This window comes from Cuculus canorus, chromosome 2, assembly GCF_017976375.1.
Source record: "Cuculus canorus isolate bCucCan1 chromosome 2, bCucCan1.pri, whole genome shotgun sequence".
NCBI classification, from domain to species: domain Eukaryota; kingdom Metazoa; phylum Chordata; class Aves; order Cuculiformes; family Cuculidae; genus Cuculus; species Cuculus canorus.
Genome location: NC_071402.1, coordinates 41,204,771 through 41,339,953, shown reverse-complemented (window position 1 = coordinate 41,339,953; position 135,183 = coordinate 41,204,771). Strand labels below are relative to the sequence as shown.

At 41.1% G+C, this 135,183-nt stretch overlaps 4 protein-coding genes across 11 annotated transcripts; 1 reads left to right on the top strand and 3 right to left on the bottom strand.

The window, feature by feature from the left end:
- Positions 1–4,861: 4,861 nt before the first annotated feature.
- MOS (MOS proto-oncogene, serine/threonine kinase) lies at positions 4,862–6,527 on the bottom strand. Its single transcript, XM_009570452.2, has one exon. It carries the CDS (start codon positions 5,925–5,927, stop codon positions 4,881–4,883), a length of 1,047 nt encoding a protein of 348 aa, XP_009568747.2. The 5' UTR covers positions 5,928–6,527; the 3' UTR covers positions 4,862–4,880.
- A 7,954-nt stretch (positions 6,528–14,481) lies between these two features.
- PLAG1 (PLAG1 zinc finger) lies at positions 14,482–66,348 on the bottom strand. 7 transcript variants are annotated; one of them, XM_054058802.1, is made up of 5 exons: positions 66,126–66,348; positions 36,796–39,718; positions 25,276–25,375; positions 21,206–21,564; positions 14,482–20,634 (listed from the first exon to the last, which is right to left on the bottom strand). In XM_054058802.1, the coding sequence occupies exons 4-5, from the start codon at positions 21,445–21,447 to the stop codon at positions 19,371–19,373; spliced, it is 1,506 nt and encodes a 501-aa protein (XP_053914777.1). In that variant the 5' UTR covers positions 21,448–21,564; positions 25,276–25,375; positions 36,796–39,718; positions 66,126–66,348; the 3' UTR covers positions 14,482–19,370. The 7 variants fall into 7 exon arrangements, with proteins under 7 accessions (XP_053914777.1, XP_053914780.1, XP_053914778.1 ...); XM_054058805.1 differs by having other exon boundaries at positions 36,796–37,023; XM_054058803.1 differs by lacking the exon at positions 66,126–66,348 and having other exon boundaries at positions 36,796–37,023; positions 37,572–43,765.
- A 253-nt stretch (positions 66,349–66,601) lies between these two features.
- CHCHD7 (coiled-coil-helix-coiled-coil-helix domain containing 7) lies at positions 66,602–72,271 on the top strand. The gene is made up of 4 exons (XM_054057141.1): positions 66,602–66,765; positions 69,609–69,686; positions 70,230–70,328; positions 71,130–72,271. Exons 2-4 carry the CDS (start codon positions 69,633–69,635, stop codon positions 71,229–71,231), a joined length of 255 nt encoding a protein of 84 aa, XP_053913116.1. The 5' UTR covers positions 66,602–66,765; positions 69,609–69,632; the 3' UTR covers positions 71,232–72,271.
- A 23,603-nt stretch (positions 72,272–95,874) lies between these two features.
- LOC104067677 (epidermal retinol dehydrogenase 2) lies at positions 95,875–114,509 on the bottom strand. 2 transcript variants are annotated; one of them, XM_054057138.1, is made up of 7 exons: positions 114,169–114,509; positions 110,327–110,670; positions 106,003–106,134; positions 104,937–105,036; positions 103,672–103,816; positions 102,767–102,892; positions 95,875–102,238 (listed from the first exon to the last, which is right to left on the bottom strand). In XM_054057138.1, exons 2-7 carry the CDS (start codon positions 110,645–110,647, stop codon positions 102,145–102,147), a joined length of 918 nt encoding a protein of 305 aa, XP_053913113.1. In that variant the 5' UTR covers positions 110,648–110,670; positions 114,169–114,509; the 3' UTR covers positions 95,875–102,144. The 2 variants fall into 2 exon arrangements, with proteins under 2 accessions (XP_053913113.1, XP_053913114.1); XM_054057139.1 differs by lacking the exon at positions 114,169–114,509 and adding an exon at positions 110,841–111,163.
- Positions 114,510–135,183: the final 20,674 nt, after the last annotated feature.

Sequence of the window (135,183 nt, the reverse complement as noted above, 5' to 3'; positions counted from 1 at the left end):
ACGGAAAGGATAAAACTCTGGTGGATTAAATATAAAAACAGATGGAAAGAAAAGTAAGGAACTAACATAAAATCCACAATTTATAATTTTCAGAATATCAAGAACAAGAAATCAGTCAAATCTCTCTGACAGATCTACTGATGTCAGATTTTAAAAAGAAAAATCAAATCAAAACAAAAAAAACACGTTGAAATCTGACTCCCCCCACAAGACAACAAAGCCATTGCAAAAAATCAGTGTGTTCTTTGCATGTGTGTTGTTCCTGGAGGAAACACAGAATAGGCTCATACTAGAAACATTTTTGTAGGAGAACTCAAGAGCTGCCTGAAATTCAAGCATCTATAAATGTTTTTATAATTGCAGAACTTTTGTGGTTGGAAGGAACCTCTGGAGAATGTCTAGTCTGACCACCTGCTCAGAGCAGGGTTGACTAGAGCAGCTTGCTCCGTACTGTGTCCAGCTGGGCTCTGAATATCTCCAAAGATGAAGACTCCCCAGCCTCTCTGAGCAACCTATTCCAGTGTTTGGTCATCCTCACAGTAAAAATGTTTTCTCTTGCATTTAAATTGAGTTTCCTGTCCTTCAGTTTGTGTCCATTGCATCTTTTCCTCTCACTGGCCACCACTGAGAAGAGACTAGCTCCATCTTTACTGCCTCCCATCAGTATTTATAAAAACTGATAGCATCCCCCTGAGGCCTCTCTTTCCAGGCTGAACAGCCTTGACTCTCAAGAGTCTCCTCACGCAGAGGTTCCAATCCTCTAATCAGCAAAATGGCCCTTGGCTGCACTGTTGGTCCAGGACACCCATTCCTGTTTTGTTCTGGCAGAGTTCTAGGCTGGCCACAGCGCTCCAGATGTGTCTCACCAGCGCTGAGAGAACAGAGAGGAATAATGTCTTCTAGCAATAATTTGGAAGAGCACCCTCTGATGCTTTTGGCTGCCTTGGAGGCAAAGGTGCCATTACTAGCTCATGCTCAGCTTGGTGTCTGCTGGTCAGCCCCCAGCCTGTACTGGTGCATGCAGTTTTCCTCCACCAGATGCTGGACTTTATTATCTAGTTCCCAGCATTAATTCACATCAGCAGATTTCTCCATCTTGGTAAGGTCTTTGAAAACGAGCACAATCATCTGAGGTAGTGACCACTCCATCCAGGTCTGTATCATCTGCAAACATACTGAAGATCCACCTTGTCCCATCATACAGGCCATTAATGGAGAGGTTAGTCTGTACTGGGCCCACTATTGATCTCTGGGCTGTACCAGTAGTGACTAATCTCCTGCTCAACTGCATGCTACTGATCACAATACTTTCACACTTTCAGCCCAGCACCTTAGCTAGTTTTAAGTTTTCACGATCGAGCCTGTACTTCAACAGCGTCTCTATAAGGATGTAATGGGAAACAGTGCCAAAAACCTCACTAAGGTCAAGATAAGCAATGGCCACTGCCCTCCCCGCATCCAGTAGCCAGTAATCTCATTGCAGAAGGCTGCCAGGTTGGTTAGGCATGATCTCCTCTTCATAAATCCATGATGACTACTCCTGATCACCTTTTTGTCCTTTGTATGTTTGGCAATGGTTTCCAGAATTATTTGTTCCACCACTTTCCCAGGGATTTAGTTGAAGTTGTCTGGCTTGTAGTTTTCCAGATCCTCCCTTTTGGCCATCCTGCAGGTAGGAGTTAGGTTTGCTTTCTTCCCATCCTCAGGAATCTCTCCTGACCACCATGACCTTCTAAAGGTAATTGAGTGGCTGCACAATGACATCAGCAAGCTTCATCAGCATTTGCGAGTGCATCCCAGCAGTTCACATGAACTCATCTACACCTTGTTTACTTGAATGTTCCCTAACCTGATCCTTTCTCTACCAACAGTAAGTCTTCCTTGCTCTAGACATCCTATTGGTGTCTCAACTCTTCATTGTTTATTTTTTATGTTTAAGTTTAATCAGAATCAGCTTGGAGGCCTTTGCTTGATTTCCTGCTCATTAGGTTGGACCAATCTTGAGCAATACTCAAAAATCAACCAGTGCCTCTGATGTCATGGGCCCCTCTTCTCTCCAAGACTTCCCATGGTAGTCTTTAAGAAATAACTTTCCTAATTACCTGACCGACATCTGTTCAAGATGCATTAGCAGATGCCATATTAAAGGAATTAACAGACAGATATGATTTGTTTAGGAGGAGTCAATATTGTTTTGGTTGAACAGAGCTGTGCTTCACAATTGCGTAGAATTGTATTGGAATTCTTTAGGAGCACCAATAGCATGCAGATAAGGAATGTTTCCTTTGGGTTTCTGAAAGTATTAAAAAAAAAATCCTTCACTGCAGACTTTTTGAAGGCACTAAGTAGCCATGTTTAGGAGAGAAAATCCTGGTCTTGATAAGCCAAAAGATAGAAGCAGAGGGTAAAAGTGTATGTTATCTCAACTAAACAAAGTGCCTATTGGTATTTCACAGGGTTCTGTGCTGCTCAGCACATTCATAAATGATGTGCAAGAGGAGCTGTAAGATAAATTTGTTGATGATGGAGTTATTTAGGACATGGAGTGCAAAGGCCAACTACCCTTTAAGGAAATTCAGAGTAGATTGATGTGAAGTGAGGCAAACAGGCAAAATAATCCCCATCACATGGAACCATGGATTCTGAGCTACCAGGTCTGAGATGTTTCTTGATTAGTATTAACTCAAAGCTCATTAGCAATCAAAAAGAAGCAAATCAAATCTTGGATATTTGATCAAATCTCAAAACTAGAGATCATTATGACAGCAGATTATGTAGAGCCTACATATTGAGTGCTCCGCAGAGTTCTCACTCCCTCTGCAAAGGGTATCCAGTAAAATTGACAGACATCTGCAGAGCTGATTACGCTTCAAGAGTAGCTCTTCGCCATCCAGTATTCTTCTGTTAAGTATAACAGAGAGTTTGAGGGGTGCTTGATTTTTCATAGACTCAAGTAGCCCTTATTGACACTAAAGTATCATTAAGCACAAAGTATCAAGTTTCTGGCAATTTAAGAAACAAGCTACCTAGATTGGCAAAATAAATACAACACGTAAGTACCAAGAACAACTGAAAAACTTTAATTCCATTTTTTATTATATTCTTTTCAGGACTAGAGAAAGATTTCTAATGTAAGGCTTAATATTAAGGTGAGGCATGCCAATGGCTTTATCCAACATTTTATCTTACATGCCCTCAGCTAACCATTTTAAAAGCTAACTGGTTTATTATGATAACTTTTATAGGATATTTGTTTATTAAAAGAAGTTATACAACATGAAAAAAACCCTGAGTTACAGCTCTATAGCATAATTATTTTGACAGAGAAAACACAGAAAATCTATTCCAGAATTTACCTTAACTCTTTTGATTTCAGCTGGCATTTTACAGTTCCACTTAAAGGGGACAGAAGAGCAAGAAATAGTTAAGCTTAGATCTGCTTTATAAACCATTGATTTCAATGACCAACCCAAATACCAAAGACCTACATAATCACCTCAAATTCACATAGTTGCTCATTTCCAGGATTTCACAGGGCTAAGAACAGATGCGTGTCAGAAATCAAGAAACTGGCTAAATTCCCTTGGGATTTTTTTCCAGAATGGAAAGGGGAAAGAAGGGGAAATAAGAGTAACAATTTCACAGAAACATCACTCTCTTTCTCGTCTTAAAAAGAAGCCGAGTCTTTGAGCAGAATGGCAGTATCAGCTACAGCAGTTGGATGTTGGATCTTTGTAGTTCCAGATAAGGGTTGAGATCGACAGATCTGTAATTACCTGTTCTTATAATAAGGGATCAGAAATCTGTCTTCAGCATTGCCTACAGCACTTCCTCTCCCAGACACGATATAACCAGACCAAGAAAGACCGTGGATAAGACAACCAGCGCAGAGGGCAATTCAGTAGTGTGCGCTTTGAGCACTGTCAGAGTATCATTATTACTACTTTAAGCTATTTTCCTTTTCAGTACTTACAGCATCTTGTCTAATACTGACTCATGCATTACAAAGAGTGAGTAACCCCACCTTACCCTGATTTAGGAGGGTTTTGTATCTATACAGCTGCGTTCATCATGTTTTCCCTTTTTTTTTTTTAAAGGCCTCCTGTACCTCCAAAATCAGAGCGCGCTCTATTCCACATGAGATGCTTTCATAATACTTCAAATACTAAAGTTTACAATATACCAGCTAGCAAGTTACAGCTAACACACCTGGTAGCATGGAGGTCTTATAAAAGCACAGGTTGTTAATGTATTTTCTTACTCTTAGACTGACAAAAAGGTTCCTTATTTCAATGGGGAGATCAGGTAGTTCACGCTTTCCATTTCATAAACAGTATTCTTCCTAAAATTATGACCATCTAAGAATAAGAAGAAACTCCTGACACTATTTTTTTAGCGATGCACACTCATTCCTTACTAAATGAAGAGGAAAAGCTCAAATACATAAACCTAGCTAGTGTAAACACCTACTCATATCTGACATTTTGGAAATACCAAAAGGTATTATGTACTAAGAACCTTTCAAAAGCAGCCCTTTTTAGTACTTCACTTATTTGAAAACAACTGTTTTCCTGCACATCACATTCTCCATTTTTTCCCCAAGCACAGCAGCACATAACAGGTTGACCAGAAAAAGTCGTATTTGCCAACGTCTTAATCCTTGCCTCCATCCCCTCCCACGGTAAAAACCAAAACCCCACTTTTGTTAAATCTCTATTTACAGTCTTCTAATAACAAAGCAGTTTCTTTTTTTTTTTTTAAATATAAAAACCAGCAACAAAGCCTTTAGAACACACAGGGGCTAAATTCATTATGTTCAGAGAAAGGCAAAGGGAAAGAGAAGTCAGTAATAAAAGAAACAGTAAGAATTCCGAGTTTTCCTAGAGGCTCTCCCTGAGGGCCCTGAGGCTGGGAAGCAGCTGGGCTGCACTCGGGCGCTCCTCTACGTTGGCCTTCCAACAGCAGCTAATAATGCTCTGGAGTCTCTGGCCCACCGGTGACTCGTGGAAAACGGCAGCAGCCAGCGAAGGGCGTAAATTATAGGCTACCACAGCGTAGAGCACGTGCTGCCGCTCACCCTGGTAGGGCTGCTCTCGCATGATGATTTGCCAGAGGGTGATAGCAAATGAGTAGATGTCCGCTTTGGCAGTGACCCTCTCTCCCTTGAGGAGCTCAGGGGCACGGTGTGTGTAAGTGCCCCCTTGCTGGCAAACATGAAGACTCTGGGACAAGCCCTCCTCCAGTTTCTGGGAGCACCCGAAGTCTCCAATCTTGCATGCTCCCTGCTCAGTAATAAAGACATTTGCAGGCTTCAGGTCCAAGTGCACAATGCCCTGTGAGTGAAGAAAGTCTAAGCCAGTCATAATGTCACAAGAGTAGCACACAGTCTCTTCCATGCTCAAGGTCTTTCTTCCACATCCTCCATCATCCTCACCCTGTCTCCAGGCGTTGCTAGTACCATAAATTACATGGTGCAGGGTGATGTTGCCCACGTACTCCATAATGATGGTGCCCAGGCTGTTCTGGCTGGCTGGGGCACACGTGCTGGCAGCCACCACACGTACCACGTTATCATGCTGTAACCAGGCGACGTTCAGCTCAGCCCAGAAACTCTGTCGTGATGCCAGTCGGTTTTTGCTGCTGTTCTTCACCTGCTTCACAGCCACAGTTGCACCATGGTAAGTAGCTTTGTAGACAGAACCAAAGCCACCAGAGCCGAGGGGCTGCAGGAGACAGAGCTGATCCCAGTCAATGGAGCACCAGGCCAGGCGTGGAGGCAAACGGCGAGTCCTGACTGAAGCAGTTTCACCCAGAAAGTTTTTGCTGTCTTTACCAGGGATAACTAAGGGGCTGCTGCAGGGTCGCAAATCCACAGATGAGGAAAACTCCAAAGGAAGAAAACAATTAAGAGGAATGGGTGAGGGCATAATAAGATAGGAAAAACAACAGGCAGTCACTAAGACAGAAGACTGGAAAGTTTCCCTAACAGAAAGGACTCTACAGTGGCTTCCAAAGCCTTTTATCCTCTCTTCACCATTCACCTTCCCACCCCCAAATGAACTGCATCTGTCACTACTAGCTGAATCCAATCAGGCTCACCTGCAAACACTCTTCTCCAACTCTGAAGTAAATCTCTAGAAAGTTAAGGCAAATGGATTTAAAAAGATATTAACTCGCATGTATTTAACATAATTTCTAATATCAAGAGAAAAAAAAGATGCTCTGCCTACTGAATGCCTCTGGCAAAATGCTTTGGGAGTAAATAAAACAGTGATTGGTGAATACATTTCACTGTGGCTGCAGGCAGGAATGATCAGCGTCAGATGCATTAAACAGCTCATAGTCATTGCTAGACGAAGCAGCTGAAATGGTGTCAGCTTTTGATGAGGATATGGCAGGCATAACTAAATGTAAAAGTGCATTTGTAGAAACCTGCCACTTAAACATGACTGAGACATGACTGAGACTGGGATGGGTTTGGCTGCTCAACTCTGCCCATACAGGACAGAAACCTGAACAGCATAAAGACAAATGATTGTTCTCTATCATCCATTGGACGTAGTAGAGAGAATTACACATAAATGTTTTGTCATCTTCCCATGCAGTTCCCACCCCATGCAGTTACTACAGGTGTGTGTTTTATTTCTGGATCCTCCTTAGCAAACTTTGCTAAATTTACAGAGATGTTCTGGCAGAAGTCAAACAAATATAATTTTGCCTTGCTGGTCTCAGTGTTTTTTCAGAGGGGCTTTTGCTCTTTTGACCGTGCTTGTACATATTCAGAGTGCTCATGCTAACTGCCTTGGTGTTTGGTACCTGCTGTACTGCCTATGCATCAGAACACCTTTTTGGGACCTAAACATCTAAGTGCTTTTGAATATTCCAGTATCTTTCTGTATATGTTGATAAATATCTTGGAAAGCTTAGTCCCCATTTCCCACCTTCTTGCCCTTCATAACCTTGCTCTGGATATCAGTTTTGCCAATACAGATCCAGCCATGGGACTTCAAAGACTGGCAGTGCTTGTTTCTTCAGAGCTTCCCTCTAGGCAACACGGGCTCTGCAGGCAGTTCCTGCAGAGTTTTCACGGTGTTTTGCTTCTCTGTATGAGTAAGACGCAGCATAGATGCTCTGAGGGAGGTTTCGGGGGGCTCAGAACACGTACAAGCAGAACTGGAGTGTTGTCCCCCTTGAGAAGGATTCATTTATTCACCTCAACAGACAAACCTAATGTCCCAAAGACGTCTTTGATCCTACTTGAACTCTAGATCAGCTCAGCCAGTGGGTTTCAAAGGCATCACTCGGAAGTGAATCAGCAACAGAGTTCCTCCCCAGTACTGAGACTTAAGACTATAAGGAGAAATTTGCCATCACAATTCACAGGGAGGCAAGCTTGGACCAGAGATGAATGAGAATGGGGAATTTGGGTTGTCAACTGCCAGCATGAAACAGGTCAGGGAAGAACTAGGTAAATAGGTGATAATAAGCATTATAGGAGTTGTTAACAAGTGAGAATGCAGTTAGGGACGGCAGAGGGCCTCTCAGTGGCTCTGGGTGGGACAGTCCCTAGGGGCTGACAACACAAGGCTCCTCCTTCCTTGCCCCTCGAAGAAGGGACTCCAATGGTACAAAAGGCCCCTGGACTGGTGCTGTCTGGTGCTATCACACTCCGCAAGCTTTGTGTTGTGAAGCACAAGGCAGTCAGGCAATCCCCTGCTGCTTCCACCTTCTCCTAGGGGCAGCTCTCTGGCTTGATGTGCTGCTTTGACATCAGTTACACAGGGATGTTTTGGGGGTTGGGGAAAGACCAAAGGAGCTTTAGTGTAGTTTTAAATAGTCAATGAAGTAAGATGTGGAGATAACGGGTGTTTTACACTCCTTTTCTGAGCAGCACTATGCTTTTATGCTTGTATGCACAAGTCTTCAATCTTTGTAGAGAATATTTTCTAGGCAGGTGAGTTGTGATGGAAATGAAAAGTTGCAGCCAGCAGATACTATGCTGGAGAGAATAAGGATGTTTTATGCCAATTTTCTGAGTGCTGTTAAGGTCTCTAAATTCTTGCATGGGCTTCTGTGCCCTATAGTATATAAAAGCAGCAGAGAAGCAATCTCCGCTATGAATTCTCCAGGAAGAAGTGCACTTATTACAACCTGTTTTCACCAGGTTAAGGTGGCAGAAAAGGTTCAAAAAGAAAGATGGTTGACAGAGAGGAACACGTATAAAGATGTGTGGTCTGAGAGAAGACCTGCTAAGCTGACAATTATGGGAGAATATCTGGAGATCTTGAATGCCGCAGAACACAGCACTAAAATCAAGTTCACAAAACAGGATTAGGACTGTTTTCAAATGTCTTTGTTTGAACTACCACCTGCAATGATATTCCAGTTCTTCCATACTATGTTTTTCAAACTCCATGCCACCCTCCACCCCCTGCCCCTGCCCAATCCCTCTTCCAGTTGCCCCTGTTTAGGTAACTTTCTTATTACCCTTTTCTGCTAAAAACCTTTGTTTCACCTCTATAATGACACGCATGTTGTATTATTCTTGAGGAATACAGTGAACTTTCGAAGAGGAAGAGGGGCATATTCTGGGATCTAGACAGACTGATATAACTTACTGTCCTGACTCAAGCGGACTGCTGAGGATTGGAGCAAGGGGGACATCCAGTGTCTTTCAACATGAACACGATTAAAGCAGATTTAAAAGCAAGCAGGCTTTTATTCTTAATGTCATTTCCCTGTAATTCATTGATGACTCGTCCCAGTGACACAACTGCTGTAGGATGTCTCTGCCACACGTCACAGCCCCCTTTAGCTCCAGCATTGCCTGAGGAGGGAGCCACGGCATGGCCTGGGTACCCGGTTTTGGAGGGCAGCTGAGTTGCTGGCTATAAGATGCCCCATCGCTCCCGGCCAGCCTTCCCCAGTCACCCACAGCATGGCACTGAGCACCCACAGCAGCCTCCGACCGCACCGTTCCCGTCTCACCGCTATTTTCTCAAGCAAGACAGGAGCTGTATGAACCAGAAGTCATCAGCAGAAAATGCAACAGGAAAAAGCGACAAGGAAACAGAGTCTGCACCCCAAGGGGTGCTAGCATCACAGCTACCATGACTTGTAGCAGCAACGGTTTTGTTCCAAGCTTGTGTGTTGTATTTCTACAAGCAAAACTTGCCTCCGCATCCAATGCTGCTACAACTGCCCAACTTCACCTGTTCTTCCAGCTGAGAAAGAATACAGAATCAGTCTCGCTCACTTCACCCGTTTATTTTTCACTTGTATATCAGGAATATTGAAACTCTTTGTTTGCCATTACTGATAGTTATTACCGCTGTTTGTTGAGTTGCTGGACAGAAGTCAGCCCTAATACAAAGTGCCTTAAAGGACTGATATGGATGTAACCTGGCGCAATAGAAAGTACATTCAAAACACAGTTTGGCTGGTAAGAATCACACCAGCGAGGCACCTTGATCAAAATCAAAGTTTTGTCTAAGACAGGAAAAAGACAGAACTGGGGATTGGAACTTATTTGAGGGAGTTTAAGAGTGTGTACTTATGCTTATTGTCAGTGATTTATCCCTTTGTGCATTTGGTTGATGTACCATGTAACAAACCCTTAAAGGCCTGGCTGTCCAGTGGCTTCTAAGAATTGCTTTACTGTATAGGGGTTGCATTGTCTTTCTACTAAATTACTTTATCATCTTGCTAAAGGAGTCAAATTTATCTCTTAAGTACTTAAATTACAGTCTTACTTTCAAAGAAGATGATTCTTTTGTCTGCGCTTTAGTGATTTCTGAGATGTTTTCTTCCCAGCTTCAAATCAAAGTTTTCTTTTTTGCCCATTTACTGTCAATCCCTGTGTTCTCAGTTGAGGACTTGGTGATGAACATATAGTCTTCTTTACACATAGTATTTCAGTTTCACACCTTACAGACCTCAGATGATTCTCAGAGTTGACTGAGAGCAGTTGTGATATGATGAATTGCACAGGTGTAAGCAATATTATTTGAAGCCATTCCATAGCCAGGCTTGCTCAGAAAACAGGTCACTGATGAACAATTTTAACTACAAGCACAAGCCAAAAATGAATCCAGTTCATGTTGTAGAGTTTGGTTGTTTTGGTGAGACAACTCACAACTTGGAAGAGCAAATATTAGCAAGTTTTCATTAAAGCAGGCAGAGGTAAACCCAAATGCAAAGAACAAGGACATCTGCAAGAACTGTGATGCTATTTTACAGCTGACCTCTGGAACAGAGATGTAGTAATAATAAACATTTTAAAAGGTTAAACCCTAGTTTATAAATAAGACCAAATTTCAAACACACTTTGCCAAACAGCTGCTTGATGCTCTTTTCCTTCCCAGTAAGGCTACTCGATGTGTTCAAGTGCAGGAAGCAAAGGCTCGCCTTACCTGAAAGCACTGAGGTTTTAACTAAAGGCACTAGCACGCCAGGTGAGGTTTCACAACTAATTTACTGAGGCCTTGGTGACCACCAGTGAATCAAGGACAACAGCCTGGGACCTGCTGGACCTATAGATTAACATCACAATATTAAAAGAGCACCTTGAGACATGCCAAGACTAATCTAAATTTAGGGATAAAGATAATAAAATGTGAAATACAGGCTCCAACCTATAGCAATACTTTCTGGCTGTGCCAAGACGGGTACCTATGCTGCCAGTTTTACTGCTGCCATATGCCTCCACGCTGTATACTCATGTATATATACGGCGCCTTCATGCCATATATTCAGCCAAATTGTCCAAAACTGGTTTTGCAGTCTTGCCCCTGGAGCAAAGCTACCTTTGCTGGGCCACGGGTAGATGACAAAAAGTAATGGTGGAATTTGAGATTTGTTGCTTGAGGACTTAGAAGCCAGCCCCAATGCTTTAAGGAGAAAAAAGAATTGCCTACAGCAAAGGGCCCAGGGGATAACATTAGTGCTGTTCCACTGCTTGGTCACAGTGTCTTTCCGGGTACGGTAGGTTTAATGCCGATGCCTAGGACTGAAGTATAACAGGGTCAGAATCTCCCCGCAGTTCGCACAATCCCATTAACGCAGATAATGCTCAGCCCCATGGCTCTGTAACACAACACGGGGGCTCCCTCTAAGCACCACATCCTCACAGATGTGAGGGAAGAGGGAAGAGGATCGGCCAAATTCAGTGGCTCTGAAATGAACACCTGGGAGCTCTGGTGGACCACTGCAAATGATCAGAGCTTGCCCTAAATTATAGGGTATGACACCTGCCTGATCAAAATGGGTCACGCAGCTCCAGTACGTTGCTACACCATTTGGATCAGCGAATAAGATGCTTGTAAAAATACTGCAGAAATAAAATATGCCTAAGCTGAACAGAGCACATAAACTATGGGGCAGTCTTGTGCTTTACTGGTATAAGGAGCCAGGCACTGACAAAGAGGAAACCATGTTTAGGTGAGGACAGACTTCAGTGAGTTTGGAGGTTTAGGCTATGTTTATTTGTCATTAGTGTTTTATATTTGATATTCCTATGTTAGAGCTGAGATGTTGCTCATTCATGGCATGTCCCCTTAACCATATAGTCTGTATATTATTAGTCTGTATATTATTAGTCTGTATATTATTTTCTTCTTCAATGTAAGCATTTGGGAAGGAACGTAAAGATCTGCCCATGACCATGTGCATAACAATTTAAGACAAAGGCAATAAGCCAGAGTCGAACTTCATTTCAGAGGCACAGCCTACACAATTCTTCTGCTCTATCTAACACTACACAAGGAGAGCTGACAAACACCTTCCCCTCAGGAGGCTGTGCGCCCCACAGATAAATTGCTGTCTCTCATAGATTAATCAAGTATTTAGAAGAAACTCTTCCAACTTGCCTGGGAAACCACACGCTGTGTTAACTAGGCGATACTTTTACAAACTGCATAATTCATTTTGGACTTGTAAAGCACAAATACTTTAGACTTAAATTTCCTGAAGTAAACAAAACCAAAATAAAGCTAATTTCTTGACTTTTCCAGGTTTGATTGCTATCCGCCCATACACACATATGTGTACACATACATATATACACGCACACACACACAAACACACAGAAAAGCTTAAGCAATGTACTGATTTTCATAAACTGACTATTCAGGTTCTCAACATTATTTTACACACAGCAAGCAGAGATCTAAATGATTTATAAGAAAATGACACTAAACCATTCTTCTTCTTCTTTATACATTGTAGTTCAGTGCAACGGGGAAAATCAGTGCCACGGGCAAACTATCAAGGATCAATGTAAATCATTTCCACCCCAGCTACAGTGTGCATTACTATAATCCTGTTTTCAGAGTGCTCAGCTGATAGCTGATGTCGCTCCAGTCCCCGCTGAGGCAAACTAACTTTGTAGCTGGTGATTTTATGACACAAATGTCCCCAAAGGAGACAAGGTTGTGGGATTATGATGACAATGAAGAACACAACTGCTAATTGTGTTTTTTTAAATACGTATTTCTCTGAAAATGTTCAGTTCTTAAGGACACACAGACCATTACAACAAATAAATATAGTTATATAAAAATAAAAATACTGGGCAAGATGTTAGATCTTTATTAAGAGTTGAGAAAGTGTATACTGAATTACCTGGGATATATCAAGCAAGCAGGAACTTCAAACTTCATGTACTGCTGGGGTCTGTCATTTTCAACACCACCATCTCCACTGTGGCTCAAAACACAGAAATAACAGCATTGCTGTTTATTTGCCAAGGGCCCGAGCTCATCCTGATAAGCAGCAGTTAATCCTCCAATACACTTCTCAAACATTTAAGCACAGACTACATTTTGTAATAGAGCTTATCTTGCGCTACTTGCTGCCTCTTTGTGATTGCCAACCCTTGCTGTGCCAACTACAGTAACTGCCACTTTGGAAAACTTAATTTCTATCAGATTTAATACAATGTTTTGATTTGCAAAGCAGGGAAGCCGCTCGGAGTTCCTCGGTTCTTGCTAGTCCAGCAGCAGCTCTGCATCAGTTTTGGGTTTCTCTGTCAAAAAAACGAATCTTTGTGCTAGCGCATGCTTATATGTGCGAAGGAAAAGGAGGAGAGTGACAGGGGAAAACAGAATTGTCTTTCTCTTCCACTCCTGGAGGACAGCAAGATCAGGTATAGGGGATACTGCAGGACCATTTTCCTGTACTTTCTTCTGCAAGTTTTGGAAAGGGGTGGTTAGAGGAAAGAGGGAGAAGGGAAAGTCTGTGGCTCTGAATTTAACAAGGAAAGCTCTGGAGGGACTGCACCAAGAGATCCCTGGATGTAATGTAGACATCCTTGCAATCACATCACAGTTATTACAGAGGCTGAGAGTTTCTAGACTTTGTCCGTTTAGAAGGAGGACATGTTAAATCCATAATGGTGGGTGAGACCAGCTGTGATAGCGACGCATTGGGGTGGTTTTCTCTTGGGGGTGCGAATAAATGGCTTTGCAGAGTATTTCGTACCGTAGAGTATCTGTAGAGCTTTTGGCTCTCAATATAGCAAGGCCAACTCTCTCAAGCAAGTTAGAAACTTGTGACACAGAAGTGGTAAGCCAGCTCAGAGGAGAGGGGTAGGAATCACAAGAAAGGAAAAACGTCTGCGTACAGAGAAAGCGAAAGCCAACAACTCTCTGTAACAATCATTTCTTTTGGATTGTGTTACAGCAAGAAATCTAAAAAGTCAAGACTTGGAAAAGAGAGGAACCCAAAAGCAGGAAAACACAGACAATGCTGCGGATGTTAACAAAATATGTTCCAAAAAGCAATGAAACGTGAAATGCTAGTCTTTTTACTTTCCTGGCAACCGGTCTATACTAGGGAACAACTGTGTGGAATGAGCAGAGAGGCAACTTTTCGCAGTTGTGAGCAGGCTGCTTGTCTGGCTGCATAGCACCTCTTCCCTCCATGCACTACAGTCAGACTTCTCCGGCAGTGTCACAGGCAGATGGGAGACCTATGGGATCAATGCAACGGAGTTTCTCCTGGAAATATTTGAGAGAGATAACCCACATACTATGCCCAGCACATGCCACACCCTTACGGTTTATCCTACAAACTGTAACAATTGATGTAAATTAATTGCATTCATCTGAAAGTCATGGAGAACCATTCACCTACATCTCCTGAAGGAGTGATCCCACTACAGAAACCCCAAACTTACCTTCCAGTGTCTCACAGCTTTTCAAAGTGCAATTTGATAGCAAACTCAATTGCTTCCTCAGTTCAGATCTGTCTTTTCACAGACACTGTAGCATCATCCATTTTTTTTCCTTGGTGAAATAATGAAACGCAGACATTTATGCTTTAAGATTTTCTGAAAAACTGACATTTTACGAGTCATAAACTAGAAAGACAGTTATACCTTTTCAAACTCAGAATAACTACACGCAGCAAAACTGGTTGTAATTACTTACTGTAATCCCAAACATGCAGATCAAGATTTTCTATTGAAATGCCAGGCATAAGTTATTCATTAACTAAAACCATTCTGTAATTTTATTGATATATTTTGTGGAGTTCACATATTTTTGTACAGCAAACATAACACTGTAGGCCACAAGAAGCTGCAGCACTATTGTTTAATAGCAGCAAGGTATATTTTATAATCAGGGTATGTGGACAATAAATAGTCTGTTTCTTTGGATGTGAATGTTTAAAATGAAGTTCTGCTGCAGCTTCATAATGTGATTGCTATTTTACAGAGCTTATACACAAAAATATATATGCAATCTTTTTGTCTATATTTTATACAAATACAACAGTAGTTTGTGAATACATTTTAAAGTACATATACATGATAAGCAACTCAATTTCCCATATCACAGGATAGCGAATTTTAAATGCAAAAAACATATACAAATTCAGTCTGGAATGCAGGGGTTTCTGTGTTCTTTTTTTTTTTTTCTCTATTTTTGACTCAAAACTTTTCTCATTAAAACATTTTAGCATACAAGACCAAACATTTTTTCCACTAGCTAAAAATATAATTTCAGCAATCCAAGTCAGGTTTGGATGTGTCACCATTCCTCAATATACCAGGTTTTGTCAAAATTCAAAGGCTTTTAGTAATACATAGCATGTTCTTCACTCCACACCATATAAAAAGCCCACATTTAACTAGCAGTCACCTATTTTTGTGAACAAGAGCTGGGCTTGTCAGCGTTTAAATTTGCATGTCCAAAATTTAACTTTTGCAAGTGCATATGAATACATTGTGGTGTTGCACAAAGTTCATTAATGACAAATTAAGTCACAGTATAAAAATATATCATACAACTATAGGTCTAGTATAGTCCTTTTTTTCTATGGGTAAAAATACATCTGAATGAGACAGGGAGGTTTGTAGCACCATGAAAGGAGTTGTATCCCAAGTTACATTAGCAGCATGATCCAATATAACAATATTGCAGGAGTGTTTCTGAGGAGATAAACATTCACTCTGGTTCAACTGTACCACTGAAGCTTATACTGAAAAGTGTTTACATATGATTAGCAATAGTTCTGTGTCACTTCCAGGGCTAGATAACTGTTATCAAAAGACACTGCCTTCCAACAAAAGTAAGACACCCTTATTGCATGAAAGCTTTGGGACTATCCAAACACATTTTGAACTACTGTGGCATTTTTTGTAGGTTGAGCGCGATGCTAAGTAGACTGTGGTTTTAACTGTACACTGGGAGGATGCAGGATGGGAAGCTAAGCCTATATGGTTCACTACATACCAGATAAGTACATTTACTTCAGAGGCTTATGTATGGACTGAGAAGAATACAGGATGAGCTGCTAAACCAGTGTATGAGACAGACATAATGAAGGATGCAATCCCGCTCCCTTTGACCTTTATGGATGCAGGATCAGGCCCTAAGTTAACTTCAGACAGCAGCATAGCGATGGTAGGATATGTCAAAAAGTATCTGTATCAAATACTGCATGTTAAACATTTTTTTTGCCATAGTTTACCATCCAGAACTCCAGAGGACACAGTTTTCAATTGATGAGGACAAACTCCTAGTTTTTTTTGACTGGTATTCAAATGGCAGTAGAAGACAGTGTAGTTTGAAACATGTAAACCTAGTAAAAACCATTGTAAAACCCTTAAGAAAGACACACTGGTTCTGTGCAATATAGCAAATTGATAAGAAAACACTGTAAAAATGTACCTGTTTAAAATTACAATGTCTACCATTTTGTACACAAAGCATTATACCAAAGGCCTACATATATGTAATCTAATGGCACTTGAAACAAATTATAATAAAAGGTTTTATAATAAAAAGCATAACCTGTAAGAATTTTTCTTAAAAGGTTTAGGTTTTCTTTTTGAAAGTGCTATATCTTGTAATATGTGTAACATAGAGGTTGACCAAGCTTTATTTTAAAAAATATTGGCCTATAATACATGTTTAGCTCACTAGGCAAATGATCCTGAAAATATGTACTCTTAACATTCATTATTAGCTTAATAAAGCAATCAGCTCTGGCTCATGTTTCAGTCAGTATATGGTTTTTAAAAACCGCTACTGCCAAATTAACAATAAATCACTCTATTCCACAATTTACTACTAAATAAAGCACAAGCAACAAGTACACAAAAATATATATATATTTTTAAAAAACAAACGTTACTAGAAGATTAGAAGTTGCACAAAGAGTGGTGCATGATCAGCCAGCCCTCCCCCCTCCCACCGAGAATCCATCTGAAATTGAGAAAATGGGGTTTAAAAACTCACGGTTTAGTAGTGGCCAATATTGACTCTGCCTAAGTGACATTCAAAAGCACTAGGGTGGTGGTTGTATTGCTTACAGTGTCAGTCCGCTTCCATGTTATCCTACATCCTAGTTCAGTGGCAAACACACTCCGTGCAGCCACCCACTGAAACCCTGACTGAATGAGGTTCAATATCTTGTCTGAGGTCTCAATTTCTCAAGTGAAATGTACACCTAACTCCAAAGTGAAATGTCAATCCCTTTTCAGGGAGCTAAGGCACGAACGTTAGTAGTAAGGATTCTGGCTATGCACTAAGAAACAGCTGTTGGCAAAGTGTCTGTTGGATTTTTTTAATCAAGTCTAATTGGCAACTGAGACTGCTAAACAGTTGCTACAGATTGGAAATCTGTGTGCTAGAGGTTGCCCAGCCACGCTGCCGACCTGGCTACAGGATGCTGAACGCTAACAACTTTCCTCTGCCGACGAGGAAGTTGCAGATGCTCAGCTCAGTGTGGGACATGGCCCACTGCAGGCATGATCTTCATCTCAGATTTAAAAGACTGAGAGTAAACATGAGTTCTTCCTAGATGTGTTATGGTTGCTGATTTAAACTAGACTTACATTCGGTTGCATTCACCTTGTGCTTTGTTCATCTATGTTCTTCCTTCCTTTAGAAAGGTGATGAGGAAAAAAAGCAATATTGAACAAATCATTCAACTAAAGATGTAAGTAAGCAAGCAATCTGTTTCACAGAAACCAGAGGAAGCAGTCATGAAGCAGAGCTAAAAGCTCACTTTGAAATAACGTGCTCCTAAACCCAAAACATAGGAGTAGTTTGCAGAATTTCAAAAGGTATTTTCCTTATTAATACATCCTTATTTTAATGCCTTTGGAACACAAACACATTTATAAAAATGTTATCTTTCAGTAATAAAATTTAAATACACATATGTATAAAATAGTAGAACTACACCTGCATATTGCTCCTAGAATAAAAAAAAAAGTAGGAGCTACTGATAAAACATCTGGAGCATCAGCTCCTTAAATGGGAGCAACTTTTGTTTCCGTGAAGTATATTTAGTTTAACCACTTTAAAACCTTGTATGAATCACCATTATTAAGAGATACTAATGTACGTGAATTCTATTTTTTAATTCCTTGTACAAAAATGACAAGGAAAAGAATGTTATTGTTGAATTAAAGCAAATCTAGTTTGCCTTCATGCATCACAGGGCTGGGTTTTTTTTTTTCCTCTTTTGGTTATAAGGGGCTGGGGAATAGAATATATTGCATTAGGTAAAAGTGGTGTAAGCAATATGCTTTTACTTCACTCCTAAGAGTCCTGTCTTTAAATCTTGGCAACGGGCAAAAAGACCCTAACCAAGTACCCAGGTGTAGAAAGTGTGATTAACATCTAACTTGTTGCTTAGGAGGACATAACACACCATGTAACACAACTGAAAAGATCATTCCAATAAAAATAAACACAACAAACTGGTATCTGCAAATTTACATTCACTCTCTGACTGCACACTATTTTGAACTGAAAATAGATACACACTTTCTGGCTGGACTTGATCCACCCTTTGTTGGTGGCTGTTGGGAGAAGGCTGATGCCTACAAATGTGAATACACTACTGGGAGATTCCTATGCAGTACTCTTTCTATGCTACTAAAGAGAAAAAAACAGCAAGTTAAGAATTAAAACAAAAACTGCGACAAAATATTCTGCATTACTAAATTACAACACTTTTATATTTCAAGATCAGCCATTAATTTTGCCTGTTTCCCTCTACCAGAGTCATGAAAGCACAACATCACAGTTCCAAATTCAACTTGAAACATTTGTCATATAGGCAAGCAGAGATTCTCTGTCGAAATTCTGTTCAGCCATGATTTTAAAGAATTAAACTACTTTTTTTTCTTCCATTATCTGTAACAGGCCACAAAAAATTAAGCCAGAAAATGGCAAAATTCTTAACACCTTTTATAATGACTTCAATACAAGTCAAAATGCTATATATATGTACATGTGTATATATGGACTTCTATATATACACACAGAAGTTTTCAGAAAAATCTGAACTCTATATTTTAAAAATTTAGATTTGTCACTATAGAACAGATCAGATGTGTCCCCATTTGAGAAAAGGATTTGTTTGGAAAGGGACTGGAGATTTTTTTTTTCCCAAATTTTCAGGAACCTTTGTGATACATATTTTAACTGAATTCTTTGTAAATACTAAAATATATTAAAAGGTAAAAAAGTGGTGTCCTACCACTGACATGAATAAAACAGAATAGCTGGTATGGTTGAAAGAGTTTTTAAAAAGGGATGAATGTTGAGAGTTTGCTTGGGATGACTTTCTACTGAACATTTTAAATGTGTCGATTGGCAGTAAAAATGCGAACAATACAATGAGACTGTTTCTTTAAAAAAAAAAACCAACCTGACAAAGTAAACACAGCTGAGAATAAACACTTTCAAAACATTTTTAAAAAGTTAATTTAAATTTCTTACTGGCTTCATGAGATTGGTATTGTACAAAAGCAGAGAATTTATAATGTCTTATAGTAGGCACTAAGTTAAAAATGGTCACCTAAGGCATTTCTACAAATAGACAGTAACAAGCCAGCTTTGTACATCCTATTGGAAAGCTTGATGAAATCGTGGTAGGGTGGTGGTTGTGCTTAGACTGCTTGTGAAAGCTGCTGACAACGAGTGCAGAGACCCAAGACCTATACTATTGCTAGGATCTTGTGGATCCTGGCTTTGTGGTGGAAGTTGAGTCATAGAAGAATGTGCCTCCTCTTGTGTATAACTCATTCCGAGATTTCCCACTGAAACAGAAGGATTATAGGGAGGGCCATTTACAGGTATGAAGTTGAACAGCTGAGAAAAGTCCAATGATGGGGTGTTTAGAGGTTCGCTAATAGGAACGGAGCCCTTGGAAAGGGAAACCTCCCCAGACCCATCATCTAGTGGCCCAACTTGTGGATCCAGCCCTAGCTTTGATGAAGACGCTTGAGAATCCTGGGATGAAGAAGGCATACCACTTTGCAACTCCATTAAGTAACTTTCGATTTCCCCTTTCAATGGCTGTTCTTTTTCAGGCATAGAAATTGCATATGAGGTAGTACCGAGTGGATATTTCAACGATAGCTGGTGAGAAGGATGGACAGACTCCATATCTATTGGACAAGGCATTCCCAATGGTAACGATGTGGCAACCATTTGGTGTGCAGATGCAGAACTCTGCATGGACTGAATCTGAGTGTTGTAGAGATTTAATTGCAAAGTGTTTGTAAATGGCTTTGATGTCAGTTCACTGGAAGGTAATGACATCACTGGAAGCAGCTCATCCTTAATAGGCACAGAAACATTGCAGGTAAAGGGATCTAGAAGGTCCATTGGCTCTGTTTTGACCTTCAAAAGTTCTTGGTTGTGACTTTTCTTCATGTGGCGCGTGAGGTGATCCTTCCGCCCAAATCTCTGTGCACAGTACTGACAGAGGAAGTCCTTTCTTCCAGTGTGCACTACCATGTGTCTACGGACATCCTTTCGGGTGTAGAACCGACGATCACAGTGTTCACACTGGTGTTTTTTCTCCTTCACTCCACCCGATGACTTGCCTGCGTGAGTTTTTAGGTGCTCCAGCAGCACTCCTGTGCTTTCAAAAGTCTGCAAACATACCTTACAGGTGAGGTCACCGCTTGTTGCAGCATGCAAAGCCAGGTGACGTTTGAACCCAAGCTTGGTATTGTAGTTCTTTCCACATTCTTCACACTTAAAGGCCTCTTTGTTGGGATTGTGTGTATGTAGGTGATTCTTTAGGTGATCTTTTCGGTGAAACATTTTCTCACAATAATTACACTTGTGGGTTTTCTCAGGAGAATGAGTAGCCATATGCCTTTAAACACAGATATATTCTGTAAGTAATTATTTTGATCAAAAAACACACGTGCTCATTTTTTAATGGCAGCTAAATACTACACTAAGGGCTGCTTTGCAACAGAACCTTTTAACTGAAAGCATGACACTACAGAGATAGTTCGACAAATTTAAATATAGCAAAACGCGAGCCATTTCTCTTAAATTGACACTTTAGTTTGGGTGGGTCTTAGCTACTGTAACAGGGTATATGGGCAAGTATGAAAGTATTTGTGTAAAAGTCCATAGCCAAAAAATTTCAGTCCATACTCTTTTTTTTCTCTCATGACAACCTTATACAAATGAAAATTCTACGCTCATTAAAAAAAACAACAAACAAACAGAAAACAAAAGCAGAAAACAAATTAAGAAACAAAATCAAAGACATTAGCTTGCAAAGTTAAGTAATTTAGTATTCTAGAAACAATCCAATCACTACTTTAATTAACACATCCTCTCTGCAATCAGCTGAAGGCGTACACAAATATATACTTTTACACGGCCAACATAAAATAGATAATATAATCTGAAAGATAAATAGAGTTTAATACCTTAGTAATTTGTACTTAGAAACAAAGGCCTTGGTGCAGTCTTGTTGTGTGCACTTGTAGGGCCTCTCTCCTGTGTGAGAGTATGAGTGAACCTTTAATTTCTCAACACTGTTAAAGGCCTTGTCACACAGTTGGCAAGGAAAGTTTTTTCTTGGTTTGGTTTCACCACGCTTACGTTTCCCTGAAGGGACTTTCTGGGTATCTCTTACTTCTGACAAATCACCAGGAATGACAGTGGCCATCGCAGCCTAAACCAGGCCTTCTTGTTGGACACTTGGGAATTGCCCAACTCCACTAAATGATTTAGCTTTAGATGGCTTCTCAAGTTTCATGTGGTCGTAAAAGAAAGCAAAAGGGGACTGGAAAAAAAAAATAAGAAACAACTAGTTTGTAACTAAACTTAGATTTTGAAGTTTACTTGCTATGTGATGCTTCTGAATAAAACTTAAAAATAAAATTAGGTTCAGCTGGTCTAATGTAATACCTGCAGGTTTCTTTACACTATTTGCTGCAACTCTTAAAATGCATTGCTCAGGATGAACAGATCCACATATGCCCTGAAAACACACCTTGCAACCTTCCCCTTAATCACTAATGGAGAACAGCAAAGGTTCTATCAGATTACGGGAGGCATCAGGCAAACAGCCTACCCTGCCTATCCAGACAGCTTTTGGATTTCAAAGGAATTAAAGCCCTGCCTGTGGTGTTTGCACAGACACATGCACACACACATGCACACACAGTTATCAAAGTGAGAACCTGTAAGCCTTGAAGTGTTGAAAACCTGCATGAAAAGTAGCAGTACCTGAGGGGCAAAGTTCATGTTCTTGGGTGTATTTCCTCGTGATTACTGCACATCTATGCATTTACTCTAGTAAAATGTATGCATTGCCAATGATTGCTAATGGCAGGTGAAATTATTCTGTAAACTTACCCTCTGCTAACAGAGACTTAACATATTAAGAACAGAAATCTCACAGATTATGGATAGATTCGATAGATTAGAGTTTTATCAGCCCAGCACTGGAGACCCCAACCCTCCTCGCACTACCCTGCAAGACGTAGGGACTATGAGCGTTGAGATTTAGGCTAGCTTAGGATGGAGGCTCTTTAGTTCTTCCCCTGGGGCATCGCAAACCATGAATTAAAACAGAGACTTTCACCTAAAGGAGGTGCATGGCCCTCTTGTCTGTCTTGTGGGTGAACAGCTTTAAATTCATCATCTAGTAATGTATAGTGGCATCTGGGTGCCTGCCATTACAGGGCACTCAACAGCCTTCTTTGTCAGAAGTAGCTTTGTCAGAGGTAGCTTTTTTCATCATTGGAGCACAACTGATACTTCAGATACCAAAAGCCAGTGCTACCCAGTGTAGGGAAGGGTCGTGTGCAGCTCTGCAGCAGCAGGGGCAAGGAGGAGGATGGTGGGAGGATGACACTTAAAGAAAGCATTAGGCAGGGCCAGAAAGCCCCAAATGTGGCTCTTCGCTCTCAGAAGCAACAACCTCCCCCTCAGCCCCGGTTCCGTGGCTCGCAGCTGCTGTTCGCTCCAGCTCTGCTGGGGCAGCTGTGTGAGAGGTGGCTGGGGCTCGGCAGCCGGCCACCCCCCAGCCCCTGGCAGCAGGGCAGGGAAGCCAGCAGCTGCTGGGACAGGTGGAGCTGGGTGGCTGGGAGCTGGGCAGGGAGCACGAGGGCACAGCTGCTCCATCCTGACACCACCTCTCCGAAAAACAAAATGGACTCTTCCCCACTGGCAGCGAGGGAAGGCTGGAAAGCTCAGAGGCTGCCTGGTCCTGGTTTCAGCTGTCCTCTCTCCCCTGCTGAGGCTCAGCAGAAACCACTGGAGCCTACTGCTCCAGAGGGGAAGTGGAGAGCAGTACCTAGGTGTGATGGGGGCAAAACTGGACAGTTCTTGAAAAAGCTTCACAGTGGCCCCAGAAGAAGGCAGGGAGAAAGAACAGCCTGTGTTTCCCTCAAGGCACGGCAGGACAGGACGGCTGTGGGGCGGGGACGGGGGAGAAGTGTATGTGCCTCTTCAATGTCTGCATTTTATGAAAGCTTCAGAACAAGACTTCCATTTGAAATGCGTACACGGAGTATGTCTTGGTCTATACCTTGTCCTTCCTCCTCCCCACAACTTATCCCTTGTCTTTATGAGAGAAGACAAACACCAAGATGGAAATCTGCTCCCTTTCAACCCTATAGTCCTTCAACAGAGGTTAAACTACGCTACCTTCTTAACCAAGAAGTTTCGTGAGACCACCTTTACTCCCCCAAACTTTATACGGAAGCACTAATCTCTTTAAAGATCTCACCCAGTGACAGGAAAAGTGTTTCTTAAAGGACTGTTATCGTTTCAGATTTGTCTCCAACTCATTCCCACTCATGGAACGAAGCCTGGAGACATCAATTCCATGAATGGGAACACACACAGATCTTCAAAGTATCAGCCTAATTTTATTTTCTGTCTCATAAGTAGCTTTCTAGCTCTTAAGTGAAAAAGTGAAACAGTTGTTTGGAGACTTGAGACCACAGTGTTTCTGCAATAAAAGTAAATGAAGACCAGTTCCAAAGACTTCAATAGAGCTGCCAATGTAATCAAAAGAAGGGTCTGATTCACATCAAAGTTGTTACAAATTTGTGCACTGAGAGATTTTTCAATATACGCTCTAATTAGAATCTGGTAATAAAATTAATTGTGCTTTCCAGTAAATGAACACACTGGTCTTCTATACGTATTGGCCTGAATATGGAATGAAATCTTGGTTTAGCCTACTCTCTCCTCACAAATGAAGTTCTGGGGGAGAAAAAATAATCCAACCCGCTCCATGCTTACCTAGCGAGGATCTATACCACACAGGCATCTACACGAGACCCACCGCATACAGCCCGCAGTGGCCCACACTGCGTGGTTATGGCCCCTTTTTGCCTCCTTGCCAAATCCACTGAGAGAGGCAGGCAGCATTAGCAGCAGAGGAGAAGGGAACTGCCCCCCAGTCTGCTGCACGGGTGTGTGGTTAAGTTGATCATGCTGGGTCAGAGCTCAGCAGCAAGTGGCTTCCATGCCCAGCTGGTAGCAAGGAAAGCAGGGATGGCTGACAGGATGCAGGGAGGGAGAGTGAATTGAGGAGGGACAATGAACAAAACTAGGATGGAGCTGTGGGGAACACTGCATGGGGTTTGGCAATATCTTTGGAGAGGGGTGAGTTGGTGTTGCTGGGGTTAGGTGGGGAGGAACTGAATGTGCACCAGGTTGGGGAGATGCAGGATATTAGGCCATGCAGAAGGGTGATATGCAGGGTTTGATGCGAGGCCAAAAGCAGTGTTTGTTGTGGAACAGCATATGAGGCTTAACTGTTAAATTAACAACTCTCACTTAACTTCTTCATTTAACTTCTCCCTTTCTCAATGCAAAGATCACACCTCAGGCTGGAGGCCATCCTATATTCAGGCCAATATAACATTACTGTTATTTCTACAAAACTTCAGGTAATCTAGTTGCTGTACCAAATGTAACTCAGAACATTCACACAGATGAAAATTTCAGGTTTTGTCCCTCTGTGATCAAAACTAATTAAGCTGAATTTGAACTGTGTTTAAAAATGTCCTTAAAAATGCATCATCAGAACAAATATAGTGTGGATCCAATCTTTTACAATGACAGTGTTTTATTAAATAACCACGTATGCACTATTATCTCAGTACCATTTCTCAACAGATGAGGCAATTAAGAACTTCAGTATTGACCTCTGAATAGCAAACAACCACTTTCTTTTTTTTCTTGTGGATATATAGACTGAGCAATGGAGATAAAACTCAAAAATACACTGATCCTCAAATATTACACTTTCCAAAGACCAGCTGAAAGAATTTTATGAGTATTACTGCCTGTTTGTGTCTCAACACATTATCACTTAAAATCCTCATTCTATTGGTGCTTTCACAACTGCAGGATGAATGATTATATGCAGTATCAAATATAACAAACACATTACACAAAAGCTCATATAATACTATTTTTAAAGAAACATATACTTAAAGCAGGATTAAAGCAGCCTCTGTTCAATGCACACCTGATGTTTGCCCACTAAAGTCCTCAGATTTTGGTCTTAACCAGTTCCGCTGACTCTTCTTGGAGGAAACCAGAATCCAGTACTTCCCATTTTTACTGGTCTGAAAAACAAAAGGAAGAACGGACTAGACTCCAGCGAAACCAGTAATTCAGAAAGGCTGGGATGCAGTAAGACCAGGTGTTGGAAAGAATCAGGAAGAAATGGTGAAAGTGATAGATCCAACCCATGCACAGAACCTTATGTACTGTTAATTATAAACTGTAGGAATCAATCTTACTTGCATTATCACTACCAATTATGCACTTCAATTTGCAGCATACTTACATCATTTCAACTAATGCTACGCTGGACAGTAACAGATAAAGAGCTAAAATTAGACAAAAACAAAGGAGTTTTCAATAAAGTTAAAACCAAACCAAAACAAAAATCCACAGACCACAAAATAGTTTAGAAACAACAGTGAAATGTGTAAAATGGTGGGCTCAGTCTTGAGTTTCTTACTCAAAAAGGACTGAATAAGTGAAGATTTCTGGTTTAGGCCCAACCTTACTAGAAACTAATGCCTTCATTTTGCTTAATTATACAGGAAATAGCAGCTTAAAAGGTGACCTGCAAAGGAAAATAAAATTAATTTTAAAAAAATAATAAAGCCTCTTAGTGATGTACATATTACAGGTAAATCCCAATACAGGGCAAGTCTAGGTGTGCCTGAGCAAATCCAGAGGGCATTCCTGGAATTTCCCTTGTATCTCCCTTTTTCCTGCCACCATCCTTTTGTAAATTTGTGGCACGTCTTCCTTTTCTTGCTAGAAGGCCTGCTGGATGACACAGGTACACGCGAAAACATGGTCAGCATTCATTGTAGTTGGGAGGTTTATCCTCTCCAATGCATCCAGATATGTAGAGACGAAGCCCTATAGTGCACATACCCCACATGGCAGAGCAGGCTGAAGGCATTTGGCAGGAGTGCTGGAGCAAGGTATTATTTCCTCCCGCACAAACCATCTTCTCCTCTCCCTCCCCATTCTCTCCAGTAAAGTATTCTCTGTTCAGCTTTGCACAGCCCCAGCATCCTCTCCTGGTAAGTATGACCATGAGCAAAATGGAGTGGTAGAACACCTATTAACAGCAAAAGAGCTTCACAGCAACCAAATGAAGCTCTCCCGCAGCTGAGGAGTATTTGCGGGGGCTTTGTACACACAGGCAGAAGTAGAAACACCTTCAATACCCAAAGAAAAAGTGAGAGCTTTGTTTCAACTAATGAGCAACAGAGGGGGGCATGACCCTCCCCACCTCTTTTGGAGGTCCCCAAATGACTTGTTTTCAGGGAGAAAATGACTGCTCACTCCCTCTCCCAGCAAGACCTTTATAAATTAGTTACCCTGTGATGCCTATCTCAACATCCTCCACTGTCACAACAGAAAGGGAGAGCTTCATCAACCAGACATTTCTACTAAGGTAGCTCACAGCAGACAATAGTTAAAATAACAACATACATGTAAGGAATCATGTTCTTGTGGACTTAGTCCCTCCAATATTGGTATTTACAGACTATTTCCTATTAAAAAACCCCTGCAAATTCTGCTTAAAATAGTATAATACCCATCTCAGCAGTAGCCAACATTTTCTTTTAAATGCTTATGGTGCTGAATTCTCACCACAGATCTAGTCACTCTTGCAAAAAGCAGATGCCCTCAGTGATAGGCCATCAGAAGCACGGAAAGACTATCGTATCAGGGGCAAACTGAACAAGTAAATACATGAGCAAGGTAAACACCAGATGGATTTAAAATGCTGAAGAGAATGAAGAAGGCAAGTGAGTTACTCTTATTCGTTACCTTATCATTACAGCAAAATCACAATGCAGTAGATCCAGATGAGGGCAATCCTAGACATGCAATTAGCCAAGATATAGACTTCTACAAGACCATTATTAAGCAAAGGGCTTAACAACACAGACACAACAGGGGAGAAGTTTCTATGAATAATGAAAACATCTGCCATATTTGACAGGATTAAGTGAAAACAGAAAATGAAAAAATTCCTATGCTTTGTGGCAATAAATCAGCCACTACAGCAATACATCAGACTTTTTGTTATGCACAGCATTTAAAAGTTGTCCATGAGAACGCTGATTTTTAGACCATCTTTCTCAGAAGCTTTTGGTGCTATACAATCTCTGAGACAGAACACTGGACAGAGATGTAGCATTCTTCCATAACTGCTTATAGTTACAGCATTATTAAATTTTCTTCTCAACCAGATGAGTTAGGAACCATTTTAACTAAGTAACAAAACTCAAATTATTCTCCACAGAGAAAGATCACACTGCAAAAAGCTCTGTCGTATGTACATGCCAAAAACCTACTTGGGAACTGGTAACAAAATATGACTTCTATAATTTGTCAGATTACAATTCTTAGAATTTATCAGATCTTCCAGTATCCATGGGGCACTAATTTTGCTAACTCTCCAAACACCCAGTAATTCCAGGCTAGACAATATTTGAATTTCTGCCATCTAAGGAGTCAAAGAAAAAACAAAGAAAGCCCCCAAACCCTAAGCTAAATAATTTATTCCCATTTTTAATATTAAGAAAGAGAATATTCTTTTTTCAAAATTCACAGGTCATCTTTAAGAATCTAAAAAAATGCACTTGAAAATACTTTAAACCATTATCTGACATCTAAATTAAAAGGATAATGAAAGCATCCTCCTAGCTTGTATTTCTTATTTTTCTTATATGCCCAAGCACAGTGAAGCAACGCATCAGTTTCATGGTAATTTCTTTCAAAGAGAGCGATGAGAACACAATATTGAGAACACCTTATCTGTCACTGTACCTTGTATACAGCACAGTGAATTTAGCTTATATTCCTGAAATTAAATCAGTTTGAAACAAAGGTCCTAGAAATACCAGAGTTGTAATAACAATAGAATTGATAAGTGATTTAACAGGATTACAGAGTCATCCTGGGTATTAAATATTTCTTTAAAGAAACAAAATGAAAAGCATTTACTTACCCTATGAAAACTGTGATTCTTTAGGAAGTGCTGTCCACACAGATCCCAGGTGAGCATGTACTCACATGAGCAGGATCAAATTTTCTGAAGTCAATAATGTCCATCCAGGCTGTGCCTGTGAACACTCCTAACTGCTGCCAGCAGTGGCGTAAGGCAAAGGGCTCCCAAACTGCACCACACATGTCACTGCACAACCTAATGCCATCTGCAGCAGTGGCAGCTCCCAGCGCTACTCTTCACTCGTGCCGTGGGGCAAGAGCCATTACATATGCCACTGCCATCAACGTGCTGCCTTGGGAAGCGGTAACCTTTCTCTTCAGTGGCTGCTGTAGCTCTGGCTGCTCCCAAACCCGTGTTTGTCTCAGGTTCTTAACATGCTGGATGAGAAGGAGCTGGCAAGGTTCACTGTGGCTAATGAAAGGAAGCAGGGAGCAGGGCCACGGGAGAGAAATACGTGGGAAGAGTTGATGCCCTAGGTGGAACTGTAGTCTGAGGATGCAAAAGCTGATATACAGGCTGGCATTCTGGTTTTGGAGGGGATGAACATATGCAGCCCAAGGAAGCCAGGAGCTGTGGCTGCTCAGGGTAGTAACGGAACAAAGCAAGCTCAGGATGCTCCAGCCTAACCTCCCTCTGGTTAGTCACCACCAGTAAAGACTCCTTCAGAGTCTTCCTGCTGGGAAGAGCCACCTAAGTAGTAGCATAAGTAACCATTTTGGTTCTTTTCTGTATCAGGTGACTAACAGTCACCTGACTAAAAAAAGTACTGACATGGGAAACCTGCTGTGTCCACACAGTCAGGGACTGCAAGGGGAGTGGAGCTGGAGGGAGCAGCAGCAAGAGACAACACGGACACTTAACTGTGGCGAGGAAGAGCCAAAGTGACAGACAGATAGCACCTCCGCTACTACTGAGCAGCAGAACTGAATTACAAATCTCACCACACCTGCCCTTCTTAGGTTGGGCTGTGAAAATTGCACAAACGTAACCAGAGCTCCTGAAGACCCCTGGGTTAAGGGCAACTGAAGAAGGAGCTTTCCTTGTGCTGTGGGCTTACACACAAACCTCTCGTTAGGTGGTTCAGTTTGTGGAGGTACAGATTTAAGTCTCCTCCCTTCAGACCTCTCCTGGGACAGTTGTTGGTGTTGAAGAGGCTGAGTGGCATAAGTGCCTGCACCACTCCAGGACAGGACACGGAGACCTACATCCCTGCAACGCTCAGCCATCCTTCACGGATCATAGAGGATCAACACGCCTACTGCACACCTGCAGCAGAGTATGCAGCAGGTCTGACTGATATCGTACAAAAATGCCACACTTTTTGCAGCAGAAGACTAATCTCAGAGTTACTGCAGGTAGCACAAGGTTTTGCTGCCAAACAGGAGCTTCCAGAGGTCCCTCTTACGGAGAATTAATTTTCAGTAAAGGAGATTTCAGCTGGAGAAGTTGATCCCACCAATGGAAACAGTCAAGCAGGTAAGAATAATCCATGCTTAACTGGCAAAGATGTCAAAGTACTCATGACTTCAGGGGTGTCTTTCTCCGTGTTGAATTAAAACTAGTCTTCTGACTGATGCTGGAGTCTACATCACTGGTTGTTCTTGGCAAGCTGCCTGGTCTGCATTTATTTGAACAGCACGTCACTCTTTAAAGCAGACAGCCAGTGAAGCCTGTTCATCTTTGCCCACGTTCAGAAGGAGAATCATGTCTTTTGTAGGAAGGTGCTGATTCTCCCCAATTTGTTCTTGGCTGGATGGAGTCAGAACAAAGGGAAGTGTCTCTCTGTAGCCTGATTTTTCCAACACTTGGAAGCTCAAGTTGAGGCTTTGATGCTGGAGGACAAGAAGGACGAAGAACAGGCACTACTGGGGTGAGACTGTCAGTCAGAAGGTGAGTATGATCAGGGATCCTGCCTAGGCCAGGAGCAGCTTGCAGCTCCACTTTCACAAAGTGGTAACGCATTTCATTTTCTGCCTGTTTTATTGTGTAATTTTGAAGAGATTTGAACAGCAAGCAACGTGTACATGCATGTTTCTGCTCTAAGCAATGAAGACACCTGGCATGACTGTCTATAACACGGCACTGCCAAACAGGAGGAGGACAAAACTCAGCCCCTGGAGCCCTGCCTCCAGCCATCGTGGCCTTTCGTACAGCAGGTGGCAAGAGGAAAGGAGCCAACAGGTACACTACCTGACAGCAGCCAGGAAGTGGCTGGGGGTTTACACCTCCTGTTCTCTCGAAAGCTGACAGAGAGAGGTGAAACAAAGGAGTCCACACTGAGGCCCTGGGGGGATGAGATGGCATTGAGAGGTGGGTGAAGCCACTCGTCCTTTTGCATTTTTGGACACTAGTTATCGTAAATAAACATCCAAAGATGTAGGCACTGACCCTACCATAGAGCAGCGTTTCATGTAAGGGGAGCACCTGCACACATGCAAACTTATCACAAAAAAACAGATAGGGGGTTGGGGGTTTTTTATATGCAAGGATCTATTTAGCTTGGACTTCAGGACTCCTCCTTACAGCAGGCAGATGAGTTCAGAGAAATCTTTCTCCGTGGATTCAAGCTCCAGCCTACAGTACAGATGAGTGGCTAAGGGAGCATGGTGGGACAGCAGTGAGAGCACACACAGGCTGCAGGAAGACACAACCCAAAACCAAGCAGAAAGCTGCTGCAGGAAAATGAAATTATGTGGGCAAAACAGTGAAAATATCTATCTAGCAATCTTAAGTGTAAATGCAAGAATGACTTAAGAGATAATAACACATAAGATTCTACCCCCTGGGGAAACAGCCTAACATCTAAAATATAATGAATTAACAATAGCACTGAAACTAAAACCAGGCAACCACTGTAGTCTGCTGTTAGTGACAGCCCATTACCAGTATCTGCTGTGTGCAGAACTATGATTATGCTGCACAGAATACTGTATAGAAGGTAGAAGAATGCAAGAATTAAGATGTTTCATCTATTTAAAATTTTAACAAAGTCTTTGATAGGCTGATTTTTTAGGACATCCACAAAACAGAGAAACTTACTGAAATGGCATAAAGTTGAGTTAAAAAAAACGGGTCCTTTCACGGCATTTAAATTTGACTATCAAGGGGAACAAATACATTAAATGATTAAACTTATTTTTTTCTGTTAGGTAAATACACAGATTCCATTAGTAGATATACATACCTTTTATTAATCAATAAAAGAAGGATTTGGAGGAAAAAAAACAGTAGGCTGCTGTGGGACAGTAACCATCATACAAAAATATGTATTTATATAGATTTGACTATTAAATACATGGCTTTTTTTTCATGATTGTAAGACTATTTGCTGTTCTTGAAAGCTGTACTACAGTCAGGAAATTTGGACAACTATGTTTTTAATTTCAGAAAATAACTCATTCTTATAATATGCTACACTAGAAAGAGTATTGCATAACCTTTTTCAGAACATAGAAGAAACATTTTATGATGCCCGCATTTTTTTCTCTTCTTAAGTTTCTAAAAAAGTACAACATGAACTTAGCAGCATTTATTTTATCATGACCTAACAGTCTGTAATTTAAATTTAAAAAAAATCACAACACTATCCAGCATGTCTTTGTGGGCTTTCCATGTTTCAAATTACTTCGGGCCATTTTAAATCTTGAGAGCTCAATTCTGGTTACTAAATGTTCCAAAGGATTCCCGATTATGTACTAAATTAAAGGAAACAAGCTGCCTAGAGTTAACCCATCAGATGATTGTGGTTCTATAGGCTTTCTAAGAATCTCTATGGCACTGCATAGATGTTTCCCTAAAAACTCTGGAGAGGCTGTGATACAAATAATGTTGATGTTTTAATTACTGTTATGAGTTTAAAAACTGCAAAAGTGCTTTCATGTATTATATTTTGGAATCGCACCACCACCATCACTGCCCCCTAAGAATAATCTGCATCCATTTTTGAAGTGATGATGCTTCTGTGAAAGCAAACTTTAGTTACTACTTAATCTGCATCTAGGACCATGTCATTTTTATAATAAAAGCCAAAGCAAATCCTGTATATATACAAGTAAAGATAAACACACATCCTAAAAATGTCTATGAAAGTATACAATAACATGATCAGGAATTCATTTACGTTCATAAGGAACATTATCTTCCTTTGTCCCAAGACACCTTAAAATGAGACTAGATGTGTGGGCTACATTAATGGCACATTTAAGCCCATATTCTGCCTCTTGTAATAGGCAAAGCACAGAAAAAGCTACAAACCATATGATGTTTCTCACTGATACTCTTCTGATCTCCAACTACTTTGATGTCAGGGACTTCTTGAACCTTTTTTGGTTTCTGTTAGTTCAGCAACTTTCAAGCACTTCACCTTCCACGGAATAGTCCACGCTTCCCCTGGAAACCGTATCAGTTTCCAACATCTACAGCACACCTTTGAAAAGTCACTCCACAGGTCTCTCTACTACTGATTTCATAGCTTTTGAAGGCTCTGAATCTGCCTTCCCTTCTATAACTGTATATGTTCCTGTTTTGAAAAGCAGCAGTTAGTCTGCTCCTTCCTTCCTCTGCAGATCTCCATGGCCTTCATTCCTTTCCCAGACCAAAGTCCCAGTTTACAGAAGTGTTCTTTATACAGAAACCAACCTATACAGCTCACCATCCTTGCTGACCTCCTCCAAGCCTCTTTCAGTTCTAGTAAATCCTTTCCAAGATGAAGGCTTCAGAAATGCAGAGAGTACTCAGGAGGCAGCTGGACCATGCACTCTTGTAATTACATTCTCAGCTCAAACCCAGAGTCTCATGTATATCAGGATTGTTTTAGACTAGACATGAGGAAGAATTTCTTCAACATGAGAGTGGTGAGGCACTGGAACAGGCTGCCAAGGGAAGCTGTGGATGCCCCACCCCTGGAGGTGCTCAAGACCAGGCTGGATGGAGCCTTGGGCAGCCTGACCTAGAGGGAGGTGTTCCCTGCCCGTGGCAGGGGATTGGAACTGGATGATCTTTAAGGTCTCTTCCAACCAAAACTATTCTATGATTCTATGTTTTGCCCAGCGCTCCTGTGTTATCCTCATTTATCTACACCAATATTCATTGACCATTTTGTTGCACATTAATATCCTTCTACTGTTCTTCACAGCCGGCTCTCTTCTTCATAGTAAACTTGCTCACCCAATTGTTCTTTCCCTTACTGAAAACATCTACAAATGTGAAATGTGTTGGACGGCATAGATCTCTGGAACGTAACTGGGACCTTCCTTTAATTGAAAACTGACCTTCTACTTTTACTCTTTGATCCTACCTTTTAATCTGTCATTTACTTGTGTGAAGACCTTCCCTCTTATGTTATGGTTCCTTAGATTCCTTAAAAAGCCTTTATTATTAAACCTAATTTATTATTCACTTTGATTTTTGAACCAGAACTTCTTTAATTCTTGCTGATGCCTCCAAAGAATTCCAACTCCCTAAGACAGGACTCTTACAAATGCTGTTTTGACTCTTACCAAGTAATTATACCTATTCAGGTGGCCACCGATTCTATGCTTTATTGTAGTGTGCACCAATATTGCCTGGTACAGATCTCAGATCTGCCTGGTGTAAGCCTGCTTAGCCAAACCCAGTCCTGAAACCACGATTTTACATACTTACATTTCAGAAGATTTTTATAATTTAAATAACATAACTAGGCTGCAGAGCACAGCCAGATGCTCTAGAAACCGGAAGTTAAAAGTTTTGCTTTTTGAGACTGTGCTCCTCATTCAAGCTGAAAAAGTAAAACTTACCAAAGAGCTCAGTAATTTCACTCGAAGCTCTGCTAGACAGACAGCACAAAATAACTGCCAGAAGGCAGGGACAGGTTTTAAATAGCAAAGTCTGTAACATAAGCATGGACTAGAAGTCAGAAAACACGTGACTACCATAATCCAACCACTGATTCACCATTTGGGCTTAGAGAAATAAATCCTCTTCCCTACCTCAATTTCTGTCTGCTATGTTAAAAAAAACAAAACAGGGTAATACTTACCTGTCTTGCTAATACAAGCTCAATAGGAGGGGCAAGGTGAGGTGGTGGAAAGAAGTCTTTGAAACATTGCAATAACACATAGATGCTGAAATGACTGTAATAGGGCAAATCTCTTCATAGGATAGTTAGATTTGCCTCATGAGGTTAGGTCAGATGGTTGGGAAACTCCCATTTAAATCAAAATGACAACTTGTGAAGGACAGGAAAAAAGTGACTAAGAGAAAGGGTAGTCTCCCCATTACATAAGCTGCATCCCGGGTGTAGGTGGCGACTCCGAAGAACACAGCGGAAACCAGGTCCTGCCCTGAACCACGCTGCCTGAACCACATTGCCTGGGGGCAAAACTGTGACAGGGTTTAGCATTGCTTTCTTTGTAACCTTGGATTTTCACATGATTTATTGAAGTTATTCCAATTAAAATGCTGATCCTGGTTGCCCCGTCTCCTCTGCCTCTTATCCCAGCTCTCTCCACCCTCAAAAAGGCAGTAAGAAAGAGTGCCCAATATCCAAGCAGACGCTACTCTTCCAATACACTCTGCAGTCGAGGAACTGCTGTTATATCCTGCTGTTATATCTGAAAAGAAAATACTTCACAGATTATTGTAGCTTTATATTAAATAAAAAATGTCACATTTAGTCATGACGGCCTTTGCTACGATCACTACAGCTGTCATGTGGGACGATTGCATCAATGACCTTATGGGCTATAACACAAAAAGCCCTAGGAAAGGATAACTAAAGATGCAGAATACTTAGGCTAATACCAAAGCAAATCCCTCTTCGAAGCTATCGTCAGTGAGCCTTTCAAAACTTGCACAGCACAGACACTGAATGTATTTCTGACTCTGTTCATGCGTGCCAGTCTATACAATGATGTTAGCACACACCTAATCAGCATACTCTGATAACAGTGACTTCACAGAGTGTTTGCATGCCATTTTGCTATGGGAACATCTTTGTTAATGAAGTAAGCACATAACTCTGCATTTGCTTCCATCTCACATTCAGCATGTTGAGCAGTTCATCTACAGTGCTCTGCTTCAGCTGGTCATGCAATGCGTTTTGGGATGCGCATCTTAGGATCTCCAAGATTTGATGCCAGATTAATGAACAATTAAAAGCAGTCATGCATAATTTAGAGCTACTCGATCGAACACAGCAGAGGGAGATGAAGCCAGGCAGTTAGTATCCAGAAATCGCCTGGAGTACAGTTTCTGGATTCAGGTAACTAGCAGCAACTAGTACTTTCAGGCAGCAAATGCACAACCTGCCAGAAGTCCACACAGACTCTGCCCTGGAGCTGCAACAACAGAAGGCCAAACGGGGAGCTCCTGTCAGTTTGATGAAATGTCATAACCATGTAGCCACCAAATAACTTTACCATTAAATCACAAGGTAATCACCTTGTTGCTAGCCATTCAACCAAGTCAGGAAGACGTGAAGAGGTTTCTCCATGTCTGTCAATGTACAGGTCACAGACAGCTTTGTGGGATAGGGTTCTCTACTGGCACAGAAGCAGGGAGTAAGACGCCTATCTGTCACCCTACTCTACCCTACCCCAGCTCCACCTCCCAAACACACAGGCTTATGGCTTTATCAACACGATGGCATATTCCTTTAAAGTCCTGCTGGGTACTGTTTATCACAGTAAGCATCCACCAGTACCAATAACAGGTGGTCTGCAACGAAAGACCTGTATCCTGCAAGGTAATTTTTGTTCTCCACAGTTCAAGACACCAGGGCATATAAGAGCTCTCCTCTTTTTTATAAAGCATCTTAATGGACTCTGCTTCCCCGATTTCCAAGCCTACATTAAGCGATGGGAAAAAAACACAGGCAAGACTTTGCCTTGAACAGCTGCAGACTGCCAGTGGGGGAGGCTTCCAGAAAGGTGGAAAGAAGACAGTGACAAAAAAGATGGAATAAAAATAGTCTTGTAACTGCATGGTATGCATCAATGTTTCATGCACATTATGTAAAAAAATTCTGGAGTGCAGATGGAAACATGAAATGGAGATGTTTTTGTGACTCCCGGAGAATATATTCCTCTAAATGCTCTCCAATAAGATGCTTAAGCTCCTTTCATGCAGTGGGAAAGTAGCTGTAGGCTAGCAAAAAATTTAGAATCAAAAGGTATGTTTTAGTTTAATTTTATTTTTTAAAAAAATGTGAAGATATGAGCTTTACAGTAGTTGTTTGTTCAATTATTTTTCAGACAGATGTTTAGAAAACGGATTTATTTACTGATTTAACTGACGGTGTTTCTTCAATGAAAAAATAATGACCTTAAAAACAAAGTAGGTTGTGCAAGGAATGCTCCTCTAGATGATGTACACAAGATCCTGAATACTGTCAGGAAACATTTCTAATTAGCTCAACTGTCATAGTGGTCTCAATATGGAACATCTGCTGTTTTACAGGGTGCTGGAGATAAAGTGTTTGACCAGTGTTTTGTTACAACTGTTTATGTTTAGCACCTTTGTATTGCCTGTTTCTCGTCCCCTTCCAGAATCGGATAATCCATTTCAATCTTCTGGGAGTTCTCCAGGAAACCCTCCTTTCATCACTTTGCCTTTGCAACCTCCTGCTGAGCTGAGCTGACAATTTCAAGGTTCAGATCCACCTTTCGTTTATCTTCTGAAATCTGATGGCTATCTTTTAGCTAATAATTCCCCTCTTCATATGGGCTGCAGCTTTTTTATGTGCTAAGAGAAATCAGAAAAAGAAAGATGTTACTAGTCACCTCACTGATTACAAACTCAATTTTAATACTGCTAATGAGTTTCTTCCCTCATGACTGCATTCAAATTCTTTTTCCCAACTTTCTTTTCACCGTGTTCCCTTCAAAACTCCAAGATGCCTTGCAAATTACTTCCACATACTACATATGTTGCTGTAGGTTTTTCTGGGACATACGGAATGGGGTAAGCTGTTCGCTATTGTTTCAAAACTTGAAATGGTCAGGCACTGCTGGATAGGCATTTCAGTATAAAAGGCTCCTCTGCCTTTGCTCTTTTTAAAAGAAAAAAAACATTGCATTCGCAACAGCACACATGTGCAACTAGCTGTCCTCGCACTGAAGGATATTCCTCCCTACCAAATTCCTGAGAGACTTAAAAGCCTCATTTATAAAGAAAACAGGCAATATGCAATGATACACTGCAAGGCTACCTATCAACAAGCTTCATCCAGGAGTGCGAGAGGAGCGTTTCCTTTAAAAAAAGAAATAAAAACACCCAACCAACTCCTTTACCTGCAATGTTTGTGTCAAAGCTCCCTCCCACACACTCTTTTCACTCTTTTTATGGCTCCTACAAATTACTGTAAAATACACCACAAAGTTAAGGAAATTCTGGAGCAGTTCTTACATATACACAAGCTCACTGTACTAAATAGAAGTTTTAGAACAGTAAAGCAGTTCAAAATTCCTTGTGTGCTTCACCCTCACCAAAGACTGATCATGCTAATGAAACTCCGTGACAGCACAGCTTTGTATTTGAGACTGCATTAAGATTTATAAACACTCTGAGCATGACTAAAGCCTGGAGCAGGGGGGCAGCATAACCAAAGCTGGGGAAGGCTGTGATTAGTGAGGAGGAAATGAAAGATATCAAATCAGCTGAGAAAGGAGGCAGAAAAGTGCAACTCATCTTTGCGACTTGGCACAGCAACGAAATACACCGTTAAAGTTTTAGAATGAAACTGATGACAGGATACCATTTCGGAGAGGGGAGCAAGAATGAAGAAAAAAACCCCAAAACAATATGAAAAACACAAAAGGATAAAAAAGTACAATCAGGAGCTCCTGTATTTGTGGAGTCAGGTACTGGAGAAACAACAAAGCCCTGAGTCGGCAGCACAGATGTGACGGACAAACACCACTTGTTAAACTGAAGGACGTTGCATGGACAAGAGGGTAGGCAGCAGCAAGAAGAGAAGCAGTCCCATGTAATGCCATCTGTCCTCTATATCTGTGCATCTCCCTGAACACACAGTTCCCTCCAGCCTCCAAACTCTCTCTCCTTGCACCCACAAGAGGAACTGAGCGCTGGGGACCGTGGTGGTGAGCTACACTGTGTCTCTGGATCAGCTGGGGCAGATGTGCTCCTTGCTGTGTCTCGCTAGTCTGGGTTGCTTTGTGCCTTCCCCACAGCCCCAGTACTCCCCAAGGCAGTCAGGGCGAGGGCAGTGTGCTTCATGGTGACATCAGCACCAAGAGCAGTGTCATTTCTCTCCTTCTAGAGATCTCCACGCCTCCCATACAGGGAACGGTAGCTATGGATTAGAGTTGCAAAGACTTGAGCAGTGAAGATAACTTGATGGTACTCCTCATGGGATGGATCTCTTACACAGAAGGCAGAGTGCAGAGTACAAGGGGAAGGAGAAGACACGGAGGCACAAGGGAGCTGACACAGTTGTTTCTGAGAAGTCCTTCAGTACAGCAGGACCAATAACTAGGCAAGGGTAGCTGAGAGAACACTGAACAAAATTTACTAGGTTTGACATGCAAAAATTTGGGATGGGGAATATCAACAGTAAAGATCATTACTCTGGGTGAGAGGGCAAGAGAAATGTAGGGATGTAGGGACAGCAGCTGGAATGCAGAAGTTTGGAGGTGGCCGGTTAGAGTGCATCTGTGTGGATGAGGAGCCCACAGTAAACAAAAAAGACAAGAGTCTGACCTAAGTTTGAGAACAGCTAAGTTAAATGGTGAGGGGAAGGCTGCTACCTGAGCCAGAGAACTCCGCTCCATAAAAAGTAGTTTCAACCTTCCTGCGAAGTTATTGTGTAATTGGGCATGCAGTACTTACTGGATCAGTTTCCTCCTCCAGCCTCTGCAGGATCCTGTAGCCGTTTCTTGGGTATTGTTCACATCTGATGAGTCACAGTGCTTGCAGCAGGCCCGGGCCCAGCTGGACACTATAGCATAGGTGAGGCTACTGACCTTTATTTGCTGGGTTTTTATCCATTATCTTGGACCTCTGCTGTGCCACTGCGCACCACTGGATGGGTGGGGAATCACTCCTGGATTCAGTGGCAATTTCACTTGCAAAATCACAGCCCAGAGCACATGTAAGAGCACTGATTAAGCATGTCTTATTTCTTTGTCTTCTCCTACATCCTCTGTAGTCCTTTGTGTTGATTCATCCCTGAGGCCAGGTCCAGGTGTGCTGTCTGGCTTTCATTCATGTGGGCAGCGACCTCTGCCTGTCCATCCCGAAATGATTCATAGCCGAGTCGGACAGCCATACATGAACCAGAGGCCATCATGGGCCTTGGCAGACTCTTCAAATCTTACCAATCATTACAACCAACTTGCTTACAGCCCTCACCACAAAGAGCAGCACTCTTGGCTACCTGCCAACATGTATGGAGCATTTACCTCCAGTTAGGATGATCCTGAGTACAGAAGGACATGGGTAGTGAGCCAGGTGGGAAAAAATACAAACTCCAGCATATTACAAGCAATTAACCCAAAGAAACCTTAGAGCGAAAACTAACTCACTGTAACGAGCATTTACTGCACTTACTACAGTAAGCAGTCTTTTTTGATCTAACTTCGAGAATTCAGTTCAGCATGGACACACGATGCTGGAAGAGGAACTGAAGTGTGTTCAAGGTAACATCCTACTGTGGACTAAGCCATAGTAAATTGTTTTTGTTAATTATTTCCCAGTGATCTACAGCCTAGACATTCTTTCTCACTCCCTCCATTTTAAGGTTCACAAAGGAACAATTCTACCTATTATCTGCTTGAGTGAATCCTGTGTTTCCATACTCAGAAAAGCAAAAAAGAAGTGAAGAAAGAAAATGCAGTAAATTTTGCATGAGGCTTCTATTTGTTAGGGCAAACCTTTTTTTCAACATATCAGAAGAACTTCATACAGAAGGTAAAAAAAAAAATTAAAAAATCGCACAACAGATAACTCCTCATCGTCTGTCTTGAAGAGACTACTATAACAGATAACACAAATGGGTTGGAGCAACTGCAGTAACTATTTTCAAGCACCTCTTCCCCAAGCCATTGAGATGCCAAAAGAATGGCTTAGGTGGACATACATTTCAGATCTGCTAAGTCCCAATCCTATCTCTCTCACAAACCTCTCTGCAATTTTGAGCAAAAGTAGTTCATATCTACTGCATATCAGCTACTGCATTTTTATCAACCTCCAATCCTTCCTCAAATAAAGAAACAAACCAACTTAACCAAATCTAGCCTACCTCTCAGTCAATTATGCCCTTCTCTTGCATCCCTAGTTTCTAATGAGCAGCTCTAGCCACTCCACTCTTGCAGACCCTTCACTGTCCATTAGCAATCTCGGTGCCACGTTAGTCCTTCAAAGTTTTCACTGCTCTAATGGTAAAACCCGAGCAATCACTTCAGCTCCTTACTGCAAAAGCCTGAAGTCCAGTGTGCACTGCAAAATCAAGTGTTTGAGCGTTCCTTCTGTTAGATACACAGGCTGTGCTTTATTTACAAAGGCTTGGATGTTAAGAAGACATGACTACAAACAGGAGTATTTATTTATAGATACCATTAGTATTTTAGAAGAGAATGTAATAAACAGGTCACATATGACAGCTCAAGCACTGAGTGGCTAACTGGATATTTCAGCTGTCTTAATTAACTTCAGTATTGCATCAAATGCTGTAAAAGAGTGACAGCTCACTAATGCCAAGTTAGTCATTTTCAATAACAGTTCTCATGGAATTTTTTCCTTCTAAACAATCAAAACAATTGGTCATTGGACCTTATAAGGAAAAGAGCCACACCAAACAGAATTTCGTAAAATACAGCAGGTTTAACTTCATGATTCCCTCCAGCACATCTAAAGCACCTGACTTTTGAGCCTGCATTTTATGTGGTTTGTTGTTTTTTTTTTTTTTAAACAAGATGACAAGATAATACTATTAAAATAATCAGCAATACAGTAACTTGCTCAGATAATTTCATCTGTTCTTAACAACAGTCAAAGACACTGAGTGGACATTCAACGTAGCACAGCACAGCAAATTTTAAACTAATAAACACCAATACTTTATTTGTTAACAGCAAAGTATTAGCCCGTGAGATTTACTGCCAGAAGGTAGCAAACAGTTACCCAGACAAAACGCACACAGATAACTGGATCAACCAGAATTGTAATAAGATTTCAAGAGGCCTTCAGAAAAAATTAATATCAACCCTCTTTTTTAAGGACAAAATCCAAACTAGCAGAGAGTTAACTAAGAGAGGATCTTCTCCTCTGTATCTTATGGTTATATCACGTCTTGAAGCATCTGATAGCATGTAATATTAAGACAAAATACAGGATGAGACAAAAGAGTAGTCAGAATTCCCATTATCAGATCTAGAGAGGATAACACTTTTGTGAACTCCAAAGAGCAGCCTCCCACCTCTCCAGAGGATCTTTTGAAACATGAAATTGAGCTTGCCTCAAGAATAGCAAAGTGTATGCTTTAAGACCTTGGGCACTGGGATATCTGCCAAGTCACAACAAATATGTATACATAATCTAATCTACTTAAATTTTGAGCAGAAACTCTGTGCCCTTTAGATATATCCCTCAAGGCTACAAATAGCATACTTGTTGGACAGGATGAAGTTTTCCTGTGTAAGTAATAACTGAGCCCTTCTGGCATCTAACCACACCTTCCCACTTCTTCCAAACCCAAACAAAGATCAGGGAGGGAGGAGTGATGGGGATGAAGGTAAGGAGGTTTGATGATAGGGGCAAAAGGATAGTAAGGGAGAGGAAAGAGAGACAAATTATACGTGGACTAGAAACAGGTCTCTCTTAATAAAAGAGTTACAAGGAAACAATCTCTTCCTCCTACCCCCTTTACCTGCAGGTGACAAGTTGGTAAAGAAAGTCCTCAAAATGGAAAATCCCATGAAGAGGAGAAGGAGACATAAAAAGTGAAGTGAAGCAAAGAAGAGGCAGAGCAGCAGCGCTAACAAATTGCAAGGCAACACTCACTGTTAAACAGATTTGAATACAGAAAGGATTATTCACAGACTTGGTGCAGTCACCCTTTCTTAGGAAAAAAGTTGCTAGAAAGAGAGCCAATGAAAACCTCAGGAGCCTGTACAGGCTTCTACAACTAAAAACAAAATTAACAAAAGAAAAATCAAAACAGTTTAGAATATACACAAATGTAAACAAACGGGGGCATATTTTGACAGCACAAAGCAGCAGCTAAATAACTGTGTTGCCTTCTGTAGTGAGGTAATATTACTAATTTTCTTTAAAAGCAGGTGACTGTTGGGTTTGAAATTTCATACTGCACTTGTTCGTGTGACCTACGAACATTCCATTAAGAAAAAATTAAGCAACTACTGGATAAATTTTAATATGAGATTTTAATATGAGATTTTAATATGAGATTTTAATATGCATTTGGACTCTAGAAGGAAAATTTCACTGGCAGCCTTACTTCCTACCACTAACCAATCTCTTAAAATATAGCATCTGCTGATCTTTTAAAATGCTTGGCCTAATTGCACCCAATAACTGACAGATTTATCTCAAGCAGATCTAGTGTAGTCCATGCTACCTCTTTTAGAAGTAAAAAAAAAACCCAAACAACCAATCCCTGCTAACAGATAATTTTACAACTACAAGTTTCAAATGGCAACTGCCCTCCTTACGCAAATCTGAGTACCAGAGGGCAGGTAAGGGAGATGTGCCCATCAGACTCGTGCCCATGCCATCAGAGTTTGTAACTGCTTATACAAGTAGTCTTTAACAAAAACAAAATGCCTGTGAACACAAAGTGCAGATCACGACCAGCTAATGCTGGATAACACAGACAGCACAACACCCACCCAAGCTTTCTATCATTAAGAACATGTGAGAAAGTAACACTCAGAAACTTGACTGAAGAAATTACGTTTCTTTTGTGCCTCCCTGCAGAAATCTGCTAGGGTAAAGAAAGGTATGCATTCCCTTCTCCTGCAGAGAGAGATGGAAGCTCATCTTAGTAAATGACTTGTTACGTATTATCGACCACACACAATACACTTTTTTCTGACCTGTAGCAGTGACAATCTTCCACCCTGTCCCCAAACACACAGCTCTCCCCCAGCCTCACCGGTTAGCACAAGCTGCCACCATCACTCAGTGCTGGGGGGAAACCCCTGCTGAAAGGAAGGGTACAAAATGGTCAAAAAGAGTTAGGTTTACGCAGAGGAATGGCTAAGAAAAACGACACAATGCTACCAAAACAGGTAGAACGGCTGATGATTTCAACACATCCCTTTCTGAAATACTTTGTTTCCTTAGCAAAGCAGGAGGGTGCTTTCAGAGGAGCCTGCATCCCAAAGGGGAACATAAGAATGTGTCAGGCATCTGTATTTCAGTCTCACTGTTACCACAGCTGTCACCAAAACTTTAGGGTCCATACCCAAAAGGCCGTACTTGCAAAGACAGGGACTGATACTTCCCTTGAATTACAAGGCCACAGAAACCAGCACTGTGAGATACCACCTTTTTTAAAAGACAAAACAAAACAAACAAAAAAAAACCCCAACCCAACAAAAACACCACCAAACAAAACACTGAAGAATCACTCAGCATGGATATAGCTATGGTACAGATAATTGCTGCTGGTTAACTTCAAAGCCTGATCCCTCATCAGATTCGATAGCTGCTTTGGCAAGGAGCTTCAGCAGCTACTCTCTCATCTCTGGACCCAATCCCAAAAGCAAAGCAGCTATTTGTCTCCAGAATTAGGTAACTCCACCTAAGCTAAGCAAGCACCTTGTTTATTCTTGCTTATTCCACCATAAGCAGAGGCAACTGAGCCCAAACAACACCCCCAGCTGGGCAGATACAACCCACCTCCTTGCTAAAGGCCACACTGTGTGGTGAAAGCTGTGCCAGGCTCCAGCGTCCATGAGCAGCTAGTAGGCAGAGTGGTAGCAGCTCTAGTACAGCACCTTGGCTGACACTTTGGGACTGGCGATGGACACATCTGTCCAGATGTTATGTTGGAACTGAGCACAGGACAGCACTCTGGTCAGCTTGTTCAGAGTTGAGTTATGTTGAGGGTGCCTTCACAACGAAACACCTCAATGTACAGTGCTCCTTCCTCCCTACCTTTCCTTCTCACACTGGTGCTTGTCTGGCCACATTGTCTACCAGACCAAAGAGCTGAAGTGGTCAAATTAACCTCTGCAGAAAAAATGCCAACCACTTCTGCACAGTCCAAGTCTTTGGAGTGGCTCAGTGCCAGCACAAGAGAAGGCAGAGAAGAGCCATCTCACGTATAGGGATAAATAGGCTGGCATTCCTGCACCTTTAGCTGAAACTGTACATCACTGAAAAACTGCACCCATTGATTTCCCATGGTCTTGTGGCACCGACCAGATTAAGCACCCATTCAGAGTCAGGAACAGCAGAAATTTCAAAACCCTACTAAACAAGAGGATTCGGCACCACATCTGTCTTGCAGACCCAATGTCCAAGAGGGCGGTGAGGGGAATCAACCTCACAGAACAGATTACACACAACAGATTAATGGAGTACCACAGCACTGTGAGATGCTCACACCTTAGTAGGAGTGATGAGAGGTACTAAATTACTAAGTTCAAATTATTGGCAGTACAGATATTTCCTTGAACAAACTTAATCAGAACTAAGTCAGCTAAACAGCTACAAACACCACAGAAAGACACACTGGGCAACTGTTGCAAGTCACTATTCCCACCACAGTGAAAATAAGGTAGAAGTTTACAATCCTCTGCACCAGAGATAGCTACCAACCACACAGAACAACACAGAGGCTTGAAAGGTGAATTAAACCCCTTATCTTCTATATTTATATAACATTCCCTTTCATACTGAAATACTGTCTTCTGATTTAACAGGAAGCAAGGCTGCCATGTGATGAGATGGAAGAGTCTCAAAACAGCATCAAATCCAAATAAACACTTTCACCTCATTTCAATACTGATGAAACGTGGAAAACATTATCTGGACATACAAGTCATGATGATAGTATGGCCTCTTGCTCGAAGCATGTTTTCAAAGAATGAAAACATGAAAGTAAAGAGAAAAATTAAATAAAATGTAACATCAGTTTTAAAAGTCACACTACGTTGAATGAAAGTTGGATATCTGACATGACAGAATAGTCTTTATATAAAGGAAGCACAACAGTTCCAGTCTCACTCAGTAAGAAATCTGATACACCACCACCTGAGCACCTGTTTTTTTGAGCTGAGAAAAGAGGGGGGTAGTTCAAGAATAGTAAAAAAGGAAAAAAATAAAATAAATAACACAAAATAGGAAAAGCAGCAGATCAAGAGGAGATGACAACAAATTTCTTTCTGAAAGGTGGACGTTATTTATGGACTTCTGCCAAAACTGGTCTTCAGTCTTTTTTGATTCAACATTTTAATTTAGAGTTTTCTTCCTGCCTTTAAGTGAGCACTACCAAATGTGTAGAAAACACAAAATGAGTAGGTACCAGTAGTACAGTACCGACTGAAACAACACACAAGAAAAATTGCAACAAATCTTAAGGACAGCCCCAACATAAATGGGATGAAGAGTAACAACTAAGCACAGAGTAAAGCACATGGAGACTATGGTTTCACTGAAAAGCGATGAATAATTGGTTGGACGTAGTAGAGAAGGAAAAGTCTGTGTATAACCAACATATAAGCAGCTAGTAAAAGTCACTGAAAAGAGCTAGTTCAGAAAAAAAAAATACAATGTTCAAAAAGCAGCTGTAGATCCAGTGAAGAAAGGGATGTATGGATGCCACTACAGTGGACTACTGAGATTTAGCTGGGAACACCATGTATAAATCTGGTAAAACGTACTTACAAAAAAATTTATTTGGGATAGCACAATAAAATATCAGAAAGAAAAATATCTTAAGTTCACCAATGAGACAACCTGCAGGGCTGGCATAAAGAATGAGTGTAAGCTTAGAAAAAGTAAGTTTAGGCTGGAAATTGAAAGAGTTCCTAGACAACAAAACACTGGCTTTAAGTTTACACGTCAGAAGACAGGGATGTGAATAGAGGAAAAAATGTTAACTAGTTCACAAGTGGATCTATATAGGTTCACAGAGACAGACATGGTTTCTGTGACAGCCAGGCATTTGGTTCACCTAGGGTGACTTGTTCAAGTTGTGGGTCCCTTATCAGAACACAATGATGGTCCTAGGAGCATCAGATCAGAGCAGAAGCCCATCCAGCCCAGCATCTTTGCTCCAGCCAACAGACCATGAGGATGGCAAATGTGTAAGATGTGGAGAAAGCATCACCTTTTGTGATCTAGGGACTTCCTGAGCTAGACAGATTTAATAGCTCTCTTTTCCACTAATTTGGCAGCCTCCTCGTGCCCATGCAAGCTTATTTTACTGATAACATCCCATGGCAAGGTGTTCCACAGCTTAATTTCATGTTTTATTAACAACTGCTTTCTTTTAGCCTGTTCTGAACCCACCTACCACTATTTCTCTTTCCTCTCAGCTAATGATTCTGCTCCCCCTTCACCCATCTATGCCATTTACGATTTCTTTATGATTCTCTGTCTGTGAAGTGAAACCTCTATTAGCCCATCTTTGCACGGAAGCTGTTTCACTACTTTTTTCATATTCATCATCTTGTCCTGTATTTTCACCATTCCAGATGTATCTTTTGTACAATATTCAGGAGACATACACACCACAGATTGCTGTCTGTTTTATTTCTTTCCTAACAATTAATTCCCCATGTCCACTTAAGTACTATCATAAGCTTGACACCTACATCAGGTGAGTCAGCATAAACTTGAATAACAACAGCGGGCAGGGTGGATGGTAGGAGGACACGTGAACAAATACAACATATTGGAAAACAAGCTCTATGAAGGAAGGAATCTATAATAAACATGCACCTGAACAGCTGCACGGAAGCAGCTGGAGACTGACCGATGAAAATGAACAGAGTGGTAGTTACTGACTCTTCCAAAAAAAGAGCTGGAGATGTGAAATGCAATGATGAGGACACAGGCTCAAGAAGGAAGAGTACCTGTTCTTCACAAGTTTCTGCTGTGGAACTCCTTGCAACCGGGCGTTTAGACAGAGTTTAAAAAAGCTCAAGAAGTCACAGGAAAAAAGTTATGGAAAAAGCCCAGAAAAGGTTATTAAATACAAACCCACAATGTCTGGCTCAGGAAAACTTTGTCAAGTAAATAATTGACGATCAGGAGAATACTCTGGGAAAGACATCCCCACACTCCTGCCCTGCTCCTGTGCCTTTTGCCACACATTTGTTTTTGCCACTGTTGAAAACAGAACACCAGGCTTTGGTATGCACACAAACGTAATCATTCTTACTAAATAAAATGCAAACATAGAATTTGCTCCGCATTTATCAGGATGAGTAAAAGTAGTATTTGTTATCTCAGGCCTTGATTGGGCTGGAAAGACCTGTGACAACAGTTTTCCAACAACTCTTGATTTGAAAGCAGGACAATTCCTCTGTTAATCTACAAAAGAGCTGACACTTCTGTCAGTAGGTACAAATGCTAACTCAAATCCAGCACATTTCACTATTGGCAGAATAAGTAGGATCACATTTCACCACGCTGCCAAACGCTTGCCATTATAAGGCAAATTCCTCTACATAAGACAGCTTACAACTTTGCCAAATTGCCATTGTTTGGGCTGAAATTTTACAAGTTAGCATCTGCTTCAATGTTTTGTTTCTTCACTTTTTATTCATTCAAAACAGTACAGCTATTTTTTAAAAAAAAAAGGCTAATGTAAAAAAGTTTCCTCTGTATTAAAGGATTCTGGAAGAATTTTCTTACTTTTCCTTTTCCTAGACTTTTGAACCCCTCTCCTTTGGGATGGAGACTTAGGAATAGCGGCAGATCTGTCATTCCTGTGAACTCTACCCAGAATTGGCCAATTTCTTGATTACTTTATTCCACAAGCCCTTTAGTCATTCAGAAACCAATCTTTTGAGTCAGATAATTGAACGTTGTCCTAGCGGACTCAGATTCCATCAGAGGTGTCAGTGTCATTTAAATTGAATGCTGCAGAAGAGGTCATTAATTTTCCAGGTCCTTGGAGTGATTTACAGAAATACATAGTGCCTGCAGCTGCAGTGAAAGCTGTGTTCTAAACAGATTATGAAGACAATGACTTTGAATAACTCGGCCTAGTAATCTCAAAACAGGTTCTCCCCCAAAATGCCACAGAAACTTGATTCTTTAAAAAAAGAAAACAAAAAACCCCGAACGACTGTCAGAAAACCCACAAGAGACATTTACTTTATTTTCACTCTGCATTTTATCCTGTGCATGCACTGCAGGCTCTCCTGCTTTGGTATCAAAGTGCTTACAGTACAACTCTCACGATGCAGGTTGAGCAAGTAGTGTCTCTCCACCACAAGAGCCAGAAACAATGAAAAAGCAGCTACATATTTCACGAAGGTAGGGAACTGTGGCTGTAGGGCAGGATTTCTTGAAGCATCCAGAGCCTGAGGCAAAACATCAAACGTGCTAGAGAGCATACCAGAACTCTGTATAAATATGTTCCATTGTCAAGATCCATGTGTAAGTTTCCAGCCAGCAAACTGGCTTGTGAACTCTTGTGTATCTGCAGGATACATACAGCTCTGAGAATTAGCATCCCACTGGGTATTTGCTTTCAGTGGTCCAGGGCCTGAAAAGTAGGACAGCATGTGAGTGCGCATGGTGATGGCCAAAAGGATCATAATTTGGCTTTGTGTACCTCAGGGAGAGCTGAACTTACTACTTTATTTAAAAATAGTCGTGTCAGCTACTGTTGTTAAATTAACACACAAAATTAAACAGGGTGCTTATAGGTAACCACAAGCACTTTAACTGCTTTTCCCCCTTTCCTTTCCATATGTCTCGGGATCTCCTCCTTCGAGTAACACTGTAAGCTTGTCAGGGGAAGGACGGATGACTGCTGCGTTTTCCTTTTCAGCCTCTACTACACTGAATCCTAAAAACGGATGCTACATTTTTTTTATAAAGACATGAACAAAGCATCACAACTCCAAAAGCCTCCTTCAGTTCTATTTATTCTTACCCAGTCATCAGTGCTTAGAAACAAACATTCTTCCTGTCTACTGCTCTCCTGTGAAAGACCACAGTATCTATAGTTACTGGAGAAGAGTGCTTCAGTTGTCTAGCCTCCAATCCTTCCCATACTTTACTTTCCAGTTTGCCCCAGAAGGCTTGCATTCTCAGAGGATGCCAGAACCAAGATTTCTCTCTTTCCAACAGCAGCTACTGAAATTCTCTTTCATCACCGGGAAGCTTGTCACTTATTAAAAGAACCAAATACCAAGATCACATCTGAAACTGAAGAGCTAAAGAGTCACTTCTGATCAACTTAAAACTTCCAGCCAACTTGCCAGGCCTCCCCTTGTACAAGGAAAGCGGTGAGACTGCAGCTGTAGCCCTAAGAAACGCTGTCAGAGAGCACAGGCTGGTTTGGGTTTTTTTCTAAAAAGAGCTGCCAACTTCCCCAAAAACACTTTTTCTTCTCAGTTGAAGGTCTTCCTGTCAAAGGAAAGCATATTGGGCAGGTGGCAAACATCATCACAGTGACATTGCAAAACTTGTACCAGAAGGACAGAAATAGCATCAGAAACAGCACCTCAAAATCCTTCAGAATTTCCATGATTTTCTAACAAGCCTAAGAAGCCAACACCACAGTAATGTCCATCTGAAGGATGGGATGGCATTGGGGAGCAGGGGAAGAAGGACTACACCAAGTAAGAATCTTTCCCATTCCTTTCTTAAACCATGCCTGCTTACAAGAGGTAATCTTACACAAATAAGAAATTTTTTTGGCTGTTCTTGCTGGGCTGTTTCTCCTTGGCCATTTGGAAATCAAATTTATTAAAGAAAACAGCTTAAGAGATTTCCTCCTTAGAATCCATGAGAAGATACTGACCTCTTCAGTTCAGTGGAGCAGTACAAATTTGTGACTAAGAAATGTTGGGCTTAATTCTGAAAGGAACAACTGAAAAAAAAAAAGTCCAAGTTCATGCAAATACCCTCTCAGGACAGTTTTTTATTTTACATAATTCTTCCAGGTGTGCAAAAGTTGCTCTAAACAAACAGCATGTTTCAAAAGAAAGAGAAGCAGCTCAACACAACCTGCACTGTGGGAGACTTCTTCCCTAGCAGGTGAGAAGTCTGAGCCCAAGAAGCTGCTATGGCACACAATACAGGGCAGCAAGACCCAGGACCAGAAACTCTGTTGGCAGATGGACATTTCTGATGGTTCATCTCAAGGAATGTCTTAACAACAGCACACAAGAATCCACTGAAGCATTCAAGTAGTCAGAGGACCAACATATTTTGTAGGTATATCCTTGGCCACAATATGCTAGTGCTTTATCTGTAAACTGCTTGCCACTACTCCTCTGTTTCCTAGTGCTCCTATATCACCACCATAAGACTTAAGTGGTGCAGAAATAACAACACAAACATTTTTCTTTTGCAACTGATGAGTAATATGTGACTGAAAAATTATGAAGGCAGAGTAGGAAAGCAATCTGGTACAGGAAAACAGCACATTTAAAAAACCAGGAATGAAACATTCAGGAGACGATGAAGCAAAACAAAAACCAAATAGAACATTTGCTGTAAGTGAAAGATTTAAAAATACTAAACAATAAGAGACTTGATTATGAAGAAATCTAAACACATGCAAAAATAAAAGGAACAGATCAACACAGTGTTTTGCAGTATTATTAAAATGATGGTCCACCTTGAGAAAGCAGTTTTCAAATGCACTGACAACTCTGGACAATTTTAGCTTTCCATTTTTTCTCAGACATGTAAATGAAAAATGCTGTTGAGGAAAACTACACAAACTTGGAATAAACATGGAAGAGTAAGAAGATAGGAAATAGTCACTACTAGACAGGAAAAGCGAGAAAGGAGAAATACAGAAAACCAGAAGCAGAATAACAATCTAAAACTTTAATCTTTTTGAGGGCAGTGGGACACAGTGATGATGGCTAGCAACATACAGTAAAATTGTACCAGAACAGTGTAAGTAATTTATCACGGGTTTGACCTCTCGTCTGTTTTAAATATAAAAGCTCCTCTTCAGAATATATATTCTCATCTTTAAAATATAATTATTTTCTGAAAGTTTACACTATAAATAGCACTAAGAGCTTCATATTCATGTCTGCTTGACTTCTGTATCATTTTACTTAACTGCAACAGTAAAGCATATGTCTTCTGGTCATCCATACTAAAAGGAGTTCCTGTAAGGGTTAATCTTAAAGAGGTGCATGACAGGGTGACAGTTTTGAGTTTACATCCAGAAATAATAGTTGAAATATCAATGTGTAACTAGAAATATACCTACACAAAGGACAAAACATTCATAAACGTTCAGTAACTTTCTTAAGAAAGAGCAAGTATCTGAGAAAAAAAAAAAAGATATTAGGAAAACTTAAAAAAAAAAATTAAAAATAATATTCCACTAATCCATACTGGCATGCCAGGAAAACTTAAAGACAATTTGGAACAAACTTCACAAATTCTTACAATTAGGAAATACATGAGGAATAACATCATGAATAAGTCTTCAAATTAGCAAGTGACCAAGAAGTATACACTTTGCCAATTTCAGTTCAAATCAAAATACTTCATGATACAAGCATATTTTTAGTACTTTTACAAATAAATTAGTTCTTTGGAATAAGATTCTTCACTCAAAAACACTCTCATTTTTTCCTGCAGTGTCAGAAACAGCCATTTCAAGACAACTTTTACAAATCTGCAAATTGAAAGGGACAATTAACAAACAATCTCATACGAAGTTAAAGTGTTTGGAAAAGGTCAAAAATTTTTTAAATGTGAATCTCGGAAAGGTGGGGGTTTTTTTTCACTTTAACCACTGTCTGAAAGAACTGCTGCACTAACCTGGTGACACACTTCTTTACTATATCTTCTTATTCCCCTTATTCAGTTTTTGGCACTAATGCAACTTCATTTAGCAATAGCTTGGACCCCTCAGTAAGTGAATGTGTACATAGTAGCTCTCTAATCTTGCTGCCCAGCTGCTAAGACAGTCACATGAGTCACTCGCTGTCTTTAGAGCAACACACACCACTTGCTGAATTTAGAGACAGTCTCTGTTTCCGCACTGGCCATACGTATAAATTGAGTACTACCGTATCCTAATCACACATAGAACTCTATAGGTGTTCTATTTTTTTCTTTAATTTAAACCACTGAGACACAGAACATAGTTTTCACTAAAGCAGTTAAGAACCGAGCTCCACAAACGGATTATGTATTGGTTTGCAGCATTATTTTCACCCCAGCGAGGCTAACTTCAGGAATCAGTTCGAATGTAAGTAACTTCATCTAATTGTTCACTGAAAATCCACCCCAAGAATAATGAAGAACTCATCTGCCAGGACGATCCAGCATTCAGCTTCAGAACAAAACACTTCCCAACAATTCCTTTCTTATCAAGATTTTAAACTGTGACTGTCCGGAACACAACCCTATTCAACAGTCTATTTAAAAACAATTTATATGAAGACTGGCGTGGTTACTTCCATGCAGCACTTCGGTCTACTGATACATAAAACTCCTTGTTGAAAATACTTTATTTACTACCATAACCTATTCGAACTACATAGGAAGTACTCTCTCATACAAAGAGCACACAGTCTTACACCAAAACACTGTGAGGATAATGATCTTTGGACTGTTACTGCATCCTCAGTTTAGGCCTACAACATTTCATTTTACTCTCTATCACATACTATCTTCTTTCCCATGTTCTCCCTCTGTCTCATTATGGCACTGTTCTTTGCACCTGGTTGCGAAAGTGATCAACAATACCACTTGTTATGCTTTGATGCATGTTCATGGACTACCTGTGCAACAAAACCCCCACAGAATCATACTTTGAAGTACAGGGCTACTGACACCAAAGACAAGGAGGCTTTTAAATTACATGAAACATACTTTTCCAGTTCAAACATATATTGGCCCAAACAGCAAAACATGTTTTAGTGTGACTAAAGAAAGCAGCACGTCAAACCTTACCTAACACTATTAGTTTCAAGTACAGCCAAACTTGCCTTAAAGTGATCTTTACAAACTTCTTGCCAGTAGGAAATCACAATAGGCAATGTCCCAGCTCACCAGTTGAGCAGCAGCAGCAGCACGTTTTCAAGTTAAATACTCTAATCTGTCAGATAACATGAAATAGAACTCCATAACTAGCCAGAATAGAGTATCGAGTAGTAACAACTAACTCAACTTTTCACTCATGTTGTACCATTCTGAATCAACATTTGTAAAAATAAATGAAACTGAAATTGCTAAGCTAGTACATCAAACTTTGCACTGTAATTCAACTAAGTACAAGCAAATTCCTTGCACTGGTATTTAATACTGAAAAAAGAAGCAGCCAACCTACAGCCAAATTTCAGACTAATGCACACACCTTTGCTGTTCGTAGGAGTACCATCTAATGCTTCTGAAGTCAAAAGACAAGGCAGAAGTGTATTTTCCTATTCTATTTCCTACACTTTACAGATTTTTCTGCCAAGTCAGTATTGCTGTTTCCCACATTCATGTGACTCTTCACAGAGTTGACAGTATACAATTACAAAAATTGAATAAGGAAAATACAACTTAAAAAAATAAAGTGGCAGAGCAACACTGAACAAGATTAGCATCTGAAACTATTAATCCAGATGAATCTCAGTCTCCAGTCCAGCTGGCACAAATTCTCATCCACCTTTACTCTATCTTTCCTACAATCAGTAAAGCATTCCATTCAGGTATTTGGCTATCACAATATAATATTCTGCATTAAAATTAGGAATTACTACTCCCATCCCTCCCCACTAAGAAAAGGTCTTTGTATATGCCATTTTCAATCAACAATTTATCTCAAATAACCAGAATGCCTTAAAGCAGGTCAAACCATATTGACATAAAACAATTCTTGGAAAAAAAGACTGCAATTTGATAACACACATATTATGCATTCTATTAAAAAGGCCCTCTCTTTAAGAATTCAAATTTACAGGTAAATTTCTGTGATAACCTGAAACCTTTCAGATGGACTCTAATTAAAGATGTAGCTGCCTGGAATAAAAACACTGCCTACAGAATGATGTATGATGGCTTAGTGGATTAGCACGTTAAAAGCATAACCTTTTTTGACACAGCTGGTTTTAAGTGTTTAAAAAAAAGTATAAATGTTAATTCTGTTTTACAGTAAATATGACTCCATCTGCTAGTTAGAGGTATTATGCATAATTATCACAGCAGAATACAATGCTATTTGTATTTGTTTGGAGGAAAAGACGTGCATAATTCCATGCAAATAGCAATTAAAAAAAAAAAAATCATGGGGCAGAATTCCATTAAAGGCAAATACACTAGAGGGAAACAGTAATAATACAAAACAAAACACTTGTGTTCCTAGGTATAATCCATATTACTAGAAAGTCAACTGCAAAGCCACGTAACATCTACATTCAGGTTTTATAACATACACTTCCAATGCTGGACTAATATACTGTGTGCTACTAAGTCAGTACCATATCCCTGTTTTTATTTTTCACTTATAATTCTGAATTCAAACCCACAAAACCAAAAAACCCACTAACCCTAGAAAGCACTTTATCGTGCACTATCTGAATGTAGCAGAAGAGCTTTGTGTTTGTAGAGCTCCAAGAAACAACGACGGCAGGGTTCTAAATACCTACACGTCTAGGTACCTAATCTTTTTACGTTAAAAAAAAAAAAAAAAAAAAGTTAGGGATTTACATGGACACAACAGAACTTTTTTTTATTTGCTTTAGTCAAGTTCATATGGCTTTGTTACTGAAAATTATACTTTCTAAATGTACATTATGTATTATTTTTATAAATATATCACTATAACACACATTACCTTACTGAAGGATTCACACTATTGCTAAATGAATCTCTCATGGCATCTAAGTACTAGTTCATTGAAAAATATCACCCCATATATATATATATATATACATATACGTATATAAGTTATTTTTGTTTGCTGTCGAGACAGTTACAATTTTTTTCCAAGCTCTTTAATAAATGGATTTTTGTCCTTTTACATTAATTGCCTTTTCAAGTCACCAGACTTGTAAAATTTCACTGAAGTATCCATTTCTGATATTGCAGGAAAAAATGAAAGTGTCACTGAGGATCTTATTCCAAATAATTAATTTATTTGCAAAGGCCAGAGCAGAGCAGTTCCCTCTACATGCTGTAGAAAGAGACCAATCCTTCACTGCAGCTTTGCTCCTTCAACGTTCAGGACACTGCAGTTCCATCGTTAAGCAGCATCCCCTGCTGAGTAGCACATGACCCTACTGTTCCATGATGTACTCTCAATGACCACCAGTTTCCAAATGATGCTAAAAAAAAAAATACTGGTTTTAACCTATAAAAAAACTGAACAGCTTGATTCTTGACAACCTGAAAGATCACTCCTTTTCATGAGTGCCACCTGAAACAATCTCAAATACATGTCACAGTGAAAACAACAGGTGGAGAAATATCACTCACTCCTCCAGAAGCCTCTCAACTTTAACGTAGATCTCTTATTCTGAGACAGGCTTAAAATATTAACATTACAGACTATACAGTTACTACTGTATATTTTCTAGTGACCTACCTAGAATTTCATAAATGGAAATTATAGTATTGGAAAAGCATGAAATAGAGGCTGAATAGGCCACAGTGAAGAAGAATTGTCAGCATCCAACTGGATTTTAACAAGCTTTGCAAGAGGAACTTGGGACATGCATTTTTATTGACTGTTTGTTCAATTTAATATGTTCTGATTTATAGCAAAGCACTGTTGAAGAGGCCATGGAAATTTTCATATAATCTGGTCAAGATCGGTAAGGAAACAAAAAGTCTCCCTCTCCCATCTACAAATTCTGTAGCTCAGGTCCTTTAATAACTTTGCCAGCCACTGAAATATATTTTAAAATTATCAAGAAACAAACTTCCTAAACAACAGACAAATGCAAGAAGTGAGAGGGGAAAAAAAAGAAAAAAGAATAAATTTTAATCTCTACATAACCAGTCAAGAAGATGAAATACTTGCTCCTCAGGCCTGAGCTCTGTCATGCACAGGGGAGGAGGACACATAGTTTTGACTACATACTCTCTCAGATGTACCCCTGAACACAAACTCACATCATGAATTTAAGAAGTTGCTAAGTAACAGTTCATTCCTTAGAGGGATACAAACACATTATGATCTCCATCCTTAAGGTTCCTACAAAGGCCTAAGATTTAAGAAGGTGGGGGGGGGGGAGGCAGGAAGAGACTGACGGATAGATAATCTTCAGAGCAATGCTAGGAGCAAAAGTGGTGGCAAATTTTTACATATATTTGGGAAGGAAGAACTAACAAATCAGTTAAGCTCTGTCTTCTTCAAACTATGAGTCCTACTGCCTCAATCAAACAAATGTGATTCGAGTACTTGCAACTTGACAGTTAATTTCTGCCTGTGTCTAAGCTATTTTGTTCAGTCACCTACATAAAACCTTTATGGTAAAATTACCACCAAATATCAAACTAACTCCATTATGATAAAAGTCGGATGCTTAGCAGAAAGGATTATCTGACCTTCAACCACAGTTTAGCAGCTAAAACTACGAAAGGAATAAGGGCGGTTTAGGGCATTCATGAAATCTTTGAGGGTTTGCTCAGAGTTGAGAGACTTTCTATGGCTTGATTCCTGATGAATACTGGAACAAACTACATAATACTAAAGTACTTATTCAGACAAAACCTTTAGGGAATTCAATCTGCCTAAGGAAGAACTGTGGAGTTCATCTTATGATAACTGAATGTATTATCAGTTTTGAGGTTGCAACATTACTATGTGACTGAAATCACAAATTCATAGGATTTGAGTGTTTTGAGACACTGAGGGGCAGTGATTTAAGTCACTAGAGCCCCTTTCTAATCACATTGCTCTTTTAACTCAAGGCTTGAAGAAAGATCCAGTCTCCTTTTATTTTTTATATATTTATTAGCCAAACTACAGCGAAATAGAAAATACTTATTCAATCTCACAAATCTAAAGGGCTTTTCTACTCCAATCAAATGAACAAGTAATCAATGCAGTTAAAAAACTGCTTAAATGCATTTTCCTTTCAGTAAAAATATTTAGGTATAACAAAGAGTAAGAAGTTTGTTTTACATGATGCAACTATACTAGAAAGCTAAATGTATTACTCAAGATGGACTTAGCTTACTTGTTCTTAAATATTCTGAAGTGATCAAGTTTTCAAAGGTAAAATAATGTTACAATATAGGGGAGACCTTTAAACCTGACCTTTTTACCAAGAAATTATATAACAGTTTATCATTTCTGAAAGTGTAATCTAGATTTCTGTTTGCCTCCTACAACAACTGATGCTAGGAGTGTTTTTGAGCACATCTCATGAGAAATAGTGATACCACATATTTGATTAATGCTACAAGGCTGCAAAACCTGACAATCTTTTCCTCATAGGTTAGTTTAACATTAACCCAGTCTGAGACTATTTCCATCATCCAAATACCACTATGGTTAAGTTTCCCATGTCCCTCTACACCCAGTTTATACTTGTAGCATCATCAGCACAAGTTAATTCCACAGTACTATTCAGCACAATTTTTGTAGTACAAAAATGATCAATATCAATTCTTAATGGGACACAAATTCATTTTGAGAGAAAAAAAGAGTTTTAAATAAGTGAAAGAACTGCTGAGTTCAGAAGAGTGTATCCAAAAGAAAACTATATACTCCTGCAGCTCAGACAAAAATCCTTTTAAACTACAACTGGGAAAACATTACATTTTACAAGTAGTGAAAAATTAAACGAGTTTGATATAAATATTCCATATATGCATTTTAAAACAACTTCAACACATATTAAAAACAGTCTGAATAATTAGGATAATTAACATATTATGATTCTCTGTAGCTTTTTAAGTAAGAAATAATGTAACTTTGTTGTTTAGGAACAAAGCTGATTTCATTGTACTAGTATGCTTATAACTGTACTTAAACACCATTTAAAATAGCATGTATCAACACCATCTTTTGACAGATGCAATAATATTTTTATTACTTTTTCTGAAACTGATTAAAATATAGCCATAAGCTATATGTTTGTGCTAGGGTATAATTAGAAGTGGTTTAGTCTCAACACAATCCCAGTATTCAAAAGAATTAAAGAAAACTGTCAAGTCACAGAGGAAAAAAAAAAACCTACACATTCAAATTAACTGGCATTTATTGTGATCAGCTATGTCTAAGCTCTTCTCTAAGCTATGCTGTTGACCATTTCCTAGTGTCCTAGATCAAATAAATTAATGTGTATATTGACCACAATAACTTCCAGTGAACAAAATAAGCCTGAACAATGCCTACATTTAGCTTTAACAGAACACAAAATCCTGATAGCATTTTACATGTTTTGTTTTAGTTTAATACTCACTCTTCCTATAGTACTTGTGAAGGGAAGAGCACCACTACCTGATAACAGGTAGCTAACACCATAAATTTACACATTTGTAGTGTATCATCTTATGAAAACATAAGAACAGCTGCATGCAATTTCAACTTTTACACATCTATATTGTATCTATACTTTAATGTGATATAGTATTATTAAGCCTTGCACATAGCCAGAGATAGTAAATACACAGTTAGTATAAATGAAATTTCTACAGGTGACCGTAAGAGTGAAGAAACTTAACATTTACAAACCTGTAAATGTTTTATTACTAAATATACAGGCTTGATTGAAATTTAATAATGAGCTGCCAGAATCTCTCTTTCTGCCCTTTCTTCAAGAAGTTCTCTTTGAAAAAAAATTCCTGTATCACAACTGATTCAAAAGACATGACATCCTCCCTAAACAGCCACTTTTCCATAAAACTTGTGTATCTATATTGCATAGAAATGTAACATTCATGATAAATACATACATCACACAATAAACAGTTTCATTTGAAGTGACAACCTCTTGGGACAGTAAAATCTGATTTGCATACACAAGGTCTTTCTGCTGTTCAAACATTTAGTGTAATGAGATCTCATTAAGTCAGAATAAGATGATTTGCAGGACTTTTTAGAGAACTTATGCATTAGTAAATCTGATACCTCATAGTATATAAATGCATAATAAATAAAGAAGGAAGATTAGGTTTCTGACATTTTCTTTGCTTTTTCATTACTTGGCAATTCACAGTAAACGTGCGTAAGACAAAATCAACTACCTACACATTATTTCATGAGAACTACTTCATGATTGGCAGTCTCCAAAGTGAAATGTCACCCAAAACCATAAAGAAAAGCTTTCAGGGTGAAAGTTAGTGATACACACTGTCAGGCTACCAGGTAAATTACTGGCACAATACATAAGTCTACATACAACCTGCATGGTTAAATGTTATTAAATAATGTATTATTTACAGTAATATGGAAGAGATTATTATTAGTTATCCTAACTTCAGTTAAAAAACAACTTTGACAAATAATTCCCTTTAAACACTTTCTAATCTGATTTCTAGGGATATTCTCCTTTGAGAGAGGAATTTAGCACATTAAGTGCAAAAGAAGATTATAGCAATTCAGTTTACTGTAACAGACACTTTTTGCATTTTTCCAACTTCCTTTATGTAGCAATTTCTTAATTGCATTTGATGGCAAGTCTAGGTTTTACTTTCCTGATTCCCACTTGACTTCTCAAAGCTGATTTGAACTATTTCACTTCGGAGTTTTGAGTTACTGTTCCATGTATTATAGCCACACTTTTCTACATTCATTTGTTCTATCTATCTCTCTTTTTTGTTTTATACTACATCAGCCCTGATTTTTTTTTTCCCTTTCCCTTTCCTTTAAACAAATAAGATAAAAATTATGCACATTGGGCCACATTCTACTCTCTTAGTGCCCCCTTTTAAGCTTATCAAAACTGCCCGCGTTGGGCGTGCATAAAATAGCCCTGGCTATGTATTTTAATGAATTTGACAAGTTATTTCTCTGGACAGACAGTGAATTAAGAAAGGAACAGAAGTTACTACAAAGAAGGCTACAGCATAAACTTACTTATTCCTTTAACATGAGAATAACTATACAAGCTTCCCCGCTATTCACTCTCAAGTACGTCCTTACAGTTATCTCAAAACCCCGCTACATACGGTGGTTAATTTTAATGTCATGATCCTACAGTAACTGTTTACAAGACATGCAGGATCCATTTAAATATTAACAGTTTTAATATATCCTATGAGAAGGCCCCATCCCCTATAACTGTTATCACATAACTATTTTTAAAAGCATGCTATATCTTATAAAAATTTTTTTAAACCCCTCTAATTCTACTCATTTCTCCTAATTCATCCTTCTAAGATAAGACAACCACAGGTGAATAATGCTACTGAAGTAGACACAAAAATACTTTAACAAGCCAATTGAAATAAAAGTAAAACTGAACTTGCAGTAATGGTGACCAGCTCTGTTTAATACTAGGTTTTCATAACTTGTGTACAATCAGGATTTTTCATATTTGATGTTTGGTGGACAACTGTTCATTTAAAATGCATCAGTAACTGCAGTCTATTAAATTTCAGATAAAGGGTCACTATATTCCTTGAAAAAAATTAAAAATAAGATATAGGCAGCTGTATAAGTGGTTATATTGAGAGTTTATCAATGTTTTACATTCAAGTCACAATTTTGCACAATTTAAAAATCAATAAAAATTTACTTAAATTCTACATGCGATTTTTTTTATTAGCAGGAAAATACAGAATTATTATCAAAATGCTCAGATAAATGCAAAAAAATATATTCCTCTATACTTTAGAAATTAAAACATTTTACATTTGATCAATACAAAATGTTACTTTGTTCTAATATTTGAATTATTTTTAAATAGTTTTTTTAAGGCTACCTAAACATTTGGTAATTGGTTAAAGATGCTTAACAGTTCAGTGGACAGATACTGCACATTTCTTTCAAAAGCAATGCAAGCTAAATCCTCACTAGTAGCAGATCTTTGGAGAATATCTCCTTGAAAGCAAATGCTCTATCACTTTGATGGTGCCTGCTAGTTCCTTTTAATTCTACACTGATTATTGAGAATGGTCTAATAGATCTAACATATATCACATTTTCCAGAATAGTTCCTCTTGGTAAACTTGTTCAAAAATTCTCACGAAAGGTATTTGCTGACTAAAACTGGTTTTAAGGACATAAGAGGTTATAGACATACATTTAAAAAACTTACAGTTTAGACTCTGAAACATCTCTTTCAACAAAATAGCCTTGAACAGCTACAAACAGTGGTTTGTTTGGAACAGGAGCAATGCTTTCTTTAACCCATTATTTTTAAAACATAGGCACTACTCTGAAAGGAGACTTAAGGGCACCATTTTGACTGACTAGCTGCGGAGATGGGCGACCATTAGAACTGGCTGCGCTTTGTATGCAATGCCTTTTGGAATTACACAAAGTTTTTAAAAGTTTCTTAATTTAAATCTCAAAGTTCTTCCTTGGGAAACTAATTTTTCAGTATCACTACCAAATGAAAAGTACACTCCAAGAAACACACTTGAACTAAGCATTTAAGAAAAGTTGATTTAGATTTATTGTAGATACCTGAATTTGTTGTACTGCTGTAGAATACTGTAGTTATTATGTTTTAAGCCTTATTGAACAGGATTGATAAGTACCTAAGAAGGATTTTAATATATTTACAGCTCTCCAGTTTACTTAAAAAAAGCAGGTTAACTTTACCAAAACCAGCCCATAGTATTTGTTTCCTTGGGTGTTTTAATTTTAGAAAATCTTGAAAAAATCATACTAAATCGTATATAGAACCAGAACAACATATAATAGAGAAGATTATCTTAACTCTTAGAAGGAAGGTAGCTTTGCGATTTACTTTTATTTTTAGTAAACATCACATCATCCCTGTAAGAAGAATTCAGTTTTCTACATAAAGAGAGTAAGTAAGTCTGTAAAAAACAATCCTAAACAACATTTATCTTCTGCTAGTATTATCACCATCTGGATTATACCTTAAAATTAAACCCAGTTCAGAAGAGTATCAAATTCTGTGAGAACACCCTTTCCTCTTCCTCCTCCCCATGCCCTGAATTTTGTGTTAGAGTTGGATACACTGAACTCACTTTGTAATACATAACTGGAGGTCAAGAAACTCCACAACACCTACTGTTTTCATGCTGTGATTACCAATACCTATACCTATTTTCAGCACTACAGTATTAATGATTTAAAAGCTCTTAATTAGATAAAAATCTAGTAATACCTTAAACATTTCATACTGATGGGCACAGGCACAGTATTTGAAGACCTCTTAAATACAGTTCAGAGTACCATTAACTAGTTTATTAAAGTTAGTTCTGTACATCTAGTATCTATCTATCTACCCTGGTACCCTAAAAACACCAACACATGGTGTACTGTTATTAATTTATCAAAATTCTGTGCATTTCAGACTAAAGTTACTTCAGCTGATAAAAAGAAGAGATTGGTGTAAGAAATACTTGGAAAGGAACTTTGAAACATGAATTCTTGCTAACTACAGAGAGATCTCTAAACCATAAAAGGCAGTTCTGGAAAAATGTTCAGTTTCAGTCCTTTACACAAACTGATTAATCTTTCTTCCTTAATGAGTCTTTTTTTTCTAGCCTAAGAGTAGTTAATATGATTTAATTTTCACAACTGTGAGTCACTGGAAAACTTTCGAGATTTCTTCCAAAAATCTCTAACCACAAGACTATCCTAGTCAACAACTACTGTACAACAGCTTCTTTGGTCACACTTGCAGAAAAGGTATAGATCATTTATGAACACACGCTATTCTACACAGAGGGCTATCACAACTGATACTCAACTTCCACATGTTCAAAGAAAACATTTGCTGAAAGAGCATCCCTACAAATTCAGATCTCCATCTTCCCTCTCAAGAGCCACACATACCTGTATTACAATTTTTAATCTAGAATTAAACACTAAGACCACGAAAACAAGGCATGCGTAAAGGAAACATCATAACTTCTCACAAAGATATCAAATTCTCTTGTTAAGAGACGATGTTAATTTTTTAATAGCATATTTCACTGAAAATTAAAATACATAGGGGATAGTGGGGACAAGAACAGCATTTCACATAATTAAACATTTAAAAATTAAAAATTAAGCAAAAACCTCCATCAGCCAGAACCCATGCTAAAAGCATGCATGCACACATATATATGAAACTAGACTGCAGTTAGGACGATTCTTCTTTTTTTAAACAGAGCCAAAGGCAATTCTTCCAAGTGATGTTATAATTACACAGCTAAGGTGTGCTTGTGAAAAGCCCCTAGTTTGGCCAATTAAAACCTACAGTTATTTTTACCACTTTCAGAACCTTTGGGGACTGTTCAGAAGATTTAAGTATAAAAGAAACCCTACAGTACTTTTCAACAAACTCAGGTGTCCTCAACAAAACCGAATTTATTCAAATTAAAATAATGCACTTTGCAACTTCTACAAAATGTCTGTGAAACTGCCCTATACACACAGGTCTCCTCCCAGGGAATTCATTGCCACCAGAACAGCAGTAGCTTTTAATGTTAAATAACCTAAGACTTCTTCATTTCTGCAACACGCATTCCAAAAAACGCTCTCCAAAACACAGCATTTTAATTAATACACCAAGAAAACTCCCCTGAAGACCTGATACACACAAAAGAATTGCTCTGATCCAAACGAAACTGCACATTTTCCCCTATTATCCTGCCTTAGTTCACCAGTCCAGGGCCGATCTGATACCTGTCCATTAAGAACAACGAACCACCCCTCTGCTAGAGGCAGAGGTGCTGCAGAGGTGATGATAACCCGAGGAAAAGAGAAGCTGTCTCTTTAAAATGCCCTGCTATGTCCCTGATCCCACGTGGAACCAACATCAGCAGCACTTTCGTATTAACTTCAACATGAGGCGAGATGAGGCATCACTATTTTATATAAATAAAACGAGGAGACTGCAGAATACATTCCTTTAGGAGACAAACAGGTGAACTGAACGTGCCTGAGAAATCAGCAACCACCCGCAGAAGAGGTGCCCTGCCCCTGAGCCCTCTCTGCTTTCCCTGTGGAGCATTACCTCAACCCCACACTCCTCTGAAGAATCCAGTTTAAATAGAGGAGGGAGCCACCAGGAAAACTTGAAATTCAAAGGCAACGAAAACGCACTTTAAAACCGGAAAGGTTTACTCTTTGCCTCACACATCCTAATTAGATCAGGAAAGTGACACTACAAAAGCATTACATTCCGGTCCGAGAAAAAAAAAAAAAAAAAAAAAAAGAGACAGAAAAAAAAAGACAGAGGAGAAGAAAGGAGCCCCCGTGTCCAACCCCCCTCCCAAACATCCGAAAAAGCATTTAAAAATGAAGTTATAAAGCAGCACATCCAGCATTTATCTTATCTAGAATCACTCCACACTACCCCCAAGTTATGCACTTTCTGCACTATCATCTCCCCCTACCTCTCTCTCCTGAAAGGGATTTTCACGTTTTCTCATTGTTGGTGGCGAGTTATAAGAGGCTTTTGCCTTTCCAAAGAATTCATCAACAAAAAAAAAATAATAAATATTAACTCCTTGCTCCCTGAAACCTTTAAACGGCCTCGGGAAGACACGGGTTTTATTCTGTTACCTTGAGGAAGAAAAGGGGGAGCAGCCCCGATTTTTAGGTGTTTTTTGGCATTTTTTTCTGATTTTTATTTTGTTATATGCCTCAGTTCTCCCTCCATTTTGGTTGTTTATGATACTGACAACAAGCTGTCCCTGCTCTCTCTCTCTCTCTCTCCGGATCTCTCCTGCTTTCAGTTAGCAAACCCCCCTCCCCAAGGCAGCGCGGCTCGGCACTCGCTCGGGTTCACACTTTTCTCTAAACACACACCGATGGGGAAGGGAAAAGCTCTCGGGCCACTCGGAGGGGGAGAGCAGGCAAATTCGTTTCTTTATTACGAAAAAAAAAACTTTTGTCCAAAAAACGACGGGAAAGGGGGGGTCGAGCGCCCCAAAGTCACTCCGGATCCCCCCAAAGAGGCGGCGGCGAGGGCTAGGGGACACCCCACGGGTAGCCGGGTCCACGAAGGAAATTTCTGTGCAAAATCCGTCCGGTTTGAGGCGGGGGGCGAATTTATATTAATTTTTTTCTCTCATTTTTCGGCAACCGCGCTCTCTCTCTCTCTTAATGTCTTCCGCTCCCTCTCGCCCGCTGTCACTGCATTCACGGCACAGGCTCCGCCGGGGCGGCGAGGGGAAGGGGCGGCCGCGCTGCTGCTGCCCCCCGAGCCCCATCCCCGGGCCCGGGACCCCCGCGCAGCCCCGCGCCGGCGGGGGGGTTCCCAACTCCTCGCACAGGCTGGGTTTTTTACTCTCAAAGCCATCCCTCTCCCCCTCCGAGGGAAGGGGGGGGCACCGCTCGCCTCGCCCCCCCCATCCCCTGCTTTCCCCCCCCCATCCCGGCTTTTTCCCCCCCTTTTCCCCTGCTCCCCCCTCCCCCGCAGGGGGATCCGCCGCGGGGCTGCGGGGGGGAGAGGGATGGGAAGCAGGGATGGTGAACACAAACTTTTCCTCGGTGCTCGCCGCTCCTCTCTCCTCTCCCCCCCCCGCTCCTCCTCCCCCTTCATAATTTAAATAACCCTGATATTTCCCTACTAAACCCCGGCGCCTGCCCCCCAAACCCGCAGCAGACTCACCGCGGGAGCCTCAGCATCCCCTCTGCGCCCCGTTTCCACCCTTTACAGTGTTCTCCGATTTTTCTGTAATTTTTTCCCCATATTTCGGGCTGGACGCGGCGGGCCTGGAAATTGTTTGCTTTCCCGTCTTTCCAGCAGCCATTGTAGTGTATGCGCTGCGGTGCAGCCCAGCCTGCCGCACACGCCGCGCCCACACCGCCCGCCGCCCACACGCACCGCGGGTTGGACGCCTCCCCCCGTCACTCAGCGCGCGCGGCCGCGCCCCTCGCGCGGGGCGACCCGCCGCCCGCCCCGTTGCTGCTGAGGGAGGGAGGTGGGGGGGAAAGTTGGGGGGGGTCGGTCCCGGCGGCGCCGCCATTGGCCGCCGCGCTCTGCCAATCAGCGTGGGCGGCGGCGGCGGCGGCGGCGCCGGGCGCGCGCGAGCGCGCGCGCGCGCGCGCGCGGTGGGGAGGGAGGGAGGGAAGGAGGGGGGAGGAGGAGGAGGGGGAGGTGGCGCGAGGCCGGGAGCGGGGAAGGCTGCGCCCGTACTTAAGCGCGCGCGGCCGGAGCCGCTGACGTCTTTGGGATCGCGGACGCGCTGCTGCTTCCACTCCTCTGAACTCGCGGTCGGAAGAGGAGGAAGGGGGGAACGCCGGAGGTGGTGAGTGCTGACGGCCGCCCGGCGGACAGAGCTGTGCTTGGGGGGGTGCGCGGGCGCTGTGGCTCGCGGAGGTGTGTGGGGAGGGGAGCTGCGGGCGCCTCCCCCCACCCGTTGCCGGGGGCCGTTGGGGCGGTGGCTGTTACAGCGCGCGAGGCGGGCGCGGGTCTCCTTCCCCCCTCGGAGCATGGCGGCCACTGCGGGGCCCCGCTTGGCTCTCCCACCCACTCCCCTTTTATTCCTGGAAGTTGAGCAGGGCAGAATGGCTGCGCAGTGCCCGGACCCACCGGCTGCCGCTGGCCGCCCCCGCGTTCCCTCTTGTCTCGCTGTAACGGCGATAAAAAGCCCCAGGGTTTTTCTACAATAGCGTTTAGGTTTGAGCCGATCGGAGGAATGGTTGGTGTGGTGTGTATCCCCATTTCCGACGAGAAGGAGCCTACGGAAAAATATCCGGTTGGTTTATGGACTGAATAAAAAACCCCTGGGGTTAAGGAACGCGAGCAACGAGTGTATTTCTCTGCGGTGTAGTTCGCAGCTGTTAACGTGTTAAGGCGTAATTAAGAACTGCGGAATAGACAAGCCTTTGGTTGTGGCTGGGCTCCGACCTGGGATCCGAAGGCAGGCAGAGAAGCGCAAATGCTCGGGGGAAGCTCGCTTCCTGCTCGGCTGCTCATTCAATCGCGCGGCAGTTTCCCTGTGACCTGCCTGCCCTTCGAGCTGATAATGTTTCACATCCTGAAGTGCTTTGGAGAGGGGGGAGAGAGGGAAGAACATGCGCAGGAGCTGTCGGACCTTTTCGGTAGTGCTAAGTGTGTCTTGAGAGTTTGCCTACTCTGAGCTAAGCGGCTTCATGAGAGCCTGAACTGCCTGTTTTTATTAATCATAGAATTGCCAGGTTGGAAAAGACCTCTGAGATCATAGAGTCTAGCCATACTTATCTGCCACTGAACCATATCCTTAAGTATCTCATCTATCTTTCTTTTAAATACCTCCAGGGATGGTGGCTCTACCACCTCCCTGTGCCAGTGCCTCATGACCCTTTCGGTGAAAAAATTTTTCCTAATGTCCAATCTGAACCTCCCCTGGCATAGCTCGAGGGCATTCCCCCTTGTCCTGTCGCCTGTCACTTGGAAGAAGTTAAGTGTTCATTGTGTGCATCGTGCCCAGGTTCCTTAAACTGGACATGGTTGCAGATTCTGGTAGTGTAATCACACTGAAAGTGATAATTGCAGTTCAAATAAACAACACTGATGATGATGCATTCTACAACTCGCAAATAGTTTTCAAAGACTAAGGCTGAAGTCAATTTAGTACCGTACGTCTTGAGACATGTTCTTCCACCTCTGATATCAGTGAAGCATAGTTATAACGTAGACACAAACAAACCTCTAAAAACTTTGTCTGTGGTATGAACTTAGATGAGGCGTTGTGATATGCTGCTTTTGTTTTCTGGTTCTCCCTCTCACCTCCTTCATTGGAATTCTGGTTGACTGATGTTCTATGCGCTTGAGTTGGAAGTGCCTGATCAAAAAACCTCTTGCACCCACAAAAAAGAAAACATTTGCCTAGCTGGTAAAGGTAACTGAAACACTGGGTTGTTCTCAAAGGAAAGTGGAAGGGTTTCCTGATGCTGTTCTGTAAAAGGCTCATTTGCAGGAAAAAGATCAAGTGGAATGCAAAAAATACTGTAAGCCCCAGGAGAATATACTTGCACAGGATATAGAATCTCAAACTTATTCACCTGGAATAGCTTACTCTTACCTAAAGAACCACCTTCATCTAATCCATTGTTTTCTATCTGTGAGCTGCTGAGAGCTACGCTTGATTTTTTGGGTTTTTTTTTTTTGGTTGTTCATATCAAGCAAAAGTGACTCTTACTGCAGTTATCAGTCTCTAATGTGAACAGAAGCGGGTTTAAGTTTAGAATTACCAGTGTCTCTAGGAAAGAAAAAAAAAAAATCAAGCAAGGATATTCTTTCACAATTTCCTTCATCAGCTGTACTTTAATTTTCTGCAAAGAGCACTCTCTTCCTCCGTCCAGTGTTTGTTTGCATTGGTTCAAACAGTCCTCTGGTCAACATAAATTTGTTTTTGTTAGATTTAGTATTTGTTTGGAACAAATACCTGCATGGCCATGTGTTTCTGAGGCAAGGTATGGAAGTAGTAAAGGGATTGAGGACCTGCTGTTCATAGTGATGTCATCATCTTGGATCAGAGTAGGTCCTTGGCACTGAAACTTAAACTTTAAGTCTCTCAAACTACTGAACTGGTGAAAAATGCGATTCAGGCTGTCATACACATTGAGTGTGGATCTAGTCCTTCCTTGTGGTGAAACAATTTCCTTTTCTGCTAAATATCTGATAGAGCAACACAGGAGATGGTTGGGCACTTGTTACACCTGTGAAAGCTCAGTGAAGATAGAGATGTGATCTAGCTAAGAAGCAGGTGCAAATCTGGACAAGTTTACTTGCACGTTACTCCCCCACACTGTTAGTTGAAGTGCGTACAGTGTGTTGGCTGTGGACAGCTTCTATGGAGCTGTTTCTCCTAGGCGCATTCACTTCCTCAGTGATATGACAGGCTGGTATGAGAGTCACCTCAGTGGCCCCATTCTCCAGGAATTTATCAGGGAGTAAGCAGTCTTAGTGACAGGCTAAACTTGCCTGGGTTGTCTTGCTGTTAGTGCTTTTGAAATAACATTTTGCAAAGGAGGTTTGGTGGTGATGTTTTTATGACAACCAAACTGTGTGTGTTATTGGAAGACTTTTATTACATGCTGAAGTTCAGACTTAAACCTGAGTTGCTATTAAAAGTAGATACTTATCCAGTTTCTCTTCTGTTTCTAGCCAAAGTACAAGTGTCTGTCTAGAATGCCCAGGCATGCACAGCAGCTTAGAGACCATGATAGAAATCCATGTGTAGCGGTAAGATGTCTATTTGTATGTTTTAACGTTAGATTATGTGATTTCTAGAGGATATTTTTATGGCACTCTTGCATATGACGTTTTGCATAAAAACAGTCTGAAGATGGGAAAAGCTGAAAATCAACCTTTATAGTAAGCATGAAGTAACAACCTGTAGTTCCTCATAAATAGGAAGAATACAACTGATAGCAATCTCTTCAATTTTCTGTCCTTAAAACTGAAGCCTGGCATCCTGGTTAGACAAACTTGGTTGATTTTCAAAAGTCTTTTGTGGGCTATACCAGGCATTTTTGTAAACAGCTATTCTGCAAACTCTATCCTTACTATTTAAAGAGTACTAATGCCTGTTATCTTTAAATGAATTCATTGCTTGGAATTACTGATTACCCTTTGTGATGGCTGTTCCTCTGCTATCTTTTGATAGTATTCTTTCTTCTGAGAAGCTGCCTACCGTCTTCATAGATATTCTGGGACTTGTTAGAATATTTAGACACTAAGTACAGTAACTTCCCTCAGCTCTGAAGTATATTTTTCCTATTAAAGGAAACGGATGCTTCTAGAAAATGCATGGATGACAACAACTATAACAAGGATATGTGTACTGCTTATTTCTTGAAGTACAAAAGTTGCAGAAGATTCTGGGTAAGCACAATAGTTTTTCTAAATTTCACTCTGCAGTTTGCATTAAGTACGTGACTTCTGACATGCTGCTTTCTGATCTTTTCAGGCTTAGCTAGTGCTGGCTGCTACTGATTTTACAGTGAATTACAGGCCTAGTTAGTCTCAGTATGTGTTGCTGGAAGAGTTAAGCAGGTGCACCTTAAAGTACTCCCTTGGTTCTCTGAAGTTAACCCTCTTAGGTTGCGAGTCAGAGTTCTTGTGCTACCTGCTATGTTTTCCTTCAAATTTGAGTCAGATATTTCTAATCATTTCTGGTTTAAGTGGGTATAATGAAAAAAATCTGAAGTAACATAAGTTCATGTGTTTTTCCATTGCTTTGGGACATGTTTACCTTAACCTAAGGTCAAGCTTAGGAAGAGTTCATTCTTATTTGGCAATGTAGTCCTCATTGCCTTCTGTCTTGTGGCAGAAAAGTATCACAAGGAACTATGTGCAGTTAATCTGTTCTCTGTTTTCTTGCCTTATGCCATAGTAGTAGAGAGTCTTTTAGCTTGGCCTTAAAAAAAACATTTTCAGACAATTGCATGGTCTGGCATGCTGTAATAGGAATACTGTAATTTCACTGTCTTCTGAAGCAGCAAGTTAATTATCTGATATTGTCTATAAAATACTAGAAAATCTAGTTACCAGCTAATCAGACTTGGATTATCTGGGTCTTTATATATATGTACACAGTACTTATTTTAAAGAATATTGTTCATTCTTAGAGGCAGAGGCTTCTGAGAAATCTGTCTTCTCATGGTTGCTTTCTTCTATTTTCAGCATGACATTATGATGCAAAGGAGAAGAAATGGTGTGAAACCAGAGATGCCCTCAGCAGAAGAGAGAAAGAAAATATTGGAATCGATGGGGAAGTCCTACTGACTAGACACTTGCATTGACTGACTGTTTTCACTGTACATATTAACTTATTAGCAGCAAGTTGCCCTGTTATGAACTGGACTTTGCAGTTGCCTTATCTTGGATTAAAATAAGCTCCCAAATTTTGAAGTGTGTGAACTTTATAGGATTGAACTTCCTGGTTTTATCCATACTCCCTGTCATGGGAACTTGGCCTGTCACTGGAAGTCATGGGTATCAATGTGACTTAGGTCTAGAAACTTTGGAAGTAGAAACTAACTTACCGTGAAATGCTAAAAATAAAATTATTGGGACTCACAGAGCTTGTTTGAAAGAAGGAGTGAGTGTTGTGGTGTAGTTTTAAGGATGGAGCAGATTGAGAGACCAGTATGTGCAGTGAATTTCTGGTATCTAGCTATTCTGCCTAATATTCTGGATTTATCATGTGTGATCCATAACTATTTTCACATCAGTTGTAATCTGTGTCCCTGATAAGACTGTTCATGAACTGAACATGATGCCAAATCCAACAAACTTGTCATTAGGTCTGCCACTGTGCTCAGAGACAGCAGAAGCTTGCAATAAATCAACTACACAAGCTTTGCTTGTTACAAGGTTAGAGAGGTTGATGAAGATAGAATTGAACTCCTTAGGTCTGAACCGAATAGTACCTTCTGGGGATAGTAAATAGATACTTTGCTGGCAGGGAGGTGGCAGGGACTTGTAGACATGTAAACGTATACTCTGAGTGACATGGCAGGTTTAACTATAGTACATCTATGTAAGACTCTCCGGACAGCTGAAGCACTGGGTTTAGAAATGCTTACTCATACAAGACTAGAAAGCTCAGTTTGAACAGGTACTCCAATATTAAGTAAGATTGTTTCCTTAACTAAACTGAAAAACTAAACATAAGCATGTTGCTCTCTACTGAAAACACTTTTTTTTTTTTCCTTGCCTCTAGTACCTTCTGGTGTCGTGCCTTGAAAGCTTTCACCCTGTGGTAAAATAGAAGAAACACTGCCCTGAGCTCAGGTTCCATGTGAAATCCTTTAGGACTTATGGTAATCAAGTTGGCAGGACTTTGGCTGACCTCATGGAGGATGGTGTAAAAGTGTTGTCTCTATTTAGACTGTTTTGGAAAGACTTCATGGCTTCCTGTTTCTTCTTCTGTCTGGCTTGTCTTATTTCTTTCCACTGCAGTCCTATTTCTATGCTTAGTGAGTTTTCTTATGCTGTATCCACCTCCTCTCTTGTTATTTGACCTGACTGGTAATAATGGAGATCTACTTTTCCTCTTCCTTGTCTTTCTGTCTGTTCCGCCTTGGTTTTGAAATGGATTGATTGTACTATTTCTGTTACTGGGATGAGTGTGTAACTCTGCCTCTTGAGTATGCAGCTCTTTGAGCATAGTTGTGCTGCCTCCAAGCTATGTCACAAGTTCTTTAGTCGGTTCCTAGGAAGGGAAATACACTTCCTTCAATCGAGATCAGGTTCTTAATTTTAACTTACTTTCTGTGGACTTTGAATTCAAACTGCTGACATTTTTCATCATTTTTTTTTTTTTTTTTTTTGGTGGAACTGAAGAAACTCATTATAGATTCAGAGGCTCTCTTGCCTACCACCTCCCTCCTCCAGTACCTTCTTACATACCCATCTTTCCTTTTTATTGCACACTTGGCAGCAGTTGTTTTTCACCGATTCAAGTGTTTGTCTGTTCTCATTCCAACAGTTTTATTTCTGGTAGCTTTGTTCCATCTCTGATTCAGTGATGTAGTCCTGCAGTAACTTTCTAATACAGCTCCTCTTGAAGGTCTTATGTTCTCTGCTCTCCCTGTCTTAGCGATGGGACAACCCCTTGCTTTCATTAGTCAGACTTAGCCATAACTTCCTCATTGGCCATGCCTCTTATTTTATAGTCTTGTTAATCTGCAGGTTTTAGGGATCTGATTGTCCCCGTTTTCTTAAGCTATGTCTCTGTAGGCTCTTTCAGTTTTGCTGGCTTGCTTGTCTAAGGGCACCTTCTCTCGCACTTGGCACAGGCTTGTCATTTGGCACCTCTGCTTTATCTTTGGTGATGTTCTTTCCTTCTGTGGCTTTGGCTACTATTCTAGTGCTTGCTGTTTTCCTGTTGCTGTGCTCTTATGTCTGGCCTTACATTAAATTTTAGTGTACATTTTAGTTCTGTGCAAGAAAAAAATCTTGATATGACTGTGCTGAGTCTTCTTTGCATAAGCTCAGGTTCCTTAAAGTTCTCTCATTTAACTGAGGTTTTCCTTTCCAGTTTGCTTTGAGAGTAACAAGTGCCCTTTCTCCTAGGTTAACTGTTGCATTTATAATTTTTTCTTTCCAATACTTACTTGGAAACTTGCCACTGGTTTTGTTTTCTTGTGACTTGACTTTGGACTTTAATAGATCGTACTGTTTTGTGAAGTGTGTGTAAAGAACTAGTACAGGACTTAAAGTCGGAAAAGGAAGTGCTTTCTCTGCTTTCAGGTATCAAACAACACAAGAATGTGGGATCACAGAACAGACTAAGGCACAAATAATGCAAGAACAGTATTCTAATATAAGTCTTCCTGATCAACACGCATGGTAAGCTGCCTGTAGGTGTTTTGCCAAAACTGGATTTAGTGAAGAATCGAGGGCAGCTTAAGCAGTGACTTTGATACAAGAAGTGGATTTGATTCAGGTAATCAGTCATCCATTATAGGGAATACCACTTATTTGCATTGCATATGCCTTACAGTTACTGTTAAAGAACACAACAGTGAAAAATCTTGGAAACCAATAAGTTTTCTTTGTCAAGTCATAATGCCTCTCAAGTAATCAGTTAGTTAAGTCTGAGTTTTCACTGTGTTTCCCCTTCACTGGAGGTTGCTGTTCTTGCTTTCACTACTGAAGCTCAGAGTGGTAAGCTGTCATAGTTAAAGCGTGGGCTCTTATGTATGAAGTGGTTGAACTTTTTTCATTAATTTTTGCGGTGCAGTTAACTATTTGCTTGTGAACCAAAAGATAATGGTCTTTTCCACATATCTGAGAGCTTATATTCCACGCTTTGCTGAAACACTGAGGTAAACTATAGCCTACCAGCCTTACGAGGCAGAGATGAACAGAGTTGATTAGTTTTGCTAAAGCAAACTGTGTACTAACCCAGAAAACGTAACACAACACACTGGTATAGCTAATTCAGAAGCGAAGACAAGACCTGTGGGGTTTGGTGTGTTCTTTTTGTTGAATGAATGTAGTTCATTTTTGCTTTTGGTATGAGGACCAAATCTGGATAGTGGCATTAATGTTTCATTTTTTTGTTTGACAGCTGGATGGTGCTGTTGCACAACAGACTGTATGAAAACAAAATCACTCAACCTACTACTGGTGCTTTTTTTAGCCTCTTCCCACACAGCAGAATTCATGTGGGAGAAAGGGAAGAGTGGTGCTGGCTCTGCACTATAAGCAGATGAGGAATACAAGACTAAGTCACTGCTGGAAAATAGGTTTCTGTGCAGCCTGAGAAGTTTGGTATATGATCCTTGAAGGAATATTTTTCACTGTGATCATTGATCACACCTGAGTACTGAAGAGCAGCCACAGGTGCTCTGTCAGACCCAGGTGAATGTTCAGACTTCCATTTGTACATTTTATAATCTTACCTTTCCCATTACGCTGCAGTGCAGGGCCTTTGGTTCTGAACGTTTTCTGCTGCTGCCATTGGGATGAGTCTGTGCTCTTGAAAGTGTTGCAGGGAAGTTTTCAGGACTCTAAAGCTCGACTATGACTAGGTTTCACGGCTGAAGCATTGCAGGGCAGGGGCTTGCATGTGTTGCAGCTCCGTCATTTTTGTGCTTTTCTTCTAGTGAAACTTTTGTGCTCCTGTGTGACCAAGGGCATGCATATAGGGGAGGTTTCCCTAAAACTTCAGTGGAACAGATAGGATGAATTTACAGTATGCAGTGTGACTCTAATGCCTTTGGAGCAGCCTTTAACTCATGCTAGAAGTATCTGCATCTTCAAAGTCAATCTTCAAAAATAGCTATGAGAAAAGTAATTGTAGTTTAGAAAAGTACACCCTTGCAGGCTTTTATTCTCTTGCAAGAATCTGAGGTAACTGGAGGAAACTGTATAAAGTATTATAGCAAAAAGAAAAGCAAGTATACTACTGAATTTTTAGTTTTTCTTGCAGCCTATTTGATAGAAAAAAATGTAAGAGTTAAGTATTCCATTTATACTGACTAAATGCAGCGGGTCATTAAAATATAACCTTAGAATGATTTTTATATCACACATCTAGTAACTAAGACATATTTTTAATAAGTAATTTCTATCATTTAGGTTTCTGTCTTGATGACTCTTCAGGATTTTCAGTTTTAAGGTCTTCAATGTAGCAATTTTCAAATCATATTATTACTTCCCTTTTGACAGTTGAGCTGGTAAACTGAATGCAGCTAACTTGAAATGCCTTTGCAACTTGCCTCTCTCCCTTCAGCATCCATTTCAATAAGCGTGACCTCTTGTCTTCCTTACACTGCTATATTCTGCCCTGTGGACACCATTCTATTATATTAATATTTTGATTCCCACCCTCCCACTCCACCTCAGGTACAATACTTTCATCTCCCAATTTCTCTGTTACCTTCTTTTTGTCAATTGCACTGCTTCCCACCTTGTCTTTTAATTTTGTGATCACCAACCATGCCTTAGGTTCAAAGTTCATCTTGGAGGTTTCATTCTGCAGCTTTATCCTACCTAATTGCCTCTTGCCTACTCATCTGTTTCACAAACTAATTTCCATTAGCTCTGCTGGAATATCAACCCTGCTCATCTATGAATTATACAAATGATTTTTTTTTTTACTTTTGAGGTTTTTAAAACACTATGTTCCCTTTCAACCCCAAAATGCACTTCTGTTGCTGATTCCTAATGATTAAAAGAGAGGCTACTCTGGCAGCGAAGTCTAAGACTATATATCTATCTGTATGAAATGATATGGAGGTAGCTAATAAAAGCATATTCCTTGTTTTTTTTGAAGTTGTGGTAGCCCTTTTTAAAAAAGCTTTCAAGTCTCCTTTCTTGAATGGTGGTGCACTATGCATGCTGCTGCTTAAGCAGGAACCTGCCATTTGATAGTCTGTAGAATGTTATATGTGACTGTGGCACTGGAGAAAGGAGAACAATAATACCGAAGTTGGTGAGTCTTGAGAGCCAAGAGAGATTTTCATAACTTTCTGACACAAGTAACATGGCAGATCACCTAATTATTAGCAGTTCCTTTCCTAGAAAATCTCTGAGGAGAGACATGAGGATCATTTAATATGAAATACTTTCTCCCAATCCTGTCTGTGGGTGCAATTTCTTTATTACATAATATATAACAGTCGGAGAAGCTGGATGCCATGACTCTTCCATCAGTAGGATGGAGGTTTCTTTTGGTGCTGTTTTTTAAAGGTAATAAAATTTTCATTGTTAGTGAAGCTAAGCATGGTTTATTTATTTTTTCTATGAACATTTTTTTAAATTAGAATTGTTTTCTATACCTATACCTAGGCTTTTTCTTTTGCCAAGTAAATTGTGAAACTTAGAATGACTTCTAGGTCCTTTATGCTCCAATGGATTATTCGTATTTGCATCCTCCTTATTTCAGGGGCTGCATGTTTGGTTGGGTTGGGTTTTTTTTATAATGTTCAGTTTGAGCAGATTCTGTCTAGAGCCCCAGCCCTAATCTAGGTAAATCATAGTATAGTTAGGGTTGGAAGGGACCTTAAAGATCATGTAGTTCCAACCCCCCTGCCATGGGCAGGGACATCCCACTGGATCAGGCTGCCCAGGGCGCCATCCAACCTGGCCTTGAACACCTCCAGGGATGGGGCAGCCACAAGTTCCCTGGGCAACCTGTGCCAGTGTCTCATCATTCTCATAGTGAAGAAATTCTTCCTAATGTCCAGTCTAAATCTGGCCCTCTCCAGTTTATATCTGTTCCCCCTGGTCCTATCCCCACAAGCCTTTATGAATAGCCCCTCCCCAGCTTTCCTGTAGGCCCTTCAGGTACTGGAAGGTTGCTGTAAGGTCTCCTCTGAGCCATCTCCAGGCTGAACAGGCCCAACTCTCTCAGCCTGTCCTTGTAGGGAAAGTGCTCCAGCTCTCTGATCATCTTTGTAGCCCTCCTCTGGACCTGTCCCAACAGCTCCATGTCCTTCTTACGTTGAGGATTCCAGAACTGGACACAGTATTCCAGATGAAGTCTCACAAGAGAGGAATAGAGGGGCAGAATCTATAGGAAGCTACTCCAAACCTGCTGCTGTTGTGTGAGGGGTTTAAAACTCAAACGTTAGTTATTGGGGAATTAGATTTTGCATTGCATTGCACTATTCTTCCAATAATTATTCTCAAAGTCCTACTACCCTTGGGCTACCTCTTTACCTATTTAACTTCGATAAATGGCTATGCGCTGCAAATATTACTGATACAAATATTACTGACAGAACACTGCCAAATGTGACAGAACATGGACTTGAAACAAAGATGAAAATTATTCAGTCCCTGCTTTCTTTTTAACATTGTTTTCATTCTCAGTTTCAAAACCATGTTCCCTTGCCTTTCTATTTCTTATTTCTTCTGGGTCGCATCAGTGGATACGAGCTATGAGCCACCTTTTGAAGTTGCTACGTAACAAACATTTTCTATTAATGCCAAATACTTTATTTTATCTGGAATATGGTTTTGCCCTTTTATAGGAAACATTGCTAGAAATAGTACTTTCTGGTTTAGCTTTTTCTCTGTACTACGTATTTCATTGCCTCCTAGCAGAGAGGTTTTCTTCTATCTAACATCCTCAGTGGAACAGAAATGCATGCATCTTTGACTGCCAGTGTTTATTTCTTGCCACTCAGTATTTTAATTTACACCGTTTCCAAAATACTTTTCTTAAATTTAAATTCAGCCTTTGCTTTTGGAAAGATGCTGTTAAATTCCTTACTTCAGTACCTCAACTATGTCATGTTTGTTTTGTTCTTTTTTTTTTTTTTTTTTTTATACTTCATGTGACTTTTCTGGCACAAAACCTGTTCTTTGTGCCAGGGAATATCAATGTCATCCATTGCCCAGTAAAATCAGAATAATATCCTTAGTCATTGCAAAACACTTATTTCATGTGTGCTAACAATCAGTAGATTTAAAATAACATCAATAAAACAATTTTTAGAAAATCAACTTGCTCTAAATTTACTGTTACTGGAAGTGATGAAAATGAAACATTTCTTTGCTTTTCAGTAAAAGCAGTTAAATAGGAATGCTGGATGATGTTGGTAGCTGAAAATTATACAGTTTGGGAACTATGGATCAGGTCAGATTTTTGTTGCGTACAGCAAAATCAAATTTGGGCCCGTCAGAAATTGGCATTCTGTGAGTAGATAATGCTGTGCTGTTACAGTAGTGGATCAAAAACTACACTTATACTTCAGAGTTGTCCCAAAATGGAAAACCATTGTAAGGTGAATAAGAATATATAATGATAAATAAATAAGATTATGCTCAAGTTAAAAAAGAGGTATTCATTGAATTTACTAAAAGCACTTCACAGCTGTAGGACGAAGTTAGTAAGAGTAGAAACAGGAGTAGCAGTAGAAACAGGAGGCATCAAGTTCAAGCTTGCAAACACTCATCCTGTGAAGTCTAACCATTTTTCACTGACAAAAGATTGCAGTTGTTTTGTCAAAAAAAAATTCGCAAAGTTTTTGCAGAAATAGCCTGCTGGTTTTATATATATATATATATAGGTTTTTTTTATTGTGCCATATATGAATCTGTATTGCCCTGCCACATGTGGACCCCTGAGCAGTCCTTGGCTCTAGAGTTGCATGCAACTGTTGAAGTGATTACTGAATATGATTGCATGCGAAAAGTAGGGTGACAGGAGTTTTGTGGTACTTCCTCCTGATTTTTGTTAAATACCAGAACTGAATGAAGCTGCTGCACTGGCATGCGTTTGCAATACAGCACTTGCTTCAATGCATAAATACCAAATGGATGGATAAACAGAAGGTGTGTGCAAGCTGTGCACTGTGAATTTGCATATCCTTCAATATCGGTCTTATGTACTTTGGCTTTGTTTCCCGATGAATGGATTCAAACAGGTGTTACTGATGGTACTAGGAATGCTGTGTTTTAGTAGTATTCTACTTAACAGGTATACAAAAGCAGTTCTTTAAGTTAAGGATGACAAGTTAAGATCTTGGGCTGGTTCTATACAGGATGAAACAACCACTTTGCCTCCCAAATTTAAAACATAGATACCTAAGGGCCTGTTCACCTGTTGGCTGTTGCAGTGTTCAGACATCTAGAGCCTGTGGATGCCAAACACTTGGATAATGAATTTCCTGGTGCTTCATGTTCTGATTTGCAGTTTGAGGTTGGCAGTGCTGGTGAGCTGGGTGTCTGGCCACGCCTCTGCTGGGATTTATGGAATAAATATTTCACTCCATCTACTTTGGGGAGCAATTGTGAAGTCTGCTAGTGTATGGGTGAACAGCAGGAAATTTATTTTTCTGCAGGGTGTTATTTGGTCATATTTTTCAGTGATTACCTTCAGCAACTGCAATTCTAAGTCCCTTGTTCCTGTTCTCCAGTTGGTGCCTCTTTCATTCCTGCTGTTAACGCTGCTGCAGGGCTCTAGCCTGGGGTATGTATCCAGTTGAAAAATAGCGAAGAGGAGAAAGAGACGACAGTTGATTCTCAGCCCAGATGGATCCTCAGGCAGCTTATTGTGCAGCTGCAGCTACACTTTATGCCCATGGACTGGAAGGGACAGTGTGTGGTGTCTGAGTGAGCAGCAAATGCTGAAGCTGCAGCTGTGATCACAGGTCCAGCAAGGTTTTCTGTGTTTGAAAAAGGGGCTTAGGTCTTCAAAGCTGTGAGTACACAAGGGGTATGATCTCAAGGTGGCAGGCAGCTAAAAGCAGATAAAACCTAGAAGGAGCCATGATCTCCTAGCATCTGGAGCTGGGCAATTTAAAGAGTCTTCTTGACAGTTTGCCAGTTGTCTTAATCATTATGTGATCCCATCTAGGACTAAGTGCTGCAAGCACACATGTACAAGGAGAAGAAAAGCACTGAAAAGGCTTGCTGGTCGGTTTTACCTACCTGTGCGTTAAAGGCAGTTTTAGGGTTTCTGCCGTTTAAATTTTAGTGTTCAAAACCCTGAGAATCAATTATGTTAATAAATACTTTGACACCTCAGCTGTTTAAGGGTTGCTGTGGGACAAGAAGAGTTCACAAAATGCTTTGGTTTTCTGCTGTTTAGAAAAATTGCCAGGCAGGAATTGGCAGAGAACATCAGTATATCTGTCCGTCTCCTCCAGTTGGCAGCTGCAGGAAAATCAGCTTGCTGGAGAAGCTGCTGTAAAGTTGGATGTTTGAGAACAGCCAGCCTACTGCTTGTGTCAGAGAAGTCTCATTTCTAGTTTGACGTGAGTACAGTTTTGTACTCGTCTGGAAATGCAGGATGGTCATTTTTGAATAAACTAATGAAGTCATTTGTTGCTGATTATCACTACTGATTGGCCTCCAAGGCAGTGAGAAGCTGACATTGCTTCTAAAATTGGAGAACTGGCTGATTTAAGATGTTATTTGATTCATTTATGTTTTCATTTGTGTCCTCTGTCAGGTCTAGAACTGCTATTCACTTGTAAAGAATGATTTTACGTGCAAAGATTTTCCTCAATATTTCCAGTTCAGCTTTCAGATTGTTGCATTCTGCACCAACCCAAGACAAATAACGTTTTCTGTTCACTAAGGGATTGCTACTTTTGAGATGTTTCTGATGCAGGAGGTTTGCAGATGTTCTTGCATAAGCCTTTAAAAGGACATCCGACATGTGGCATTACAAAAACATTCAGCAAATTTTAGGTAAGCAAATTGACTCAATTTAATGAACTGCTTTCATTGAAGCGGATGAAGCCAAATCAAGTACTTTGCCAAGAAAATTTATTTTTATTAGTGCAATATAACTTGGTGCTTACTAAGCTATCTGATTGACGCAGTTTTGGAGGTGAAGGAGCGGAGCTGGTGACGCTGAGAGATTCCCTGCCGAAAGAGGGCGGCTTTGCTGGGAGCGCAGCAGCGCTGCTTGCTGCAGACCTGCTCATCCTCTGGGTTTTTAAATAAGGGATTGATACTGTGCTGCACATCTCAAAAAAATTGTAATTTGAAATGAAAACCAAAGAAGAGTGAGCTCTTTTGTGTGTCTGGTTCACTGCTTTTCACTTTATTAGTGATAAAAATCCAAGTGGAGCTGGAGTAGGAAATCAGAAAGTGTCCTACGACTTACTGCTTCCAATCTCACAGTAATTTCTGGAGTTTCTAACAAGGGGAACCATTGACTATGTTAAATTCACATGCATAAACCCTTTTGTGGGTAGTGAATGCTTTGGCATACATGGAGTTCTTCTTTCAAAAGCCCATATTCAATAGAGATTTCAACACTTTGGAACAGCAAGTCATCTCTCTGTGTCCCTGAAGACTGAGAACCACAAGTTGGGCTGTTTTTATAATTAAGTGTGACTTCTCCAAAGAGACGTGATTGCACCATGAGAAAGGATTATATTTCTTTTTTATTTTTTTAGTTCCCAGAAATTGCCTCCCTTCTATCACTTTCTCTACTGCAAGATGTGTGAGAGATTTGGGATAAGCTGTATCTTCACAGTGGGTCTTGGAAGAGATGTTACAGATCATGTGCTTTGGATTTTGTCTGACACAGAGCCTGTCAAGCAGCTCACAGATAACATTGACTCCCACACTATTTGTCCAAATCACCTTAACATGACTTAGTCAACAGAAAAAATAAAAATTATAGCCCCCCCCACCTCAACTGCCTGAAGAATTGCATCAAGATCAGATTTCTTTAAGACATACAGGACAAAAGCTTTGTTTATATTCCACTCATTAAACAATTGCTGTAATGTAAATATGTCTGCTGTTTCTGGGTAGGTAGCAATCTCTGAGTGTGAAACACAGCTTACTAGACTGCCAGAGTGATAAGTTCACACTCTGTTGTGAAGGTAGTTCTTAGCATAACTTCTGTTAGAGTAAGGCATCCTCAAGCGCTTTGTTTCACTGCCCGTGATCCCACTTTAACTGTCACTTCCACATGTACTACCCAGCATATGCTGGCTACTCAGTTTTGTTAGGTAGAGTTTAATAAATCTTTCTTGATGTTTATGTGAAATAATCAGGCAAAACAATATTAGGTGTCATTACTTCAGCCACTAGAATAAGAGTTCTATTACCAAAATGAGGTAGAATTTAATTTTATTTTGAAATATTAGGATTTGCTTGTGAGGGTATCTGCTTGCCAAGTTCATTTTATGTTTCTTAATATAAATACTCTTTAGACTGCCATAATTTCCTGGTTTCTGAAGCTGAAACTATTGTTTTTCTTCCTAGTCGTGTATGTTTCGTCAAAGAGGAGTTTTGATTTGAGTCACTTAAAATTAGAAGAGTATTTTGATTAAATTTTATTATTTTTAAAGATTATCAACAGAAAAAATTTCTAAAAGCAGTTTTTCAAAAATCTGGACAACACAAATGAAACACCACAACTTCATTGACCTCATTGCATTTTAATTTCTTTTCTATTTCTTTTGACAGTAGTACCCACTAATATAACTCAATAAAGGCAACTCGGTCATTGTGTCCATATACTAGTCTTGATTTATTGAGAAAAATCCACATTAGGACAGATTGTGTGAAATATCTGAGCCAGCACCTTACCATGCGTGTGAATGTACTTCCACGGATGGACTTGAGACATGCTATTAGCAGTCTGTAAGGACTGAGCTGCAGTGTTGAACCCTCTTGGGTGACTGGTAGGAGTAAGTTGACTTCTGTGAGATGGATAAGAAACGCTTAAGCTATTGAGTAGTAGTTCCATGTAAGAAAATGCATTATTTGTGTCAAGGAGTTTAGGTGTGATTCTTCCAAATGAACCTCAGAATGTCACAAGTTGGTGTAAACGAGGATAACCTTTTGAAATGTTCTCTCTAGTAAGTGGAATCAAAGCTGCTTGAGAGAGGCACAAGTGTGACATCCTGCTTATTAGCAGGTGTCATCTGCTCCTAACAACTTATTGGAGACTGCAGCAAATGGCATTGCTGAAGATTAGCTTCAGCTACAGACATTGAAAGAAAGTGTGCACAACCTCTGGCTGCCCAGCAGAATTAAAGTGTATTTTGATTCAGTAAAGACAGCAGTAGGAAACTGAAGTAATTTTTTTTTTCATTCCCAAGAAGCCAAACTATATAACTGGTGCTTTTCTTCCTCAGATATTACAACAATCTAATTCTTTAGACAGAAAAAGTGATATTTGGTAGTAGCTCTGTGCTCCTTATATCTGCCATGAATTTTGCCCTGCTATCAAGGACAGCTGAAATACTATTAATCAAGAGCAGATAAACAACTTTGAAGCTCCTCACACAGAGCACATTCAACCAGCTGTTCTGAAAAAAAAAAAAAAAAAAAAAAAAATTATGCAAGGAAGGAATGGCGGCTCTAAAGAGTTCATATCTAACCTTATTATGAAAACAGGTAGTTTTCCAGGTAAACCTATACCAATGGTTTAATTGTTGAAACTTCCGGGCCTCATTCCCCTAAAACAAGCAAACCAACCCACAACAAAGCCAGAGGGGAAACTGGCACCCCTCAGAGTAGGCATTTACATGTTAATGTTCACTGTGTGTGTTCATACACGTTTTCCCTCTGGTGGAGCAATAGCATTTTAGCTCTCAAAAGTCTAAGTGTATTTCCCCCTCTTTCTTTGAGACCTGTTTAAACTATTTGGATAGTTAAATATCATTTGTGAGGATAATTGAAGCAAGAGGAAACAATGAAAAAAAAGATTACTTAAGAGTATTTGCAGATTTGTTTTAGTATTTAATAACAGAACTATGGTTTTATCTTAAAGAAAAGTCCTCTAGAAGTGAGGTTTTATTACCAATATGAAACCTGATTTTGTTTTGTTTTTTTTTAAAAATCAACAAACAATAAACCCCAAAATGCAGACCTAGGCCTTAGATACTTTGTTCTTTCTAGTAACTTTTAGAAGTTCACTTGCACCTGTAGTATCGAAGTTCATAAGTCAGCAAATGGCGAAGTCTGAAGCCTTGATCGCTGGTGATATGTTCCTTTACAGCACATGGATGGGGAACACTGCAGTCTGTGTCCTATTTGTTGTTGACCTGTGGCATCCCCACACGACTCTTGTATTCGTAGACTCAGGTCTAAATTGTATGAGTTTCAGGTAAGGTTTTCAGACTGGAAACCTGTAGCTTTATGCAGTGTTTCTTCCCTGGGAATGTTGACCCTCTGCATATGTCTTAGGTTATACTCACAGTATGGAAATACCCAGCCACCTGATTCATCTCAAGCCTGACTTTTAAATGTTCATATCATGCTCCTGATGTTTTCACATCTTCACTTAAGTTTCTTAAGAACCTGCATCACATGCTGAATTCCTGACTCCTGCTCGTGTCTGGGGAAGTGGGGGCAAAAAGTGAGAGAAGATACGGGAATATTTTGCCTCCACTCATGCTCCCTTACAGAAACTGAGCTGACGTGGGGACTTGAGGCTTACTTCTAGTCCAGTTTTCTTTTCCTGAGGTAAAGCCAAAGTTAGCCTTTCCTTTGAGAAGATGAGTGTGTCTGCTCCTTCACCCCCAGCCTTGAAGGCTGAAGCTCTGCTTTCAACTCAGGCTGTGTGGTTAGAGTGGAAGTGCAGCGGATGCTCCTTCTCCAATGAAACTAGAGGCCAAAGTAATTTTTGAGACAGATTTTAACCGCAGCCAAGTGTTCTAAAGCATTATACAGTCTATGAATTTGCTTTTCCTACACTGTAGGTTAATCAGTAATCTACTGTGTACCTTTATCTTGCAAAGTTTGATGTTTAATTATTCGTTGCAGCAGATGAGAAGTGAGTAATTCTTACTGATTTTCTGTGTTTCTTTTAAAGCAGTGTCCAAGATCAGTAAACAAAACTCTGTAAGTCGAGTTAAATTATAGGACTGGGCTATCTAACAGCTCACCATTGTTAAATGTGGAGGCCCTGCTCGCTTTAGCCCTTCCTCTCACCTAGCAACAGTGTCATCTTCAACCTTCCGCTAGTTCTCACGGTTCATGGATCCTTCACTGAACTGATCAAATTGGCTAACCTTACAGGTTAAAGGGAACAACTTTCATGGGGTTAATAACTGGTCTTATGTAAATTCTCATTTAAGCAAAGTGTTTGTGGAAGCAGTGGGACATGTGAGCTACGGGCACCAGACAGCAACTGCTCACAGATAACCGTTTGTAATCATTGCCATTCTGTTCAGTTATGAACATTTAGGCCAAGAGACCTCCCGTGTAAGCCTGGGTTACCACCAGCCGAAGTGATGAGTCAAGATTCTGCAACAGCTCATATCCTCTGTGGCTCACCAGAGAGAATTCTAACACCAAAAGACTCCAATTTCATGACAGCGAGTTCAATTCCAGTTTTCCCATCTATTTGTTTGATGACTTAACAACAAAAGTCTGCAAAAAAAAAAGCCTGAGAAAACCAGTCTTATGAGTATTGCTTCCTGTTTTCTGAAGTTAAATCTAGAACAACAGTTTGTGTAATGATGATGAACTGTTAAATAAAATTAAGTCTTTTTTTTTTCCCTGAGGACTTCGTAATAAAAAATGGGAACAGTATTTTGCAAATAGAGCTGCAGACCTATGGGCTGTCAATTCCAGATGGCATGAATTAGTGGAAGAAGGTTTGCTGTGCTTCCTTTCCTTTCCCTCCCCGGGTTTTGGATGTGCTAGACTCAGGCAGGGATGACTCAGCTGCTGGTGAATCACCTGCTGAAGTGCTAAAAGTGATAGTTTGGCCCCATTTCCTCAAGCTACACTGATCTGTCAAGACAGACCAGCAAGAAAATTGCCTTCTGCAAATGGAAGAATTCTCCTGCTTGCTCGCCTAAATTCACTTCAATTAGAGGTGGTTGCACAGATTTTACTATGACTTCAACAATCCCTGTTGAGATCTTTCTAAATGAAAGCTTCCTTGCACAACCTTTCATTCATGATGAGGCTTTTCACAGCTGTAAAGCTTTCTGTAGCAGAAACCAGTCAATGAATAGCTCATGTACCATGTAACTGGAGAAATACCGATCGGAGATGTTCCACTGTTTTCCAGTTGGTGACATGGAAAGTAATGGAATACTTCCAACCAGAGAGATTGTTCCCGACAAGAGATGAGATCTAGAAAAGCCTTATGAAATATTGCTATTTCAAATTACTGTTTTCTGGATTGGTGATGGTGAAGAAAGACAGGAGAAAAACTAAAAAACACATGGAAGATTTTGCAGGCTCTACATCCCCAAAGGACTGCACGTCTCACCAGCTGCTAGGGACAAAAACATGGAGAACCTATTGTCGCTATGTGGCAAGTCTAAATGTTTTTACAAACTGAGGCTGCTTGAGAGACACAAAACAATGCTAGTTCACCAGAATAATTTTTAACTGGTACAATCAATGGGCCTTTTTGACTATTTCTTTCAGTGTTGGTACCTTCTTCCACTTAGTAGTCAAAGAAAAGCAGTGAATAAGCCAGCTGCCCGTTCTCAGTGACAATAGCACCAACCGCCCCTGCTGACAAGCAAGCAGATACTGTGAGATCATCTCCAAGTCTCAGTTGTGAACCTTGACAAAAACTAGCACGTATCTTGTTCTCCACCTGCTGCGATAAAGATCTTACTACTCAATCTAACCAGCAATAGTTCCTTGAATAGCAGAAAATATAGTCACAGCTAGTTACTTTGGCTGCACAGCATCAAGAGGGTAGCATTTAGTAAGTGCAAGGAAAGAAACCTAAACTTCATCTACAATGGCAATTATTTTGCTGGACGTTATTTACTTTGGCATTTTGTTGTGTAGTTTAATACATTTGGGGGCATTGGCTACATCCTGTAGAAAAGCGTATCTTCAGGTCTCCTCCTTCCCCTGTGGAAAGCAGCAGTATCATGTCCCCTATTCAGCTAGTTATCCAGATCACCTTTTCCCAACAGATATTTCCTATCAGCTTTGTCAGGATCCTCTGAGCAAAAATCCTTCAGCAAATCAATGGCAGCACAATGATGGTTAAATTCTCAGTCATGTAGGGTAGAGAAAACAGTGCCGAAAAGTATTATTCAAAGTTACAGTTCTGTGTAAATCCTCATTGCAGCAAAGTCACAAAGTTTATCAGCTGGCAGGACCAAGCTAAATGAACAAGTATAATTCTATTAGTTCTTATTTTTGGAACAAGTCTGTTTGTTATTAACATTTTTGTGGGAGAAGGTTCAAGGATATGGCAGAATTGCAATATAAACCAGGTTTGCTCATATAATCATGCTTATTATCTCTCAATAAGCACACAAATTAATGTTATGATAAGCATTTGTTTGAGAAACATATGAGGTTTACTCTAAAGCATATTCTTCACATATTTTTCCATGAACATACCACATCTTTGCTATTAAACAATATTCTGTTGTCTGCAGTAGCAGACGTTGGACGTGATGCTATTTGACGTTCTTACATGTGGAGGTAATGTTCCAAAACATCATCACATGCAGAATGCAGATTCAAAATACCTGCAGAAAAACAAATGTGAGGGTACACATACATGTCCAAGTGGCATGTAATACTGTGTGCTCTAATGCCATTCTAACCTTGTCGGAAAGCCACTGCTAAGCTGTGTGCTTGGTTGCATGACAGCACATAGAAATCTTAGAGCCAGACAGGTATTATCAGCGTTTTACTGACTGGGATTTGCACTTTTTTGTCTTTCTACCTCAATTCATTTTCTTAAACCATCAGCAATTTTAGTGTTTGAAGTCTCCAGACTAGTTAAGCTATTTACCATTCTATTGACTCTATTCTGAAGTATAATTACGTGTATGTAAGTTTACAGGTATTACTTTTTTCCTCATAAGATAATTGCTTTTGTTAAGAGTGATCTCATTTCTTAAGGCATTCCACTCATAGAATCATAGAATCGCTTGGTAGGAAAAGACCTTTGAGATCATCAGCTCCAATGTTACTTGTCCACTACCAGACCATATCCCTCAATACTTCATCTACCTGTCTTTTAAGTACCTCCATGGATGGTGACTCAATCGCCTCCCTCGGCAGCCTGCCCCAGTGCATGACAACCTTTTCGGGGAAGAAATTTTTCCTAATATCTAATCTGAACTTCCCCTGGTGCAACTTGAAACCATTTCCTCTCCTATCGCCTGTGACTTGGAAGAAGAGACTAACACCCACCTCACTACAATCTCCTCTCAGGTAGTTGTAGACAGCGATAAGACATTCTCATAAGACTTGTTCTCCATCCCCTTCTCCTGCTTTACCAGCTTTGTTCCCCTTCTCTGGACATGCTTCAGGACCTCAATGTCTTTCTTGTAGTGAGGGGCCCAAAACTGAACACAGTGTTCAGGGTGTTGCCTCACCAGTGCCGAGTACAGGGGCAGAATCACTTCCCTGGTCCTGCTGGCCGCGCTGTTTCTGATACAGGCCAAGATGCCGTTGGCCACTTGGGCAACTGCTGGCTCACATTCAGTCATCTGTCAAACAGCACCCGAGGTCCTTCTCTTGCCAGGCAGCTTTCTAGCCACTCTTCCCTAGACTGTAGTGCTGCATGGGTTGTTGTGCCAACTTTAAAAGACTCTAAGGTAACAGCACTCAATTTATAGCGGTCCTTTCTCTATGCACAAAAAATACAAAGGCTCTTAATATTTTTCATCCAAGTCTCCTTACAGTCCAACTTGGGAGTGGTAATAGGATGAGAGCCAAGGAGTTTCCAGAAATCTTGAAGTGCTAGTAAGTCATTACTGACACACTGCCATGAATACTTGGTTGATGAAAGTTAGATGCAGGACCATTCTGCCCCTGATTAGCAGATGTTATCAATGCATCCCAACAAAAGTCAAAGCTTCTCACTTGCTAACACAGTGGAGATAGGAGAACGGTAGTTACTTTCCCAGTTAGGAACAAACGTCTTTTCAGCACTTTCTGACCTCGAACAGTCTCTTCAAGGGATTATTGTAGCTGCTGCCTTTTCCAAGCCCCTTCCTCACCTCAGGTCATTCTTTGTCTAGCTTCTGTTTGTTTTACAGTTTAAAGATCTATTGGTGTAAATATGTTCTTTAAAAATATTTATAGGTGTATAAAATCTGGAGACCAGTCCTGTGGCAAAGGGTGCCTTCCAAAAACAGATGTCATAGAATACACGGGCGTGAAGCCCCAGTGAATGCAGAACTTCATTAGTCACCACAGAAACTCTAAAGGGTTGCTGGTAGGAATGTAAGAACAGACATTGTAGATTTGTTCAGAGTGATTTCCTGGATTTCAAGATGGCTAGATCAGGTGCTTAAAATAGCTAAGAGAATTCATATTTCGTTTGTAAAGGCATACATAATTTGTTGTTCTATTATATCTCCTCCAAAATCCTCAGCCAAGGAATGGTGTGATCCCTGAACAACTCTCCTAGCTTGTTCCCTTGATCAGTGTGTACTTTCAGTGCTCTTATTTCTGGATACTAAGAGAAAACTATTAAAAATAAAAAACTAAACAAAACAAAAGAACAACTTATAACTCAAGTGGAGAACATGGATAGATAGTCATGGCATGTCTTTGTGGCTTTGTCTGCTGTAATGCAACAATACAAAAAGCATGTATATACAAGAGAACACAGGAAAAACCTCAACGGTGCAAATAATGCAGCATCTCTTCCTTTGGATGTGAAAAATCTGTTCTTTCTCAGTCATGTTCTGAAAAAAAAAATAGCAAAAAGGCTAGACTAGTGGCTGTGTGAATAAAAAAAAAAAATGAGGTGAACATGCTAGTGTCTCCTTAGTCTGGGTTCTTAGCAGTCAGGGTGCTACCCCACAAAATACCTGCTATTTTGGAAGAGATCATTTAATCCAAGAGGGAAAGCATTGCACAGGCAAGTCACTACATGGCCTCAGATGTAAAGCCTGAGCCTGCTATGGCATATCCAAATTGCAAAAACTAGTTAAAAAGGATTTGGAAGCTTTTCTGTCTCCCTCAGGAAGCGTGCATTTTGCTTCTTCACTCACAACAGTTCTGATCTACCTCTTTCTACATCTGTAAAGGCAAAGTCCAAACAAAAAACTTAAATATTATTCTTCATATATGTATAATTATATTATATATGTATATTGAGGCCACACCTCAATTACTGTGTTCAGTTCTGGGCCCATCACAGTAAGAAAGACATTGGGGTCCTGGAGCGTGTCCAGAGAAGAGCGACAAAGCTGGTGAAGGGGCTGGAGAAGAAGCCTTATGAGAGGCGGCTGAGGGAACTGGGGTTGTTTAGCCTTGAGAAGAGGAGACTGAGGGGAGACCTTATCACTGTCTACAACTACCTGAAAGGAGCTTGTAGAGAAGTGGGTGCTGTTGGTCTCTTCTCCCAATTGATAGGTGATAGGATAAGAGGGAATGGTCTTAAGTTGTGTCAGGGGAGGTTCAGATTGGACGTTAGGAAAAATTTCTTCACCGAAAACGTTATCAGACACTGCTGATAGAACAGGCTGCCCAGGGGTGTTGTTAAGTCACCATCCCTGGAGGTGTTTAAAAGGTGGGTAGATGAGGTGCATGGGGATATGATTTAGTAGTGGACAGTATGGTTGGAGATGATGATTTCAAAGGTCTTTTTCTAATGTAATGATTCTATGATTCTATATATACACACAGATACACAGATGCACGCCCCCCCTCACCTCCTCATTCTATATTCTCCTTTTCCAAAGTGCCTAACCCTCTGCTTATCCTCTTTAGAAAAGACCTTGTTTGAGACTTTAAGACACAAGGCTCACCTATCCGTTTTTTTAGCTCAGGAAATTCTCTAAAACAGTAAAGTCCAGCCTTCAAGAATCCTGTGAATCAAATCAATATCTTCTGGTACTTCCCATAAGGAGGCAATGTACCAACCAATTACTGATTAACAATATCACCCTTCTCCCTTTTCTTGCATTCCTCCACATATTTAATGGATTCTCATTTGAACCAGTGAATTAAACTTCCTCTCATTCTTTCATCCCTCCCCTACTCTTCTTTTCTAAGGTGGATTTCCACTTTGGAAACTATAGCGCTCTTGTATCAAACTGGGCTGCCTCTCTCCAAATCTAGGAAGAAGCAGATGACAGGACATTATTCCTTGAATGTGAAGCGATTGTTTAAGTGCTTTCTCCCCTTTGAATGGAGTCTGAAAACCTGATCCATTTCAGATGGGCAGAGTTCCAATCACACATGAATTAAAAGTAAATATACTTTTTAATTATCTGAATGCTAAGGACCAATCCGTAATCTTTAAAGTTGTAATATAAATATTATTGCAGATAAAATTATCTATATCTAAAAGCATGAGTGATGCTTTTAGATCATTTCATTGGCAATGTAAAAAGAATGTTGAAGAAATTAGCTTCGTAGCTGTCTTCTAAGTTCTCGGCTCAGAAACAAAGCTGGTAACAGGTTTCTGCCTGTTGTTGCAGGTGGAGATAATTTCTATAAGCAAGCTCTGCTTGCTTCAGGTATTTATTTTTGTTAAATTACTTGATTTTTAGGGAGTTGTAACACAGAAAATCTCAACTAGATACCTTGCCATTTTACTCCCATCCTCTGTTACAGACTGACTCAATACCAGAGCGTGGAAATTACTTACTTCCTCAGAGAAACACTTCAAACATGCACCTCGCTTGGGTATTCTGGTGAGATTTGTTCCTTCTAGATACAGCCCTTACAAATGTGATTACTTGGAACTGATAGCTGTCTCTTAAATTGTTAGAAGCTTCCCAAAACACAGGTATGCTATTTCGCAATAACTGTAGCATGATTTGTATCAGTTTAGGGATTAATTAACTGGGCATAGTATGTCACATGAGTGTGCTTCAGGGTTAACCATTATCATGCCAGAAATATGTAGGCAGACCAAGAAGTAATGAAAAGTGTATTTTCTAAAATTGATATAGAGAAGACTCTCTATGTTAGCCTCCACCAAGAGGTGTCACTTCAGGGAAATATTTATTGATGTTTGGATGCACAACAGATTCCTCAGTTATCACATCTCATTCTGCATCCATCTCTGAACAAGCTGCTTCTACAGTAGTGCACTTAACACAGATAATGCAGATACCTCCCTAGAGGGACCGCACCATCAGCTAGGCTTCATAGCATCTTGTTGTAGTTTTGAGCTCCACAGCAGGCAACAAAGAACCACGTAGCTGTTTGCTCACTCCTTCCTATCCTGAGTCCCATTGGGAGAAAAGTCAAGAGAAACAAAGGTAAAACTCATGTGTCAAGATAAGGACAGGGAAGGATCAATCACCAATTACCATCATGGGCAAAACAGACTTGGGGGGAAAATAATCAATAATCTGATTTATTACCAATCAAATTAGAGCAAGATACTGAGAAACAAACCTAAACCCCCAAAAGGACACCTTTCCCCAACCCTCCCTTCTTCCTGGGCTTGACTTCGCTCCTTATATTCTCTTCGTCTTCCCTTCGTGCAGGGAGATGGAGGCTTCAGTCAGTTTATCACACGTTGTCTCTGCTGATCCTTCCTTTTCAGCAGGAGGACTCCCCACCCTCTTCTTTTGCTCCAGTGTGGGGTCCCTCCCATGGGACACAGTCCTCTACAACCTTCTCCAACATGAGTCCTTCCCGCAGGCTGCAGTCCTCCACAACCTGCTCCAGAGCAGGTTTCCATGAGGCCTCCTTTGGGTCCCCCCATCTGCTCCAGCATGGGGTCCTCCACAGGCCTGCTCAACCATATTCTCCTCCATATTCTCCTCCATGGCTCAACCGTATTCTCCACAGGTCTGCTCAACCACAGGCCTGCTCAACCGTATTCTCCTTCGTGCGATGCAAGGGAATGTCTGCTCGGGTACCCAGAGTGTGTCCTCCCCATCCTCTGCTGACTTTAGTGTTCTCTGCAGTGCTATTTTCCTCACATCTGATACCTGAACAGTTGTTCCTCTCACGTCTGGTAGCTTCAGAGTTGTTTCTCCTACATCTCCCTTCTCTCTCTCTCTCTGCCACCAGACCTGAGTGGCACAACTGGTCCAACAAGCCCTGGCAGCCCAGCTAGAGGCAGCAGAGGTGGAAGGCCCTTGCCTTTCTCCATGCCTCCCCCCTCTCCGCACTGCTGCCTCATCATAGGTTCCCCCCTCTCCCACCCCTTAAATATATACTATCACAGAGGCATTACCACTGTTGCTGATTGGCTTAACCTTGGCCAGAGGTGGGTCCACCCTGGAGCCAGCCAGTCCTGGCTTCTGGCATCTGCTAAGAGCCTCCAGTAGCCCCTAGCAGAAGCTGCCCCTGTATCCACCCCTGCAACCAAAACCCTTGCCATGCAAACCTAACACATACCTCCAACAGCATGAACTTTATGGTACTAACAGACAAAACTCGTTTGGTGAGAACCTTTTCTGTGCTATTGGCTGCATCTGCTGGCAGTGCAATTGCTGCTGGTGGTGTTCTGGTTCTGTTGATTCTTCTTTCTGTGTCACAGCCAGAGATGCTGCCTCTGAACCTCAAGACGTGGAGAGAAGGAAGTGTCAGGATAAGCCAGAACCTGTCTTAGGACTCTGCTTCTCCCCAGTATTTTCTGTAGTTCTTCCCTCCTGAGCAGGGAGTCTGGAAGACTATCCCAATACAAGTTCTGCAGAACCATGTTTCCTTAGATGGTTGTAGTCACTCACCACCTTGGATAAGAGTGATGTCTCTCAACCCAGCTATACCAATAATCAAGATTTGTTTTGATCAGTAACTACTTGGCAGAACAAACACTGCAAGGCATTTTGACATATAGCCTATCCATTTGTTACACCCTTTTCTTGTACATCCATGTCCAGATCATTAGGACACTTTTATTCTTAGTGTCAACATCACTGAGGGCAAGGGAAGAAGGAATGAAGGGTTTTTTCACCCCTTTTCCCTAGACAAAGCTATGTTTTCCTCAGGTACATGCTATCTGCACAAACTCAGGCTGTGAGCTTGGTGGCTTTAAAAAGTGAGAAAATATCTGTCTAGGACTACAGAGAAAGTGTGTTATACAGTAAGTAGACAAAACCCACTGCCTGTAACGTTTCTCCACCTATTGAAGTATCGGTCACCCCACTAAGTCTCACCAGAGAGAGAGTACTTCTGCATTCCCTTGGAATATCTGAGAGCTGTGGATCCAAACCTGTCTCTCCTGACTATCACAGCAAAGAAAAACTCAGTTAGAGAAGTTATTTTGTTAAAATATTTATTTTAGAAAGCCTATGATTTTGGACAGCTGCTTAGCAAAGCTCACAGTCCACATAGGTGTCTTCAGAAGATGAACTGCCCCTAAGAAAGCTACCATAAAAGAGGTATCTGCTTGCTTGCTTTCTTCCTGAAATAAGCTCAGACCACCATGAAGACCAGCTTCCAAGCAGCTACATATTGTGCTTAGGTATGATTTCCAAATTCATAAAATAAATAATAATAGAGCCTGTAACTCAATTATCTGTAATTTTTGTTGTTATTTTCCTCCCCTAGTCTTGTTCATTGTATCGAGTTAGTGCCAAGAAAAATCACGTTTTCCATGCTTTGAAGCATTAGAGGATAGTAAGATTTCTGCTGCCATAGGAATATGAACTCACATGAAAAAGAAACACAACAGGTAACAAAATACCACGTTCTGAACTGCCGTTGAACTACTGGTATCGGTGACTGTCAAGTCAATGCAGCCATCCCAGTCAAATCTGGGACCCATTCGTTCTGTTGGAGTCTATTTAGAGTTTCAAGCAATGGTCATGAAACCAAGAATTCCTTTGTGGGAGCTGCCTGATGTACTTCAGAAAGCAGTCCCCTGCTGTTGTCAGACATGATGCTGTCACAGCTGAGATGTTCTTCCATTTCATGCTCTGTCTTCTTGTTTGGGTTCCACAATAATCCTTCTGTGAGGCGTTTTCTTGCTGAGAGCAGGAGGAAAGGGTCCATCTTAGCATTAGGATAGCAATCAGTCAAGATCATTGTTATGCTGGGAGTGAGCCATCTTTTATCTCAAGAAGTTCATATGCCACTTGATGATCCCAACTCTTACTCCATATCACCTGCTGAACATAGTAGAAGGATTTGTGCTGCTTCGCCTCCAGAATACAACTCTACATATCTGTCATGCCATCTGAGGAGATGTGGGAGATCAAAGCTACCGATAGGATAAGCTATTATCATCCGGTCACATGAAGTAATTTGACAGTGATCATGATATTCAAAGTGTTAGCAGCACACTTGCATGAAAGCAGTATTTGTGTACTCCTACCGGGACAGCTAGCCAGCAGAGATTTTTTAGGGAAGCTCTGTATGACAGAACTTGGTTTCTAAAAGTCACATCAACTGTTTTACAGATACGAACATACTTGATAGAGTTCAGTGAAGGGCCACAAAGACAATTAAGGTACTGGAGCACTTGTCATACAAAGAGAAGCTGAGGGAACTGGGACTGCTTAGGTTGGAGAAGTAAATGCTCAATATGCATGACTATCTGATAGGAAAGCGTAAAACACAGGCAGACTCGGGACAAGAGGCAATGGGCACAAATTGGAAAAAAAGTACATTCAAATGAAATATAATTTTCCTTTATTTGTTTTCAGACTGAGTGTGAACAAACAGTGGAACAGGTTGCCCAGAGAGGCTGTAGAGTCTCCAGCCTCAGAGATATTCAAAACTTGACTGGACAGAGTAGTAAGCAACATGCTGTAATTGACGTTGCTGTCAGTAGAGGTCCTTTCCAAGCTCAATGATTCTGTGAAGCAGTAAAATCCTTATGGAGATGCACTTCTCTGGCACAGATTATCAAGTAAGATCCTCCAAGTGCTGTGATGAACCTGCTGAAGATCCACAAATCCCATAGCCAAACACTGCTTTCAATTTCCCTCAGCAGAACCCATTCACAGAGACACTAAGAATGAAAAGCTACTTGCTCTTACAAAAGCTGGAGGTTGATACATACTGTTCATATGTACAATCCACTTCTCCTTTGCTCCAGAATCCTGCACGTGTAGTATTTCATAGTTAGGGGGAAAAAATGTGTGCTGATAGTATAAAAAGGTGAGCAGTCTGCAAGACACAGATATACCGCACAGTTAGCAGTGATTGACTTTGTTACCAGCAACAGTGCAACATACATGTAGACAGCACATTTTAGGTAATATCTGTTTTCTAATTAGTAAATCTCATTTTCTAAAGTGTACTGTAAAATGAGCAGAATTTCTGAGAGTTTAGTCTGACCTTGCCCTCTGAGCAGTAAAGAATCATAGAATCATTAGGGTTGGAAAAGACTTCTGAGATCGTTAACACCAGCCACCAGCCACTGTGCCTGCTAAACCATGTCCCAAAGTGCCACACTACATATTTTTTTCAATGTGGCCAGGGATGGTGCCTCCACCACTTCCCTGGGCAGCCTGTTCTAAGGCTTCACCACTCTTTCAGTAAATAAATTTTTCCTAATATCCAGTCCAAACCTCTCCTGGCACAACTTGAGGCCGTTTCCTCTCATCCTATCACTTATTACTTGGGAGAAGAGACCACACCCACCTTGCTACAACCTTTCAGGTATTTGTAGAGAGTGATTCAGTCTTCCTTCAGCCTCTTTTTCTCCAAGCTAAACAACCCCAGTTCCTTCAGCTGCTCCTCATAAGACTTGTTCTCCAGACCCTTCACCAGTTTTGTTGTCTTTCTTTGCACTGGCTCCAATAGCTCAATGGCTCTCTTGTAGTGAGGGGCCCAAATCTGAACACAATATTTGAGGTGCAGCCTCACTAGTACCAAGTACAGGGGGAAGATCCCTTCCCTGGTCCTGCTGGCAACACTGTTTCTGATACAACCCAGGATGCTGCTGGCCTTCTTGGTCACCTGGGCACACTGTTGGCTCATGTTCAGTTGGCTGTTGACCAGCACCCCCAGGTCCTTTACCACCAGACAGCTTTCCAGCCACTCTTCCCTAAGCCTGTTGCTTTGCGTGGGGTTGCTGTGACCAAAGTGCAGGATCCACCACTTGGCCTTCTTAAGCCTCATATAATTTACCTGGGCCTATTGACCCAGCCTGTCCAGATCCCTCTGTAGATTCTCCCTACCCTCAAGCAGATCAACACTTCTGCCCAACTTGGTGTCAGCTGCAAACCTAGTAAGGGTGCAATCAATCCCCTCATCCAGATCATTGATAAATATATTAAAGAAGCCTAGAGCCCTGGGGAAAATCACTTGTGACCGGTCATCATCTGGATTTAGCTCCATTCACCACAGCTCTCTGAGCTCGGCCATCCAGCCTATTTTTCACCCAGTGAAGACTACACCTGTCCAAGAGTTGCCAGCTTCTCTAGGAGAATGCTGTTGGAAATGGTATCAAAGGCTTTATAAATTTCTAGGTAGACAACATCCACAGCCTTTCCCTCATCCACTAGGTGGATCACCTGCTCACAGAAGGAGATCAGGCTGGTCAAGCAGGACCTGCCTTTCAGGAACCTGGGCTGAATTGGCATGATCCTGTGGTTGTCCTGCACGTGCCTGGGGATCACACTCAGAATGAATCACTCCATAATCTTTCTTGGTAGTGAGGCCAGGCTGACAGGCCTGTAGTTTCCCAGATCTTCCTTCTAGCCCTTCTTCTGGATGGGTGTCACATTGGCAAGACTCCAGTCATCTGGCGCCTCCCCTATTGACCAGGACCACGGATAAACGATGGAAGCTGGCTTGGCAAGACCCTCTGTCAGCTCCCTCAGTACTCTTGGGTGGATCCCACCCAGTCCCATAAACTTGTGAGTGTCCAGGTGGTGTAGCAGGTCATTAACTGCTTTCTTTTGTATTATGAGGAGTTTATTCTGCTCTTCGTTCCTGTCTTCCAGCTCAGGGGGGCTGAATATCAAGGGGATAGCTTGTCTGACTAGTAAAGACTGAGGCAAAGAAGGCATTAAGTACCTCAGCCTTTTCCTCATCCTGGTAGCAATGTTCCACCCCACATCTAATACATGATGGAGATTCTCCTTGGCTGTCATTTTGTTATTGATGTATTTGTAAAAACCGTTTTTGTTATCTCTTACAATAGTGGTCAGATTGAGTTCTAGCTGGGCTTTTGCCTTCCTAATTTTCTCTCTGCATGACCTAATGAGATCCCCGTACTCTTCTTGAGTTGCCACTGCCTTCTTCCAAAAGTGGTAAACTCTCCCTTTTTTTTTCTTCCTGAGTCCCAGTGAAAGTTCCCTGTTCAGCCAGGCCAGTCATCTTCCCTATGGCACATGTGGACGGCCTGCTCTTGTGCCTTCAAGAAGCACATTCTTCTTTCTTGAAGAATGTCCAGCTTTCCTGGACCCCTTTGCCCTTCAAGACTGCTTCCCAAGGGACTCTCTCAACCAGTATCCTAAACATGCCAAAGTCTGCTCTCTGGGAAGTCCATGGCACTGGTTTTACTGACACACCCCCCCTCCTCCCTTACTTTGAGAACTCTATCATTTCATGGCCACTAAGCCCAAGGTGGCATCCAGCCACCACAACTCCCACCAGTCCTTTTCTGTTTGTAAAGAGCGGGTCAAGTGAGGCATCTCCCCTGACAGGCTCACTTACCAGCTGTATCAAAGAGTCATCCATCTTCCACACACTCCAGGAACCTCCTAGACTGTTTCCTCTCTGCTGTGTGGAATTTCCAGCAGAAGTCTAGTAAGTCGAAACCCCCCACAAGAATAATATCTAATGATTGGGAGAGTTATGCCAGCCGCTTCTACAATGCTTCATCTACCTCTTCTTCCTGGATGGGTAGTCAGTAACAAACTTCCAGCAGGATATCTGTTGGCCTCTCATCTCATCCTTACCCATAAGCACTTGACATTATCATCACAATGTTGAGCTCTATACAATCAAATGCCTCCCTAATATACAGTCTCCGTTCTCTCCCTGCCTCTCCTTCCTTGCCTATCCCTACGGAAGAGCTTATAGCCACCCATTGTAGCTCTCCAGTGATGAGAGTCATCCCGCCATGTCTCTGTGCTAAGTCATAGCTATCCTGCTGCACAATGGCTTCCAGTCCCTCTTCTTTGTGGTCCATGCTGTGTGCATCAGTGTAGATACACTTGAGCTGATTCCACGCCCAGCACTGGCACACTACCCTTTGGCTCGTCTCTAGTGAGATGGTTATAGCTCCTTCCCCCTTCAAACCTAGTTCATAGTCTTCTCAATAAGCAGGAACCCTTTTACCCCTTTGAGACAGCTGAACTCCATCTGCCACCAGCAGGTCTAGTGCCACATATACCTCCCCATGACCAAACGACCCCAAATTCTACTAATGGCACCAGCCTCTGAGCCATGTGTTAATCATGTGAGTTTTCCCATTCCTTTCAGTATTCTTTCCTGTCACTGACAGAACTGAGGAAAACCCTACCTGTGCTCCTGATCCTTCAACAAATCACCACAGTGCCTTTTTGATTGCTTTTGGACTTCTTTCTGCAACCTCACTGCTGCCAACCTCTAAAACCAATAGCGGGTAGTAATGTCTCTAACCTGGGCTCCAGGGAGGCAGCAGACTTCCCTGTGGGATGGATCTGGTTGGCATATTGGGCCCTCTGTTCCACTCAGAAGTGAGTTACTGAGAACAGTTGCCCTCCTTTCTTTCTTAACATAGGCAGTCATAATTTGTGGGGATGACTGGCTTGCCCTAGGCAACCCTCTGGATGGACCTTCACTTACATTCTCGTTTGCCCAGCCTTCAATTCCAGAGGACCGTATCTGTTGTGTAAGGGCAACTGAGAAGGTGAGGGAGGCTAGGAAGGCATTTGCCTGCCAAGCCAAGCAAGGACCAGTTTCCATTCTCCCTACTGTCTTCAGTTCCCTCCTTCTGATTGATGGCAAGAGGGTAGAGGATCCTCCGCTTCTTGCGGAGCCTCCATCTGCTGCCTTGGTCTCAACAATGGTAGAGTGTGACTCTACCAACCTCTTTCCCTCTCACACTCCCCGATACTCCTTAACCTTTCCATTTCCTCTTTTACCTTTGCTGCCAGGCTGGGCAGATCATTTACCTGGTTACACAGAAGGCAGCTGTTGTCTCTGCTGCTGAGGCACTCCCTGCAGCTGGAGACTTGGACAGCTGTATCCTTGTGTGAGAGTTCTGTCTGCGTCACCACATCCCTTCTAGTGATTGCCTTCAGGAAAGTAGAAACCATAGCCAGGTCCTCTTCTGGGAGGGTGCTAACCTCACACAGTTACCCCTCTAGAGACAGGAGGGGACTGCACTTTGCCTGAACACCTTCACTATGTTGAATACCTTCAACTGCTGTGCAAGATGCCACACCACATCCTTCTCATGCAGCACAATCTCCTTGCCCATCCTGTCTGCTGTGCTCCTGGGGCCTGCTCTTGGATGGGAGGGGGGTTGCCTGCCATCACTCCTGTTCCCACCCACAATAAGTCAGAGCTGCTGCTCACTTGCCGGGGAGCCCAACCTTTGTATGTGTGTGTACGCTAAAGAACCCTCTTTCTTCCTACATTTTTGTCAGTTTTGTTTTCCACAGTTTTGCTGCTTTAAGAAGAGTTCCCCAGCACAATTCCTCTGATCCAGAATCGTTTGCCTCAGTGGCTTCCAAGTGCATCTTGCCATTACATCTTATTAAACCACTGTCACATTTACCATTGACCTTTGTTAAATTACTATTTTATATCAATGAACTGTATTGCTGCTTCTCTCTTGCAAGTGAAGTGCATCACTCTTTCACTCCATCTGCAACACCCATTCTTTAAGTTCTATCAGCATTCCCTGCTGAAATAATCCCAAGAGAAGCCCTGTTTGTACAAGGTAATATCTTTGCTTTTAGTAACTCTGTCTTACTTTGCCAGTCTAGGTGAGCTATCAAATAATCTTGCCCTCTTATGATTCATAACTACAAGTTTATTCTGCTTTGGAGATGAAAATTTAAAGTTGTTCTTAAAATATTACACTTGGAAGATACAAAGTCTTCTACTACAAAGTTGCAGTCATAGTATTAGCTTTTAACATAGATTAGACAAAGTATATTATCAGCACAAATACATAATTTGCCTTCTTCCCTGCCCCCACCTCAACATCCATAGTCATCTGTGAGTCCAAAGATCACCACCTCCAAAAATTAAAGAATTGAATTGGTTTTGCACCAGAAGAGAATATATTTTCATTTCACAAAACTTCCATTTGTATAAATCAGAACTTGTTGCTTCAGGAAACTCTTGAATTCCTCAGTTTACCATGGAATGGTAATAGCACCAGCAGTACACTCCCTCCTTATGGTTCACTGAAATGGTTGTCAAGCATTGGAACAGGCTGCTCAAAGAAGTGGTTGAGTCATCATCCCTGGAGGTATTTAAAAGATGTGTAGGTATGACTCTTGGGAACATGGTTTAGTGGTGAGCTTGGCATTGTTAGATTTATGGTTGGACTCAATGATCTTAAAGGCCTTTTCCAACTAAACAATTCTGTTTGATTCTGTGTGCAAGACATCAGGTCCACTGGAAGTCTTCCTGGCTACCAGCCAGATACACTTAGTTTCTTGGTCCCTTCTCTCTTCAAAGTTCCCACTTATTAGATTGTGATGTAGGATTATATTTAAGGCATTATAACAGCCTTAACCAAAAGAACTCATTTCAATCAATGTATATCCATACTGAGGTGAAAAGAAAACAGTTCATTGGATTAAAAAAAATAGTTTTAGTGAAAGCTGTTGATTAGGGGCAAATTAAAAGGTAATTTCCTTAAAAATAGTTGCTAATGAGAAGTGAAGCACCTTAAGTTCATAGTTGCTAGAGAGGCAGACCTTTCCCACCACCACCTTTAACAAGGTCCACTTTAGAGTTGCTGGTCTCTGAATTTTGTGCTTTTTCAGTCCTTCTTTGCTTGACTTTTGAAGTCATTCAGGCTACTGTAGTTTCCAAAATAGTCCGCAAGAAGAAAATTTATTTTCACTGGTGTGACCCTAAAGTAGGGGAGTTGAAGAAGAGGTAAAAAACCAAAACAGACATCAGAAGAGTTGTGCAGTTTTATCACAGAATTAGTTTTACCTGGCTAGTACTGGTAAATACAGTATACTCTGGAATGTAGTACCACTGGTCCTCTCAAAATTACATCTATCGTATTCATTTGAGTTACTAGACAGATCAGCTTCCCAACCTGGCTACCAACAGAGTCAGAAGGGCATTAATGCTTGGGCAAGATACCAGATATGCGGCTGCTGAGAAGCAGGCCCAGCCCCTAAAGCCCACAGCCAAACTGCACTCCAACGGAGTCAGCCAGTCACAGTTAGACATTTCTGTCATTGCTCTATGGTCCAAGGGTAGGCTGAATCCCTACAAACAGCAACAAAAAAAGAAAACTCTGGAAATGTGGAGAACTCAATGAAAATTCACACCAAGTAGACACCTGGTTTGCACTTGTTATCAAAACATAGCTGAAATGTCCCTGGACAGAAAAGAGAGAGAGGAAAAGAAGGAAAGGAATAACTTACCATTTCAAAAATAACGCAAAAGAAGCAAAACGTGGTAGTATAAAAACTTCTTTGTTCTGCCGAATAGCAGTGATCATCTGCTCAGCCACATACTCAGGCTCCAAACTGGGAATCAGAGTTGGCCACCTGGAATAAAAGACATTCCTTACCATAATACAAATGGCTTTAGATTCACATTTTACACTGCGTAAGTCTCCATTTTGCAGTTATTCAAATAAAAGAAGAAACAATATCACAAATCCCAAGAACAACAGAACCTTCATTATGTTATGGGGTGAGTGGCCATTGTTATTTGCCCTTTGTACGATCTCTCATAAGACAAATCCATGTAGTCCTCATATTAAGACACACTAGGCTTTTATTCAGCTCCTAGATTTGTCATTATACAAGCATACAAGCAAAGCTATGCCACTGACTTCAGGAGGTGAACAGGGGTTTAGAAACCAGAGAGGACAACTGCATTTGGATTCTGCAGAGGAAAGGATGTCGATCATGTTTCATAGAATTAAAGAATGGAGTCATAGAATGCTTTGGGTTGTAAGGGACCCTTACAGCTCACCTAGTCCAACCCCCCTGCACGAACAGGAACAACTGTAACTAGATCAGGTTGCTCAGAACCTTGAATGTTTCCAGGGATGGGGACTCCACTACTTCCCCAGGCAACCTGTCCCAGAGTCTCACTACTCTCATTGTAAAAAATTCCATGTTTCAACTTAAATGAATAGTAAAGTACCAAAGGCTTTGCTATTTGGGTTGCCCAGTCACTGATTGGCACTGCTATCACCCATCTGACACCCTAAAAGACACCCAGAAAAAGCCTAGTTCTTCATGTTCATAAAGGAAATAGGAGTACATAATATGCTGTACATGAAAGTTGCATAAAAACCTCACAAGAGTTTGCTTACTTGTTGTTATAGCCATCAAACAATCCTGTGTTCATGGCTGAAGGACACACGATTGTAGTTTTAACACCAGTCTTTCCCATATCTCTTATCTCTAAATTAACTGATTCTGCAAAACCAATCGCTGCAAATTTACTTGCACAGTAATCTGTAAAATAAATCATTACCATTAAGCATTTTAATTTATTAATTAAACTTTACCAAACAGGTTCATTGAGACCTACTACTGAACGTGTACATCGGAGAGGTAACAGTTTTTGACAGAGAAGAAGGACAAAACTATGCTCTAGTAAGTAAACTAACTAGCCACAGTTTGGGGTTTTTTGGGGGGGTCTTTTTTTTGTTGTTTTTTTTTTTTTATTTTTACACAGTACACAATAGCAACACTATAGTATAGAAATGATAGATACACAGTACCTGCAGAAAATTACTGTTGAAAATAAAATACTTTACAGAGTAGGAACTGTTTTCAGGATTAGGTTACTATTATAATTTGCCTTTGATGCGATTCATTCCTTTACTTCCCCTCTCCTAAGTTAACTGTTGTTAGAGGCTGGCAGACAGAAGGTTTCTCAGCACATCCCTGTTATCACCTTTCCACTCTATACTGAATAGCAAATGAAATTACCTTTTCATGCCAGTCCTTATCTTTGAATCCATGCAACAGCTTCTTATGCATGAAATTCAAGCTTTCAAGACTCTCTAAGGTAGTTTCAACTTGAAACTCAGTTTGTCTCCATTATTACTGCCTTGAAGCTAGATTTTTCACTGTTATGTCACCTTATCTAATTTTCCTACCCCTTTACATATATCTTCCAGAAATGCTTCTGAATTTGCCCCAGACTCAACACTTTCTTTCCATCACTGTATGGGTCCTCTTAAAGAATGGCTGAGATGCAGAGAATATGAAATGAGATATCACAGCTCTGCCTCTCTACCACACCTGGATTGTAGTAATTCTTTGAGCTAGGGAAACCTCTACAGGACTCTGCCATACTAAATATCTTGCAGATAAACTTTAACATTGAAGTTCTCAGTTTCCAAAGTTCTATATGGCTTCTAGATCCCCTAACTGCCTTGGCAGTAAAACTTGTTTCACAGCACTGCCGGGCATCTGGGACACACTTTTGAAAGAAATGGTCTATTTAAGGTCAGCTGGTTTGAAAGAATGACCTATATGCAAAGATCCAGAAACTCAAACTTATAATTTTTTTTCCCCACGAGTATTGATTGCAGAGTTTTGTCTAAATGAACATTTAATACACTACCTGCAATATAACTGATTCCAGTCTGTCCTGCCATGCTTGACACACAAACCAAGTGCCCATGGTTAGAGGCCATCATTGCTGGGAGGAAGGCTTTGTAAGTCTGCAAGGTAAATCAGATTTTCAAGGTGGTGCTTTTAAAGAAGTTCTCCTTACAGTTTAAATAAGCTTCTCCCCACCTCCGATTACGGAGGAGAAGGGGAAACAAAAAAGAAAAAGAAGTTTCTTCGAACTCTAATCTGCTGCTACTAAGCTAGGACTTTCCAGGCCCCACCAGTACACTCTCTCCTCAACACCAAAGACAGATGGTAACTTGCTGAAAGTTAACAGCTATCTGAAGCTGTATCTTTAAGTTTCTTAGTCTAAAGCTCAGCACTGCAGTGTTTCAAATGAGAGTTGTGTTCACTGCAAATTTCTAAGAGCAAAAAATTGTATTTCATCTCTCTTTTATAGTAAATTCATTTATTCTTTGTGAATATATTTTTTAATGAAGAAACTGGAGCATGTTTTGATATCCTCTTTGCAACTCTTTATGATAAGAACACCACAGAGATGACCTGCCTTCCCTGGCAAGAAGAGAAAGCAAATTAAGTTACTCATTTTGGACAAGAGTCCTACTCATTAAGAGCAGTGCCTAAATATGTGATATCTCTTACTGAAACTACTGTAACCACAAAACACCTAGAACTAAGAGAACTGAAAACTCCTGTTACTAGAGCAGCAACTTTTAGGCTGGGCCTGCTTCATGTCAAGTAATATTGAGGGATTATAACATATAACTAGCTTTAGAATTTGGCAGATAATAAAATTCAGCTCTTGAGAGCATTTCTAAATATGAGGCAGTTTTGCTTCCACCCACCTACCCTAAATGTTCCCAAGCGATCCATTCTTCCACCCTTTCTTTATTTTACAGACTTACAGGCATAGAAAGTAATTTCTTGTATCATTTCTGACTGAACTCACAAGGGACTATTTATCCTTGCATGTTTTCCTCAGTTTCAAAAGGCAAAATTAACAGTGAAAGCAGGTTAAAAGAATGTTTTAGTATGTATATGCATAGTACAATTACCCAGAAGTGTGCCATTATGTTCACTTCCAGAGTTTTTTCCATAAGTGAATCTGGACAATCAAGAAACCTCTTCCCAGTTACAATACCAGCATTGTTGATTAGAATGGTAACGTCACCAACTTCTTTTTTAACCTAAAACAAAAAGCCTTAAGATATTGAGGAATAAATACAAAATATGCTTTTCAAGTTTTATACATGAAAGCCTAATAAACAACAATATTGAACATTTCAACTAAGTTGAACTTATTATGCTTGTTACAGATCCAAATGCCTCAGGTTCTTGCACATTCTCACCTAACACCTTTTTAGATCTGAGCTTACCACTGGACTTTGGAGGTATGGAGCCCAACAGCCTCACACAAGTTTCTGCTTTCAGCACCTGCGGTTCCTACTGCAACTGTTCCAGGTAAGCTCTCTGCAATAGAGATTTAACTAACACAACATATAATTTGCTACAGTAAACCCATTTTAAAACAAACAAACAATACTGTTTATAGGGCCATTTCTATGCCATGCAATGAGACACAGTACATAGATCTGTAGGTGAGCTCACCAGAACCAGGTACACCAAATCTCTGTGAGGGCTGCAATATCTGAACTTTCACTGGTGAGGTTCCTTACATTACACTAAAATGCTCTTGTGTTTCCCACAGGGCAGCTTGAGCACAGAAGTAGTGCTGCCATACTACTTGAAGGCTGAAGCCAGCTTGCACTGTGCTCGAGTCTTTTAATGTGCAGAAGGAAAACTGGATTCCCTATTGCTAGCATTAGTTTCCTGCATCCCAACAGTTGAAGGATTCATCTTTCCCACTGGACAGGGCAGCAGCTATTTAGTAGCATCTTACTATTTCAGATATCTCAAGATTCTTCATGCTGTTTTACCCATGTTCCACTTCTCTTGACTGTGACTGTTAAAGACTGACATGTATTACACAGCAGTTCTTCACTAGTGGTAACTTTTGCATTCTACAGCATGCACATTAAGCCAGACTTCCCTACAGCTTTCTGCAGGAGCAGATGGAGTTTTCTGTCCTTGTTTTGTTGGAGTTAGAACGGCCAGTCACTTTTGATAAGAATTATTCCTCATATGCATAGACAGTAACAAAGACCACCTATAAAATTAATTTTCTCCTTTTTATTTATTCAAGTATCTTGACTGCTTCAAGCAGCTTGTCAGGAACTAAAGAGCTTATCTTACCAAGCAATAGGATATTATTCTACTTATTAACCTGAGCATGTACACCTCATCACAAGTTAAAAATAGAATGCAGAGACATAAATGTAATCATTAGCATATGATACTTTAATACTGCCTCATATCTAGCAATTCTGGATGCTTGGCTCAGTACTCTAAATCTACCCTCTAGAGTAAATAAATACCTGAATAAGTGGTCATGTTTCTTCTGTGCGAAAACAGGCAGAGGTGGGGTATGTGGTATATACAGTTTATAACTTAGTGACTGGAGCATTCAGGTTAAATAGGAGAAAGGGAAGAAGAATAGAAACTTTATCATCCCATTTCTAACTAGTGGCAAAAACTTGAAATACCTCTTCCTTTACGATTTGTTTCTATCTATTCATTCACCCTTCAGATGGAAATCAAAGCAGATTTGAGTGCCTTCTTGCAACACAGACAAATAATTCCAGCTTTACAACACCTATGTGAATGCTGCTCCCTTTCTAACTAGACGTGGCTGCTCTTTTCTCAGCAAATTGGCTGTGTTAATTCCCTTCTCCTCTCAGCATTCCCCTGCATGACCAAAATGAGAGACTCAGTCCAGGCACCCACACTCTGACTTGAGGCCAAGCACAGTAGGCTTTTACTGAGCCTTGTCCCTATCTATTGTTGTTGGTGGTGGGTGGATAATGTCAACTTTCCAGAGCTCTAAACCTCTTCATTTCTGCAATGCAGGAAAGTATGTTCCAGGTGTTTGTTTTAGGCCTAGGTAAGGCAAGCATTATGCCAACAGCTGATCTCATTAAGCATCTTTTTCAGGTATAAACACTTTTTTCTATTTGTTTCTGCATTTATATTTATGCTTTTATATTCAATTATATTATATTGCAATTCCCACAAATCCCAAACAGCATCCCAAAAGGTCTGCTATCCAAGAACCACAAATCCTCCTGTAACTGCCTGCAAGAGGTAGAAGAAAGTACTGGATGTTTTATAAGCACCATGAAATACAGCCAGGAAATGTGCTTTTACTGTTGCTTCTCTGCACAGGAAAGAAGCTTCTCAGAAAAGTGGAAAACTGGCTGCAAACAGTCATCTTTACTAACAAGTAAGAAAAAACAGTGGACAAGCAGAAAAGCACCACACGAGAGAGATCTTGAAAGTAAATATGAGCCCAGATGCAATTTTGCAGCCTGATAATGAGGAAAAGGCTTCCGTTTCCTTGCAAGTATCAAGCTGCATAGAATTAATGCCCATTTCCAAAGCCCTATATTCTTAAAGTTTAACCTGAACTTGAGGGAGGAAGGTATAGGTCGGAAAAGGCCACATGCCTTTTGAGGTTGGGTACTTCTAGAACAGGAACACTGGAAACAAATTTTAAGCTCGACATAGCTCGATAGCCAAAAGCTGTCTTTCATTCTGTTGGTACAGGAAAGCAACAGGGACACCCCACCTGCAGGGCTTTTTTGTTTTCTTCCTACTGAAGTGACTTTTTCCTGGTCTCTGTGTGCAGATGAAGTACCAGAAGCAGATCATAGATATTTATGGTTCACATACCTTTCATTTTGGCTTTCAGATTGTTTTAATAGGCACAAAGTTTTGAACCATATCCTGCCCTGCCTGTATGAATTTACTTTTCTATAGTTTTGCAAAACTCCAAGTCATTATGTGATGCTGAATAACCCTGGGTGAGGGACAGAGGACAGAACAAACCTGGAACCGTGCTGCTTCATCTTGCAAAGGCTGACACTGCATACTATAAGCCAAAGTCTACTACACCACATTAAATAAACAGTGGCACTAAACACTGAATACTAAAGTCCTTTTGTCACTAATAACATGGGAAAGTTGCCAGCATGGTGCAATGTCAGTTGTCAGGAGAACATGACATTCGTGAAATAACAGTAGTAGGGTATTTTCTTTTATGTGGATCAAAAAGAGATTAGTGGATCAGATGTTAGTAAACTGCTGACAGAAGATTATAAGCAAGGGATCATGCACAGAGACCCCCTTACCACTTCTTAACTCCTGTCTGCCTCTCTTTTTGCCATCCCTAACCTGTGTCACACGCATCTCTACACCCTCATCTTTTTCTGTTTGGTAGAAAGGTTCTGCTGCTGCTTTTCTCCATGGGACTGAAGTGCTAACTCTCAAATCCTCAAAACTGAAGGTTAGTTTCGATCTTCATTGCAATGTCCTTCACAATACAATACTCCCTCCTCCTCCACTCCTCCCACTTCAATAGGAACCACAGTTAACACACCTGTAGTGAGACACATGCAACTGCTCTGTGGGGGTGGCAGATGTGCAACTCAGCTGGCATTAACAGAGATGGCAAGGGGGACTAAGGGTGATCAGCATTACCAAAGTACAAACCCAATAGTACCAGCCTTTAGCAAGCTGCAAGTGATGCACAACCTTCACATATCAGAAAGATGTTCTCATCATTTTTGCACAGATAGATAGAAAAATGTAGAAGACTAGAGAACATTATTTCAGCCAACAGATTGTTCCTGAAGACAGCTGAACTTTTTTTTTTTTTTAAGGAATTAATCCTCAGGCAAACACTCACTGTGGAAACTTTCTAGTCCAACAGTTAAGTTTAGCAACATTTTAAGCAAATAAGAACAGGTTGTTATAATGGAAACTGTTAGGCAATTTTAGCTTTTGGCAATTCTACTAGTCTGCCCAAAATATCTAACCATGTGCTATATTTACAAAGCTCTTCAGAAAGGAAAGTAAGAAATATTTAGGACACCAAGATATATTTATTAATTCTGATAAAGAGCCTGTAAAAATCTATTCACAGCCATGGAATTATTTGAGAATTGCTTAAGCATTTAATCCTTTTTAAAAATATATGATCTTTAAGGTTTGCTTGAAACATTGCTTTAGTTTCAATAAATAAATTTTCTGCACTTCACCAGCAAGTTGAAATTAGCTACTGAAAACAAGAATCAGCTCTTTAAGGGAACAGAGGTACAGAAGTCCACTCTAAAACCCAATATTCTTAACATAGGTAGCATGTACAATACATTCTGAATGAATCAACTTTAATATCTTACTTTGAAGTCACTAAAACTTATCATACACACATGCATGCAATCATCTTAGAACGGCGTCAACATCACAAATAAGTTACTTTACCCGATCAGCTACTCTGTAGACATCCTGCCTTTTGCTACAATCACAGATGTAATAGTGTACTCTTGCTGTTCCTTCTTCTGTGATCAGTTGCTTTGTCTCCTTAAGTCCCTCTTCATTGATGTCCCAGAGAACCACTATTGCTCCGAGCCTGGCAAACTTTAAAGATAACTGTCTTCCAAGACCACTTCCAGCTCCTGTTATTAATACTATTTCACCACTAACATTCTTCTTCCGTCTAGGCACAACCAAGAACACCAGCCACTCCAGAAAATAATAAACAAAAAGTACAATGAATTGGAGCGTTTCCAGGTAGAAGTTCATCTTGAAACTATTTCTTCATATACCTGATAAAAGAAAACATTAAGCAGATAGAACAAACCATAAAGAGAGAAAATGCAAACATCAATATTTCAAAATTGAAAAGCATTTTCAGATCCATTCCAAGTATTTTCTCTAGCCTGCTTCTGAGTGTTGTTTCAAAAATAAAATGCAGGCTTAAATCTGCATCTCTCACCTATTTCTCCTGTTTCTGTATCATCTCCAGGTTGTTCCTACTTCCAGAACTCAGCACAGAACTGATTTACCATTTGGCAGAGGCAGGAAACACCTGCCCTCATCTGCTTTAGAAATTCCCCACCCCTCATGACGTGGGTTTCCATCTCTGCTCTGACAGAACATGGACTCAAAAACTAAAGTAAAAAAAGTGATAGTTACCCTTAGAGCATATTAAGGAGAAATGCATGACAATCACAATTAAAAACTTATGGCCTGACCAAAACAACTTTGGTACTCACAAGCTGGTACTTTAGATCAGAAAAAGGAATTCCTTTTAGGACCATGACTTTTGTTTTTGCTTTGTAGGCACTCCTTGTCATCAAGGAACAATACGCAGACCAAGTCACAGTTTGAACCCTGCTGAAAACCTGCCAGCATTGGGAGCTTCAGAATACAAAATGATTACAAATCTTTAGCGTGCACCAGGTAAATTACTGGCTTCCTCTGCTTTTGCAGAGTGTATTGTTTAGGAATGCATTGCAAAGCTGTTGACTTTCTTCTTTTCACCTTCCTGCAGTAAGCAAATGTCACTGGCTTGAATCTTACTCTCTCAGGTATGCTTTTAACTTCACAGTCTGTACTCATCGCAATAATGCTGACACCAAGCAGACACTTAAGTCCCTGCAGGAACGCTATTTATTTCCCAGAATACAAATGCTATGCGAGAAATGCACCCTTGGTCATAGCAGGTTTTAATTTTTGACTAACTATGGTTGGAAGGATTAATATCTTCCTTCTCAGCTAAAGGTAGATTGCCCTGGTGCTTACACATCAACCTTTAGCACTACATGCCCAGCATGATCACATCTCATTACACTGCTATCTATGCATACACGTAATCGTGTTTGACAAGTGCCAAGAGATAAGTCACTTAGATCTCTGCTACTCTGGGCAAAGATCATGAAATTTAGCATGTGAGCACACACGTGTTATCATGAGTTTCAGGTTTTGTACATTGGAAATAGAGCCAGTCCTGAAAAGCGGTAGGCCACTGCCAGAACATAGCAAGTTATTTCAGAAAGTTTTCTTGCAGAAACATTAGGACATCTTAAAACTACTCCAGTAACAGAAAAAACATTAGTCAAACACATAGTGGATAAGGAAACAAGTTCCTTTTGTCTAAAGAAGTCAAGCCTTAGGGTGAATGTTTGCTGTTGTTCATTCCCTTTAAAATGCAATAAAGTGTGTGAAGAGGTTCTGACATAGATGAGAGGCAGTAATATCAATAAGAAATGGAAAAAATATCAAAACGGCACAGGAACATTTTTCTAGAGCCTGTATTGACATCTCCTGAGGCAGACTCGCATAGCTGTAGAGCTACTATAGATATAAGCAAATTGAGTTATACCTGAAAGTGTCAGTAAATTTCATGTACATTAGAAAAACAGCAAGTTTTTGTAAACAAATTCTTTGCTTGGTCTAAAACAGAATCAAGAAATCTTTAAAATAAATGCTGTTGCAGAATTTAACGTGATTACACTAACTTAATTCACTTAATGTAACATTTGCCATTTGCATGAAAGGAGATTGCTGTCTCTGGAGTAGAAAAGAATGTTATAGTTAATCCCTATGGAAAAATAAGCAGGGCAAATGCCTTCAAAGTATAATACACGATTTGACCTAAACCCAGTTTAGAACTTATCCCAGTAGTTTATTAAGCAAAATAATCATGTATTGGGCTTGCAGAGGACAGAGGCACATTAGATCTTAGAGAAGTTATGGTCTTTCTCTTACGGAAGTAGAGTTGTTTCAGGCAAATAGACCACAGGAGACTCTCTGTTAGAAAACCAGCTCTACATCCATCAGCCAGATGCTTAATTTCCGTGACGTTTATCTCACCTAACCCAGCTTTGACTGGGCTGAGAGTCCTCCACACTCACTAACTCACTGCATTAGTACTGCTAATTACACCAGCTACTGTAACCAAACATATCCCTGCAGACAATCAAATCAGTCAACACAATTGGCTGGTTTTGGTTTCTCAACTAGAGGGAGCGTGGATCTATTTATAAGTGACTTAGCCAAGGGCACCTTTGGTACACAGAATTTCATATCCCTTTGGATGCCATGGACTGTTTTTATTTTTTAACATGCCTGCATGCACACAAGCATAAGCATGCAGGGCTTTTATACTGTAGTGAAGCATTAGAGATTTTACAACAGCTTATCAGACAGATTTCAAGCGCAGACAACTTTGCCAGCTTTATTGGCACATGCCCCATCCCTGGAGGTGTTCAAGGCCAGGTTGGATGGGGCCTTGGGCAGCCTGATCTAGTGGGACATGTCCCTGCCCATCACAGGGGGGTTGAAACGAGGTGATCTTTAAGGTCCCTTCTAACCCAAACAATTCTATGATTCTAGTTGCCAACGCTCTCAGCCAAGTGGCTTGTGCAGGCTGTCAGTGCCCACAAAACACTGGGACAGAACTGAAGCCAGCATCGGCAGTGCCAAACACCTCTGCTAGCCTAAGAGATTAAAGGTTAATCACACAATCAACTGAGCAGAGTTAAGCAAGCACAAATTCGCTCACTGCATATGGAGGGCTGTGACACCCCAGAACCATAGCAGCCAAGACAGTCCAAGGACTGGGAAGCAACAACACCTTCCTCCCCACCTGGGAGATGCTGGAACACCTCACTCTCCCTTGGCACACCTCACCTGCTAATGCAATTAGAATCATAGTATAGGTTGGGTTGGAAAGGACCTTAGAGATCATCCAGTCCCAACCCCCCTGCCATGGGCAGGGGCACCTCCCACTAGATCAGGCTGCCCAAGGCCCCATCCAACCTGGCCTTGAACACCTCCAGGGATGGGGCAGCCACAAACTTCCCTGGGCAACCTGTGCCAGTGCCTCACCATCCTCATGGTGAAGAAATTCCTCCTTATGTCCAGTCTAAATCTGCCCCTCTCCAGTTTATACCCGTTCCCCCTCGTCCTGTCACCTAAAGCCTTTACGAACAGCCCCTCTCCAGCTTTCTCGTAGCCTCTTCAGGTACTGGAAGGTCGCTATAAAGTCTCCTCGGAGCCTTCTCCTCTCCAGGCTGAACAACCCCAGCTCTCTCAGCCTGTCCTCGGATGGGATTAGCGCAATAAAACCTCCCCACGGTCAGTTTTCGGTTGCGGTGACCAACTCGGCGCCCTCTCTCAGACCGGGAGAGAAAAAGCCCCATGGCTTAGGTGTGTTCTCGCCGGCCCGGGACCCAGCGACACGCACCCCATCCCGGACACCCATCCCCCAGCACACGCCCAGCCCGTCACACCGGGATACCGCGGCCGTCGGTACCTACCGGGATGAAAGACAGAGAGAGCAGTGGCCGAGGAGGAGAGCGGGGAGCACCCACCGCAGTGCTGCGGGGCGGCGCAGCTTCTATCCCGGCATCCCGGGGGCGGGGCGCAAGGAAGCGCGCCCGAGGGGCGGCTGCCGCTGCTCCGCCCGAGGGATGAGCTCCGGCGGGGCCGGGGGAGCGGGCGGGGCTCGGGATGGGAGCGGCGCCGCGACCTGCGGGGAGGAGAGAGCGCTCGGACCCCCGGGCTGCGGCTGGGAGGGCAGAGCACGGGGCTCCAGGAGCATCTCCCCCCCGCTCCAATCTGCTCGGAAAAGACGCGGTATCAATAATGTGCTTTTGATATTTGTGAGGGAAGAAATGACTTCTCTTGGAGAGGTGACGGAGAGGGTGAATTTCGTGTGTCTGGGCTAGATCTGTGCTGTAGGGCTGATGCAAGAACTAGGTGGGATACGGGAGGGAGAAGGGAGGGCGAAGGGAAACGGGAGGGAGAAGGGAGAAGGGAGAAGGGAAACGGGTGTGGGTGCTGGAGGGGGTACTGAGGGAGAAGGAGTTGTCGGTTTTGGCCATGTAGGAAGTTTGGAGAAACCTGTTGGGCAGTCGTGGGCTTTGGGATGTGTAGGATTTAGGGGAGCCCGTGTTGCTACGCTTGAGGTGGTTGTGGCTCTGAGTTAAGAGACCTGCACCTGCAGGGCCAAGCCTGCTGGAAGCTGTGCTGCACGGAAAGGGTTTCCTTGGGGTGAATGTGGCTCTTCCAGAGTGGTGTCCTTTCAAGGGAATGAACAAAACTTGAGCTTGCAAGATGTGTTCCAGCTGTAGTCAGAATAGAGCCTTGACTTGGCTAATTTAGCAAAGTGCTTTTTGTTTACTGCCATAGATACTTTTGTCCCTCAGAGCAGCATTGTTTTGGATTTTTTTTAACCTTTTTAACCTTATGCTTGTCCTTAGGCAGTGGAACTCCGATACTGTCAGGCGCGGAACGTTCACAACTTCAAGGAAAATCCATATGAGAAGATGATTAGTACCGCCAGAAAAAGTGTGACTGAAGGTATTTGCTTGGCTCGGAGATCATCAATATACCTCCTTTCCAGACTAGTGTGTCTGTGTTGCTGTTATGCTTCTGTAGGAGAACACAACTTTCTGAATGTTACTTTCTTCTGATGAAGTAAGCAAACACTTGCTTACGAAATATTATACTTAGTATACTGCAAAATAAAGAATACGAAACAACAATTCATCATGTAAGCTTCTTTTGGCAGCTTAAAAATCACAGAATCACAGAATCACAGAATCACAAGGTTGGAAAGGACCCATTGGATCATCGAGTCCAACCATTCCTAACACTCCCTAAACCATGTCCCTAAGCACTTCATCCACCCGTTCCTTAAACACCTCCAGGGAAGGCGACTCGACCACCTCCCTGGGCAGCCTGTTCCAGTAGCCAATGACTCTTACTGTGAAGAATTTTTTTCTGATATCCAACCTGAACCTCCCCTGACGGAGCTTCAGGCCATTCCCTCTAGTCCTATCCCCTGTCACTTGGGAGAAGAGGCCAGCTCCCTCCTCTCCACAACCTCCTTTCAGGTAGTTGTAGAGAGTAATAAGGTCTCCCCTCAGCCTCCTCTTCTCCAGGCTAAACAACCCCAGCTCTCTCAGCCGCTCCTCATAAGACTTGTTCTCCAGCCCCCTCACCAGCTTTGTTGCTCTTCTCTGGACACGCTCCAGAGCCTCAACATCCTTCTTGTGGTGAGGGGTCCAGAACTGAACACAGTATTCAAGGTGCGGTCTCACCAGTGCTGAGTACAGAGGGAGAATAACCTCCCTGGACCTGCTGGTGACCCCATTTCTGATACAAGCCAAGATGCCGTTGGCCTTCTTGGCCACCTGGGCACACTGCTGGCTCATGTTCAGTCGGCTGTCAACCAGCACCCCCAGGTCCTTCTCTTCCATGCAGCTCTCCAGCCATTCTTCCCCCAGTCTGTAGCGCTGCATAGGGTTGTTGTGCCCCAAGTGCAGGACCCGGCACTTGGCCTTGTTAAACCTCATCCCACTGGTCTCGGCCCAGCAGTCCAGCCTGTTCAGATCCCTTTGCAGAGCCTCCCTACCCTCCAGCAGATCGACACTTCCTCCCAGCTTAGTGTCATCTGCAAACTTGCTAAGGGTGCACTCAATGCCTTCATCCAGGTCATTGATAAAGACATTGAACAGAGCTGGACCCAGTACTGAGCCCTGAGGAACCTCACTTGTGACTGGCCTCCAGCTGGAGTTAACTCCATTGACCACCACTCTCTGGGCCCGGCCATCCAACCAGTTTTCAACCCAGGAGAGTGTGCGCCTGTCCAGGCCAGAGGCTGACAGTTTCTGCAGCAGAATGCTGTGAGAAACTGTGTCAAAGGCTTTACTGAAGTCCAAGAAGACTACATCCACAGCCCTTCCCCCATCCAGTAGTTGAGTGATTTTGTCATAGAAGGTGATCAGGTTAGTTTGGCAAGATCTGCCTTTTGTAAACCCATGTTGACTGGGCCTGATCACCCGGTTCTCTTGCATGTGCTTCATGATAGCACTCAAGATTACCTGTTCCATGACTTTCCCTGGCACTGAGGTGAGACTGACAGGCCTGTAGTTCACTGGATCCTCTCTGCAACCCTTCTTGTATATGGGCACAACATCAGCCAGCCTCCAGTCTAGTGGAACTTCCCCAGTCAGCCAGGACCTCTGGAAGATGGTGGATAGGGGTTTGGAAAGGACATCTGCCAGTTCCTTCAATATTCTTGGGTGGATCCCATCCGGCCCCATAGACTTGTGGGCGTCTAGCTGGGCAAGCAAGTCTCTAACCGCCTCCTCTTGGATCACGGGAGCCTCAATCTGCCCCTCTAACTCTTGGATTTGTAAACAGAAGGAACAACTTTCTTTGCTATTAAAGACTGAGGCGAAGAAGGCATTAAGTACCTCAGCCTTGTCCTTATCCCCTGTCACTGTTATTCCTTCTGCATCCACTAGAGACTGGATATTCTCCCTCGTCCTCCTTTTCCTGTTAATGTACTTGTAGAAAGACTTTTTGTTGTCTTTCACAGACTTAGCGAGTTTTAATTCTAGTTGGGCCTTGGCCCTCCTGATTTTTTCCCTGCACGATCTCACTTCGTCCCTGTAGTCCACCCAAGATGCCTGTCCTTTCCTCCAGAGCACATAGAGCTTCTTCTTCTTATTGACGCATCTTGAGATCTCCCTGCTCCACCAAGCTGGCTTTTCCCCCCGCCGGCTCCTTTTCCGGAACACAGGGATGGCCTGCTCTTGAGCTGCTAGGATCTGTCGTTTGATTCATTAATCTCCAAAGAAATTTTGAAAACAAAATTCTAAGGAGAAAGAATGGAGAGAACAGTTGCAATACATGCTGACGAGAGAGCAGTTTACTTTACTCGCTTGATTGCCTTTGAACAAATGACTCCCCATAGTAAAAAAAAAAGAAAGCAGAGTTTGAAAGGTGCTGTGCCTTTTAACGAAATACTTTTCTTGCTCCTCCTGCACATTCTATTTAAAGTATTCTTGAAAGAGGTCAAGAGGTCTTTTCTTTCAGGTACAAAATTTTGGGTCAGAGTCTAGGCTTTTGACTATAGACTCTGTTTTGGCCTCAAGAACCTTCACAGAAGAGAAATTAACCACTGGATTAGAATATTTTTGTGAGAGGCAATGTGTAATTGTATTAATATTGTAAATCCCAGAGACCGGCGATAGTCAAACAGTGACCCTGGTGAAATTTGAGTTTGGCTGCTGTTTTCTTTTTGTGGACTGAATTATTTACAGTGGCTCATTAAAACAAGGAAATGTAAAAAAATCCAATTAATTTAATTTTCAAAAAGGTTTAAATAAAATACGTGCTTTGTAGTAATACTTGGAAATTAATAACTTATAACATGGAGACTGACCTTATGATTGGAGCTGGAGGCTAGAAAGTGGGAGACCTGTCTCCTTTCCCCACCTTGTACAAAGATTTCCTGTGAGTAATAAACTCACTGAATAAAACTTGATGAAATAAAACTCACTAAATGGCTCGAGTTTACTTGTCTGTATGATGAAAGACTAAAATGAACCTTAAAGATACCCTTTTTAAGACTGTCAGATTAGCGTCTTCCACACTCTGGTGTCAGAGAAGACCCAAGTGGAATTGTTACCCTCAATTCAAGTCCAGAAATGGATCTACCCTAATTTGTATTAGATGATGATGTCCCCCTCTTGCCATGTTATTTTTGGACCAATTCGTGAGTGCTGACAAAACCCCGGGAGTGCTGAACTGGGACTGGTGTTGTTTGTATGTTTTGTGTGACTTCATGCTGGATGTTTTCAAAGGAACCCAAGGTCGTTCAAGTCATATGAACAAGTTTGAGGAACTTGTTCTCACGTTTCCTTGTCTTTGGTGCTTGAGCTGTGTAAGTGTACTGCTAGTCTGTAGCTGTAGTGCACTGTATATTGGGCTACCTTAATTTCCAGAAAGCTCTTGGCATTTGTTTTTGGGTAGATATTGTCATCTCTAATGGAACAGTGTTACTGCTAGCACACTAAATTGCTATTTATCCTTCATGTAAATCTGTGGGAGACTCTTTATTACATGACCTCGCTTTACCACCATTTAATCATGATTATGAATGTGTCACAACAATGCGGATAAAGTAAATAAAGAGTAAGAGTTGTCTAAGCTGCATCAATGCAACTGCATGGTGACTATGCTTTAGAATAGCAACAGCCTGGCTTGCTGTTAGAGCAATACTCTCTTAAAAGCTTTCTCATATTTTGTTTTTAATTTCTATCAGAGGGCTCAAAATATGCTAAATATTTTGACATTAAAGCATTAATTACCCTCTCACGTACCCTAGCTGCTGAAGTGGAATAGTGTAATATGCTCGTAAACAGTCTGACCTTTCTCCTTTTGACTGGCAAGAAGTAGGAAAGGAAGTACAGGCGATACCACTGGTACTGATGTACAGTCATTCACTTTATATGCCCGTGGTGAAACTTATAGAATCCTAATAAATTTCCAGTGGCAGCGTCAGCTACTTTAGCAATTGCAGTTACTATCATTGCCATTGCAGCATACACAAACTTGGTTTTAAGTCACATATCGCAACTACCCAGAGAGGAGTGGGTCTTAGTTTGAAAGCTAGAACCTTGCTATTAGAAGTCAAATGTCTCCCATGTTATCTATGAAGGAAATAGGGTAAACACCACTTAGCCAGAATTCTTCAGAATTTAATACTTATTCTTATTCCAGCAGAAGATAAACAGCTGGGGCAAAGGAGATGCCAGTAAAAAGGAAAGATCATCATCCAGAAAACTGAGTTGCATTCTGAATTTTTGTTTACCGTATGTGTTTCCTTTGAATCATATTTGCCCTCTAGCAAGAGTTTGTTGAATTTTAGTTCTCTCTGTCAGCAGACTGAAAACTCAGGAATCATAGAAGTGACAAACTATTACCCACTGGTGCCCCATTCACTACATCCAGGAAGAGTTCAAAGTCCTGTTTACTGAGGATGAGGAGGTGAGACATGCTACACTAATATCTTCTGTTCAAGGTATTTACTACCTACACAGCAAATATAACCAGCAGCTTGGTGCACTGAATAGCATGCTTCTATCCCTTGCAAATCAAACTAAGGAAGGGACAACTGCTCATTGCAAGAGGAACATGCCAGCACAAAGTATCATAATGACTTAGCTATTGGATGCCCAGATCCCAGAGTTCACAGCCTGTTAACCTACCATGTTTCCACTATGATGGTTGGTGTCAAGACCTGGTCCTTCTTATTTCATTACCCGAGCATTTTGCTGCAGTGTGGTGAACCTGATCAGAACTTAGGAGTAAAATTCTGCACGAAAATATTTGGGGTTTGCTTTTTCATCTGGGCCATGTCTGTGATAAAATTTACCATGTGCCCAAACAGTGCAGAAAATTGTGTGGGAATAGGAGTGAAAGCCTGCAAACCAAGACTAGCTTAATTGGAGCTCCCATGGGGCATGAAAGTGTGGCATGGGCAGGAGCCTTTGACCTTGGCAACAGGTAGCATATAGACAAGGGTGTGCCTGAAATTACCCAGACTGGAATGCCTGCTACCTTAGGCCTCTAATGCTAAAGTCTAATTATTCCTTGTGGCTGTAGGTGGCTAAATCAGCTCTTATGAGTAACTGGTGGTAAAAGTGGTGTATGCCTTTCAGTCATGGAAATGCGTGCCACTCGCTGTTATAGTAGAGTGATGATGATGGTGTGAAGGATTTAAACTCACATTTTCTACCTCCCAGGAGGATATGTCAAATATCTTGTTGTAACTTCTTTACCAGAGCTTTGAGTCATGCTGGACAAGAGGTACAGCATAGGTATCCAGCCTTGCCGATACCTACCCTCACCCAACAGCATTAAAATGGATGGCAGCATTAGCATCAGCATCTCTTTGAAGTCATATTTGCCAAGGATGTTGAACCTTCTTGAACTCCCTTCTATGGGGATAGAATTTGCACACTCTGGTCCCCTCTGGGTGGACAGCTGTTCAGTCTATTAATCCCAGGCGTGCTTTGGCATGAACTAGCTGGGAGTGGCAGCCGAGGGCTCACTCAGGTGCCCAAGCAGCATTGGTTGAGCTGTTGTCTGCCTTCAGAGCTGACCCACATTATTCAGAACAGCGAGACAAATGAAAGAAGAGAGGTAAGTAATTCTACTGTGATACAAAAGTGCTAAAGCATATGCTTAAATATTGAGGGTGTGTCCAAGAGCTGTCATAAATCAGGGCCTTGTCTTGCAATGTTGTGATTTCCAATCACTAGAATTTTATTTGCAAATGCATAAGCTAGAAATCTGATGCACAACAACACAGATAATCACTAGCCTGTCATACTAAGCTGCAAAGAGATTGCTGGTGTGTAGCTCTTTGTTTACTGATTTTCCATGCTCTCCTGTGTACATGTGCCATATATCCCTCATAGTATCTCTACATTTAGGAGAACTTAACTGTACTGCAGGAGGAAATGGCCCACGAGATTTATCCTTCCTCCATGAAAAAAAACTGTAATGATGACTGGTTACTTTGGGAGCTTGGGTTAAAACATTAATTAAAATAATATATTCCTCACTGAATAGTAAACAGTGTGAGGTAGCTTCCTACCATCTGGGACTTGGAAAAATTTCTTCCCAGTAAAGAGTAATGCAGGGTTTCTGACATGGAAAAATTAAAGACACAGCAAGAATGCAAAATTACCAAAAGAGATCCAAGGTGTGTAGTGATGTTTGGGAAGTGAGGCAGAAAGGCTGATAGCCAGCGAACAGAAAGAAAAGTTAGCAAGGTTTTAATTCAGTGTATATGAAAGCAGTGGGTGGGAGAGTGTGTATTAATATGAGATAATGCTGCAAATGGCTGTGAGAGGAATAAAGGCTGCTACATTTCTCTGCATGGTTGGTCTGTAAATTGAAGAAAAATGCTGTGAAGGGAAAAAACTGCTGATACTTTCATATTAGCTTTTATGTCCATGATATCATACTTAGTTACCAGCTGCAATCGCATTTACCTTTGAGTGTCTGCTATTTGCAGAATCCCAGCACTGGTGATTTTAGATTTTTACTTGACATTTTCCCTATAATTTTGAAATTATTAAGGTCTTCAGCTGCACAGAAAATCCACCCATAAAAATTTTGGTGAAACTATTTTATCAGAGAAGGTGTAAATTCATGAACATTGACTGTGAAGCATTTACAGGAGCATACTGGCTTGGGCGAGGTTTCACTGCATTGCCCTGGTTACTTCAGAAGAACCCCAAACCTGCTACTTTTTGAGCGATCCAGCTGGTATCTGAGGAAACCGGACATTAAATCACCTTTGCTTTGCTAGGTTTGGTTCAAACTTAAATGTCACTCTACTGCATCTATAGCTTTGAATTTCCATGGTCTATTTAAGCTGAACAGTTCCCCAAGAGATGATAAGTGTGTACAGGCCCTCATTTCTACCAGGTGGTTCTGGAGGTGCCTTGGTTGTACACACTTAAGCTGCATGGTACACATGATACTACACGCCTTGCAAGCTGCTGTTCTCATGATGTAAAATTCTGATCTAAGCCAGGGAGATGATTTGTATTCAGGACTTTGAGGTCTTCAGTACTAATGAGGCTATTGGCCTTTGCAGTGCTCTGTGGGTTAGAAAATTAGAAATTATAAGGAAAAAGACATTTCAAATATAACAGCGGGGGGGGGGAGGGAGGGAATCCTGTCCAGCTCTTTTAGACACATTTCCCAGCCCTTCTGTAAACTATACTACATTTTAGTGTAAATTAATTACTATATTTACTCTTTGATGATTTTATTACTTCAATTTGCCTACATTTGTTTGAAATGCATGCACTGCATTTGCTAATACATTTTTCCTACAATAAACTGTTGTCTCCTTGTGTATTACACGTAAGATTCGTATTTCAAAAAATCACTTTTGTCACACTTCAGTTCTGATTTTAATGCCTATACCTGGCTTTTGATGTGTGAAACTGAGCATCACGTTGTTAGGTGACAAAGGGCTGATGCATGGATACCACAGCAACACAAAGTGACAAGATAAAAAAATCTCACTTTCTAAAATACATCTTCACATTTGTGAAGAAAGGAAATCTGTCCAGGACATCTTTACTCTCAACCACTCCTAAGGAAAAAGCTTATTACTGCTTTCGTAGCCCTTTTATCATTCATCGTATTTTATAGTAGAAAAAAATAGAAAAACAGTGCTCAATTAAAACTTTTTTCCACAACTGACTTTGAAAGGCCACAGGAAATTTTGACTTTTGTGGTGTTTTTTTATTTCAGACATCACCTAGCTAAGTGGGAAACATTATCTGCAAAGAACCCTGTGAAACCAGTTCAGTATGACAGAGGCAGATTTTTTTTCTGTACTCCTTAGGTTATGTTTGAATGCAGGATGTGATCTTAGCACTCACTGTGGCATTTCTCACTTATCTGCACATGAAGTAGGTTCCTTACATTTTCTGAAATACCTGAACTTCCTACTGCTCATTTAATTTCTGAAATATTTTTCTGTACTAGAGTTGAAATATATAATGTGTTAATTCCATAGCTCAAAGCCAAACAAAACCATTTCCAAAAAGCTTCACTGTTGCCTATTTAACTTCCTGTAGCTGAAGGACAGTTCCAGTAGTGCTCTTTTCCTTAGCCTCCTTCCTGTTCCCTGAAAGTTACGGCTGGACAAAACCACTGAACTTGGTTCTAGACTGGACTTTGTTTCAAAATCTGTCACAGTGACAATGCTTGCTTTTTAAACACAAAGTGAGTGCCTCTGAATTAGGGAAAGAACTCTGGGAGCACTGGGAAGAATGTCAGACTTCACACGTGAAGTCAAGTTAACAGTTTTTCAGGGATAAGAAAATAGAAATAATAGAAATAAGAAAAGATAAGAAAATGGATAAGAAAATAGCAACAATTATGCCATGATTTAACCCATAGTGTACCCACATCTTCAACACGGAGTGAAGAATACTTTCCTTGCATCTTTCTCCCGTCTCAGAAAGAATCTAGTAGGACTTGAATAGTATGAGGGAGAGTAATGTGGCTCGTTACAGCATCCAATAGCTTTTGGTTAAGGGACATTTCAGCAGCTTAGAAGAGAGCTGAGAGGGGAGGGGTGTGATAGAGCAATATAAACTCTCTCATGGCATGGATGAAGTGAATGATTATTTAGTTTCTCACAATAAATAAGTAGGTGATAACAAGTGAATGTCCTCTTCAAGTTACAAATGGATGAAAAGAAATTGCCCTTTCCCTCAGCACCCTTAGTCCTGGAGATCAGACTGATTTTCCTGCTACAAATTCTAACCCTTTTATGAAGGTTGTTCATAGAACAAACACATACCAGTAAAAGTGTACTTACTAACCCATGTTTCTAGTAATTGCCTACGAGAAACACCTTTTCAGAGATTCAGCAGTCAGCTAAGTTATGTATGAGTATTGGACACTCTATAAAGTAATTGTAGAGAATGTTCTTATTGTTCAGAGCAGCAGTTTAAAGAAAGAAGCGTTTCATTTCAGAAAGCTAAAATACACAGCTGATCCGACAGGACGGATTCGTGTACCTATACAGTACTGTCTGTAAAATATTTCTTTACAGAAGAACAGCCATAATGTGTTAGACAAATATCTATTTAACCTAGTATTTTACTTCTCAGGTAATCAGCAGCATGTACTTAGGAAAACAGTGTAAGAACAGGGAAAGCATACAAATGCTATTTCCCCAGTGTGTACAGACACATTCAGTTCAAGGACTTCTGAAGCCACAGAAAATAGTTTTATGTTTAATAGTCCTGATGGATAAGTGGAGCAAATGCAGCTGACATGCTTGCACAACTACAGCACCTTCTAAATACCTGTGGCAATGTTGCTTTTCTGCCTTTTGAGCTCTGGACAATCTGTGTTAATTTCCCCTATAAAACACTTTTAATATCTAAACTGCATGTTTTCAGCTTGCCCATAGTAGTACGTCACTCATATATAGCTAAAGTCTTGGGATTTTATATGACTTACTCGCTTTCATAGATATGAGTATAGGCACATGATATTTATACTGTACAATCAAGGGAAGCGATTGATTATTTATTGAAGGTACTACTGCACTGGAAAACAATGTAACTGTTGCATCTTAAACTGTGATCCATGCATAGTGTCATCTGTGGATCATGCATAACATAATAACAAAGGTTAACTCAAAAGGTAAGCCTTTTCTCACTGGGCTTAAATTTTCCATATGGGGACATAAAACTCAATTGGAAAAATTTCTGGGCATCTGCAAACTGAGATGGAAAAATATATAAAGAAGATCAGATCAGCAAGGAAAGTGGGAAAAAGCTTCAACAGAAGATGTTCAACAGAAACCCCTATTCTTTTTTTGGGTTTACTCTTCTGTTTTGTTTTGGGTTTGCTGTTTGTTATTTTATTTTTTTAATTGATGGGCCACCCAAACTTCTTGAAGAAAACCAGTGAAAAACAGGGACTTGTTTTCTGAGCAAAGGAAATCTACAGGCCAACTTGTGCAGTGTTGTCCCAAAGGTTTTTAGTTACAAGCAACCAAACCCAAACCTCAGCTTTGAAGATTCAAATTGCCTTCATTTATTTGCATTTCTGAATACTTTTTCTGCACAGTTTTGTTTTGCTTGTCTACAATGATTTGATAACATTAGGTGAAAAAGTAGCGGTGAGGAAGGTATTGCCAAAGAGATGGCCCAGCTTTCAACCTCATTTGTCCCATCTTTCATAGAAAACACCAAAAAGCTGAGAGAAACAAAAAGCTGCACAATATATCTGCTAATCTCAGGTGACATAGGAAGCTGGCAAGGGTCTGCTGCAAGTCCCTGTGGAGCAATGTACAGCCACAGTGTCTGCGTGCCAGGGCCTGAACTTTGCATTTGGAACACATGCCTATCAATGCAGTCACAGCCCATCCTCACGGCAATTCTCTAACTGCTGCTCCTCTCCAGGATGTCTGTGAAGTGATTACAGAGATCATAAACTTAGCAAATTATTTTTAAAACCCATCCCTGAAGTACCGCAGTCCTTGAAAGGAAGGAGCTGCTTCCCCCATAAAACCACCTGGGAGCCAGCTGAACACCCGCTCTGTACTGACTAGTGCTATGTTACTGGTCCCAGTAGGAACAGACTGAGTCAGCAGACTTCCTTTTTGCTTTCTTTAGGCTGTTGGGCTTTCCCCTTTACGTTTCCACCTACCAACCCCCTCTGCTTCCTTCCTAGGGTGAATGAGGGCCGTTGATGCTCCGGAAAACCAGGATGTCGAGGAGCACAGGCTGCACCCCCATCACGCCCAGACTTCTCTCAGGACCCAGACCCCTCTCTACCCCTGGGCCCCTCTAAGCCCGCATGCAAACCCTTTCATAAAGAGCACTGACGTTATCACAGAGTGGTTTGGGTTGGAAGGGACCTGAGAGCCCACACAGTTCCAAAGCCCCTGCCATGGGCAGGGACACCTCCCACCAGACCAGGCGGCTCAAGGCCCCAACAAACCTGTCCCTGTGATACAATATGTGGAATATTTCAAAGTGGAATATTTTGATTTAAGCTAAAGTACAGTTACGTTTCATCTAAGCAGTTGTGGTTTTTGAAAGTTGGACAGCATGTCCCTTTGATAGCATGTTTTCTTTCTCTGATGGCATGTTTTCCTTAAAACAGTGTTTTTCAGACACCGTACTTTCTTTGAAAATGATAACGCATTGTTATGAGACTTTATCTGGAGTACTGTGTCCAGTTCTGGAATTTTCAACATAAGAAAGATATGGAGCTGTTGGAATGGGTCTAGAGCAGGGCTACAAAGATGATTGAAGGGCTGGAGCACCTTCCATACGAGGACAGACTGAGAGAGTTGGGGTTGTTCAGCCTGGAGAAGAGAAGGCTCAGAGGAGACCTTATAGCGACCTTCCAGTACCTGAAATGGGCTACAAGGAAGCTGGGGAGTGGTGATAGGATAGGTGAAAGGCTTGTGGTGATAGGATGAGGGGGAACGGGTATAAACTGGAGAGGGGCAGATTTAGGCTAGACATAAGGAGGAATTTCTTCATGATGAGGGTGGTGAGGCACTGGCACAGGTTGCCCAGGGAACTTGTGGCTGCCCCATCCCTGGAGGTGTTCAAGGTCAGGTTGGATGGGGCCTTGGGCAGCCTGATCTAGTGAGAGGTGTCCCTGCCCATGGCAGGGGGGTTGGAACTGGATGATCTTTAAGGTCCCTTCCAACTCAAAATATTCTATGATTCTATGATCTATGAATGATTTGTGCTAAACAGGTGTCTCTTCTGTAATCACCTCTGTTTGGAATCCTTACTAATCTGAAAGGCAAGGTCAGGCACAGACATGGAGCCAGTTCCAGATTAGCAAGAGTTTTGACTGTTGCAAAGTTCCACAACATTAAAATAAGACCTTGTAAGTAACAGAATATGTGTAAGATTCCTGGGAAATTTATACACATGCAAGTAAGTGTGAAACGTATTCTGTAACCAGCTTTTGTGCTTGTCTTGTCACGCATGATTGATGGAGATCGCTCCCTCGCGTTGCCCAGGCCTGGTAACGGGAGTTTTCTACAACTGCAAAACGAGTCTTAGTTTTTATTTGCCGACATTTTCGGTATAACCTGAACACCTCCAGGGACGGGGCACCCACAAGTCTCCTGGGATACCTGTGCCTCACCACCCTCTTAATGGAGAATTTCTTTCTCACGTCTAAACTAAATACCCCATTCTTCCGGTTTAAAGCCATGCTCTGCCAGCAGCGGAGCTTCACACGCGGCTGCAGTTGCCAAACTGCGTCCCACCCCCCGTCAAGGCCAGGAGAAGAAGCCGCCCCCCGCCATGCTAAGGATCACCCCCCGCTACCCCGTGACTCTCCCATCATCCCCCGCGGCACCTCCTTCCCCCCCTTCCCCTCCCCGCCGGGGCTGCTGGGAAATGTAGTCCCGGCGCGGGACGGCGTGGCGCGAGGGTTTCTGCAGGGGCTGGAGAGGGGAGGGCTGCAGACACGTGCATGGCGGCTGCCGACTGCCGCTCCCCGCCTCCCCCCGGGCACCGGCGCGGCCTCTGCAGAGGATGCCTGAGGTGTCGGCGCCTCTCGTGCCATAAAATGGCACCTGCTGGGTGTGCCCAGGGAGCGCTAACAGGAACCTCCCTGTGTCAGTGATGCCGCTGAGCAGCGGCGCGTGATAAAGGCACTTGGCTGGAGCTCCTCTGCTGTGCCTCAAGGACATGGTTTGGTGGCGGATAGGAATGGCTGGATTCGATGGTGTAAGAGGTCTTTTCCAGCCTAGTGAGTCTATGATTCCAAGACAAGTTTGAGAGAGTTGAGGTTATTCAGCCTGGAGAAGAGAAGGCTCGGGGGAGACCTTATGGTGACCTTCCGGTACCTGAAATGGGCTACAAGAAAGCTGGGCAGGGACTGATTACAAGGGCATGGAGTGATAAGATGTGGGGGAACGGGTATAAACTGGAGCGAGGCAGATTTAGACTAGACATAAGGAGGAATTTCTTCACGATGAGGGTGGTGAGGCATTGGCACAGGTTGCCCAGGGAAGTTGTGGCTGCCCCATCCGTGGAGGTGTTCAAGGCCAGGTTATATGGGGTCTTGGACAGCCTGATCTGGTGGGAAGTGTCCCTGCCCATGGCAAGGGGGTTGTAACTAGGTGATCTTCAAGGTCCCTTCCAGCCCACACCATTCTATGATTCTGTGAAACAGTAACGTGGGTCCAGAAGTGTTTTCTCTGAGCCTAGAGCTTAGGTGTGCCCCTGTGAAGAGATTTCCATGAGTGGGAAAAGCAGCTGGACACTTAGATGTGAGCATGTTTCCACACCCCAGTTCCATGGTGTTGGGGTTCAATATTAGAACCAGACCTGCTTCTCTATGTTGTCAGGGCTGGTATCTCTTTCTCCGCATCTGTGGTGTTTAAGGCTTAAATCATCTGAAGTTCCTGTATTGTGTTGTGTTCCCCACAGCCTTTCATTTAACGGTGTTGTGCTTTCCTCAACTCTTTTGGTATCTGAAACACATCACAGTCCCTCCTCCTTTAGGAGAATTCTATCTACTTCCAGTGAAACAGTTTGGAAATCCTTAGCCAATCCATATTTACTACATGTTCTAATTCTAGCAGTTTCCCAAGTTATCACCTCTTCAATATTTGCCTGTATCTAATACACATTTTTTTGAGGACAGATTCTCCGATCTTCTCACCACTCCTCTTTTTATAGAATCACGGAATCATTAAGATTGGAAAAGACCTCTAAGATCATCCAGTCCAAATGTCAGCACAACACCACCATGCCCACTAAACCACCTCACAAAATGCCATGTCTACGTGGGTTTTTGAACATGTCCTTCTTTCTCAACAAGCTGACTACTGTTTTATTCTTTCCCTCCTTTACTATCCTCTCCCAACTTTTTTTATTTCACCCCTTTAAATCTTAAAAAACAATCCTTTACTTGCCAGTCCTGTTTTTAGAATGGTTACCTGTGTCTCAGTCATTCCCCACAGTCCTCAGAAATCTAAGGAAAGAGTTTCCACTGAGGAGGTTTCCCAGACACTTGAATATTAGGATAACAAAATGTGTGGGAGATGATGAAAGGCTGGTGGCAGATCAGTTCTCAATACAGCAAAGCGAGAAAACCTCTTAAGCATCGGGGGTACAAGAATGGAGAATGTATTGTTAATGACCCACAGGATCTGTTTTTTTCTTCATTTCTTCTGTTAGGCCTGGAAAACAGGGACAGGAGGACCTCAGATACACATGCTTATTGTTGCCTTAGAAAAACCTCTGTGAGGAAGTGAAACAACAGTAGTCAAAGCTGGGATAATAAAGCACATAGGAACTTGCTTTGCCAGCCTGACTTGCACCGGTTAGGACTGCAGTATGCCAGCCTTCTGCTGCATGGGCCTGAACAGGAGCTAGTGTGGAGGAGAGGAAGGGTGGCAGTGATATTTTACTGGCACTTCTTTTCTTTGGCACTTTGAGGGTGCTGGCCCGAATGATGCCAACCATTAAGGAAGTTAACCACTGTAACTTACGAAATGGTTACTGTAAAGGGCAGAGCTCCTCTAACAAGAAATTATGAGATCACCTTGTCCACAGGCAGAATTCTTTCCAAACCCATAAAAATAATATCTGATTTCTCTACTCCTCCTCCATCTTTCTGAACATTCAAATATTGAGGTCATTCTCTGCAATTTGCTAGTGGTTCTCATCCACCTCTTCATCAGTTCTGTTTCTGTTCTATCTCACTCCCATATGACTTTCTCTATGTAATGAAATGCAAATGAAATTTGGGTAGAAGGCAAAGTAAGTGCTCAAGAATATTTCACCGAGTGGCTTGCTTGCTTTGGTTGTGGTTGTTGGTTTTGAGAGACCTCTGTTTGTTCATCTGCCAAATATTTATCCTACCATCAGTGTTCAAATGTGATAGGAAAGGAAAGACACTGGGTTTTATTTCATATACTTCCCTGTAAGCCTGCTTCATGTTTGGCAAACTTGCTTTCCATGTGGAAAATTGAACTGTAAACACTTTGAAACTAGCTTATCTTTTTAGCTTTTCCTCTGAAGCATTTAATACATTCCCTAGCCAAGTTTATAATACTGAACATTAATTCGTGGTAGCATAATAATAATAATAATAATAACACTGAGAGCTTTCTGAGTGGCCATAACTCAATATAGTGGCTGTTTGAAGAGATGATGGTAATTAGATGTTGCTGGAATTCACGTATGCCTATCTTTTAACAGCATACACTGCGTGGAGCCATAGAAAGCCGCAAATTAATCACGTCCTGCAAAAGAACATTTCAGAATTTAAACCACCAAGAGGAAGGTGAAACGCCAGAACAGGCTTCCTACGCAGGTGGTCAATTCTCCAAGCCTGTCAGTATTTTAAGAGGCATTTAGAGAATGCCCTTAACAATTTGCTTTAACTTTTGGTCAGCGGTGAACTAGTCAGGCAGTTGGACTAGATGGTCGTTGTAGGTACTTTCCAACAGATCTACTCTACTCTACTGCACTCTACTCTACTGTACTGTACTCTACTCTACTCTACTCTACTCTGCTCTGCTTTTTTTTTTACGCTTTCTATGCTGAAAGTCAGAAAGCGTAGTTTTCATCTCATCCCTATATATTTAGACTTTTATTCTTCAGTTACATTAACTGTCCATAAAATGTCTAAACCTGGGGACCATTGAATATATGAATGTCAGTGCAGTACACAGGTTTCAGAATTGATAGGTTAATATGATGCACAAAAACGATCTAATTTTAAAGAAGGTATATTTTTACTAGCATAGAGGAATTTCCTCTGTGTGTAATTTTAATATAATGGCTAGATCTCCTATGAATGTGAAATCTTCAGTTAAAAACCTGTGCAGTGAAAGGCATGTGGTTCCCAGAGCATTTGAGCAAGCGGTTGCCTGTCCTGAACAGCTGAGCCGGTGCTGTTTTTTAGATCTGATGACCAGACTAGTCAAGCTTTCCAGGGGAACCATTACTTGTCTATCTGTTCTTAGCATCTTGTCTGTGGTGTCCCTCTGTAGGAAGTCCGTGTGTCTGATCCGCTTTCATTTGGTTTCTCCTGTTTTTCCTTATCCGTGTATCCTGTGAACTTCATCTTCTGTGTTCTGCCATCTGCATAGAGGTAATGATACATTCCTTCATTTGTTTAGGACATGTAGCAATCACAGTAAAAGGTACACACTAAGATATATAATACATAATAAAATGACATCTTAATTTGGTTTATGACAAAGGAAAATGGGACAAATGTAACAAGGAAATGCCAGACTTTGTGCTTGTGCAATTAAATGTGCAAAATGGAGCAGGCAAGATTGTCATCATACTAAGCTCAGCATTACCTAACTACAGTTCCAGTTGCTGGTGACCTTCTTGCAAGACATCAGAGATGAGAAGGCTCAGAAGTAAAATGTGAACAGGAGCTCCCTATGGGCAGAAATCAAAATGCCAGCTTAGATTTGAAATAGTCAGTATGTATTTGTTGCCTCCTACAGGATAAGATAACTTTATATCAGCAGTAGATAAGTTTGTTTACTTCATATAGGTCAATGTAGTTTAGTAACAAAATGTATCCAATCATCTTGTACTGATATACTTGTAAAATAACTTTATACTGTTGTCAAAAGGAGAAGAGAACGGTTATTGTCCAAGGCAATGTTCTGCTAGTCCTAAGCTTGTGTTCGCATCTACTGGAGTTGCACATCTTCTCTAAGACTTAAGTGTGCTAGGAAGAGAAGATTTTTTTTTCCGCTTATGGGTTTTTGTTCTGTTGATGCTTGAAGTAAAATGTAAACTTTTAATTTAAATGTGTGCTCCTTTTCTTTTGCCTTTATTTTCCTTGTTTCTTATCCACATAGTCATACATATCCTACGCCTATATTATTGTGATTCTTGAACTTATGTCTTTTCTGTAGAGTCTTGTTCTTTTTTTACTGGCTGTGAAAACGCAGCTTTAAGGTGCTTTCATTTTTCTGGTAAAGAGCAGAGTACTAGGTGTTTCTTGTGGAAATTAGACACCCTCTCACAATTCCCAGCACAAGCATATTACAGTTTTACACATTCACAAACTGAATAATAAAGCCATCCATTAAAACTTCTGTTTTTTCCATGCCCATTGAGGTCTCACTTTGGCTATTTTGCAATGGCCACAATCATTGCAGGATGTTATTTTCCAACATTCTACCTTGGTTTCAAATGCAATCATATTTTTCTTTATGGAAAAAATATATGTATTTTGCACTCTACGGAATAGCTTGCATAGGTAAAGTACAAGCTTGTTAGACCAATGACTAGGTTTACAGATAACAAAACCACCATGCATAAGCTCTTGAACCAGAAGAACAGGGCCAGCAGTGCATTAAAGACTCATGAGAGAGAAACTGTCTCAATTATTCTGAATGGGATGGTCACGCTAGGGAAGAGAGGATTGCATGCTGAAAGGTGAGAGGGAAGTGGGGGAGCTTGTGATTTTCTGCTGGTGAGCATACCATATGCATCAGTTTAGTTTGGAGTTCAATAGTTCTCATTTACCTGAGGTATCCAATGTGCTGCAGCTGGAGGTGCCTCTTTATAAAGGGGTGATTATCTTAATTGCTTTTCTTTGAAAAGGTAAGGGTGAGACTCTTCTAATCAGCCTAGTGAATTTGTACTACGATCTGATTGAGATGGGATAAATCAGTATATTGGATGGAAGATGGGCCCAGGCCAGTGACTTCTCAGTAATTTATGCACAGAATAAAGAGCTTGTGATCACTATCATCACCCAAATAATTTATTATTGTAAGGGTATAAAATGCTCCAGGGAAGTAAGAAATAAGAGGTCAAGGTTTTCTTGCAGTGGCTTCTGGAAGGATCAGAGACAAGATCTGTGATGACTTGTGAGAGCTCTGTCTACTCTGTGATGAAGAGGAGGCTTATTTAAATCTCATGAAACCAGAATTGTGCTATAGTTTTGTTCTTCCCAGTTGGAGGGTTAAATCTGCCTTGCCTTGAATGTCTATCCAGCTAACATGCAAATAACTTCCATGTGTCGCTTCTTTTCTCTTTAAAAATAGTTGGAGTTCCTTCTGAATTATGTTCAGTATTCAAAATATCCCCCCAAAATACAAACATCCCCAAGTATTTGAATGTAGTTTTGATTTCTTCATTTCAATATGTTCTTGAGGATTAGAAGACCTACTCTGTTCTTTCTTCAGTGCTAAAGAACAGCAGTCTCCCGATATTCTACCAGTGTCTTAAACTCCCAGCACCTTTCTGAATATCAGTTTTAATAAATTGTTTTATGTTCCTGTTACAGAGACAAAAAATTGAGGAGTGAGGTTGAAGTCCCTTTGTAGGGGGCGCAGGGAAAGCTGATTTTTAATAGGACTTGAGATGTCAGGGCTGTTGTCTCACAGGCCTCGTTTCTGAGCACGGTGACACATCGCTAAATAGGCTATCTGTTGGCTGCCCTGCTGGTAATCCAATCAGGATTATTTGGCAGGACATAGAAGTTACATTTCCATACTTTTTGTGAAGTGTTGTAGGAGAAAAGAGAGTTGAACTGAGGGAAATGCAGGAAGAATTGAGTCACTGCTTGCTCTGAGAGGCAGCCAACACTTGGCAAGTCCCCCAGTGCTATCTGGAGAGGGTGCTGTCAGTCCCCAGCCAAACCAGCAGGAGCTATGGCGAGGAGGCTGAGCTATGGAGAGACACAACAAGGGTATGAGCTAAGTAGCCTAAGATAGATATGCAAGGGTGAACTGAAGGTATTGCAGGGTCCTGCTTTGATGATGAAGAAAGAGGTGGTGGAAGAGTTGTACTGCGGAGCCAAAGGGGATGCAGGAGAGAGGATGGGGCTGCTATGATGGTGCTGCTACAGAGATGTAGGGCATTGTGCAGGGCCCGTTAGTTGTGCTCCCCATAGAACAATTTGTAATTTAGGAGCTCTGATTACTATTCAGAGATAGAGATGAGAAGAAAATAAGAATGAAAAAGAATAGTTCTGTTTCCTTTTGTGATAAAGTGGGATATCAATGAAGGGCATAAGATCACATTTAGGGCCAATAGAGCTTTGCTGCTCTTTCACCAAGAATGTTTTTGTTTCTTTGAAGATGAGATTACTAGATTCTGACAGAGCTGTCTGTCTCCATGGTAGCAGAGCAGGCTATGGAGGGGACAAATGCAAACCCAAGTTTTCATTTCAGCTGATGTTTTCTTAGGGCTTGCCTGCACTAGGACACACAGGAATTTTAAAACGAAATAAATGAATGCATATATGCTAAGTTGCAGTAAACCTCTGTGTGGATGCTTTCATTCATTGTAATGTAGGTCACTGTATCTTAGCTTACTGTGAAATAAAACTCTCTTTCTTTTGCATGAAAGTGTAATAAAGCGTTACTTATGTACATTGACTAGTTAATTTGTCTTGACTAGACTTTTTCCTTAGTGGCCCCATGTAAATGAAACCTTAAGTGAAGACAGTATTAGGGCCACATTGTTGAGCAATGAAGATCCCAAGCTAAACTGGAAATGATGTTAGGGTACGATAGGACCAGACATCAACTTCTCCTTAGGAAGCCCTTGTTAACACAATTCTAAAAATATCTGCTTCTTGATGCAAACAGTTACATCTATTATAGGACATTTCAATCTGCCTTTTTGAAAAAGTTAATAGTGAGGCAATTCCAGAAATATTTGGAGGCTTCATATTTCCTTGATCCCAGCCAAATTGGTTTCAGGCCTCATTATGGTAGGGAAACTATAAGACTTAGTTGTCTTATTAGCTCACCAGCAGTAGCCAAACCCAGAGTTTACATATCAATTATTTAAAATAATAGAGCCAGGAAGTTTGGGGACACCCATGATGGACAAATATGCTTCAATGGCAAATGTGTTTCACAACTATTTGGGCACTTCTTTCAATGTAGAAGGTAACAGTGAAAATGAGAAATGATCTTGTGATACAGAATTTAT

Coding starts and splice junctions, on each gene's coding strand:
- MOS (XM_009570452.2), bottom strand. CDS start 5,927: ATGCCCTCACCCATTCCTCTTAATTGTTTTCTTCCTTTGGAGTTTTCC.
- PLAG1 (XM_054058802.1), bottom strand. CDS start 21,447: ATGGCCACTGTCATTCCTGGTGATTTGTCAGAAGTAAGAGATACCCAG. Junction 20,635..21,205: donor TCTAAGTACAAATTACTAAG/GTATTAAACTCT, acceptor CTGTGTTTAAAG/GCATATGGCTACTCATTCTC.
- CHCHD7 (XM_054057141.1), top strand. CDS start 69,633: ATGCCCAGGCATGCACAGCAGCTTAGAGACCATGATAGAAATCCATGT. Junction 69,687..70,229: donor ATAGAAATCCATGTGTAGCG/GTAAGATGTCTA, acceptor TTCCTATTAAAG/GAAACGGATGCTTCTAGAAA. Junction 70,329..71,129: donor AAAGTTGCAGAAGATTCTGG/GTAAGCACAATA, acceptor TTCTATTTTCAG/CATGACATTATGATGCAAAG.
- LOC104067677 (XM_054057138.1), bottom strand. CDS start 110,647: ATGAACTTCTACCTGGAAACGCTCCAATTCATTGTACTTTTTGTTTAT. Junction 106,135..110,326: donor TCTACAGAGTAGCTGATCGG/GTAAAGTAACTT, acceptor TTTTTGTTTTAG/GTTAAAAAAGAAGTTGGTGA. Junction 103,817..104,936: donor TGGAATCAGTTATATTGCAG/GTAGTGTATTAA, acceptor TTTATTTTACAG/ATTACTGTGCAAGTAAATTT.